General features: G+C 42.9%; 1 protein-coding gene across 3 annotated transcripts; it reads left to right on the top strand.

Moving 5' to 3' along the window:
- The first annotated feature begins 67841 nt into the window (after positions 1-67841).
- On the top strand, positions 67842-122226 carry LOC129836367 (VPS10 domain-containing receptor SorCS1-like). Of its 3 annotated transcripts, none has more exons than XM_055902428.1 (27): positions 67842-68843; positions 77094-77161; positions 79047-79146; positions 79527-79685; positions 80562-80635; positions 83357-83421; positions 84482-84600; positions 84807-84896; positions 98902-99081; positions 100187-100333; positions 100428-100530; positions 101227-101303; positions 101735-101826; positions 102260-102367; positions 104046-104163; positions 104499-104632; positions 111857-111970; positions 112106-112277; positions 114118-114304; positions 114482-114615; positions 115063-115186; positions 115674-115786; positions 116669-116803; positions 118646-118745; positions 119926-120034; positions 121164-121318; positions 122059-122226. In XM_055902428.1, exons 1-27 carry the CDS (start codon positions 68064-68066, stop codon positions 122079-122081), a joined length of 3780 nt encoding a protein of 1259 aa, XP_055758403.1. In that variant the 5' UTR covers positions 67842-68063; the 3' UTR covers positions 122082-122226. The 3 variants fall into 3 exon arrangements, with proteins under 3 accessions (XP_055758403.1, XP_055758402.1, XP_055758404.1); XM_055902427.1 differs by having other exon boundaries at positions 122023-122226; XM_055902429.1 differs by having other exon boundaries at positions 67843-68843; positions 101281-101303; positions 122023-122226.
- Positions 122227-126093: the final 3867 nt, after the last annotated feature.

Genomic DNA, 126093 nt, shown 5'->3' with positions numbered 1-126093 from the left:
TAACGGATTGTTATGCTTCCCTGGGGTTAGAAATGTAAAATGCTACACTAAGCTGAACTACCTATTACTAATGTTGAATTAAAAAGCAGAGCTAGCTAGCTAGCTTTCAAATTTGCCAGTAAATGAGAAAATGATAAGCAAAATGAATTGGTAAGATTAAGCTTAATATACTATAAATTTGAATATTTAGTTTAAATGCTGCAAGGTAAACATCTGTCGTTCTGCCCCTGAAACAAGGCAGTTAGCCAACTGTTACTTACAAACTTACATTTGGGTGATTACATTTTTTTTAAACTTAACCTTTATTTAACTAGGCAAGTCAGTTAAGAACAAATTCTTATTGACAATGGTGGCCTAGGAACAGTGGGCTAACTGCCTTGTTTCAGTGGCAGAATGACAGATGTTTACCTTGGCATCTTGGGTATTCGATCTAGCAACCTTTCGGTTACTGGCCCAATGTTCTAACCACTAGGCTACCTGCCACCCCTAAGAAGAAACAAATGTTAACTGACAAACTGTCAGATTTGAGACCTAGCTTGTTAGCTATTCTATTTTATAATTCAACATTAGTAGGAGGTAGCTCTCTGCTCAGCTAAACTACATTTAGCTTAGCATGTTACATTTCTGCCCCATTGAAGTATACCAGTCTATTCCAATTTTTAAGTTTATACAGCTTATTCAAAATATTTTTTTATATAGTAAGTGGGAGCTAGCTACCTATGTTCTATGACTCAACATTAGTAAGAGATAGCTATCTGCTAGCCAACTTGTTCTGTTTAACTTAGCATTTACATTGCTGCCCCTGGGGCTGTCCATTCCTGTTGTTTTAGTTCATATAGCTTATTCAACTTAACATTTCAATAAAGCAAATGTTAGCTGACTTACTTGTATATCTGACATCTACTTGCTCTATTTTATATATACTGTATATATATATATATACTTTTTTAGCCCACCCCCTCTTCGGAGGACACATATCTTTAAAAACATTTTTTTACAGCTTTTCTGCTACATATACATACATTTTACATATACATTTTACATACACATTTTGCATACATGGTACTTTTTTATAAAGCAATCACATAACAATAATACATGACCAAACATAAAGTATTAATCCCACCCCTCAGTCACTCTCAGCCCATCCCACCTATCACCATAGACTACCATGTTTGGTTTCCATGTGCCAGATATTTTTCAGTTGTGCTGTTTTCCAAACATTATGAACCTTTCTAATCGTATCCACAGATTGTGAGCTACAGATGAAAACCATTCCTACCAGTATTATTATATTATTGATTGACTGGCTTTCCAAATCGCCCAACACGGCTATTTGTAAGGTAACCATTCCTGAACCTGTGACCAGAAACAAGCTACATAGGGGCAATACCAGAATAAATGATCTAGTGATTCTGTCTCTTCGCAGCAAAATCTACAGAGCTGAGATTGTTGTATGCCCCATATATATAGCATTCTACTCGTGGCAATAATTTTGTGCAATAATTTAAATTGAAAACTCGAAGTGTTGAGTCAAGTGTTGTTTTTGGTACCAGTTCATAAACCATGTGCCATGGAATCGGTACATTGTAAATCTCTTCCCATTTATTTTGCAACCTGTATGGCGCAGCTGTTAAAATGTTTGTACGTAAATGAAACTGGTACATTTTTCTATTCATGCCAATTCCTTTCAGCCAATTTGTATCTTTAGTATATGGCAGGCAAACAATTTCCCTACCTTCTCCCTTTTCCACTTGCTTCCTCCATTTTTGTGGTAATGCTGCACTCAGTTGGTTGTAAATTTGGATTAAGCAGACATTCCCATATATTTTCGATAGCTGCATATGTGACATAACTCCAACGTTTATATTCATAAGACATTAATAAATATAATACACTTTTTATTTATTTTTCTCCATAAATAATGTTTTTTTATTATTAATCAGCATATTTGAGTTTAACCATAACATTTGTTGTAATATTTGTTCTATCTTCTCGCTTGCTCTATTTATTAATTCAACATGAGTAGCGAAGAGGTTGCTAAATGCTTAGCTAGCTAGCAACTCTGATTAACTTAGCATGTTGCTGCTAGCTTGCTACATTTTCCTCTTTGCAGCAGTTTCCCTAGCAGTTAAGAGCTTCCCGAGCCGGCAAGGTGGAAAAATCTGCCGTTCTGCCCTTGAGCAAGGCAGTTAACACCCAACAACAACTGCTCCCCAGGCGATGATGACGTGGACGTCGATTAAGGCAGCCCCTGCACCTCTCTAAATCAGAGGGTTTGGGTTAAATGCGGAAGTGTCACGCCCTGGCCTTAGTTATCTTTGTTTACCTTATTATTTTAGTTAGGTCAGGGTGTGACATGGGGGATGTTTGTGTGTTTTTGTTTAGTCTAGGGCACACACGGCAAAGTCATTCCACGGAGGGCAGAGTGTTTGCGGGTTTTTGCTCCACCTTGGACTTGATTGATGAATTAAGGTCACTAATTAGCAAGGAACTCCCCTCACCTGGTTGTCTAGGTCTTAGTTGAAAGGAAGAACCAAAAACCTGCAGACACTAGGCCCTCTGTGGAATGAGTTTGACACCCCTGGTCTAGGGTGTTTGTATTGTCTAGGGGGGTTTGTAGAGTTCATGGGGTTGTGTTCAGTGTAGGTGTTTATGTAAGTCTATGGTTGCCTGAATTGGTTCTCAATCAGAGACAGCTGTCTATCGTTGTCTCTGATTGGGAGCCATATTTAAGGCAGCCATAGGCATTAGGTAGGTTGTGGGTAATTGTCTATGTTTGAAGTTAGTAGCTTGTGGCTGCACTTTCGTTTGTTAGCTTCACGTTTGTTGTTTAGTTTGTATTTAGTGTTTTCTGCTACATATACATACATTTTACATATACATTTTACATACACATTTTGCATACATGGTACTTTTTTATAAAGCAATCACGTAACAATAATACATTACCAAACATAAAGTATTAATCCCACCCCTCAGTCACTCTCAGCCAATCGTATTTAGTGTTCGTTTCATCTTCAAAATAAAAGAAGATGTATTTATATCACGCTGCGCCTTGGTCCTCTCTTTCACCTAAAGATGATCTTGACAGGAAGATACATTTCAGTTGAATGCATTTAGTTGTGCAACTGACTAGGTACCCCTTTCCCTTCACTGACTCACATTTGTCTGACTACTTTAACACAATGATTTCAAAATGTTAGCTACAACTTTTAACTCAAAGTTTTATTTTCAAGATTCTCAGTACAAACCAATGGTGTATAAAAACCCTGGATTGCAGATGATGCTATGTATCGGCCATTGAGAGGCTTTGAAGCCACCAGTCGGCCATATTGCCACTCCCCATTCGGAGTAGTCCTTCATAGAAATGAATGTAAATCAAATCAATTTTATTTGTCACATGTGCCGAATACAACAGGTGTAGACCTTACAGTGAAATTTTACTTACAAGCCCTTAACCAACAATGCAGTTCTAAGAAAAATAAGTGTTAAGTTAAAAATATGAGTAGAAAATTTAAAATAACACCAAATAGTGCATATACAAATAATTGGTTCAATCCTCCACCATGTTTTCATAAATTGTGAATCTCATATAATCCGCCCATTGACCTTTTAGAAATCAATCAGATTTGTTCTGCCCTAAACCAATCAGATTATTTCTGAATTTAAACAAAGTTGACTAATCAAATCAAAATCAAATACATTTTATTTATATAGCCCTTCTTACACCAGCTGATATCTCAAATAATAATAATCACAGTAGTTGTCGAGGGTGCAGCAAGTCAGCACCTCAGGAGTAAATGTCAGTTGGCTTTTCATAGCCGATCATTAAGAGTATCTCTACCGCTCCTGCAGTCTCTAGAGAGTTGAAAACAGCAGGTCTAGGACATGTAGCACGTCCGGTGAACAGGTCAGGGTTCCATAGCCGCAGGCAGAACAGTTGAAACTGGAGCAGCAGCATGGCCAGGTGGACTGGGGACAGCAAGGAGTTATCATGCCAGGTAGTCCTGAGGCATGGTCCTAGGGCTCAGGTCCTCCGAGAGAGAAAAAGCAAGATAGAGAGAATTAGAGAGAGCATACTTAAATTCACACAGGACACCGGATAAGACAGGAGAAGTACTCCAGATATAACAGACTGACCCTAGCCCCCTGACACATAAACTACTGCAGCATAAATACTGGAGGCTGAGACAGGAGGGGTCAGGAGACACTGTGGCCCCATCCGATGATACCCCCAGACAGGGCCAAACAGGCAGGATATAACCCCACCCACTTTGCCAAAGCACAGCCCCCACACCACTAGAGGGATATCTTCAGCCACCAACGTACCATCCCGAGACAAGGCCGAGTATAGCCCACAAAGATCTCCACCACAGCACAACCCAAGGGGGGGGCGCCAACCCAGACAGGAAGATCACGTCAGTGACTCAACCCACTCAAGTGACGCACCCATCCTAGGGACGGATGGCATGAAAGAGCACCAGTAAGCCAGTGACTCAGCCCCTGTAATAAACTCCACTTTATGTCAATCTGCACAATTAGAGTTTTAGCCAATGAGTTTCAGCCCCTTGCCATTTGAGTGACGGCTAGTAAGATGCACACATAGCAGAACGAGATAGAGCAATGATGTGGTGCACTCTGCACATACAGTGCCTTCAGAATGTATTCGCACCCCTTGACTGTTTCCATATTTTGTTGTGTTACAGCCTGAATTTAAAACGGATTAAATATAGATTTTGTTTCACTGCCCTACACACAATACCCCATAATGTCAAAGTGGAATCATGATTTTGAGATTTTTTAAAAACAAATTCATTAAAAATGAAAAGCTGCAATGTCTTGAGTCAATAAATATCCAACCCCTTTGTTATGGCAAGCCTAAATAAATGAAGGATAAAACAAGTCACATAATAAGTTGCATGGACTCACTCTGTGTGCAATAATAGTGTTTAACATGATGTTTAAATGACTACCTCATCTCTGTACCCCACACATAAAATGATCGATAAGGTCCCTCAGTCAAGCAGTGAATTTTAAACACAGATTCAACCACAAAGACCAGGGAGGTTTTCCAATGCACTGCAAAGAATTGCACCTATTGGTAGATGGGTAAGAATAAATAAAAGCAGACATTGAATATCCCTTTGGGCATCCCTAAATTAGACTTTGAATGCTGTATCAATACACCTAGTCACAACAAAGATACAGGCATCATTCCTAACTCAGTTGCCAGAGAGAAAGAAAACTGCTCAGGGATTTCACCATGAGGCCAATGAGGACTTTAAAACAGTTACAGAGTTTAGTGGTTGTAACAGGTGAAAACTGAGGATGGATCAACAACATTCTAGTTACTCCACAATACTCCACAATAACGATGGAGTGAAAAGAAGGAAACCTGTACAGAATACATTCCAAAACATGCATAAAGTAAAACTGAAAAAAATGTGGCAAACAAATTAACTTTGTCTTGAACACAAAGTGCTATATTTGGTGCAAATCCAACACAACACATCACTGAGTACCACTCTTCATATTTGTGGCTGCATCATGTTATGGGTATGCTTGTCATCGACAAGGACTAGGGAGCTTTTTAGGAAAAAATAAACAGAATAGAGCTAAGCACAGGCAAACTCCTAGCGGAAAACCTGGTTCTTCTTTCCAACAGACACTGGGAGATAAATTTGCCTTTCAGCAGGACAATAACCTAAAACACAAGGCCAAATACACTAGAGTTGTTTACCAAGACGACATTGAATGTTCCTGAGTGGCCTAGTTACAGTTTTGACTGAAATCGGCTTGAAAATGTTTGTCTAGCAATGACCAAAAATGAACTTCACAGAGCTTGACATTTATTTAAAATAATCATGCGCAAATGTTGTACAATCCAAGTGTGCAAAGATTTTAGAGACTTATTTCTGTATTTTATTTTCAATAAATTTGCAAACATTTCTAAAAACATGTTTTCACTTTGTCAATATGGGGCATGGTGTGTAGATGGGAGAACACAATTCATTTTGAATGTAGGCTGTAACACAACAAAATGTGGAATAAGTCAACGGGTATGAATATTTTCTGAAGGCATTATATGTGACATAGTATGCATTTTTGGGTAACCCTTTTTCTCCCACATCACGTCCCTGCAATAATTACCTTCATTACTTTAACAGTAGACAGCATTTTTGCTCTGTTAGCCGAACAGAAAATGAAATGTTTTTGTGAATCATTGCATTAATCAAGTGTGCAACCCCATGTGCAATATGGTTTAGATGAGAAGCTCCTGTATAGTATAGTAATAGCTGTACTCACACAAGAAGCAGGAATGTGGCTTGGGCCACAACACATCCAAGGCTAGTGTAAACAGAAAAGTTGCAAATCGGATGTTGAAGAGAGATAGATCTCACTAGACACATTTTACTAATGTAAATCCACCCTTATTTAGATTGGCTGCAGCTTCTCCCACCCACCATGTTGTTGTTGTTTTTAATAGGCTGATAAAACGTTCATTTCCTGAACGTTCTCCAATCAGTAAACCACACCCGCAGGATAACACCCCATCCCAGGAGCACACCCAAAAAGGCCAGTGTCATAAAGTTAGGAGATGTCATGTGGATTTAAAACTAGGAGTTAAGCATTTGTCAACAAGCCCATGTCAATGGCTAAGATCTCTGCAATACGTGCATGAAAATGTAAGCAACACTTTCTCGTAGGAGGAGTCTAAAAACTCAATAATACAACACTTGGCTCATACCGTTTTGGATTTTGTGTAGGCCTATTAGCATATTTGGAAATATCTGTAACAACACCAGTGCTTGCTGACACTGCCATCTAGTGAAACAAATATACAGTAATGAAAGGGCTATAGACCTAATACTATTCTCTTTTCAGTTTTACCTCTCTCCTTTTTTTCTACATTTATTACAAAAAAGAAAGACATATACAATGAATGTAAATAAAACCCATCATATGTTTAGCATTTACATGTTTTGTGCTCTTGGAAAACGTTCCATAGGATGAACACATTTGTAGATGGGCCAGAGTAAAATTGTCTCCGTGAGACTGGTTAATGCCAAGACCATTTCTATTCAGTCTGGAAAAGAACTGTAGAAGCCATATTAAATCAATCAAAGAACTCTGTGTACTTCAAGATCAATAGGCCTATAAGATTATTCAATATACGCTCAAATCAGGGAGTGTGTGACAATGAAAGATTCAAAGTCAATATCATTCAGGGCAAGCTAGGGTAAACACAGCTATTGAAATACATATTTTTAAAGCTTAAAAATCTCTCTCTTCCTAACTCTCTCTATCCATCTCTTTCTCTCTCTCTGCAAAAGCTTTTACTGCACCCCATGTTAATCTAACGGGACTATGGGTCAGGCACTCAGTAAAGGGGACAAGATACAGCCAGGAGACTTCCTCCATGTCCCTATAGAAACCTGCACACAGACATTACCTGATTGCTGCCTTTAATAGGCTGAGCTTATACTCCTGACAATTATGCTCCTGAAATTTGAGACACAATTGATTCCCACAGTGCGTTAAAGGTTTTTTTCATACTCCTGCTGCAATAAGATTTCAAAATCCTCAAATACTGCATATTGGTGGTCAGTTTATGGTGTGTTTCAATATGGATAAGGAAGATGATAACTCATTCAATCATGGTGATGAATGTTGATATGTTGATATATGATATGTTGATATGCTTACCTGAAATAACTAGATTCAACTGAATTCTGAGATGACCTAGCCATATAACCACTGGGAATCTGGTGTATTTGTTCCACGGCACTACAACCTAGACAGAAATAGGCTGACATTTTCAGACACTTACGAAGACGTCACTCCGAACAATATGAATTAGCCCAGACATGCTCGCTCAAGAAGACATAAGACACTTCTACACACTCCAGCCTAGCCAGTCTTTGAACTCTGTAAAAGGTCCTCATTTCATCATTCACCACCTCAAGAGCTCTTTACTAGAACCTCTCATGTCGACAGAAGTGCCTGTACTGTAGTTCACTCCCTGTTTCACAGATTGCCAAAGCTAGTTCAGACCAACCGATTTCTCCTGAGGTGACTCGATACCTTAATTACCCTTTAAACAGATGAGAACTTTATGAACATCACAGGCAGTCTCACTGCATTCCCTCAGACTTTCCAAAGGAGGCAATTACAACTTCTGCCAAGTGTTCGGCTTGGCTTTGAAACTAAAAGATAAGAAACAACCATATTCATGATTTAATCATTTTGACGCTCTTTTAAACCTTTGCTAAAACAGTAATGGTTTAGCAGGGGTGTCAAACTCATTTTGCCTCGGAGGCAGCATTCTGTCTTCAAAGAGGTCCTGAAAATTTACACTCAGTGGTGTACAAGAACTCCAGTGTTGGTGTATTAATAACCAGAGTTGAGTGTGATTGTGTCCTTTTCACTCTGTGTTGAGTAAAAACACTGGAAACTCATTATCATATTTCCCAGCATGCTCTATTGCAGGTTGATTTTCAGAAATGTTTATTTCAATATCTTGTTTTTTGCATGTGCATTGATTGGTTGATTAACCTTATGCTGCACGAAGATAAATAACATACATTTTTCTAAACTAATCAATGTGTTAGTAGTTAGACTATAGCACCCGTTAATAAGATGGTTGTTCCAGTTTAGAAAATGTAGGTCATCTCATTACTCAGTCATCCCTACCCTGACACTCATTCTGAATGCAGGTTGCAGGTGGTTCAAATTGTTGGATAACTTCACTCTGACTGGATTCCCATAAGAATCACACATCACTTTGCAAACCAGCATAATGTGTAAATAAGGCTGGTAGAACTGTTTTTGGAGGGTTCTAGGAAGAATGTTCAAAGGGTTTTTGGTAGAATCAGTTTATGGTGTGATGCAGAATGGATAAGGAAGATAATAACTCATTCAATGATGGTGTTAAACCTTTTAGGCCAGAATTGGACTTATCCAGAGCAGATTGTGGATAAATACTAAAGATATGTATGTAAAATGCGTTTTTGGTTAATTTCTTCCACAAAACTACGACCTAGACAGAAATATGCTGACATTTTCAGACACTTACGAAGAAGTCACCCCAAACAATATGAATTATCCCAGACATGCTCACTCATGTAAACATAAGACACTTCTACACACTCCAGCCTAGCCAGTCTTTGAACTCTGTAAAAGCTCCTCGTTTCATCATTCACCACCGCAAGAGCTCTTTACTAGAACCTCTCATGTCGACAAGAGAGCCTAGAGTTACCTCCCTGTTTCACAGATTGCCAAAGCTAGTTCAGACAAACCGATTTCTCCTGAGGTGACCCGATGCCTTAATTACCCTATGAACAGATGAGAACATTGTGGATATCACAGGCAGTCAAACCTCAAACTTTCCACATGAGGCAATTGCAACTTCTGCCAAGTGTTTAGAGTGAAGTTTAGAGTAAGACTGGATACAGGCCAAAATTCAGCAACCTATTCATAATAAATAAGTTCAGATGTGAGAGCCACCTGCATGGGCACCTCAGAGACATAACCCAGTAAACAAAGGTTTAAAATACGTATTTTCCAGACGTTGAAGTTAGGTTCATTTTGGGTTCTGAATGAATGGTGAGAATACGTATTCTTTGGGACTCGGAAAATATGTATTTTACGGACGCTGAAAACGCTTATTATTATAAATTTTTTCTAATATTTGTCTTTCCCTTTTATTTGCGATTTTTACTACATATACAAAGGTATATGGGGTGGCAGTTAGCCCAGTGGCTAGAGTGTTGGACTAGTAACTGAATGGTTGCAAGATCGAATCTCTGAGCTGACAAGGTAAAAATCTGTTTTTCTGCCCCTGAACAAGGCAGTTAGCCCATTGTTCCTAGGCTATCATTGAAAATAAGAATTTGTTCTTACCTGACTTGCCTAGTTAAATAAAGGTAAAATAAAAATACATACGAACAACAATTTTCAGACATGCAAACAATGACTACATCTCCTCTGTCCAGACCAACATGCTCACACCCCCAACCCTATTACCTTCATTATTGTTTGCCACATGGCCTCAAATTCTAACAATTCGTTATTCTCGGTCACCCATGCTATTTCAATATTTCAATAATAAATCATTCTATTTTTCCATTGTGTTAATGATTACAGATTGCTTGATTTCCAAGTTTTTAGTATGCGTTCTTTCAAGATGATTGTTAAGAGAATTTCAACTGCACACGCTGTACATTCTCAATGAAGTAAGTATTATTTTACAATAATTATTTTTTAAACCACTGAATAAGAAGGAGGAGCCAACTGAAGATTACAACATAGAATATTTAGTATTGCTGTCACACTTTTATATTAGCTTTTTCAAAAGCTTTAAAACTGACAGACATCCAGACCGGCCAAATCTGAACCAATTATACACATCTATGTTTGGGCCAAATATAGGCCGTTCTGGATGTCTGTAGGTGTTGAAATTGAGGCCGGTCCGGACAGGATCAAATCTGAACTAAACATAGACGTCTATGTTTCTGCAAAACAAGGCCAATCCGGACTAGACCAAATCTGAACAAAACAAAAACGTCTATGATTGGTTCAGGTTTGGTTCAGACCAGATCAAAAAATAAAAATACAATAAAAGACGTCCAAAAGACGTCAGTGTCAGTCCATGCTTAGTGGGATGAGTTTACGACAGATTATAGCAGTGCTATTGGCAACGAGTTCACTAGAGAAGTTCACATTTTTATATGGCCATGAGTATGTCTGTTGAGGGGGACTGAGGGGACCTCTGCTCTGAGACATATAAGCATGTTTGAGCTACGGTCAGTGTAGGATAGCATCTGTGTGTATCGAGCGGCAATGTGTATGGCATTCTCTCAGATTGGTGCATCAAGAAGAGTGCCACTGAGTGAGTCACCGAGTTTGTATGCGCTGTGCATACAATGTGCTGCTGCCTTTGTTAACTATGCTGAACCCAGCAGCAATAGCAGCAGCAAACACAATAGTGATGGGAGTACCTAACTGAGATGGGTGTAACGTCAACCTCAGAAATGGCAACCCGTTAATGACCAACCACTGGTGCCCCTTCCTCTCCGAGCTAGTTTTTTGATGGAAATGCAGGGTTGCCAGGACATTCAAAACTTTCAAAACAACCACATGCCACACTATCCAAAAAAACACATGCTGTCGTGGGGCAGCCTAATTGTGATGCACACCTGGCACTCGCCTCGACCACATGAGCTATTTATTTGATGAAATAGCTATTTAAGAGCTACTTATTTCAATAAATAGAAAAGGTATTCATTTTATTGGTCGTTAGGGTACATGGTTTAAATTGTTAGCATTTTCGCTTGGCTAAACAGCAGTCCGTTTGGGAATTTGTTTGGGAATGCATTACTTATAAAGCAGCAGACCAACTAAACGATCTTGAACGATTTTCTATAGGACACAGCCACAACGGACAATTCACTGAAGCTGTATTTGCCATTGAGGAATGAAATCCATAGCTATTCCACAGCTCTCCAGCTTTCCTTCCATATAAGGTTTTGCTATTCTTCTACTAATCCCTCTCTAGATTGAAAGTGGTCAGCTCAAGAGGTTTAATTAACCATGTATCCAACGCTAAGATACATGCTATCGTGCTTTTATGGTAACCCAAGGATATATACACGCACGGAAACATGCATGCACACGCATGCACACCAACACTGTGTTACAGTATCTGCAGATGTCTGCTTTACTTCACACATAATCTTGAAGTTAACCTTGATGCAGTCTTCAGTGTCCAGTTTATGAGGTTATTCGTGGCACAGTACAAAAAGGCATACACTCAGTGTGACAGAAGCGTTCAGCTCTGTACAGAATTTAGTGACAGGGTCACAGAGAAGAGAGGTTTGTGTACCCTCCATTTGATGTTATCTGTAATGTGCCATTGTTCATCACACAGACAATCGCACATTCACACATCGATACCGACACTGACGGAAGCTCTGCCACCGTGCCACTGATAGGGTATGCTGTTCAAGGGTGTCATGTAGAATGAACCCCATAAAGCATTTCACGTTGAAGCACAACAACTGTTGAATTAAAGGGGAATGGAAACCCTTTAGGAAGTAAAGCTAAGCAAAAAGATGTATTCCATCCACGAATACTCAACATGCCCACTGAGAGGCCTTTGCTACCAAGGGAATGCCTGACAGCTTGAAAGATGTTTTGGACACTACAGTGAAAATGGTTAACTTTGTTAAAGCAAGGCCCCTGAACTCTCGTGTATTTTCTGCATTATGCAATGATATGGGCAGCGACCATGTAACGCTTTTACAACATACAGAAGTGCGCTGGTTATCAAGGGGCAAAGTATTGACACGTTTATTTTAATTGAGAGATGTGCTTAAAGTTTTCTTTACTGACCATAATTTTCACTTGTCTGATCGCTTGCATGATGACGAGTTTCTCACACGACTGGCCTATATGGGTGATGTTTTTTCTCGCCTGAATGATCTGAATCTAAGATAAAAAATTGAGCCTATGATTAAGAAGGCAGGGTAGCCTAGTGGTTAGAGTGTTGGACTAGTAACCGGAAGGTTGCAAGTTCAAATCCCCGAGCTGACAAGGTACAAATCTGTCGTTCTGCCCCTGAACAAGGCAGTTAACCCACTGTTCCTAGGCTGTCATTGAAAAATAAGAATTTGTTCTTAACTGACTTGCCTAGTTAAATAAAGGTATAAAAATATATATATACTGTATGTAACTAGTATTGAAATATGATGTAACTACACTGAAATATGTAAGAAAGTGAAAAGCTGTGAAAATCTCAATGCTATCCAATTTGTAAGTCGCTCTGGATAAGAGTGTCTGCTAAATGACTTAAATGTAATGTAAATGTAAGAAGTTGGGCTCTTCTCTGTCTGCATTAACAAGGACAACAGACAGGTCTTTCCAGCATTGTATGATTTTTTTGTGTGCAAATGAACTCAAGCTTACGGACAATGTCAAATGTGATATAGCGAAGCACATGAATATGTTGGTGCGCAATTACGCAGGTACTTTCCCGAAACGGATGACACAAACAACTGAATTTGTTATCCCTTTCATGCCCTGCCTCCAGTCCACTTACCAATATCCGAACAAGAGAGCCTCATCAAAATTGCAACAACCTGTTCTATGAAAATTTGATTTAGTCAGAAGCTACTGCCAGATTTCTGGATTGGGCTGCGCTTAAAGTATCCTGCCTTGGCAAATTGCGCTGTAAGACACTGATGCCCTTTGCAACCACCTGAAGAGCAAAATTATTGATTATTATATTATTATTTGTGCCCTGGTCCTATAAGAGCTCTTTGTCACTTCCGACGAGACGGGTTGTGACAAAAACCCACACTCATTCTTATGTTTAATAAATGTATTGTATAGTGTGTGTGGCAGGCTTACAATGATGGCAAAAAATATATTTGAGAGTGTGCTGACCCTGGTGCTAGAGGGGGCATGCAGCTGGAGATTGAATGTTTGAAGGGGTATGGGACTATAAAAAGTTGGGAACCACTGGTGTACAGCTACCATGTCCCCCAAGGCAAGGTGTTGATAACAATGATGTACATATTTCTATCTATGTCTAATAAAGCTGAATTGTTGACTGATACCAGTTGATATGACTTGAGTTGTCTCTTATTACTAAACTTCCTGGTATGGGTTTTGAATATACGAATACTTTAATTATCTGCCAATCAGAGGCCTCTGTGTTTTCCCCTCAGAAGTGAACTTGTTGTAAAATGTGTGTAAGGAGCAACTTATTGGAGAGAGAGGTAGGTGAAGTCTCAATGACATGAAAATAGATACAATACTTCGAAAATATGATTGTCTAGGATTTATGACCCCTCATTACGATAGACTTGTATATCATGTAAAACATTACATTACATTACAATAGCTTTTGGTTGATAGACAATCTGAGAGTGCTTGCTTTGAGGTACATCACTTCAGCAGTCTGAGGTAATTCACCTCAGAGAGAGAGTGCTCTCAGTAGGCCTATTTGCAGGGGACTTTGCAATTTGGGGGCCTGTTTAAAAAATGTGGTTGGTGGGCTTCACTAACCCTGAATTGGACATTAAAGAAAAATATGATTGTGGGGGAGGTAGAGGCAATTTATAAGGTAAAGGACATGGGGGAGGTGAGGTAGAGGAGTAAAATGATATGTTGTATTTGTTATGTTCTTCCAGAATGGATTTCCTGAGAAGTATCTTTTTAATTGAATTAAGAGGAAGCGCTATCAAAAGGAGTCATGGGGCAAAGGTAGAGGTGAAGTGGTTGAGACTGAGGTGGAGGAGTTCATCGAAAGCGACATCAGTGACCTTGATGGGCCAAATGTCTGCAAAAAGTCAGAATACACAACCCCTTCATTTTTACTGTGGAAAGATGACACGGCAGCCAAATGACACCGGGGCAAACAGCTGTTAGGCCTATGTGCATTCGACATCAATGATGGGCACACCTCAAAAGTGTACATCATCAGATAGATGCTAGAGCAAAAGGGCCATGAGAATTCATTCTCAGAGAATGTGACAAACTGCATCCACCCAGACATTTATTCAGAGGACTATATACGTATTTTGCAGGCTATAAACTATCGGATTATCACCAAGGACTCAGGAATAACAGACAAAACATTGTGAAAACCTGCTCTTTCCATAACATAGACTGACCAGGTAAAGGCTATAATCCCTTATCAATAAGGGTGACATCAATAGATTTCCTAACCTGCCTGCCAATAACAGCACATTTTTAGATTTCCACTCCCCAATCAGACCACTCCCAGACAGGTCTAAAATTATTGCTTCAGAAATTGCTCTTTGTGAATATTTTATTTTTCTTTCTTTTTGACCATATTCATTAAAAACAATCATAGTAAGGCACTTAATTGTTAACCAGGGTCAGAAATGATTTGATATTGAGATAAAAACGTCCCTCACCCCCTTAACCTAACCTTATTTTAACCAATTCGGGATATAGATCATGGTAGATAATGAATTTACCATTTATCAGCATAAAATATCCCATATCATACACTACGGTCAAAAGTTTTAGAACGCCTGCTCATTCAAGGGTTTTTCTTTATTTTACTATTTTCTACATCAAAACTATGAAATAACACATATAGAATCATGTAGTAACCAAAAAAGTGTTAAACAAATCAAAATATATTTGAGATTCTTCAAATAGTCACCCTTGGCCTTGATGACAGCTTTGCACACTCTTGGCATTCACTTTTTTGGTTACTACATGGTTCCATATGTGTTATTTCATAGTTTTGATGTCTTCACTATTATTCTGCAATGTAGAAAATAGTAAAAATAAAGAAAAACCCTTGAACGAGTAGGTGTTCTAAAACTTTTGACTGGTAGTGTACATCTAACTCTCCATTTCATTCTCTTTTACCACATCCAGCTCGGGTTACAGAAGTGTTCTTCTTGCTCTTCCATACCAACATGGAAGAGCCGTTAGAAAGTGTCTTGTACATAAGTAAATTGCCTGTGGCAGAGATAAACAGCACAGTACAGTTGCAGCATTCACGTGACAAATGGATAGAATATTCAAGTTAAGGCTACTGGACAAACATCATAGCAAAACAGCATGTATAAATAACTTTATTTTCCCAGAGAGAAATGTGTGGTGTCAGATACATCAAGCACAATTTAAAGCTCACATAACAGTGCATTATTACATAAAAAAACATGGTGTGCGTGCACTAGCAAATAAAATACTGTGCATGAGGGTGTAGCCCAGGGGTAGGCAACCCTGTTCCTGGAGTGCCACAGATACTGCAGGATTTTGTCCCAACTAGGCACCACGCCAGACCAACTGAGCTAATTGATCAATTCAATGTTTGACTAAATACAACACACCTGGTCTTCCAGGTTGGTTAAATCAAATACATTAAGTGCCTGCGGCACTCTTGTACCAGGGTTGCCTACCCCTGGTGTAGCCTATTAATAAATGTATCCATAAATCTCTAAATAGGCAGCCAGGGTGCCTAGGAGGACAGAGAGGACAGAGTGCAGCACTCAATAGCCTTATGGAGGCAGGTATAAAGCTAGAAGCCACTTCCACTATCCTGTGCCCCGATTGTAGGAAAGCATACTGAAATTATGTCCTTGCCCTTTTTGTGTGCCTATTCTTGTCTTTGAGGCCGCATAGCTAGCTACCTACTATCTTGAAACTCACTGACAACTTTTTTCACTTACTTTTCCAGCCTGTTCTGGTTTGTGACCTGTTACCCAGCACAGTGAGGGGGCAGAAGCATGAGTGGACTTGGCCAGGCGGGACTGGTTCTGAGCCAGGCAGCTGGCAGGTCCTGGCAGCAGGAAAGAAAAAAGACAACATGAAGATACATTAAATGTAGTGTATAGTGTAGTGGCACATACTTAAAAGGACTTCAGTTTGTGCTTAACAATCTAATCTACTGTTATTTTTTGCATATCCCCATGGTATGTGATAAGATTTTACAGAGGAGTTACAAAAACACCAAAAAAGTATACTGTTTTTGTTTAAAAGTAACCTGATCTCCTTCTCATGTAATATCACAGTGCCGGGGCCTCCTGAGTGGCGCAGTGGTCTAAGGCGCTGTGCCACTAGAGATTCTGGGTTAGAGTCCAGGTTCTGTTGCAGCCGGCCGCAACCGGGAGACCCATGGGGCGGCGCACAATTGGCCCAGCGTTGTCTGGGTTAGGGGAGGGTTTGGCCGGCAGGGATGTCCTTGTCCCATCGCGCACTAGCGACTCCTGTGGCGGGCCGGGAGCAGTGCACGCTGACACGGTAGCCAGGTGTACAGTGTTTCCTCCGACACATTGGTGCGGCTGGCTTCTGGGTTAAGGGCATTGTGTCAAGAAGCAGTTGGGTTGTGTTTCGGAGGACGCACAGCTCTTGACCTTCGCCTCTCCTGAGTCCGTGCGGGAGTTGCAGCGATGAGACAAGACTGTAACTACCAATTGGATACCTTGAAATTGGGGAGAAAAAGGATTTAACATTTATTTTATTTTTTTATAAAAAAATACCTCAGTGTAATTACTTAACACTTACTTTCCTTGTTAGCTTATCGAGTAGCATCTGAACCTTTGTTGAAGTGTATTTCATATTACTGCCCATATGGATATGCCTTGTTTGACACTGTTTCAGCATATGAATGAGGGAGTTCGATTAAGCTGAACCGGTGTGCACCGGGCTATGGCTCATGACATGAACAGGCGAAAGCAGTGAGGGAGGAGTGTCCTGCTCAAATAGAACCGTAATCTGGGCCACCAGGTCATATTGTCATCAAGGCAGCATGGTGCATTGTTCAGGAACATACAACATGTATTTTCCATAAATAAATGTAAACATTTTCAAACTAGTTTAAGGCAGATAAAGTACATACTGTATGTGTTTTTATCAAGAGCAAGCACTTTGCATGTGTTGTAATCATTACTCCACGTGCATGACTTACGTCACTTTGTTTTGAGCCAACTTTGTCATGTCACCCGGCTCACACCCAAGAGGCAGCCCAGGTTTCAAAAGGAATGCAATCACTTTTCAACCGGTGAAATTTCCACCCAACCTGGCACCTCGACCAGCTTAATCGAATCCCCACATGGGGACCTAAAATCGTGGCACAGAGCTCGGCTGTTTACATATGTCACGATCGTGTTGACATGAATGAGAGGACCAAGGCGCAACATGATATGGATACATCTTCTTTATTAACAACGACGAAGATGATCACGAAAAACTTAAACACTAACAAAAAACGATCCTGAAACTTCAAACGTAAGTGCACACACAAACTACTTACGTCGACCTATACATATACAATGACCCACAAACAGCTAACGCCCATGGCAGCCTTAAATATGGTTCCCAATTAGAGACAACAGAAATCAGCTGTCTCTAATTGAGAACCCATTCCGGCCACCATAGACTTTCCTAGAAAACTACACACCCATAGACACAGCTAGATACATACACTCAACACAAAACCATAAACTACAACCAACACCCCCTCTACCATATAATACCCCAAAATACACACATATCCCATGTCACACCCTGACCTAACTAAAATAATAAATAAACAAATAATACTAAGGCCAGGGCGTGACAACATAGGCCATATCACTTTTTACATTTTTTTTTTCTTGACGTAAGGACTACGCCAGGGGCGTTAAACTCAATTCCTGGAGGGGCGAGTGTCTGTTGGTTTATTAGTTTGGACCTCCTCTCACCTGGTCTTCTAGGTCATAACTAAACACAAATTCAAAGGAGATAACTTAGCAGACACGCGGCTCTAGGAATTGAATTTGACACCCCTGGACAAAGGTTTTGGACTGACTGTACGAGGGACTCCCAGCCTGGCTACCCATCAAAATGTGCTTTAGTAGGATAGTATGGATATATTCATGGTAGACTAATGATATGCAGACATAGTACACTGAACAAAAATATAAACGCAACATGCAACAATTTCAAAGATTTTACTGAGTTACAGTTCATATGAGGAAATCAGTCAATTGAAATAAATAAATTAGGCCCTAAAGTATGGATTTCACATGACTGCGAATACAGATATGCATCTGTTGGTCACAGATACATTAAAAGGTTATTGGCATGGAATAGAAAACCAGTCAGTATCTGGTATGACCAACATTTGCCTCATGCAGCGCGACACATCTCCTTCACATAGAGTTGGTCAGGTTGTTGATTATGGCCTGTGGAATGTTGTCCACTCCTCTTCAATGGGAACTGGAACACGCTGTCTTACACGTCGATCCGGTGTATCCTTAAACATGCTCAATGGGTGACATGTCTGGTGAGTATGCAGGCCATGGTAGAACTGGGATATTTTCAGCTTCCAGGAATTGTGTGCAGATTGTTGCAACATGGGGTCATGCTTCGAAGGTGTGCATTGGCACAATGAAGTTGTTTACGACTCCGAACTGCAGTGAGCAGTAGCGTTGCGTGGGTAAAATCACTGAGGAACCCAAGCCAGGGAAAAAAGCCATATTACAACCTAAACTTAGCAAAAAAAAGAAACGTCCTCTCACTGTCAACTGCATTAATTTTCAGCAAACTGTAAATATTTGTATGAACATGACAAGATTCAACAACTGAGACATAAACTGAACAAGTTCCATAGACATGTGACTAACAGAAATTTAATAATGTGTCTCTGAACAAAGGGGGGGGTCAAAATCAAAAGTAACAGTCAGTATCTTGTGTGGCCACCAGCTGCATTAAGTACTGCAGTGCATCTCCTCCTCATGGACAGCATCAGATTTGCCAGTTCTTCCCGTGAGATGTTGCCCCACTCTTCCACCAAGGCACCTGCAAGTTCCCAGACATTTCTGGGGGGAATGGCCCTAGCCCTCACCCTCCAATCCAACAGGTCCCAGACGTGCTCAATGGGACTGAGATCCGGGCTCTTCGCTGGCCATGGCAGAACACTGACAGTCTTGCAGGAAATCACGCACAGAACGAGCAGTATGACTAGTGGCTTTGTCATGCTGGAGGGTCATATCAGGATGAGCGTTCGTTCACGCAGATGAGCAGGGACACTGGGCATCTTTCTTTTGCTCTTTTTCAGAGTCAGTAGAAAGGCCTCTTTAGTGTCCTAAGTTTTCATAACTGTGATCTTAATTGCCTACCGTTTGTAAGCTGTTAGTGTCTTAACGACCGTTCCACAGGTGCATGTTCATTAATTGTTTATGGTTCATTGAACAAGCATGGAAAACAGTGTTCAAACCCTTTACATTGAAGATCTGTGAAGTTATTTGGATTTTTACGAATTGTCTTTGAAAGACAAGGTCCTGAAAAAGGGACGTTTCCTTTTTTGCTGAGTTTATGTGTTGTGATAACTGCCTTTGCTCTATAACCTGTTAGTTTATATCTCTTGCCGCTGTTATATATAGGCCTAAGGCTGAGACAATAAGAAGACACAGTGGCAGAATAAATTCAACCACACCTTTGTTTCCTCACAAAACCGGAGAGAAACATATGTCCCGTGATGTCCACAAACAAACAGTTACATGACCTACTATAGCATGGTCAACTATTGATTTAGAACCATGGAGAGTTACTGCAAGTCGCAAAGAAAACAGGAGATGCCTCCACTATTCCAGGACCATTTCAACTGCAATATTTCAACATCATTAAATCATCAATGCTTAGTCTAATACAGTGACAACTAAGATACCAAAAACAATTTAGTCCAATCAAAGTAAGCTAAATAGGGCTGGATGACATGCGAGTTGAGGTATATCAAATATTTTTCGATGTACTCAAAGGTCCATTATTAACATGTTTTAACCACTCCTATAAAAATTGTAGTCAGATATATCAGATCAGATACTCAGCAAGGAGGTCTGATTCCACAATTACTGAAACAGGGCCCAGTTGGTAAATATAAAGATCCAGTCCACCTAAAAAACTGGAGAGCCCTTACACTTCAGTATTGTGATATCAAAGTTCTAGCAAAATGGATAGCGCATAGAATTATAAAGGTATTGTCGGATATTATTCATCCTAATCAGACACGTTTCTTACATGGACGATACATTGGAGATAATATAAACAAGTACTGGAAACGATGGAACACTATGAAAAATCTGGGAATCCAGGCCGGGTATTCAAATCAAATCAAATCGTATTTGTCACATGCGCCGAATACAACACGTGTCGACCTTACAGTGAAATGCTCATTTAAAAGCCCATAACCAACAATGCAGTTCAAGAAATAGAGTTAAGAAAATATTTAATCTATGAACATAAGTAAAAAATGTAATTAAACGTAACTGTAACGGTCCTGACCTGTTTTATGTTGTTTTTGTATGTGTTTTAGGTCAGGGCATGTGTTTTGGGTGGGCAGTCTATGTTATCTGTTTCTATGTTGGTTTTGGTTGCCTGGTATGGCTCTTAATTAGAGGCAGGTGTTTTGCGTTCTCCTCTAATTAAGAGTCATATTTAGGTAGGGTGTTCTCACTGTTTGTTTGTGGGTGATTGTCTCCTGTCTTCTGTGTCTATGTTACACCATACGGGATTGTTTCGGTTTGTTCGTGAGTGTTTGTAGTAAGTACTTGTTCGTTCGTTCTGCGTGTGTTAGTTCAGTTCGTCGTGCTAAGTCTGTCTACTTTCGTTTTGTTATTTTGTTAGTTTAATCAAGTATAGTTTGTTTCGTCTTGTAAATAAAATTCATCATGTATTCACAACCCGCTGCGCCTTGGCTCGATCACTACACCTCCTCTTCTTATGAAGAGAGAGAGGAACGCCGTTACAGAATCACCCACCATTCCAGAGCCAAGCAGCGAAGTAAATGGAGTAAGGGACAGGAAAAGAAGGAGCAATGGACATGGGACGATATATTGGACGGAAAGGGTTGCTACACATGGGAGGAGATCCTGGCTGGTAGGGATCGCCTCCCATGGGAACAGCTGGAGGCACTGAGGAGAGCAGAGGCTACCGGAGAGAGGAACCGGAGCTATGAGGGAACGCGTCTGGCACGGAAGCCCAAAAAGCCCGTAAGTAATTCCCAAAAATTTCTTGGGGGGGGGCTAAGAGGTAGTGGGCCTAGGGCAGGTAGGAGACCTGCGCCCACTTCCCAGGCTTACCGTGGAGAGCGGGAGTACGGGCAGGTGCCGTGTTACGCAGTAGAGCGCACGGTGTCTCCTGTACGAGTGCATAGCCCAGTGCGGGTTATTCCACCTCCCCGCACTGGTAGGGCTAGATTGGGTATTGAGCCAGGTGTCATGAGGCCGGCTCAACACGTCTGGTCTCCAGTGCGTCTCCTCGGGCCGGCATACATGGCACCGGCCTTACGCATGGTTTCCCCGGTTCGCCTACATAGGCCGGTGCGGGTTATTCCACCTCCCCGCACTGGTCGGGCGACCGGGAGCATTCAACCAGGTAAGGTTGGGCAGGCTCAATGCTCAAGAGTGCCAGTACGCCTCCACGGTCCGGTATTTCCGGCGCCACCTCCCCGCCCCAGTCTAGTACCTACAGTGACTACACTACGCACTAGGCTACCAGTGCGTCTCCTGAGCCCAGTTCCTCCTCCACGCACTCTCTCTGTAGTGCGTGTATCCAGTTCGGTGCCTCCAGTTCCGGCACCACGCACTAAGCCTCCTGTGCGTCTCCAGAGCCCTGAACACACTGTATCTTCTCCCCCTACTAATCCTGATGTGCTTGTCCTCAGCCCGGTGTCACCAGTGCCGGTACCTCGCATCAGGTATAGAGTGGGCTTTGAGAATACAGTGTGCCCTGTCCCTGCTCCCCGCACTAGTAGGAAGGTGCTTATCCTTAGCCCGGTGCCTCCAGTTCCGGCACCACGCACCAGGTCTACAGTGCGCCGTATCCGGCCAGAGCCATCCGTCTCCCCAGCGCCGTCTGAGCCATCCGTCTGCCATGAGCCTGCAAAGCCGCCCGTCTGCCATGAGCCTGCAAAGCCGCCCGTCTGCCATGAGCCTGCAAAGCCGCCCGTCTGCCATGAGCCTACAGAGCCGTCCGCCAGACAGGAGCCGCTAGAGCCGTCCGCCAGACAGGAGCCGCTAGAGCCGTCCGCCAGACAGGAGCCGCTAGAGCCGTCCGCCAGACAGGAGCCGCTAGAGCCGTCCGCCAGACAGGAGCCGCTAGAGCCGTCCCCCAGACAGGATCTGCCAGAGCCGCCAACCAGACAGGATCTGCCAGAGCCGCCAACCAGACAGGATCTGCCAGAGCCGCCAACCAGACAGGATCTGCCAGAGCCGCCAACCAGACAGGATCTGCCAGAGCCGCCAGCGAGCCATGAGCAGCCAGAGCCGCCAGAGAGCCATGAGCGTCGAGAGCCGTCAGAGAGCCATGAGCGTCGAGAGCCGTCAGCCCGCCATGAGCGTCGAGAGCCGTCAGCCCGCCATGAGCGTCGAGAGCCGTCAGCCCGCCATGAGCGTCGAGAGCCGTCAGCCCGCCATGAGCGTCGAGAGCCGTCAGCCCGCCATGAGCGTCGAGAGCCGTCAGCCCGCCATGAGCGTCGAGAGCCGTCAGCCCGCCATGAGCGTCGAGAGCCGTCAGCCTGCCATGAGCGTCGAGAGCCGTCAGCCTGCATAGACCTGCCAGAGTCCCTCAGCCAGGATCTGCCAGAGTATATCAGCCGGGACCTGCCCCTTGTCCCGGTGTTGCCCCTTGTCCCGGTGCTGCCCCTTGTCCCGGTGCTGCCCCTTGTCCCGGTGCTGCCCCTTGTCCCGGTGCTGCCCCTTGTCCCGGTGCTGCCCCTTGTCCCGGTGCTGGTCTTTATCCTGGTGCTGCCCCTTGTCCCGGTGCTGCCCCTTGTCCCGGTGCTGCCCCTTGTCCCGGTGCTGCCCCTTGTCCCGGTGCTGCCCCTTGTCCCGGTGCTGCCCTTGTCCTGGTGCTGGCCGTTTATTTAGGGGATGTGAGTTTTAGGGTGGTCATTGGGAGGGGTAGACAGAAGCGGGGGGTGACTATGGTGGTGTGGGGACAGCGTCCAGAGCCGGAGCCACCACCGTGGTCAACTGCCCACCCAGACCCTCCCCTGGACTTTGTGCTGGTGCGCCCGGCGTTCGCACCTTGAGGGGGGGGTTCTGTAACGGTCCTGACCTGTTTTATGTTGTTTTTGTATGTGTTTTAGGTCAGGGCATGTGTTTTGGGTGGGCAGTCTATGTTATCTGTTTCTATGTTGGTTTTGGTTGCCTGGTATGGCTCTTAATTAGAGGCAGGTGTTTTGCGTTCTCCTCTAATTAAGAGTCATATTTAGGTAGGGTGTTCTCACTGTTTGTTTGTGGGTGATTGTCTCCTGTCTTCTGTGTCTATGTTACACCATACGGGATTGTTTCGGTTTGTTTGTGAGTGTTTGTAGTAAGTACTTGTTCGTTCGTTCGTTCGTTCTGCGTGTGTTAGTTCAGTTCGTCGTGCTAAGTCTGTCTACTTTCGTTTTGTTATTTTGTTAGTTTAATCAAGTATAGTTTGTTTCGTTTCGTCTTGTAAATAAAATTCATCATGTATTCACAACCCGCTGCGCCTTGGCTCGATCACTACACCTCCTCTTCTTATGAAGAGAGAGAGGAACGCCGTTACAGTAACACAATAAAATAACAATAAAAAGTGACTATAAAAAGTGACTACTATGCATAGACAATAAACAGTGAGTAGCAGCAGTGTGAAAACAAAGGGAAGGGGGGTCAATGTAAATTGTACGGGTGGCCATTTGATTAATTTATCAGCAGTCTTATGGCTTGGGGGGTAGAAGCTGTTAAGGAGCCTTTTGCACCTAGACTTGACACTACGGTACCGCTTGCCGTACGGTAGCAGAGAGAACAGTCTATGACTTGGGTGACTGAGTGACTGAGTATTTGACAATTCTTTGGGGCCTTTCTCTGACACCGCCTAGTATATAGGTCCTGGATGGCAGGAAGCTTGGCCACATTGATGTACTGGGCCGTACGTACTACCCTCTCCAGTACCTTACGGTCGGATGCTGAGCAGTTGCCATACCAGGCGATGATGCAACCGGTCAGGATGATCTTGATGGTGCAGCTGTAGAACTTTTTGAGGATCTGGGAACCCATGCCAAATCTTTTCAGTATCCTGAGGGGGAAAAGTGCTGTTGTGCCCTTTTCACGACTGTCTTGGTGTGTTTGGACCATGATAGTTTGTTGGTGATGTGGACACCAAGGAACTTGAAACCCTCGACCCACTCCGCTACAGCCCAGTCGATATGAATGGGGGCGTGATCACCCTTCCTTTTCCTGTAGTCCACGATCAGCTCCTTTGTCTTGCTCATGTTGAGGGAGACGTTGTCCTTCAACCACACTGCCAGGTCTATGACCTCCTCCCTATAGGCTGTCTCATCGTTGTCAGTGATCAGGCCTACCACTGTTGTGTCGTCAGCAAACTTAGTGATGGTGTTGGAGTCGTGCTTGGCCACGCAGTCATGGGTGAACAGGGAGTAGAGAAGGGGACTAAACCCACACTCCTGAGGGGCCCCCGTGTTGAGGATCAGTGTGGCAGATGTGTTGTTGCCTAACCTTACCACCTGGGGGTGGTCTGTCAGGAAGTCCAGCATCCAGTTGCAGAGGGAGGTGTTTAGACCCAGGGTCCTTAGCTTCGTGATGAGCTTTGTGGGCACTATGGTGTTGAACTCTGAGCTGTAGTCAATGAACAGCATTCTCACATAGATGTTATTTTTCTCCAGGTGGGAAAGGGCAGTGTGGAGTGCGATTGAGATTGCATCATCTGGGGTTCTGTTGGGGCGGTATGCGAATTGGACTGGGTATAGGGTTTCCAAGATTATGGTGTTGATGTGGGCCATGACCAGCCTTTCAAAGCACTTCATGGCTAACGACGTGAGTGCTATGGGGCGGTAGTCATTTATGTAGGTTACCTTCGCTTTCTTGGGCACAGGGAATTTGTTGGTCTGCTTGAAAGGTGTAGGTATTATCTGTGTCTCTGTGTGTGGAATAAAGGTGGTCTAGAGTTTTTTTCCTCTGGTTGTACATGTGACACGCTGGTAGAAATTAGGTAAAACGGATTTAGGTTTGCCTGCATTAAAGTCTCCGGCCACTAGGAGTGCCGCTTTTGGATGAGCATTTTTTTGTTATGTTCTGGCCTTATACAGCTCGTTGAGTGCGGTCTTAGTGCCATTATCGGTTTGTGGTGGTAAATAGACAGCTACAAAAATATAGATGAAAACTCTCTTGGTAGATTGTTTGATCTACAGCTTATCATGAGGTACTCTACCTCAGGCAAGCAATACCTTGAGAGTTTCTTAATATTAGACATCGCGCACCAGCTGTTATTGACAAATAGACACTCACCCCCATTCAGCCACGACTCGTTGAAACATAAGATATTACCGTTTTTAATGTCCCGTTGGTAGGATAGTCTCGAATGGAGATCATCCAGTTAATTCTCCAGTGATTGCACGTTGACCAAAATAACGGATGGTCGAGGCGGGTTACCCACTCACCAACGAATTCTCACAAGGCACCCTGATCTCCGCCCCCTGTATTTCTGTCACGCGAATGACAGGGATTTGGGCCTGGTCTCGAAGAAGCAGTATATGCTTTGTGTCGGACTCATTAAAGAAATAATCTTTGTCCAGTTCGTGGTGACTAATCGCTGTTCTGATATCCAGAAGCTATTTTCGGTCATAAGTGACAGTAGTAGCAACATTATGTGCTAAATAAATTACAAACAATGCAAAAAAACACACAAAATAGTACAGTTGGTTAGGAGCATGTAAAATGGCAGCCATCCCCTCCGGCGCCATTATTTCTATAATTTTTTCTTTCATAGCTGACTTTGAAAAGGCCTTTCATTATGTACGAATGGAATTTATATATAAATTTTCGAGAATCTCTTATACAATGGGTTAAAGTTATGTATAGTAACACCAGTTATAAAATAGTAAATAATGGCTACTTTTCAGAAAGTATTGAATTGTCAAGAGGAGTAAGACAAGGGTGTCTACTATCGGCATATATATTTATTATGGACATCGAAATGTTAGCTATTAAAATCAGATCCAACAAAAATATGAAGGGAATAGAAATCCAGGGGTTAAAAACAAAGGTTTCATTGTCCGCTGACGAGTGATTTATTTGTATTTTTTATTTATTAAATTTGAATAGAAAGCTAGCCAAATTAGATAAACTCTTGCTGCCATGAAAAGGACAACACCTGTCTATTTGTGGAAAAATCACCCTGATTAATTCTTTAGTCATATCCCAGTTTACCTATTTATTTATGAATTGCTTTTTTAATTATATGAACAAAAAATATTCAAATTTATTTGGAACAGCAAGCCAGACATGTTTAAATGGGTTTATTTATATAATGAATATAAATTCAGAGGGTAGAAAGTATTAAATATTAAAGCATTGGACCTCTCACTTAAGGCTTCAGTCACACAAAAACTATGCTTAAATCCGAACTGGTTCTCTAACAGATAAGTAAGAAGGACTCACCCCGTGATCAAGAATGACCTTTTTCCCTTCATTCAGATTACCACCTCTCACTTTCGGTTCTTCAAAAATAATCTCCAAAATATCGCTATTCTTTTTTTTCATATAAAGCTGTTTTTTTTAATCCGCCAAAAAAGACAGAACAAACGTTACGACAAATATTATGGTTTAATTCAATATAGCAATTGATCTAAAAAAATATCTAATGTTGTAGATTTCTTTAAAATGGTATAATCTTTGTAAATTATATCATAAATAGGACTGGTGGAGTTATGTCACACATGCAGTTAACAAAAATATATGTATATTTTTATTTATTTTATTTAACCTTTATTTAATCAACAAAAGCCCATTGAGACCCAGAGTGTCAGGTTTTGGCCAGGACTGTTCTGGTTTTTGGTCACTAGATGTCCCCATTGCACCTTTTTTGAACCTTTTGTTTTTTCCTTGCACTAATTATTGTTTGCACCTGTATGTTGTTCCCTTGTTAGTATTTAAACCCTGTGTGTTCCTCAGTTCTTTGCTCAGTGTTTGTACGTTAGCACCCAGCCCCAGCCCTGCTGTTAACTTTTTCTCTTGTTGGAGTTTCCAGAGGTTCTCTGGTATTGTTCTTGTTTATTTTGGATTAGTCTTTTGAGGTTTGTTTTTTCCCTTGCTGTTCTTACCACTTTGTGGATTTTCTTTGTATTTTGGAAGATATCTATTTCTGTCTCTTGGCTTTTGTTTTGGACGTTGTGGATTTATATTTTTGCCGGAAGATCTTTCCTTTGATTAAACCACCGTCTCTAGTACTGCTGTGTCTGCCTCATCTTCTGGGTTCTGCCGATTTATTAGTGACTTTCTCACACCGGGTCCTGACAGAAACACTGAGCCATTATAATGAACCCAGAGGCAGCCAGTACCCAGGATTTTTTTCCCATGCTGTCCCACCACGAGGGGACTGTCCAACGTCACGAAGCTGCTCTGGTTCAGCAAGAGGTCTTACTGGCTGGACATTCTCAACTTCTGTCGGAGATGATGACTTCCATAAAGCAGATTTCTGATCAACTTTCCCCTGCAACCGCTTCTGCTCCAGTTCATCAGATTCAAGTGCCCGTGGCAGTTAACCCCCTGGCTGAACCTCGTCTGCCGCCTCCCCAACGGTTCTCAGGTGATCCGAGTGTTTGTAAGGGGTTTTTCACCCAATGTTCTCTCTCCTTCGAGCTGCAACCCTCGTTGTTTCCCACCGACCGGTCCAAGATAGCATATATCATCACCCTGCTGTCGGAAAAAGCCCTAGCCTGGGCTACTGCTTTGTGGGATGCCCAAAGTCCCTGCTGTGCCAGGTACTCTACCTTTGCTGAAGAATTCAAGCGAGTGTTTCAAGATCCCACCAGCGGTCCTGACTCAGCCAAACAGCTCCTAACTCTCCGCCAAGGTCGGCGCAGCGTGACGGACTATGCCATCCAGTTCCGCACGGTGGCAGCAGCGAGTGGCTGGAACGACGAGGCGCTCACAGTGTGCTTTTTGAAGGGTCTTTCCGCCACCATCCAAGATGAACTGGCCACTCGGGAACCACCGGACAACCTCGAGTCCCTGATCAAGTTGGCTTCACGCATATACCAGCGTCTGAGAGAGAGAGCTCAACCGTAGATCTCTCACCCTAGCTCCTATCGGTTCCAGCTCCGAGTCTCCACCTTTATCCTCGCTGACTCCACCGGAACCCATGCAGGTTGGACGCATCTCCCAGGCTGAGAGAGACCGCCGGATGAGGGAGCGATGCTGTCTATATTGCGGCAAACCGGGCCATTTCCTCTCCACGTGTCCCGGGCTCCAGGGAAAACGCACTCTCCCATGCAGGCCTGGGAGGACTGTAACGGGAAACATAACCTCCTCCCATCCATCCAACTCCCGCCTGCTCATTCCAGTTACCCTTTCCTGGGACAACCACGAGCTTCCCCTTCAAGCCTTGGTAGACTCTGGAGCCACAGGTAACTTCATGGATGGTGTCTGGGCGAAGGAGAATGGCGTTCCCTCTGAACCTCTAAGTGATCCCATAAGGGTTACTACGTTGGATGGAAGCCCTTTGGGATCTGGACTTGTCACTCGTGTCACTACCCCCTTGCGACTTTCAGTTTCCCAACACCAGGAAGTGATGAACTTTCATCTGACCTCGTGTTCCGAGTTCCCTCTCGTCCTTGGATACCCCTGGCTTCACAGCCATAACCCTCACATCGACTGGTCTGTGGGCACTATCAAGCAGTGGGGTCCTACGTGCCAAGCCACTTGTATCTTCCCAAGTTCCCCGAGTTCTCCTCCCGAGTCTCTAGAATCCATCGACCTGTCCCGAGTTCCCGAGTGTTACCATGACCTCAAACCGGTATTTAGCAAACAGAGGGCCACCAAACTACCACCCCATAGACCTTACGATTGCCCCATCGACCTGTTTCCGGGCACCTGCCCCCCCAGGGGTCGCATCTTTTCCCTATCTCCTCCCGAACGAGCTGCTATGGATACCTACATCAAGGACGCTCTGGCAGCAGGCCTCATGCGTCCATCCACCTCGCCGGCAGGAGCAGGGTTTTTCTTTGTGGCCAAAAAAGACGGTGGATTACGTCCTTGCATCGACTACCGGGGACTTAATGCCATAACCGTCCATAACCGCTACCCGCTACCCCTTATGGCCACAGCCTTTGAGCTGCTCCAGGAAGCAGTGGTCTTCACTAAGCTTGACCTACGGAACGCATACCATCTTGTGCGGATCAAACCCGGTGACGAGTGGAAGACCGCTTTCAACACGCCTACTGGTCACTACGAATACTTGGTGATGCCCTTCGGCCAGACCAATGCCCCGGCTGTGTTCCCAGCGCTCATAAACGATGTGCTTAGGGATATGCTTAACATTTTCGTGTTTGTTTACTTGGATGTCATCCTCATCTTTTCGAGCTCCCTTCAAGAACACACTAAGCATGTCAGACAAGTGCTCAAACGCCTCCTAGACAGCCATTTGTACGTTAAGCCGGAGAAGTGTGAATTCCATTCCTCTCGAGTACAATTCCTGGGATTTGTAGTGGAACCCGGTCGAGTCCAGATGGACCCCAAGAAGGTAGGGGCGGTAGCGGATTGGCCCACCCCCAAGTCCGTTAAGGAAGTTCAGCGTTTCCTGGGCTTCACTAACTTTTACCGCAAGTTCATCAAGAACTTCAGCTCGGTGGCAGCCCCTCTCTCAGCTGTAACCAAGGGTGGCAACACAAGGTTTCTGTGGGGAAGAGAAGCTGAGACGGCCTTCCAAGGACTCAAGCAGCGCATCCTCTCTGCTCCCATCCTGACACTACCGACGGCGGATGAACCTTTTGTGGTGGAGGTAGACGCATCAGAGGTTGGTGTTGGAGCTGTCCTGTCTCAGAGGGGTGAAGACAAGAGGCTTCATCCTTGCGCCTTCTTCTCTCACCTGCTTACCCCGGCCGAGAGGAATTACGATGTGGGGGATTGTGAACTCCTAGCGGTTAAGATGGCATTGAAGGAATGGAGACACTGGCTCGAGGGGGCTTCTCAGCCATTTCAAGTGCTTACGGACCACAAAAAAAATCTGGAGTATATCCAGCAGGCGAAGCGGTTGAACTCCAGACAAGCTCGATGGTCTCTTTTCTTCAGCCGATTCCAGTTCATCCTCACCTATAGACCCGGGTCGAAGAATCTCAAACCGGACGCCTTGTCACGAGTCTACTCTCCTGCCATTCGAGAAGATACTGACATGACTGTTCTTCCTGCCGCTAAGATCGTGGCTCCAATCTCGTGGCAAGTTGAGAATACCGTGAGACAAGCTCAAGCCATCGAACCGGGTCCTAAGGGAGGTCCTGCCAATCGGTTGTTTGTTCCCAAGGCAGCAAGATCCCAAGTCCTTCTGTGGGGGCACTCCTCTCGCCTCACCTGTCACCCAGGCGTAGGTCGCACCTTGGAGTTCATTCAGCGTAAGTTCTGGTGGCCCACCATAAAAGAAGACGTTGCCACTTTCGTCAAGGCCTGTCCCGTGTGCTGCCAGGGCAAATCTTCTCACCTCCGCCCTCAAGGACTCCTTCACCCTTTATCTATTCCCCACCGACCCTGGTCCCATATCTCGTTGGACTTTATTACTGGCCTTCCTCCGTCCCATGGTAATACTACTATCCTAGTCATCATCGACAGGTTTTCTAAGGCGGCCAGGTTTGTTCCCTTGACCAAATGACCTTCTGCCAAGGAAACAGCTGAGTTGGTGATTAACCATGTGTTCCGAGTCTTTGGCATTCCGCAAGATATGGTTTCCGACAGAGGTCCCCAGTTCGCCTCAAGGTTTTGGAAGGCATTCTGCCAACTCATAGGGGCCACGGCCAGTTTATCTTCAGGGTACCATCCGGAGTCCAACGGCCAAACCGAGAGGATGAATCAGGAGCTGGAAACCACCCTCAGATGTATGGTTTCCAACAACCCGTCCACATGGTCATCCTTCATTGTTTGGGCCGAGTACGCGCACAACACCTTGTGCTCCTCCTCCACTGGTATATCCCCGCACGAGTGTCAGTTTGGCTATGCTCCTCTATTGTTCCCGGACCAGGAGGCAGAAGTCAGAGTGCCTTCAGCCTCGAGGTTCATCAGACGCTGTCGGCTTACGTGGAAGAAGGCCCGTCTTAATCTTCTGCGTTCCTCACAGCAGTACCAGCGACAAGCCAACAGACGTCGCCGTCCCGGTCCTACCCTATACCCCGGCCAGAGAGTATGGCTCTCAACAAAAAACTTACCGCTACGGGTGGAGTCTCGCAAGCTGTCCCAGAGATTCATCGGTCCCTTTAAGATTGCCAGGAGAGTCAATCCCGTTACTTTTCGCCTGCACTTACCCAGATCCCTTAAGATCAATCCAACATTTCACATTTCTTTATTAAAACCTGTTGTTTTTTCTCCCCTTATCCCGGCAGGCAGACCTCCCCCTCCGCCCCGTGTCATCGGAGGCCAGTCGGCTTATACCGTCCACCGGATACTGGATTCCCGCCGGGTGCAGCGGTCCTGGCAGTATCTGGTGGACTGGGAAGGCTACGGTCCCGAGGAGCGCTCCTGGGTTCCTGCCAAGGACATACTGGACCCTGACCTCATTCGTCAGTTCAGGGCCCTCCACCCTGAGAAGGCTGGTAGGAACGTCAGGAGCCGTTCCTAGGAGCGGGATTCTGTCAGGTTTTGCCCAGGACTGTTCTGGTTTTTGGTCACTAGATGTCCCCATTGCACCTTTTTTGAACCTTCTGTTTTTTCCTTGCTCTAATTATTGTTTGCACCTGTATGTCGTTCCCTTGTAAGTATTTAAACCCTGTGTGTTCCTCAGTTCTTTGCCCAGTGTTTGTACGTTAGCACCCAGCCCCAGCCCTGCTGTTAACTTTTTCTCTTGTTGGAGTTTCCAGAGGTTCTCTGGTATTGTTCTTGTTTATTTTGGATTAGTCTTTTGAGGTTTGTTTTTTCCCTTGCTGTTCTTACCACTTTGTGGATTTTCTTTGTATTTTGGAAGATATCTATTTTTGTCTCTTGGCTTTTGTTTTGGACGTTGTGGATTTATATTTTTGCCGGAAGATCTTTCCTTTGATTAAACCACTGTCTCTAGTACTGCTGTGTCTGCCTCATCTTCTGGGTTCTGCCGATTATTAGTGACTTTCTCACACCGGGTCCTGACACAGAGTCTCTTTTTCAAGGCAGACCTGGCCAAGAAGGCAGCAACAATCAATACATTACAGAACTAAAACACACAACAATACAATACAACATGACCCAGCCAAAAAAAGTATTTACACTCCTCTGTAACAGTCTGCCATAAAATATTTTAATTAATTCAGTGGCACTAACATTTCTAGATGACGCATGGATTGTAGACTATTCCATGCCTCTGGTGCACAACACGAGAAGGCAGTCTTGCCTAATACTGTAAATGTCCTGGGGACTTTAAGCAGCAACCACCTAGCAGACCGGCTATGGTAACTGCTGGTGGTGAGGGAGACCAGACTACAGAGGTAAAGAGGGAGCTTACCCAAAAGGGCTTCGTAGATGAACAAGTACAAATGTAGCTTTCTGCGCAAATAAAGTGAAGTCCAAACCATCATTTGGTACAACGTACAAAGGTGGGTGAGCGACTTCGCATTTGTGATAAAGCGCAAGGATGCATGATAAACAGAGTCCAGTCTCTGTAAGACAGAGGAGGCTGAATGCATGTACAACAAGTCACCATAATCAATTACAGAGAGAAAAGTGGACTGAACAAGCTTCTTTCTAGCCATAAGCGGGAAGCAAGCCTTATTACGAATATAAAAACCCAATTTCAATATAAGCTTCCTTACAAGATTATCCACATGAACTTTAAAGGACAACTTGTCATCCAACCATATACCTAGGTATTTGTAGAATGACACTTTTTCAATGGATAAGCCACCAGATGTGACAATGCTAACCTTCTCTGGCTGAGTGCGAGCTCTAGTAAAGGTCATGAATTTAGTTTTTTTGTACATTCAAGACCAGTTTGATACCATAAAGGGAGGCCTGCAGTGACTGAAAATAAGCTCTTCAACAGCCCGAACCAGAGAAGGAGCACATGAATGTATGTCTGCTCTATCCAAAATTACAACCAACTGATTGCAGCATTACCGCAAAAATGGAGGAGGCAAGTGGAAGAGGGAGAAGGTAAGGAACCTGTCTGTTGGTCATGCATTAAAGACCAAAATTGGCACATGGTTAATAAACTGATACACAAAATGACACCAGATTCAAAACATAGAGTTTTTCAATTTACATTATTATACAAAATTCTTGCAACTAACAGAATGTTATATATATATTGGGGATACAACCATCCCAGCTCTGCAGATTTTGCTACTTGTTTTGATACTGTCCATATGTAGCTTGGTTTTGGTTGCAGGTTCAGGAATGGCTGAAGAATTGGAACATTTATCTGGAACTCTGCAAATAGTACTGCTGGGTGATTTGAAAAGGAATTGTCAAACGATCAGTAATATAATGATAATCTTAGGAAAACATGTATTCTTTAATTTACAATCTGTGAAAACTATGAGAATTGAACATTTGTGAAACATCACAGCACAGTTGAAAATCAGGATGGTGTTCAAAGATAGATGGGAGGGGTTGAGTGGAGCTGAAGGGACAGCAAAAAACAGCAAGATAACTAATGTAAAATATACTGTGTGCACACCCTGACCTTAGAGATCCTTTTTATGTCTCTATTTTGGTTTGGTCAGGGCGTGAGTTGGGGTGGGCATTCTATGTTTTGTGTTTCTATGATTTTCTATTTCTATGTTTTGGCCTGGTATGGTTCTCAATCAGGGACAGCTGTCTATCGTTGTCTCTGATTGGGAACCATACTTAGGTAGCTCTTTTTTCCACCTGTGTTTGTGGGAAGTTGACTTTTGTTTAGGGCACATAGCCTGTAGCGTCACGGTTTGTTTTTGTAGTGTTTGTTGTTTTGTTCGGCGTCATTTTTATCAAATAAAGAGAAAATGTACGTTCAACCCGCTGCACCCTGGTCCTCTTCTGTTAACGGCCGTGACAGAACTTCCTACCACCAAAGGACCAAGCAGCGTGGTAAGGAGGACTGGACATGGGAGGACATTTTAAATGGCAAGGGATCCTGGACGTGGGAGGAGATCCTGGCCGGGAAGGATCGCCTGCCCTGGGAGCAGGTAGAAGCAGAGAGGAAGGCGAAGGCAGCACCTAAAGCGGAGAGGCAACGTTATGAGGGAACACAGCTGGCAAGGAAGCCCGAGAGGCAGCCCCCCCAAAAAATTTGGGGGGCACACGGGGAGTGTGGCAGAGTCAGGTTGGAGACCTGAGCCAACTCCCCGTGCTTACCGTGGCGAGCATGTGACTGGTCAGGCCCCGTGCTATGGGGTGATGCGCACTGTGTCTCGGTTGAGCATTCACAGGCCGGTGTGCTCGGTGCTAGCGTCCCGCATTTGCTGGGTGGAAGTGGACATCCAGCCAGAACGGGTTGTGCCAGCTCTGCGCTCGAGACCGCCAGTGCGCCTCCACGGCCCAGTGTATCCGATGCCTCGCTCAAGGAAGAAGCCTCCTGTATGTCTATTCAGCCTGGTGAGTCCTGTGCCTGCTCCCAGAGCCAGGCCTCCTGTGTGTCTCTCCACTCCAGAGACGGCCTCCAGCCCGGAGCTTCCAGAGACGGCCTCCAGCTCGGAGCCTCCAGAGACGGCCTCCAGAGACGGCCTCCAGCCCGGAGCCTCCAGAGATGGCCTCCAGCCCGGAGCCTCCAGAGACGGCCTCCAGCCCGGAGCCTCCAGCGACGGCCTCCAGTCCGGAGCCTCCAGCGACGGCCTCCAGTCCGGAGCCTCCAGCGACGGCGCCCAGTCCGGGGCCCGCAGCGAGGTTGCCCAGTCCGGGGCCCGCAGCGAGGTTGCCCAGTCCGGGGCCCGCAACGAGGGTCCCCAGTCCGGGGCCCGCTACGAGGGTCCCCAGTCTGTGGTCGGCGGCGAGGGTCCCCGCATCAGAGGTGCCACCAAAGTGGGGTGAGCCAGCGGTGGAGCGGGATCTGCGTCCCGCACCTGAGCCGCCGCCGTGGCTAGATGCCCACCCAGACCCTCCCCTATAGGTTTAGGTTTTGCGGCCGGAGTCCACACCTCTGGGGGGGGGGGGGGGTACTGTCACGCCCTGACCTTAGAGATCCTTTTTATGTCTCTATTTTGGTTTGGTCAGGGCGTGAGTTGGGGTGGCCATTCTATGTTTTGTGTTTCTATGATGTTCTAGTTCTATGTTTTGGTCGAGTATGGTTCTCAATTAGGGACAGCTGTCTATCGTTGTCTCTGATTGGGAACCATACTTAGGTAGCTCTTTTTTCCACCTGTGTTTGTGGGAAGTTGACTTTTGTTTAGGGCACATAGCCTGTAGCGTCACGGTTTGTTTTTGTAGTGTTTGTTGTTTTGTTCGGCGTCATTTTTATCAAATAAAGAGAAAATGTACGCTCACCACGCTGCACCCTGGTCCTCTTCTGTTAACGGCCGTGACACTTTGTCCGTAAAATATATATATAGTGCATTTGCAAAGTATTGAGACCCCTTGACTTCTTCCACATATTGTTAAGTTACAGCCTTATTCTAAAATGTATCAAATAAATCAAAATTCTCAGCAATCTACACACAATACCCCATAATGATGAAGCAAAAACAGGTTTATAGAAATGTTTGCAAATTTATTTAAAAAAAAACAGAAATACCTTATTTACATAATTATTCAGACCCTTTCCTATGACTAGAAATTGAGCTCAGGTGCATCCTGTTTCCATTGATCATCCTCAATGTTTCTACAACTTGATTGGAGTCCAGCTGTGGTAAATTCAGTTGATTGGACATGATTTGGAAAGGCACACACCTGTCTATATAAGGCCCCACAGTTTACAGTGCATGTCAGAGAAAAAAGCAAGCCATGAGGTCGAAGGAATTGTCCGTAGAGCTCTGAGACAAGATTGTGTCGAGACACAGATCTGGGGAAGGATAGCAAATAAATTCCGTAGCATTGAAGGTCCCCAAGAAAACAATGGACTCCATCATTCTTAAATGGAAGAAGTTTGGAACCACCAAGACTCTTCCTAGAGCTGGCTGCCAGGCCAAACCTGATGAAAACTTGCTCCAGAGCGCTCAGGACCTCAGACTTGGGCGAAGGTTCACCTTCCACCAGGGCAACGATCCTAAGCACACAGCCAAGACAATGCAGGAGTGGCTTCGGAACAAGTCTCTGAATGTCCTTGAGTGGCTACGCCTAAAGCCCGGACTTGAACCTGATACTCACAAAAACAACAGATGACGGCGAGTCTAAAGCTCAGCCCCTCAAGAGGGTTCAAACTGCAGCTAAGACTAGACTTAAATGCTAAACAGCATAACTAGGGATTACTCCTTTTCCAGCTCTAAGCAGAACCTACTCTACTGTTACTGGTACTAAAGAGAGTCTACCAGAACAGCCTAAATAAACTGCCTGTACACACAGGACACAACAAACAAACTGCCATGGAGCACAACGTAAAATTATGTTCAACCCTAAGCTGAGAGGACAGCATTTATCCATTTGCGCAAAAAACATGAATATATTAAATATGACATTATGTGTAATTGCAGTGTAACGTGTTGGAGAAGGTCCAATGAAGTTGCAGCCTGGGTTCCCTTATGGAGATTTCATCAATTAAGTTGAATATATGAACTGTCTGTGTTTTCTTAATTGAACCCTTGGGCTTGATTTGGGTCAGACTCATTCTGTAGCCCCCTAGGTGGCTTATCTCCCTGTATTCTGATTAGTCTCTTTTTTATAGACCAAAATAGGTTTGGACTGCCCTTTGCAGCACATATACACAATTTGATGATTCCCAAACGGAGGTGGAGGATGTCCTGCTGGACCTGATTGAGGCCAATCCAGACCTATGCCTCACAATCAAAGATCTTGAAGGTATCTTTCTACAGTCTCAAATAATGATATCAAATTACATGAATGTTTAGATTGATTGCTTTGATCCATTGTTGGTGCTCAGACTTGTCTCCTACAGGCTGTTCGACACCTAGTTCGTGCACAGACACATTAACCATCTCGTCAAGTGACTTAGACGTGAGCTCTCCAGAAAGACTGTCTAAAAAGGCCCACACAACATTAGGAGATGAGGCCATCGACTCCGTAGCAGCAAAAGAGGTATAATTACAATTTATATTGGAGGTTGATAATCCCATTTCTGTGTTTGCTCTTCATGGAGATTGACAGCATAAACCAACCCTAAATGATTTAACTTTTCTCTTGTCTTAACAGATGGTCCGAGATGCTCTGACTAGTAGACCTGGTGGGAAATGCGTATTAGAAGAGTACCAGACAACCAAAACATTGGACCACAGAACCAGGAGAGAGATGATTGCCATCTTAGTCAGCCGCATGAAAGAGATGCACGAGTAAGCTTCTCATTAGCCAATCTGGCCACAAACAATGGATCAAAATAATCAAACTATACATTCATGTTATTTGCCATCATTATGATACTGTAGAAAGATACAGTACCTTCATCGACAAAACTATGGTTAAACATATTTGCTGTGTGTATGCTTTGTTTTTGAGCCCACTCATAGAGAGAATGTTATGCTCTTGGAATTCAGGAGGCCCAACCCATAGGAGGAAAACTGACCTGGACCACCAGCTTGTTGGTGATGCTAGCAAGGAGGCCATATCATTCCTTTTCCACACGGCCAATGAAAAACAAATCTATCAGAAGATGTAGGAGGTATTCCAGTATCGCCAGGAGCTAGTTTATAGTCCAGACAGAAGCACAGATGTACTCAGTCTTTCCCAGGTTTATGGGAAACATAGGTTTTCACCAACATTGGATTGGTGAGTTTGTAGTATGTCTTGGAATCAGAACTACAGGCTATTTGTCTGATTGAGAACATGATTTTGTGTTGGTTCATAAAGTTGAGTTGATCCACTTTGTTTTGGGTGAATCAGGACTTTTTGCTGATGTTCGACGATGAAACATCCTCTGAGCTCCTTGAAAAGTGGGACACTGTATTGAAGCCTAAAGTCATCAAACTGGCAAAATCCCTGACTACCACCGCTCCTGAAGTCTGCAGAAAAACTGCCGGTAGAATGACAGTGAAACCAGTTAATGGATTCTCTCGTGGGTAGTGCAATATTTCAAATTCGGGGATATTGTTTTATGTGATTTGTGGTCGTTTGCTTTTTCTTTTATGAAAGTGCACTAGTCTGCCCACAGCATCACTGGCACTGAGCTTGGTCCTCTTCCCTCCTGCTGCTTCATCTCCTCCCACCATCAGCAGGAGGGAAGAGGACCAAGCTCAGTGCCAGTGATGCTGTGGGCAGACTAGTGCACTTTCATAAGGTAAGATGATACAGTAATTGTTGTGTCATTTCTTTTTTGGGTTGTCTCTTCATTGTCTTAACATGTAGAGAGTGACTTAAGACCCTTTGTGTGTTGCAGTCATGCTGCAGCATTGAAGACCATCTTGATGGGAGCCATGGTCGACAGCCATACTTCCTTGCCGTCGGAAGAAGACAGAGCAAGATTGACAACTACTACATTGTGTTGGACAAGAGGCTAGTTCCCTGCCAGGCAACTAGTGATCTGTGTGCGTTTGATGAACTGTTCAAAGTCCACTGACTTTAACCTGACATAAACTCAGTAAAAAAAGAAACGTCAACTGCATTTATTTTCTGCAAACATAATGTGTGTAAATATTTGTACGAACATAAGATTCAACAACTGAGACATAAACTGAACAAGTTCCACAGACATGTGACTGTCAGAAATTGAATAATGTTTCTCTGAACAAAGGGGGGGTTAAAATCAAAAGTAACAGTCAGTATCTGGTGTGGCCACCAGCTGCATTAAGTACTGCAGTGCATCTCCTCCTCATGGACTGCATCAGATTTGCCAGTTCTTGCCGTGAGATGTTACCCCACTCTTCCACCAAGGCACCTGCAAGTTCCCGGACATTTCTGGGGGGAATGGCCCTAGCCCTCACCCTCCAATCCAACAGGTCCCAAATGTGCTCAATGGGACTGAGATCTGGGCTCTTCGCTGGCCATGGCAGAACACTGACATTCCTGTCTTGCAGGAAATCACGCACAGAACGAGCAGTATGACTAGTGGCATTGTCATGCTAGAGGGTCATATCAGGATGAGCCTGCAGGAAGGGTACCACATGAGGGAGGAGGATGTCTCCCTGTGACGCACAATGTTGAGATTGCCTGCAATGACAACAAGCTCAGTCTGAAGATGCTGTGACACACCGCCCCAGACCATGACGGACCCTCCACCTCCAACTCGATCCCGCTCCAGCTCGATCCCGAGTACAGGCCTCGGTGTAACGCTCCTTCCTTCGACGATAATCCCGAATCCGACCATCAATCCTGGTGAGACAAAAACGCGACTCGTCAGTGAAGAGCACTGTTTGCCAGTCCTGTCTGGTCATGCGATGGTGGGTTTGTGCCCATAGGTGACATTGTGCCAGTGATGTCTGGTGAGGACCTGCCTTACAACAGGCCTACAAGCCCTCAGTCCAGCCTCTCTCAGCCTAACGAGGACAGTCTGAGCACTGATGGAGGGATTGTGCGTTCCTGGTGTAACTCGGGCAGTTGTTGTTGCCATCCTGTACCTGTCCCGCAGGTGTGATGTTCGGTTGTACCGATCCTGTGCAGGTGTTACATGTGGCCTGCCAATGCGAGGATGATCAGCTGTCCGTCCTGTCTCCCTGTAGCGCTGTCTTAGGCGTCTCACAGTACGGATATTTCAATTTATTGCCCTGGCCACATCTGCAGTCCTCATGCCTCCTTGCAGCATGCCTTAGGCATGTTCACACAGATGAGCAGGGACCCTGTGTCACGCCCTGGCCTTATTATTCTTTGTTTTCTTTATTATTTTAGTTAGGTCAGGGTGTGACATGGGGAATGTTTATGTTTTGTTGGTTTTGGGTGTTTATTTGGTAAAGGGGTTATGGGGTGTAGTATATGGTTTTGTGTTGAGTGTAGATGTCTAGCGTTGTCTATGTTGGTTAGTTATCTAGGAGAGTCTATGGTTGCCTGAATGAGTTCCCAATTAGAGACAGCTGATTTCGGTTGTCTCTGATTGGGAGCCTTATTTAGGGTAGCCATAGGCTCTCATTGGTTGTGGGTAATTGTCTATGTAGAACGTTTGTAGCCTGTATGTTTGTGCACAACGTTTGTAGCTTCACGGTCGTTTTGTTGTTTTGTTAAAGTGTTTTGTTCGTGTTCATCTTCGTGTTGTATAATAAAAGAAGATGGCTTATTTTCCAACTGCTGCATTTTGGTCCGTCAATCCGCCACACGATCGTGACAGAATTACCCACCATAGGACCAAGCGGCATGGAAGGCGGCAACAGGACCTACCTACACAGGATCTCTGGAGTTGGGAGGACGAATTGGAGCGAGATGGACCTTGGGATCAACCTGGAGAATATCGCCTCTCTCGTGAAGAGCTGGAGGCAGCGAAAGCCGAGAGGAGGCGATATGAGGAGGCAGCACGGAGAGAAGGCTGGAAACCCGTGAGTACAACCCAAAAATTTCTTGGGGGGGGCCTTAAAGGGAGTGTGGCGAAGTCAGGTAGGAGACCTGCGCCTACTCCTTGTACTTACCGTGGAGAGCGAGAGTACGGGCAGACATTGTGTTATGCAGTAGAGCGCACGGTGTCTCCTGTACGCGTGCATAGCCCGGTGCGGTACATTTCAGCTCCACGTATCGGCCGGGCTAGACTGAGCGTTGAGCCGTATGTCATGAAGCCGGCCCAACGCATCTGGTCACCAGTGCGTCTCCTCGGGCCGGCGTACATGGCACCAGCCTTACGCATGGTGTCCCCGGTTCGCCTACATAGGCCGGTGCGGGTTATTCCACCTCCCCGCACTGGTCAGGCGACGGGGAGCATAGAACCAGGTAAGGTTGGGCAGGCTCGGCGTTCAAGGGAGCCAGTATGCCTGCACGGTCCGGTATTTCCGGCGCCACCTCCCCGCCCCAATCCAGTACCACCAGTGCCTCCTCCACGCACTAGCTATATGGTGCGTGTCTCCAGCCCTTTACCACCAGTGTCTAAACCACGCACCAAGCCTCCTGTGTGTCCCCAGAGTCCTGTGCGTCCTGTTGCTGCTCCCCGCACTAGCCCTGAGATGCGTGTCACCAGCCCGGTGCTACCAGTCCCGGCACCACGCACCAGGCCTACAGTGCGCCTCAGCCGGCAGGAGTCTGCCGTCTGCACAGCGATGACTGAACTGCCCGTCTGCCATGCGCCATCTGAGCCATCCGTCTCCCCAGCGCCATCTGAGCCATCCGTCTCCCCAGCGCCATCTGAGCCATCCGTCTGCAATGAGCCTGCAAAGCCGCCCGTCTGCCATGAGCCTGCAAAGCCGCCCGTCTGCCATGAGCCCACTGAGCCGTCCGCCAGACAGGAGCCGCTAGAGCCGCCAGCCAGACAGGAGCCGCTAGAGCCGTCCGTCAGACAGGATCTGCCAGAGCCGCCAACCAGACAGGATCTGCCAGAGCCGCCAACCAGACAGGATCTGCCAGAGCCGCCAACCAGACAGGAGCAGCCAGATCCGTCAGCCAGCCATGAGCAGCCAGATCCGTCAGCCAGCCATGAGCAGCCAGATCCGTCAGCTAGCCATGAGCAGCCAGATCCGTCAGCTAGCCATGAGCAGCCAGATCCGTCAGCTAGCCATGAGCAGCCAGATCCGTCAGCTAGCCATGAGCAGCCAGATCCGTCAGCTAGCCATGAGCAGCCAGATCCGTCAGCTAGCCATGAGCAGCCAGATCCGTCAGCTAGCCATGAGCAGCCAGATCCGTCAGCTAGCCATGAGCAGCCAGATCCGTCAGCTAGCCATGAGCAGCCAGATCCGTCAGCTAGCCATGAGCAGCCAGATCCGTCAGCTAGCCATGAGCAGCCAGATCCGTCAGCTAGCCATGAGCAGCCAGATCCGTCAGCTAGCCATGAGCAGCCAGATCCGTCAGCTAGCCATGAGCAGCCAGATCCGTCAGCCAGCCATGAGCAGCCAGATCCGTCAGCCAGCCATGAGCAGCCAGATCCGTCAGCCAGCCATGAGCAGCCAGATCAGTTAGCCAGCCATGAGCAGCCAGATCCGTTAGCCAGCCATGAGCAGCCAGATCTGTCAGCCAGCCATGGGCCGTCCCTCAGTCCGGAGCTGCAGTCCCTCAGTCCGGAGCTGCAGTCCCTCAGTCCGGAGCTGCAGTCCCTCAGTCCGGAGCTGCAGTCCCTCAGTCCGGAGCTGCCCCTTACCCTGGAGCTGCCCCTTACCCTGGTGCTGCCCCTTACCCTGGTGCTGCCCCTTACCATGGTGCTGCCCCTTACCCTGGTGCTGCCCCTTACCCTGGTACTGCCCCTTATCCTGGTACTGCCCCTGACCCTGGTACTGCCCCTTACCCTGGTACTGGTCCTTAGTCCGGAGCTGTCCCTTAGTCCGGAACTCCCCCTTAATGCAATGGGGTTAATGTGGAGGGGGGTCGTCTGGAGGAAGCCTAGGAGGTGGTTAGGTACTGTGGTGACGTGGGGACTACGACCAGAGCCGGAGCCGCCACCGTGGAGGGGAGCCCACCCAGACCCTCCCCTAGACTGTGTATGGTGCGCCCGGAGTTCGCGCCTCAAGGGGGGGGTTATGTCACGCCCTGGCCTTATTATTCTTTGTTTTCTTTATTATTTTAGTTAGGTCAGGGTGTGACATGGGGAATGTTTATGTTTTGTTGGTTTTGGGTGTTTATTTGGTAAAGGGGTTATGGGGTGTAGTATATGGTTTTGTGTTGAGTGTAGATGTCTAGCGTTGTCTATGTTGGTTAGTTATCTAGGAGAGTCTATGGTTGCCTGAATGAGTTCCCAATTAGAGACAGCTGATTTCGGTTGTCTCTGATTGGGAGCCTTATTTAGGGTAGCCATAGGCTCTTATTGGTTGTGGGTAATTGTCTATGTAGAACGTTTGTAGCCTGTATGTTTGTGCACAACGTTTGTAGCTTCACGGTCGTTTTGTTGTTTTGTTAAAGTGTTTTGTTCGTGTTCATCTTCGTGTTGTATAATAAAAGAAGATGGCTTATTTTCCAACTGCTGCATTTTGGTCCGTCAATCCGCCACACGATCGTGACACCCTGGGCATCTTTCTTTTGCTCTTTTTCAGAGTCAGTAGAAAGGTCTCTTTAGTGTCTTAAGTTTTCATAACTGTGACCTTAATTGCCTACCATCTAAGCTGTTAGTGTCTTAACGACCGTTCCACAGGTGCATGTTCATTAATTGTTTATGGTTCATTGAACAAGCATGGGAAACAGTGTTTAAACCCTTTACAGTGAAGTTATTTCGATTTTTATGAATTATCTTTGAAAGACAAGGTCCTGAAAAAGGGACGTTTCTTTTTTTTTGCTGAGTTTATGGTAATTCCTTGTCAACTTCTACACATTTGTGCAGACAATCCTTTGTTTGACATGATTGAGTAATAGTCAGATTATTGCCAACTTTTTCAAGAAAATTGCATAATTAGTCTTAGGAGGACTTCCACTTGTGTTAAATAGTAACTGCAAATACTTGTTCTCATATAATACATGTACTGAGGTGCCTGTGATGCACTGATTTCCTTGCCACCGTGCTTCTACACCTGCATTGCTTGCTGTTTGGGGTTTTAGGCTGGGTTTCTGTACAGCACTTTGAGATATCAGCTGGTGTACGAAGGGCTATATAAATACATTTGATTTGATTAAACTGTATTAAATCGTTTTGCCCTCATCAGTCTACACACAATACCCCATAATGAAAAAGCAAAAAAAAAAATGAAAAATAACATTTACATAAGTATTCAGACTTTGTTGAAGAACATTTGGCATTGATTACAGCCTCGTGTTTTCACGGGTATGACACTACAAGCTTGGTACACCTGTATTTGGGGAGTTTCTCCCATTCTTCTCTGCAGAAACTCTCAAGCTCTCTGGTTGGATGGGGAGTGTCGATGCACAGCTATTTTCAGGTCTCTCCAGAGATATTCGATTGGGTTAAAGTCCGGGCTCTGGCTGGGCCACTCAAGGACATTCAGAAACTTGTCCCGAAGCCACTCCTGCGTTGTCTTGGCTGTGTGCTTGGAAGGTGAACCATCGCTCTAGTCAGGCCCTGAGAGCTCTGAAGCAGGTTTTCATCAAGGATCTCTCTCTGTACTTTGCTCTGTTCATCTTTCCCTTTATCCTGACTAGTCTTCCAGTCGCTGCCGGTGAAAAACATCTCCACAGCATGATGCTGCCACCACCATGCTTCACCGTAGGGATGGTATTGGCCAGGTGATGAGCGATGCCTGGTTTCCTCCAGATGTGACGCTTGGAATTCAGGTCAAAGAGTTCAATCTTGGCTTCATCAGACCAGAGAATCTTGTTTCTCATGGTCTGAGAGTCCTTTAGGTGCCTTTTGGCAAACTCCAAGTGGCCTGTCATGTGCATTTTACTGAGGAGTGGCTTCAGTCTGGCCACTCTACTGTAAAGGCCTGATTGGTGGAGTGCTGCAGAGATGGTTGTCTTTCTGGAAGGCTCTCCCATCTCCACAGAGGAAATCTGGAGCTCTGTCAGAGTGATTATCGGGATCTGGGTCACCTCCCTGACCAAGGCCATTCTCCCCCGATTGCTCAGTTTGGCCGGGCGGCCAGCTCTAGGAAGTTTTGATGGTTCCAAACTTCTTCTATTTAAGAATGATGGCGGTTACTGTGTTCTTGGGGACCTTCAATGCTGCAGACATTTTTTGGTACCCTTCCCCAGATCTGTGTCTCAACACAATCCTGTCTCGGAGCACTACGGACAATTCCTTTGACCTCATGGCTTGGTTTTTGCTCTGACATGCACTGTCAGCTGTGGGACCTTATATACAATAGACAGGAGTGTGCCTTTCCAAATCATGTCCAATCAAATGAAATGACCACAGGTGGACTCAAACCAAGTTGAAGAGCTCAATTTCGAGTCTCAGCCAAAGGGTCTGAATTCTTAAGTAAATAAGGTATTACTGTTTTTGTTTTTAATTAGATGTCCACGGAGACAGATCTGTGGTCATAAGTCACAACTCCCGGGTCAGTTTCTACCTGACACTGCATAATTTGTCATAAACAGACATCAATGACAGACAACCCCCACACACATCTCATTCACTCTAACTTATAGTCTTAATGAACATAATTAAAGTCCACAGCCACATGAGAACAAATCCCTACCTAATTACCAACCCCCGACATCAGTCTCCCCTCAAACCGGATGTTTACAACCATGGGTGAAACCACGTGGATGAAAAAAAACACATTCTATTACCTCCTGCCAAGCCCCCCTCATAAATCATGAGGTGTGAAGAAGAGTTTGACAGATTAAACCCTACTGATATGATTCAAGATGAACATCTCCACATGGTCTACCTTCCCTATAGGCCTGAGCCAATATTAAAATGCAATCAAAGGGCCAACAATATAGTTCAATTTTCTTTTATAGTTTTTGATTATATCGTAGTTTGTTTTGTCTCGATCGCCCACTGGAGTTTATATTTGACCCATTACCTTTTTTTACCACTACATCACTGATTTTGATACGGAATAGTAAGTCGTATTCTAATAATTTATGTGAATGTGATAATACAATCATCTGTGGGCTCCATCGATGTCTGTTTGTGCAGAGCTTGATTAATAATGCCTAAGAATACAAATATGAACGTTATGTAATTAGATTTTTTTTTTTTTATGTAAAGAGTTCATGATTTTATGCAATTCATCATTACAACTGACTGAACAGTCACTGATGCTACGTGTCAGTGTGAATCATTTCTCATATTTCCCCCCATTCAGGGGTATAATATTACAATTGTATAGATATTAGCTATGTGTTTGTAGATCGACTGAGGTTAATGAATCTACAGCAGCCAAGGTGATCAAGGCTGGGGTCATTTTTGCCTGTTTTTGCTGATCTCCGAATAGCATTTTAAAGTTTTTTTATTGTATAGAAATGCAGTAAATGAGCTTCAATATAAAACAAATCGTGGACCTCACTAAAACTCAAATCCTGGTTACGGCCCTGCATTGAACCATTAAAAATGAAAGTTGACAAACCTGAGAGGGAGTCAATGACCTTCCGGTTTGAAAAATGAAGCCAATGAAAACTGTGTGGCAAACATCAGTCTCCTGAGTTTGAACTACACTTAACTTTGGCTGCTGCAGATGATTTGGATGCACAGAAACAAGTTATATTTGGCTATATAGTTCCACACACACCCAGGGTGAACTGGAAAATAGCCTTAATGACTTTTGGGCTATGAAAGGATTGTCTAGTCAAGTGTTAATCCAATGTGAAGATTCTGGATACATCCATTATTTAAAAGGCAATTGTTGTTGCAGTTAAGTTGTCCATGGACAGAACATCCCAGCTAGCACATTTGGTTCCTTGGAAGTTGTGGGAATGCATGTTTTTGGCTTCACATTAGTTGTTGGAACGAAGCCATATGTTTCTGAACGGTAAAAGGGAACGTTTTTTAAATGTTCTGAGAACAGAAGTGAAAATGTTGCTTGTTCTGCAAACATTTATTTTTAGGTTGCAGGGATGTTCTGAGAACGTTTTACTCTGCTTCCTTGAAAGTTTTCCTGGGAGGTTTTATTAACGCTCTGAGAACAGAAATTATAGGTTAATAGGAGGTTTTTGAATAACTTCCTTAACTTTTACTGAATATTTCAATAAGATTTTCAAGCTGATTTAAGTCAAAACTGTAACTAGGCCACTCAGGAACATTCAATGTTGTTTTGGTAAGCAACTCTGGTGTAGATTTTGCCTTGTGTTTTAGGTTATTGTCCTGCTGAAAGGTGAATTAATCTCCCAGTGTTGTAAGGAAGTCTGTGTGTAGCTGGTGTATAGGAGTCAGGCGCAGGACAGCAGATATGAGTAAATAAACGTATTTTACTCAACATAATAATAAATGCAACACAAAAACAGAGCCCACAATAACGGACCTTCCTACATAGAAACAATCACTCACAAACAAACATGGGGAACAGAGGGTTAAATAATGAACAGGTAATTGGGGGATTGAAACCAAGTGTGTAAGACAAAGGCTGTTGACGTCGACTGCCGAACGCCACCTGAACAAGGAGAGGGACCGACTTCGGCGGAAGTGGTGACAAGTGTCTGATGGAAGCAGACTGAACCAGGTATTCCTCTAGGATTTTTCCTGTGCTTAGCTCCATTCCGTTTATTTTTTATCCCGAACAACTCCCCAGTCCTTAACTATTACAAGCATACCCATAGCATGATGCAGAAACCACCATTTTTTTTTTTTATATGAAGAATGGTACTCAGTAATGTATTGGATTTGCCTCAAACATAACACTTTGTAATCAGGATAAAAAGTGAATTGCTTTGCCATATGTTTTACAGTATTACTTTAGTGCCTTGTTGCAAACAGGATTCATATTCTGTCCAGGTTTCCTTCTTTTCACTCTGTCAATTAGGTTACTATTGTGGAGTAACTACAATGTTGTTGATCCATCCTCAGTTTTCTCCTATCACAGCCATTAAACTCTGTAACTCTTTTCTTAAAGTCACCATTGGCCTCATTGTAAAATCCCTGAGTTGTTTCCTTCCTCTCCAGCAACTGAGTTAGGAAGGACACCTGTATCTTTGTAGTGACTGGGTGTATTGACACACCATCCAAAGTGTAATTTATAACTTCATCATTCTCAAAGAGACATTCAATATCTGCTTGTTTTATTGTTACCCCTCTACCAATAGGTGCCCTTGTTTGCGGGGCATTGGATAACCTCCCTGGTCTTTGTGGTTGAATCTGCATTTGAAATTCATTGCTCGACTGAGGGACTTTATAGATAATTGTATGTGTGGGGTACAGAGATTAGGTAGTCATTCAAAAATCATGTTATACACTATACAACTTGTTATGTGACTTGTTAAGTGAATGTATACTCCTGAACTTATTTAAACTTGCCAGAACAAAGGGGTTGAATACTTACAGACTCAAGACATTTCAGAAAAAAAAGAAAAATGTAATAAAATAAAGCAAAAAGATAATTCTACTTTAACATTATGGGGTGTTGTGTGTAGGCCAGTGACACAAAATCTCAACTTAATCCATTTTAAATTCAGGCCGTAATACAACAAAATGTGAAAGAAGTCAAGTGGTGTGAATACTTTCTTAAGGAAAAGTGTGTGCTAGCTGAGCATGTCCTTGCATTACTACTATAACATAGGACCTAAGTAATCTCATACAGAGACAGAAATAAACTTTGATGACAACACATAATAAATGACATATGGAGCAAAGAGCATCAACAACACCTCTAAGTTGAATCTAGTTTTGTAGTAATTTTCATTTACTTTCTCCAGACTGTTTTTGTCTTTCTCTAATGAGTTATTTGTCTCATAGCCTTCTCTTGCCCTGTGAGTTTCTATTCATGTGTTTCTGCTAATGTTGTTTTGGAGTTACCTGAGGGTATGCTATTGCCAAATCTATTCTCTCTTTCTGTGCCCTAGATAGGTTGTGACGTACTCAAGGGTTGCATCGCAATAGTTTAAAATGGCTTTCTCGCCATTCTTCTCTAGACAATGCACTTTAGATTGTTGAACTTTATTGGGAAGTGTTTGTAGGGTCATTGTAACACTTTATTTTAACACTTGATTCAAAGCACATTCATTCCACGGAGGGACGAGTGTCTGCGGGTCTTTCTTCCTCCCTTGTACTTGATTGATGAATTAAGGTCACTAATTACTCAGGAACTCCCCTCACCTGCTTGTCTATGTCTTAATTGAAAGTAAAAACCAGACACTCAGCGGAGAGATTTTCACAACTCTGATTCAAAGCATACTGCTCAATGACATCAACAAGGTGTAATTTTAGCAGACACTCTTATCCAGAACAACTTATAGTAGTGCATACATTTTCTTACTGGTTCCCTGTGGGACACAAACCCACAACCTTAGCGTTGCAAGTGCTGTGCTCTACCGGCTGAACCACACAGGACCCGATTTGAGAAATAAGGGGGATGCAACCTCAGTGTCTTGGCTACCTATCCCATACAACCCTCATCCCTGGGCCATTTAATGATAATAATTTAGCCCATTGAGACAAAATGGCTGCCTTCAATCATCCTAATGAGAGCCTCCCATTGTGGGTGGATGAGATGTGATTGAGATCTGATGACAGGAGCTGTAGACATGCAATTCATCATGGTAATTATTGATTTGTCCCTTTTTGTCTTGCATTTGATTTAAGTGAACTGAGTCTATGGTATATTATAAACTGGCTAGTTTGAGCCCTGAATGCTGATTAGTTGGTAGCCTAAGAACAGCCCTTAGCTGTGATATATTGACTATATACCACACCTCCTCAGGCCTTATTGCTTAAGTATATCACACAGGCAATTACATGCCGTTTTAAGATCATTCAGGAAGTTTTAAAAGCAGTTAGCAGATTTCTGATGAGAGCAAACTTTTTTTTGCTAAACTCAGTACTTTGTTTATGACACGTTTCATTTGCATTAGCAGCGGTTGGATATCCATTTCAATATTGGCATGGCTATTGCCATAATTGTGACATTTTTATGAAAATAATTAATGACATGCCCACCAGCTTTGGATGGCTTTATCAATTACAGACCTATCTAGCAAACAGAGAAATGAATTCTGACTGCATTATAGGTCAATCAAGTCATTTGGCATCCCATTCACAGCCAAACACACAGTCATCTCGGAAACTTCACTTTTGATTGATGTCAGAGAAATTTTATGAGGAAGTCTTGACCACTCTAGGGAATGTAATCATATGAGAATTTAGCTGTTTGCATTTATTAAAATAAAAAATAATCCTAAACTAAAGCTCCATTTTAAATCATTGACAGCTTCTCTTTTTGTTGTTTAAGCAGACCCATGTGAGGGCCATATTTTATTCATAAGTCTGGAAAGTGTGCCACAGAGAAGGCTAGAGCTTGTATACTCAATGGGTGGATGGCGCTCATAAAAGATTTACCAGCTCCTCTCAGAAAGAAGAGTTCAGACATGTTGTTTTTAATTATTTCATTTCACCTCGGAAGTTTGGGGAAAATGCACTTTGTATCCCAGAAATTGATTTTTATGGTGCACTCCACTGACCTGTATCTCCATTTATTAAATATATGAGCTAAGAGATGGTTTGTCTTATCTAACCTGGTCTGACTGGTTTGCCTCTGCAAGACTCCTACCTGACATATTTTTGGACAGCATCCCAGGTAGCTGAAGGGAGAGAATCCCTGTGTCTTTCAATATGCCAGCAGCTTCAGAAACGTTGCTTATAGGAACTGTTATCTTCACATTGGTTAGAAAAAACATGTCAGTGTTTAAACATCAGGGGCAAAAATGGACCAGTGTGTAGTCAGAAACATTTGGGGTTGGCACTACTGATAACGTTCTCTCAGAAATGATCATGAATCTCTCCTAATATTCATATCAGAATATCCAATAGTTTAAAAGGTGACTAGTAAGGTATAAAGCAGATAGGAATTTTGAATTATACATCAAATTAAAACATTTCTTATGTAAATCTCATCCCACAGCATCAGGGACATGTTATTTAAGTGGTACCTCATTATTGTTGTACCATGACAAGCATATATTTTTTGCATATAGTATTTTTCTCAAACAGAGTTTCCAAGTTGTCACTTTTTGGAGTCTGAAATGAATGGTATTCGTTTTTGGTTTTGATCTTCACAAAAATACATTTTTTTTTTTTTTACCTTTGATGTTAGCAATAATTCCAATGCAGTCACATCTAAAATGTACAACATAGATTAAGACTCTCTATACTTCCTCTGTTTTAGTGTGCCACCATAGGAAATAGCTGAGGCTATGACTTATAATCAATATCTCAGAAACAATGTTTTAAGTATACATTATATCAATGCTTTTATCTTCATTTGTATCTCTTCTGTTGTGATCTGATTAAATCCTGGGCAAATAGAGATGCTATATTAATTATATTGTAACAATAATGTCTGTGGATGACACAAAACATAGAGCTAATTCGAATCATATGCAAGATTTTAGACTGCTATATTCTCATTGTCTTGACAATGGTATTTTTTCCAGAGGCCAAAAAAGCTAACAGGAATCTAAGCTCCTTTATATACAGTACTTTTCACAAGACCAATTGTCTAAGGAGAAGCAACTCTTAGTTTCTCTCTCTGTCTCTCTCTCTGTCTCTCTCTCTGTATCTGTATCTCCGTCTCTCTCTCTCTTCTCAAAACAAGCAAAGACCTTCCAATTCAGGAGGGCTTTTGTGACAGCGACAGAATACATTTTACAATTCACTGCAAAATTATTGACAATTCAGTCACTGCTAAATTATTAGTGTGCCGAATTATAATCCACTCAATTTGAGGTAAGCAGAAGTGATGATTGAGGTGACATTGGTGGGTCAAAGGTGGCCTCATCTAGTGAGAGCATCTGCCCACAGCACAATGGAAATTCAGCGGTAATGGTTGCCATGGTGCCAGGGATGTGTTGCAGTCATGAAACACAGGTGGCCATCGGAGGCTGGGCGAAAACCTCTCCAGCTTGGCAGTGGGCTGGACGGATGGGGGTATGGAGAGGTAAAGTGAAAGTGGTACTCTCCAAAGCTGCAGTGGCCTCCAGGATTTTGGTGTTCAAACATGTGCACTTGGCAGAAAGAATGAATCAGCCTACCAAGTACATTCAAAAAACGTATTTCTGTACAGTATGAGTCATCCAGTTGAGTTCCCTTCAGTTTCACATATTCAACATCAGTTTATTGATTACCGTAAATCAATATGAGTCACACTGTGAAGGAATCGTTTACTTTTATCTTATTCAGAAACCTCAGGACACCAGTTTTGATTGAATAGGGCCCTAAATAAAAAATAATTCATTGTACCTCACAGCCAGTGGCGTTGGTAGAAAAATAAGCATTGATTTCTTATAGTAGCTTTAATCTGAAAGGACTTCCCTATATGAGAGCCATTATGTTGAGGCTATATCAACGGACTCCATTGATTCATTCCGGCTTTTGAAACGGCAGCTCATGCTTTTCATCTATGCCGAAACGCTCAGTCAATTTGATAGCTTCTGCCACTGTTCCAGGTTTTATACTTGTTTTTTTCGTTCTGTCTGAGTGACGCCAATGGAACACTGCCTGAATGTCCGTCAGATGAATGTACAGTGACATGTTCTCAATACTATCACGTCCTTTCTCTCTCAGTATGGGATTGAAACTGTCCCATCTTCTTTTCTCTGTTTCACTCAAGACTCAAGAAAGACAACTTGTTTACTTGATCCTGCTGTATTCTGATAAAGGCAATGAAGTATTCTGATAGATACAAGCACATAGCTACATATTATATACATTATTTTATATATTCAGTGTAACATTCATACTAACGGAGGGTGACCACAGGCTAAAAGTAGCTCTGTTGTGTAAAACAGATCTTTCAACAATAAAGCGTTTAAAACCTTCATAACTGAAGATTGACACTTAGCCCTCACTGGCTATTGGCAGTGGTGTGTTCTGGCATCCTTGCAGCCTACTGCTGAGTCTCTGTCCCTGAGCTGCAGTACAGGGTCAGAGCTGGAGATGGCCACCTGAGCTGTTTGTAAAGTGGGCTGTAAATCACAGAGGTGTGTGTGTGTCTGTCTGTTTGTGTGTCTGTGTATTTATGTGTTGGCTGTAAATCACAGAAGATGATATGTATGTGTGTGTGCATTGGTTTCTCCGTGTATGTGGGGAGGCACTTCCTTGGTGTGTATGCAGCTTTGTGTATTCTACATTATGTGTATGTGTGAGTAGGTATGGACCTGTACGCATAACTTTGCATGTGTTAGGGGCGATGTATGCGCACTTGCTTTAGCGTGTGTTTGTGTGTGTGTGTGCGTGCGTGCACAGGTCACCCTGGAGCTGCCAGACCAGATGTGCAGGAGACTGGATTGGGTGGAGTGATGAGTGGCTCCCTCGCTGACTCTGCAGACTTGGAACAATGCACACAGGTCTCTCCGACTAATGAGCTCCTATAAAGAGAGTAGCCACTCTGACTAGATTTTCAATCAGGACCCCCATCATATCATGGGGCCAAGGCTTTTTATCCTCTTACTGGCATCGGACCAAAGAACCTGACATAAAATGCAAAACAGAATAGAGTACCGTGGGCGCCTGCAGCAGTGTTTGTGTCACAGGGTGAGAAGTGACAGGTTCCTTGGATCTTGGTGGAGCAGGCATTGTGCGGTAGAAGCCAGACAAAAGGAGCAGTTTGATCTATGCATGGATTTGAAGAATAGCCTATTCATTTTCAGATTTCCATGAAACATTTCAAGGAGCAAGAGAATTATATAATTGTTTGAATTGGTTCACTGTTTTGGAAAGCCCTGTTCCCGCACGACCTACTGAAGTTCACTCAACACATTAAACATAGGATACTGAAACAGCTCACATACCTCTAAGAGCAAGGTACATAATCTGCGTTATTCCTTTCGCTACAACATTTTGAGTCGAAACAAAAACCATGCTTATCGCAACATGGACCAAAAATATAAAAGACAGCATCACTAGCTGTGGATGGTAGCCAATACTTAATCACAGGGAGTTACATTGGATGTTTATTTAATCATCCAGTTAAGCATAAATTAACAAGAATAGACTGACGAGTTTCAGAAGAAAGGTCTTTGTTTCTGGCCATTTTGAGCCTGTAATCGAACCCACAAATGCTGATGCTCCAGATACTCAACTAGTCTAAAGAAGGACAGTTTTATTGCTTCTTTAATCAGTACAACTGTTTTCAGCGGTGCTAACATAATTGCAAAAGGGTTTCTAATGATCAATTAGCCTTTTAAAATTATAAACTTGGATTAGCTAACACAACGTGCCATTGGAACACAGGAGTGATGGTTGCTGATAATGGGCCTCTGTACGCCTATGTAGATATTCCATAAAAATCTTCTGTTTCCAGCTACAATAGTCATTTACAACATTAACAATATCTAAACTGTAGTTCTGATCAATTTGTTATTATTTTAATGGACAATTTTTTTTTGCTTTTCTTTCAAAAACAATGACATTTCTAAGTGATCCCAAACTTTTGAATGGTAGTGTATATGGAGCTTGCCCACAGCACAATCACTACCATTTTTGAACATGGAGGAACATCACACCCCTGAACAGCAGCTTCATGCTCGTGGAAGAGAAATAAGAAGATGTGTAAAAATGTGTGTTGGTGGTGGTGTTAGGGGAAGACATAATAGAGGAAGAGGTAGAAGACAAAGAATAAGAGTCCCCATGGTCTTACAATGGAAGAGGCTGGTCGGAGAGTGCAGGTCCACAGTGTCATCAACTGTGCAATCCGTAGGGAAAACAGGTAAATAGATACTCGTTCTTTACTTTTGTTACAGCATTTCATTCACAACAATACAGCCACTATTGTAAAGGTTTATGCAAGTCTGAAAATCACAATGTACCGTAAGATATGTATGAGGAATATACAGTAACACAGTACAATTTAAAAATAATCTGTAACATGATCTATTTGTGAATTCTACAGTACATGTCATATATAGGACTGCACAACAACCTCATGCTGGTGGCAGAGAAGCAGTATTCAGCCATCAGAAAGAACAAGACATTTGCAACATGGTCATAGCCAACAATTCCATCAGGTTAAGGGAGATCCAAAGTGATATCATAAATTACAACAATATCTTCGCAAATATCCATTCTGTCAGCATTTCCACTATGGACAAAGTTCGGGGGAAAAAATCTAATGACTATGAAACAACTTTACAAGGTGCTATTTGAGAGGAATAGTGACAGAGTGAAGGAGCTTCGGTACCAGTATGTCCAGGTAAAGCATTTGTGTGCACATGGTATATTGTACAGGGAGTTTTACTGTACTTCAATGATGCCTGTATATACTTCTTGAAGTTGTAGATACCCGTAAGAACATAAAACATTTCTACTTTACTAAACTGTTTGATTCTAGAATAGGCTATGTAAAACTGACTTTATATTTTGTTTCTGTGTTACTATATAGAGAATAATGGAGCTGGAAGGAAGGACATGAAATGACCCACATTCTTGTTTTTGTGGAGAAGGCTGGGTTCAATCTGGCCAAAGGCAGGAGGCGTGGCTGCAATCTCATTGGACACCGAGCCACAATTGGCACACCAGACCAACATGGGGGCAATATTACAATGTGTCCTGCCATTTCTGAGAATGCTGTGAGCACGCATGTTCCACACATTGGGCCCTATAACACCCAACTTCTCCTGGCCTTCCTAAATACACTTTGCAGAGATCTAATACCAGAACACGAAAGAGGTTTAGTTAGACCAGATTTGCCAAATTATGTAATTGTGTGGGATTACGTCAGCTTCCACCAAACCAACATTTTTAGGGAATGGTTTGCTGCGCATGAAAGGATAACAATGGAGTTCATTCCACCATCCTTCCTATTCCTGAATCCGATAGAAGATGTTTGTTCAGCATGGAGGTGGAAAGTATATGACTATCGGGCACAAGATCAGATGTCTCTGTTAGATGCCATGAATGCTGCTTGTGAGGACATCACAGGCGATCATTGCAGGATATTTTGTCCCCCAGTGCATCGCAAGGGAAACATCAGATGTGATGTTGAGGAAAATCTCTGGCCAGACCAACAAGAGTGACACGATGTCCACCAAGAAGATGGGAACTTGTAGTGTTACGTACTGTAAGAAGGTACAATTTATTGTTTTTTACAGAACTAGGTTTTTTCATTGCTGCGTTTTTTATTTTTTATTTTTTTACATGGATGTAATTTTGTGGCAAATTTTCTCGTCACTATATATGACTTTACATGTAAGAAATATGTAAAAATGAACATGCAAATGTGAATTTTCTGTTTACATGCTACAAAAATAAATCTACTGTATACATAAAAATGTGCATATCCTTTAACTGTGTACTGCAGTATTGTACAGTATTGACTTTTCCCTGTAAACCTTTACCTACTGTTGAAATTGGGATCTAAAAAGCTCTGTGTGATACACAATAGCATTCAGCTCGACACAACTGACATTCTGGTATAGTACAGTAAGCAGTCAGTGTCAACAAAAAAGTAGAACAAAACTGACATTTGTATATAACAAACATTCCCAGGGTTGACTGACATGGTGAAAAAACATCTTAACTTTTTGACCAGTACAGCTCATACGATGACAAAAAAAACATTTCATTTTGGTGGCATTGGCCAATTTACTGACACAATAACTAGGTTTTGAAGCATGAATTATATGTTTTGGGTGAGTTACTACATTTTGTGGACATGCAGTAGAGTTGTGATGTCCTATAAAACAGTTGTGACAATTGCACTTACAGTTTAGAGAATGTTAAGACTGTTTAAAAAAATTTGCCAAAGCGATTGAGAAACTGTAAAAGAGGGTCAATATTTTTTACCTGCCTTGTCGTTTTCAACCCCAGGAAGACAGTAACCTGCTATTCTACAGCCCCTAGGAGCAGCGTAGGCATTAACGCTGGCTGTTAAACTTAAAGGTTGATAATGATGAAAGTTCTGCTCAAGAGGCGGTTATGAATGCTAATCCGCTCATGCTTCCAATCATAGCCTGCTAGCAATATCATCAAATATTCATTTTCACAGGAACCCTATTATGTGTGTTGGTGCAAAATCCTCAGCCTCTTGGAGAGGTACAAAGATAGATTCATATACCCTACAGTGCTCTTCTGCCATATTGTGTACCTGTCAGGGAAATTACAAAGGCTCTGTGCTTGTGTCAGATTTCAAACATCTAACCTTTCCATTTTAGATTTGTTTTGCACTTTGCAGTGCTAAATATCAGAGTTGCCCCCCTGTATCTTACAAGCATGCTGTTTTGATCTCAAAGGTTGTGATATATGCTTTGTTTAATAATTTATGAATAGGAGGATGTTTCTCTCAAGCCCTGTTCACAAGGCTAAAAAACGACAGTCCTGAAAATTTCAGGGGTCTCCTGGAAGATTAGATATTTTCCTTTGTGAATGACTGATGCATTGTGTGGGAGTTTTCCCTTGTACTTGTGCAAACCTCAGTGGTTTAACTGTTGCCATGGCCTTTTGACTGCTCAGGATAAACTAGAATTAGCCCATTAGAGGTCTAGCATATGGAGCTAGAAACCTGCAGGACTTTTACAGAAGAAACAACAAGAGTGACCTTCTCATTGTTTATATGTCTCGTCATGACTAATTAGGGAGGCAAAAAAGTCTGGAAACCTCAACTTAGCCATGAGGAACCTTCTTACACCGGAGTTACACAAAACACTGAAACTACCGTAAACCTGATTCTAGGCCAGGCTAGAATTACTTCAGCTCCACAAGAAGCCCCCACCATAGTAGAATAGACAGAGCAACAGCAACACAAGCCCCGTGGCTGTTGATTTAAAGAATGGGACCCAGAAAGAGAAGAGACGCTGGCGTACATCACACTATCATCATATTGAACTCCCACAGCTGCTACTACTGGGACACTGAGAGGGAGGGGAGAGAGTGACTGTGTTCTACCCAGAAAGAAGAGAATAGAGGGAGGACAGAGAGATGAGAGGACTCCGTCTAATCTGCGGAAGGCAACAGACCAAACACTCGAAGACAGCATATGTGCGAAAGGCCACAATGAGACTGTTCGTTTTTCTTGCATTACACTATCTCTAAAATAAGCTTCTCAGAAGTTCATATCATATTCCCTTTTAAATGTTACTGTATGTGATGTGAAATTCATCCACCTGTCTGTTATCTATTGATCCTAAACTGGTTCGACATTGATGTTTATATCTGTACAAACTGTATATCAACACATTTATAATTAATTGATCTCTTTGTGCATAGACTATCATCTCTCTGGTTTGTGATACCAACATCATAGCAGCCACTGAACCTGAAAGGCTTGCATTGTATATCCTTCTTCTTCAGCTAAATAGACCAGAGGATTTGTGCCGTCAATAGATATGGCCTATAGCATTCCACAAGGGTCAAAACACTTAACCCGCTGCCTGTATTGTCTTGCAATTTATCTCTTAGTAATGTATTTGGAAGTATTAGTTGAAAAGGCGATCGTCTCTTCATCTGCCCCAGAGGTGTGGTGGGTACTAATTGAAGTGTAAGTCTCAAGTGTCCATCACTAAAATGAGCTAGCTGAAAAACCCCATCAACTCAACACTGATAGTAGTACAGTGCACGGCTGACCAAAACAGAATCAATCAACCCACACCGCAGATGGACTTTCTTTTCGTTTTCAATCCTCTAACAGAAAAGACAGGATTAGATAAGTAATAATCTGCGATCAAAAGGATTATCTTCCTATGGGAGTGATATCTGTGAGTTTTGGAGGTGATGCTGAGTCTGATCCATTGCCACAGATCCTACTGCAGTAAAGGCAGATGTTTGTTGGAGCATAGGGGAGGCGGGGTGGACACTGTGCATAACTAATGCCCTGGCATTTCATCCTTCATTGCCTTTTTGTCTTGTCATCTTCTGTTTGGACGAATGCTATGTTTCTTTTCTCTTCTTTTGCATCGCCTTTGTTACAGAAAGGTGTAAGAGGGAAGCTAACAATTGAAGCTATTTCTAGACAGAGGAAGAGACCTTGAATATAGGCTACAATTCTACAAAGGATGTTCAATTTAACTAACAGGGGAAATCAATAGCTAGGATCCATCTTTTCTCCTAAGAGTGCATTCTGCAGGGCATGCTCACAAGTCTGCAAATTAACAATTTAAGATAAAATAAAATAAAATAGTGTTAGTCATATGCTTCACAAACAACAGGTGTCGACTAACAGTAAAATGCTTACTTACGGGCATTTCCAACAATGCAGAGAAAAAGAAAATGGAGAAATAATAGAAAAGTAAGCCGTTCTCCCCTCAGCAGCCTCCACTGATATGTACATATAACTAGGAGGCATAGAGTGACTAGGCAAAAGGATAGATAATTCCTCTGACACCGCCTGGTATAGAGGTACTAGATGTCAGGGAGCTCGACCCCAGTGATGTACTGGGCTGTACGCATTACACTCTCTAGTGCCTTGCGGTTGGATGCCAAGCAGTTGACATACCAAGCAGTCATGCAGCCAGTCAAAATGCTCTCAATGGTGCAGCTGAATAACCTTTTGAGGATATGTAGGCCCAGGCCAAATCTTTTCAACCTCCTGAGGGGGAAGAGACGTTGTTGTGCCCTCTTCACGGCTGTGTTGGTGTGTGTGGACCATGATAGATCCTTAGTGATGTGGACACCGAGGAACTTGAAGCTCTCGACTCGTTCCATTATAGCCCTACCAATGTGAATGGGGGTATGCTCAGCCCTCCATTTTCTGTAGTACACAATCAGCTCCTTTGTCTTGCTGACATTGAGGGAGAGGTTGTTTTCCTGGCAACACACTGCAAGGTCTCTGACCTCCTCCCTGTAGGCTGTCTCACCGGTTTCGGTGGTCAGAAAACGTAATAATGGTGTTGTAGTAGTGTGCGGCCACGCAGTCGTGGGTGAACAGGGACTACAGGAGGGGACTAAGCACACACCCCTGAGTGGCACCAGTGAGGAGAGCATTTCATGGCTACAGATGTGAGTGATATGGGGCGACAGTCATTTAGACAGGTTACTTTGATGTTCTTGGGTATAGGGACTATGGTGGTCTGCTTGAAACATGTAAGTATTAAAGACTGGGTCAGGGAGAGTTCGATAATGTCAGTGAAGACACTTGCCAGCTGGTCAGCGCATGCTCTGAGTAAACATCCTTGTAATCAGGCCTTGTGAATGTTAACCTGTTATAGTGCTTACTCACATTGGCTGCGGAGAGCATGATCACACAGTTGTCTGGAACAAATGGTACTCTCATGCATTGTCCAGTGTTGCTTGCCTCTAAGCAAGCATAGAAGGCATTTAGCTTGTCTGGTAGGTTTGCGTCACTGGGCAGCTCACGGCTGAGTTTCCCTTTGTAATTCATGATAGTTTGCAAGCCCTGCCACATCCGAAGAGCATCAGAGCCGGCGTAATAGGACTCCATCTTAGTTCTGTATTGATGCTTTGCCTGTTTGATGGCTTGTCGTTTGGTCGAAGTGGGATTTCTTATAGGTATCTGGATTAATTGTAATTACTTCGCCACTATGGCCTATTTATTGCCTTACCCCCTTACTCCATTTCCACACACTGCATACAGGTTTTCTATTGTGCTATTGACTGCACGTTTGTTTATCCCATGTGTAACTCTGTGTTGTTGTTTTGGTCACACTGCTTTACTTTATCGCAGTTGTAAATGAGAACTTGTTCTCAACTGGCCTACCTGGTAAAATAAAGGTGAAATAAATAAATAAAATAAATAAATAAAATAGTGTCCCGCTCCTTGAAATCGGCAGCTCTAGCCTTTAGTGCAGATATTGCCTGTAATCCATTGCTTCTGGTTGGGATATGTACGTACGGTCACTGTGGGGATGACGTCGTAGATGCACTTATTAATGAAGCTGGAGACTGGTGTGGTAAACTCCTCAATGCTACCCCCAATGCCAGGGAGAATTATGCAGTTTGTATTCAGTCTGTGTGTGTGACAGAAAGCCAGCCAAAGCTAGAGCGATCCTCTCTCTTGAAAGACAATCATACATTTTGCCACGGTGTGTGCACACCCACAGGTAGGCCTAATATGTAAGCAGTTATTAAAGCTTACACCCATATATGATAATGACACGATAAACCGAGATCGCAGTTAAATTCATGTTTCTTTTCATGTTCCCTTCAACTGCCCTTGGAACATAACATTTAATCTCCTATTATGTATTCTTCTATAAATACTGCCAGTCTACATTATTTCACGACTTTTTATCATACATTTAAAAATACTTAAACACATGTGAAACCTTTAATACACTGATTAATGTTCTGTGGCATATTTCCGCCCCAAAAATAGTAATATAAAAAAAAACTTTTAGCAGTGGATCAAATGTGTTTTGTATACACACAGGCCTAAGCGTGATTGAAATTCCCAATCAACCATTCATCTGCATTAGGCAGGTTTCCTTCTTGTCTGATGCAGGATAACTGAAACAGATTGAGAGAGCTAGTGCACACTGCATTGCTAATGGCTCTGAATGAAAGACGGCCCTGTGCTGCTGACCCTTCCATGTAACAGGAACACGTCCCGGCTCAAGCAAAGCGATGGGGAGGACAGATCAATATAGAGACTCTCTAAGGCATCAGTCAAGACCAACCTCCTCCTATTGACTAAATGTTACCCAGGAATAGAAGCAAATAGCTAGCATGGTGAGGATGGCTTCCACATCTAATGGAGTTCTAATGGTTTGCACCAATGTTGCATTCAATCCAATTAGCTTATTGCACAGTATGAAGGATTTCATATATTGTATGCTATGGCCAATGTATTGCCATCATTTAGCATATTTTCTGCATCTTCATGTGTTACTATTCTGCTAATAAAGTGAAGGATCTTGTATTACTTTCCCAGAATAGGAGGCTGGCAAAATGATTGGCCACACCTCCATTGCAACCCACTGAGATTCAGGTGAATACCAATATGCCAGCCTGAAGATAAAATTACAATATTAGCACCCCACACTGTTAGACAATTGTAACTCACAGCATGAAGGTTCTTAGAGTCTGACCTGCTCATTATTTTAGCTGTGTTGGTACAATGACAGTGCATTGTTGTAGGTCCCTGGACACTCAATTAGATTGGCAAAAGGGACATTTTCCAAAGATGACAACAGGTCATGGGCCAATTTTGAAATGGCAACACAACAAACACACTTTTCTGTGAGCTCCCCACTGTATTTCACAGCAATATTTCAAACCTGTAATTCCTGATGGCAATAACTAAGGTGAAGGTTCAGAGAAAATGTCACGGTGAGGGCAGGATAATGTCCCAGAGTCATGATCTACATATCGCTGTCTGAAGAAATGTTGCTGCTGAATATCTGATGCTCTTTGCTCTAAGTTAACTCGGGCGCTTAGGCACGGGTGTGCCTGGGTGGGCCTGGACCCACCTACTGGGGAGCCAGAACCACCCAATCAGATTGAGCAAAGAAATAAATAATGTATGCTCTCAACTTGTCAGTGTTCCAAATTGGACATTATTTTTATTTTTGCCTAAACATGCAAACACCATCAGATAGAATTCATACTGTAGCTAGCAGTGCACTGGAATCACATTCACTCCCATGGGATGGGTAGTCAGAAATAAGCAACTGAAAGCCACACCCCCAATAAGCCACGAATATGACTGCATTGAGGCATATGCCACTATGGCTATATGCACCATGCCACTGCCTACTTCATTTGTTCTTTTAGCAAACAAGACAGGTCATAATCCAGTGCCTTCAGCTTTAATTAGCTTTAAAAATGCAAAATGTTCTCTCAGCCTTAGGGCAAAATGTGTAGAATAGAATAAGATTAGCTATAAAACTGCACATTTTCCTCTCTGCACCATGGCAAAATGTGTACAATTGTAGGAAATACAATTGAAAACAGTAAAAGTTTTGCTCAGCCTCATGGCAAGATATGTAGAATAGCATGAGGTTAGCTATAAAACTGCACATTTTTCTCTTTGCCCCATGGCAAAATGTTGTTATAACTGTCGCTCTCCTCATCCTCAGAAGAGGTGAGGAGAGAAGGATCTTCGGACCAAAATGCGGAGTCAGGGAAATATGCCATCTTTATTTATAACGATGAACTGATGGCAACACGAAACAAAACAAAATACTTTCAAAAAACTTACAAAATAAGAAAACGACGTACAACGGAACCTGAACATAAACTTACATGGACAAACGTAAACTTACGAACAGGAACGAACATCAAAACGAACGAACAGCAAAACAGCTCCAAATGTGAAAAAACATCGACAACACGATAGACATCACAGGAGACAATCACCCACAAACACACAGTGATAACGCCCTACCTAAATATGACTCTTGATTAGAGGAAAATGCAAACCACCTGCCTCTAATCAAGAGCCATACCAGGCAAACCAAAACCAACATAGAAACGAATAACATAGACTGCCCACCCAAAACACATGCCCTGACCATAAACACATAAAAACAACATAAAACAGGTCAGGACTGTTACAGTACCCCCCCCTCAAGATGCGCACGCCGGGCGCACAAGCACAAAGTCCAGGGGAGGGTCCGGGTGGGCAGTTGACCACGGTGGTGGTTCCGGCTCAGGACGCTGTCCCCGCACCACCATAGTCACTCCCCTCTTCTTTCTACCCCTTCCACTGACCACCCAAACATTAGCTTCCCCTAAATAAACAGCTAGCACCGGGACAAAGGGCAGCACCGGGACAAGGGGTAGCACCGGGACAAGGGGCAGCACCAGAACAAGGGGCAGCACCAGGATAAGGACCATCACCGGGACAAGGGGCAGCACCGGGACAAGGGGCAGCACCGGGACAAGGGGCAGCACCGGGACAAGGGGCAGCACCGGGACAAGGGGCAGCACCGGGACAAGGGGCAACACCGGGACAAGGGGCAACACCGGGACAAGGGGCAACACCGGGACAAGGGGCAGATCCCGGCTGAAGGACTCTGGCAGGTCCTGTTTGGACGGCTCTGGCAGGTCCATGCTGGCTGACGGCTCTCGACGCTCATGGCAGACTGACGGCTCTCGACGCTCATGGCAGGCTGACGGCTCTCGACGCTCATGGCAGGCTGACGGCTCTCGACGCTCATGGCAGGCTGACGGCTCTCGACGCTCATGGCGCTCTGACGGCTCTGGCTGCTCATGGCTCTCTGACGGCTCTGGCTGCTCATGGCTCACTGACGGCTCTGGCTGCTCATGGCTCTCTGACGGCTCTGGCTGCTCATGGCTCTCTGACGGCTCTGGCTGCTCATGGCTCGCTGGCGGCTCTGGCAGATCCTGTCTGGTTGGCGGCTCTGGCAGATCCCGTCTGGTTGGCGGCTCTGGCAGATCCTGTCTGGTTGGCGGCTCTGGCAGATCCTGTCTGGTTGGCGGCTCTGGCAGATCCTGTCTGGTTGGCGGCTCTGGCAGATCCTGTCTGGCTGACGGCTCTAGCGGCTCCTGTCTGGCTGACGGCTCTAGCGGCTCCTGTCTGGCTGACGGCTCTGTAGGCTCATGGCAGACGGGCGGCTTTGCAGGCTCATGGCAGACGGGCGGCTTTGCAGGCTCCTGGCAGACGGATGGCTCAGATGGCGCTGGGGAGACAGATGGCTCAGATGGCGCTGGGGAGACGGATGGCTCAGATGGCGCTGGGGAGACGGATGGCTCAGATGGCGCTGGGGAGACGGATGGCTCTGGCCGGATATGGCGCACTGTAGACCTGGTGCGTGGTGCCGGAACTGGAGGCACCGTGCTAATGATAAGCACCTTCCTACTAGTGCGGGGAGCAGAGACAGGGCACACTGAACTCTCAAAGCGTACTCTATACCTGGTGCGTGGTACCGGCACTGGTGGCACCTGGCTGAGGGAACGCACCTCAGGACTAGTACGGGGAGAAGTGACAGTGTGTACAGGACTTGGGAGACGCACAGGTGGCTTAGTGCGTGGGGCCGGAACTGGAGGCACCGAACTGGATACACGCACTACAGGGAGAGTGCGTGGAGGAGGAACAGGGCTCTGGAAATGCACTGGTAGCCTAGTGCGTAATATAGGCACTGTAGGTACTAGGCTGGGGCGGGGAGGTGGCGCCGGAAATACCGGACCGTGCAGGCGTACTGGCTCTCTTGAGCATTGAGCCTGCCCAACCTTACCTGGTTGAATGCTCCCGGTCGCCCTGCCAGTGCGGCGAGGTGGAATAGCCCGCACTGGGCTATGCAGGCGAACCGGGGAAACCATGCGTAAGGCAGGTGCCATGTATGCCGGCCCGAGGAGACGCACTGGAGACCAGACGCGTTGAGCCGGCCTCATGACACCTGGCTCAATGCCCAATCTCGCCCTACCAGTGCGGGGAGGTGGAATAACCCGCACCGGGCTATGCACACGTACAGGAGACACCGTGCGCTCTACTGCGTAACACGGTGTCTGCCCGTACTCCCGCTCTCCACGGTTAGCCTGGGAAGTGGGCGCAGGTCTCCTACCTGACTTCGCCACTCTCCCTTTAAGCCCCCCCCAAAGAAATTTTTTGGGTTTTCCCACAGGCTTCCTACCGCTTCGTCGTGCTGCCTCCATTCGCCGGTATCCCTCCTCGCACTGCGCCAGAGAATCCCAGGCGGGCTCCGGCACTCTCCCTGGGTTGATCGCCCACCTGTCGATCTCCTCCCACGTAGTGTAGCCCAGATCCTTTGTAGATTCCTTCTCCTGCCTCCGAGCTAGCTCCTCATATCGCCGCCTCTCTGCTCTCGCTGCTTCCAATTCAGCTTTAGGGCGGCGATATTCTCCTGGTTGAGTCCATGGTCCTCTACCATCCAAAATCTCCTCCCAAGTCCAGAAATTCCTGTTGCTCCGTCGAGCATTCCCATACCGCTTGGTCACTGTATTTTGGTGGGTGATTCTGTTATAACTGTCGCTCTCCTCATCCTCAGAAGAGGTGAGGAGAGAAGGATCTTCGGACCAAAATGCGGAGTCAGGGAAATATGCCATCTTTATTTATAACGATGAACTGATGGCAACACGAAACAAAACAAAATACTTTCAAAAAACTTACAAAATAAGAAAACGACGTACAACGGAACCTGAACATAAACTTACATGGACAAACGTAAACTTACGAACAGGAACGAACATCAAAACGAACGAACAGCAAAACAGCTCCAAATGTGAAAAAACATCGACAACACGATAGACATCACAGGAGACAATCACCCACAAACACACAGTGATAACGCCCTACCTAAATATGACTCTTGATTAGAGGAAAATGCAAACCACCTGCCTCTAATCAAGAGCCATACCAGGCAAACCAAAACCAACATAGAAACGAATAACATAGACTGCCCACCCAAAACACATGCCCTGACCATAAACACATAAAAACAACATAAAACAGGTCAGGACTGTTACAAATGTGTAGAATTTCAGGACGTTACCCAGCTAACACGGTGGATCTGGTCTGATTCCGGCTGAGAGTCGGGAACTCGGCTGATAGTCAGACTCGGCCGACGTCATGTGGAGTGAGTCTGGGCTGCCTTCGATAGTATTACTAATTGCTAGGATGCGGGGATTGAGCTCGGGCCAATTCCGGGGAGAGTTATCTGGCCAAAATGTACATATTACTTGGGGTTCGGGCCGATTCCGGTGTGAGTTATCACGCCTAAATGTATTACTTGGGGCTCGGGCTGATTCCGGAGAGAGTTATCTGGCCCAAATGTATATATTACTTGGTGCTCGGGCCGATTCCGGTGTGAGTTATCTGGCCCAAATGTATTGCTTGGGGCTCGGGCTGATTCCGGGGTGAGTTATCTGGCCCAAATGTATATATTACTTGGGGCTCGTGCCGATTCTGGTGAGAGTTATCTGGCCCAAATGTATTACTTGGGGCTCGGGCCGATTGGGGCTACTCTCTGGCAGATGATTGTATGGGCTGCTTTATAAAATTAACATTTCATTATTTATTTTTCTATATTTTCTCATTGTTTCTGTGAGCAAAAAAATACAATTAACATTTAAACTCTTTAATAAGCGACCTGTGTAGTATTTTAGTATTTTGATACTTTGTGCACGCCAATTGATAAGCATGAAAAACTGGCTGCTTGAGCATCCCCGGTGGCGCAACGGTCTAAGGCACTGACTGCATCGTAGTGCAAACTGCGTTGCAACAGACGCTGGTTCGAGACCCATGCTAATGATTAGTACATCGATTTGTAAGAATGACATTGATCGAATGTTGTTGAACAGCAGTTTTAATATGTCATGTGAAAATCGTTATTATTATTAATTATATACTGTTAATTAAGATATGCCTTATAAATGATATGTTATAACTCTTACCCGTTTTTTATAGCTTACTTGCGTTTGAAAATGTAATGGGCTAATAATAAATGCGAAATCATGAACACATGCCTTATAATTGGTATATTATTGACTTATTAATGACAATATAAAGTGTTACTCATTATTGACATAGTTAAAGTCCCAAAGACAGAAATTTGCAAAAATAAATTCAAAAATTGCTTTGAAAACGTGGGCAACATTCATTCAGCCTATGTGCATCAATTGGTCCTATTGAGGGCATTATTTACAATGCATATATCAGTATGTTTTATAGGCTACTCCTTACTGAAAATATGACTGAAATAATACTCAATGTGTCATTTTCCATGTTATCCAGAGAATAACTTCCCCTAAACATTAAGACCACTTTAATATCAGGGTTGCTATCATGTTAAAGTACAGGGGATAGCTCCCCTTTCTCCTCTCTCCAAATGAACGTCTAGTCGGATTCTGGCTATCCTCTCTCCTATCATGACCGAATCCAACCGCCAGCTCCTCCTCCGGTGCATCGTTTGCATCACTACTTCTGTGAGCGCTTCTTCGCACACTGTAGCAATCTCCGTTCCCGAAGCAATTCAGCAGATAATAATCAAACTCTAAAAAGTCGTCTATTTATCTTCAGGTTACAATTCAAATCGGACTAACCTAAACGAGGGATGGGAACAACCGTCGGCTGCTGCCCTCATTGGCTCATTGCTATGTGGATGTGTCTTTTTACCTTAACTTCCACCCTGGACATGACGAAAACGAATATAAGGTGCATTCCATCAAGCCAACTCTCTGTTATCAAGCCGGCTCCCCGGGAACTCTCTAAAGTGGGATTTGATCTATTTGGAAAGGGACCTGAGGATGAAGTTGTGGGGGTTGCAGAGAAGTCACCAGGTTGTCACCCCTTTAAAAGCAGCTGTAAAAAAGCCAATGTTGCGGAATATTTAGCGCGCGTCTCCGGTGATGGCGAGGGAAGAAGTTCAGTCCTTGAATCCGAGCAGCCGTTTGTAAATAAATCATACAGCCGTGGATTAGAAGAACGTCGGCTCGTGGACAGTTCTGAAGTGCTCTATCAACATCAAAGTGGCTCGGGCAACACCTCCAAACTCACAGATAGGCCTATGCCGCCACCTGCCACCCTCAATAAAGTAACCGTCAATAACACTAGACATAATACAATTAATAGTTTTGGAAGAGAAAATAGACTTAAACGACACGAGTTATCAAAAAACAAGGCTGGGTCAAGTTTGAGGAACCTTCGCCGTCGACGAAAGCGCAGCTTCCAAACGGCGGAGAGCAAAACATCTTGGTCCGGATTCCGATGGAACAGTGAAGATGCGTCAACCTCCGGGCAACATGAGTTGAAACTCAGTAGTTCTACATTCGCACTCACGGGGGATTCAGCTCATAACCAAGCCATGGTGCATTGGTCCGGCCAAAATAGCAGCGTAAGTGAAATTTGGCAATGATGAATGCATCCTTGCATTATAGCGCATGGCATAATCATTTTGAATGTATAACAGTTAGCCTATAATGTTTTTGCCACTTAAAATTTCATTTTAGGTGGTGGACTTGGTCTTCTGAAGAGTCTGATATGTAATTAATTAGTTGTGTGTAGGCCTCTAGTGTAAATCCTGGCACTTGGAAAACATTGGGAGGCATTGGGAGAGCAGTGGGCAGTGCAGACCAGTGCACCAGGCGGTTCAATGAGAGGATGCTGAAGAGCTAGATTGTCGAAATTGGAAACACACACACACACACACACACACACACACACACACACACACACACACACACACACACACACACACACACACACACACACACACACACACACACACACACACACACACACACACACACACACACACACACACACACACACACACACACACACACACACACACACACACGTTCACACACAAACACTCTCACTCACGATCAGTGTGTTTCTTTTAGTCTGTCTGTCTTTGTGTGGGTGGAGGGTTTGCGTGACCCAGGAATTAAGGGTAGATGTGAGGATTAAGGCACGGTCCAATGATTTTTGTTATTTTACCTCTGCTGTACATGTTCAAGCAGTCCATTGTTAGCCTATTTACATGACACTTCTCACAAACCCATTTGTCAAAAGAAATGCTTAACAGCAACCCGAACCTTTATCCTCAAAATATCAGGCTAATGGGAGTTAATCCCTCATTAGATTGGCATCAAATGCAGCAGACCATTGTGGATTTCTCTTCAAAGACCGCATTTGTAGTGGAACAGTCTATTTCTTAAGGTGATGCTAGAACTGAAGCAGTGCTGTGGCCCTGGGTGTGTTATATAATTCAGTACACATCTCATTTATATCATTTCTATTTTGGATAATTTTGTACATACTTTATTGTTCTAATACGTGTATGCTTTTCATCTTCATTTCGCATTGGATTAGGATCATACAGAATGAGTGAGATCACACTCTACCTCCCATCAACTTTCCTTAATTGTCAAGTGGATGTTACAACCAATGCATCACTATACAAGGGAGGCTATGCAAGCTTTGCTAGTTCACCAGATCTGATCACGAACAGATGGCTATCATTTACATTTGACATTTTAGTCATTTAACAGATGGTCTTATCCAGAGCGACTTACAGGAACAATTAGGGGTAGGTGCTTTGCTCAAGGGCACATTCACCTAGTCAGCTCAGGGATTCGAACCAGCAACCTTTCAGTTACTGGTCCAACGCTCAAAAAGGGGTATGGCATTAGGTGTGATCCCAAAATGCATTTCAAGGTGTAAATGGGATGTTATATTGCATATCATATTGACAGAAGCTAGGGCAACATTTGCACCTTTTTATGTCTTTTCCACCAGTCTTTACTTTCGCCTTTGCATTAGATGCATCATCCTCTTTATATTAGCTATTATAAGTCATCACCATTATTACACGATCAACCTGCATCAGCACTCATTCTTGCCTTTTCTCTTGCAACATCAATCTACCAGTCTCAACGTTACATTAGCAACACCAGAGTTGTTCAGTTGACATCTTCAATGTATTACTGTGACTCATATTTTGGAGACTTCTGTTGGACCTCAGTCCTGCACTGAGTGTGCTGCAGAGAGGGAACGTAGGCTTTTAGACCTCAGCATGTCGCCTAAGGGTCACTAGTAGGGTTGCAAAATTGAGGACATTATACAAGAGTCATTCTGACTACTACATTTGTTGTCACACAAGACCACGTGCTGACACAGAGTTTTCGCAGGCTGGCAGGCTATGATGTTTTAAGGTTGACTTAAGGTTGACTCTCTCAGGCAGGATGAAAACGACTACATCAACCACGATCCATTGCTAGTTACGACCACTTTCACCATGATCCTTAACGATTTTTTTGCTGTTATTCAGCCCCATTCAGCAATATGGCGTACTTTAAATTCAAATACCTCCGGCTTCATGTGCTATCGGGAGTTTTCCATAGGAATACATGGATGCTATTGTATCACCGTCTACTGGTTTTAATGTCTATGGTCATGGCTCATGTCCTAACCTCAAAACAAATTACCGAAGTAGATTTATAGTAGAGGTATTTCATGGACATTTGCTTTGGTTGCAGCTCTAACAAAATGTGCATCTAATTAGCATGAATTATATCAAAGTTAAACAAATGTCATTGCTGGTGATGTAGCTTAGACTTTGTCAACAGAACACACACAACCTTGCACCTTTATCTCTGAGCACCCACATTTCAGAAGGCATTTATATGAGTTAAAAGTATTTTTTTAAAGCATCCTCTGCTCAGCTGGTGCTACTTTTGGGCTGGGTAGAAAACAAACCCACTTGATGTCTAATCTTGCCAGCATTGATCAGAGTTCCCTCATGCACGATGAAGTTTCTAGGCTCAGCAGGCTGCCATAGTCTGGCTGGAGATACAGCTGCACTTCGCTCTTTTAAAGGAGGAGTTACTACGGCAAAAGCATACATTCAAAGAAGAAGTGAGGGGCTTCTGATGATTTATCACGTCAAGAATCAACAACAACAAAAATGTCCGCCATAGGGGTGTTTGTAATGCCTCTTTAATTTCAGTTTTTCTTAATAGTATGATAGCATCAGCGTATCTCTAACATGGTGGCTAACTATATATTCTTGGTACCCAATTAACATTATATGGTTCACTGAGATTCAGGGATGGATGGATATTCAATTGCAGATGCAGGATTTTAATTTGATCACCGTGTTGCAGGAGAACTTTCCCGCAACGCAGGAAATTGAAAACTTGTTGTGTTTGAGGTTTAAAAAGGCTTCTGAATTTTGTCATTTCCACTTTCACAATTCAGACTTGATTTTCCCTCATGAAAACACAAGTCCATTACAATCCACATTATACTTCACATTTCCTGTTGCCGCAGGATTGTGTTCCTGCTGTGGCAAACTGGCTCAAATAAAGATCCTACATCTGTTGTGGTTGCAAATGTAATGATCGGTCATTTGGATTTTGGTGTTTAACATTATTGTTACATGTAATACATGTTTAGGGTAGATGTTTTCTTTTTATGTTAAGTCCAGTTTGAAGGAGTTTTACATGTACAGTGGGGAGAACAAGTATTTGATACACTACTGATTTTCCTACTTACAAAGCATGTAGAGGTCTGTAATTGTTATCATAGGTACACTTCATCAGTGAGAGACGGAATCTAAAACAAAAATCCAGAAAATCACATTTTATGATTTTTAAGTAATTAATTAGCATTTTATTGCATGACATAAGTATTTGATACATCAGAAAAGCAGTACTTAATATTTGGTACAGAAACCTTTGTTTGCAATTACAGAGATCATACGTTTCCTGTAGTTCTTGATCAGGTTTGCACACACTGCAGCAGGGATTTTGGCCCACTCCTCCATACAGACCTTCTCCAGATCCTTCAGGTTTCGGGGCTGTCGCTGGGCAATACGGACTTTCAGCTCCCTCCAAAGATTTTCTATTGGGTTCAGGTCTGGAGACTGGCTAGGCCACTCCAGGACCTTGAGATGCTTCTTACGGAGCCACTCCTTAGTTGCCCTGGCTGTGTGTTTTGGGTCGTTGTCATGCTGGAAGACCCAGCCACGACCCATCTTCAATGCTCTTACTGAGGGAAGGAGGTTGTTGGCCAAGATCTCGCGATACATGGCCCCATCCATCCTCCCCTCAATATGGTGCAGTCGTCCTGTCCCCTTTGCAGAAAAGCATCCCCAAAGAATGATGTTTCCACCTCCATGCTTCACGGTTGGGATGGTGTTCTTGGGGTTGTCCTCATCCTTCTTCTTCCTCCAAACACGGCGAGTGGAGTTCAGACCAAAAAGCTCTAATTTTGTCTCATCAGACCACATGACCTTCTCCCATTCCTCCTCTGGATCATCCAGATGGTCATTGACAAACTTCAGATGGGCCTGGACATGCGCTGGCTTGAGCAGGGGGACCTTGCGTGCTCTGTAGGATTTTAATCCACGATGGCGTAGTGTGTTACTAATGGTTTTATTTGAGACTGTGGTCCCAGCTCTCTTCAGGTCATTGACCAGGTCCTGCCGTGTAGTTCTGGGCTGATACCTCACCTTCCTCATGATCATTGATGCCCCACGAGGTGAGATCTTGCATGGAGCCCCAGACCGAGGGTGATTGACCATCATCTTGAACTTCTTCCATTTTCTTATAATTGCGCCAACAGTTGTTGCCTTCTCACCAAGCTGCTTGCCTATTGTCCTGTAGCCCATCCCAGCCTTGTGCAGGTCTACAATTTAACCCTGATGTCCTTACACAGATCTCTGGTCTTGGCCATTGTGGAGAGGTTGGAGTCTGTTTGATTGAGTGTGTGGACAGGTGTCTTTTATACAGGTAACGAGTTCAAACAGGTGCAGTTAATACAGGTAATGAGTGGAGAACAGGAGGGCTTCTTAAAGAAAAACTAACAGGTCTGTGAGAGCCGGAATTCTTACTGGTTGGTAGGTGATCAAATACTTATGTCTTGCAATAAAATGCTAATTAATTACTTAAAAATCATACAATGTGATTTTCTGGATTTTTGTTTTAGATTCCGTCTCTCACAGTTGAGGTGTACCTATGATAAAAATTACAGACCTCTACATGCTTTGTAAGTAGGAAAACCTGCAAAATCGGGCAGTCTGTCAAATACTTGTTCTCCCCACTGTATGTGCTGAATAAATATGTTAATGTCAGAAATCCAGAGAGTTTTACTGTATCCTGAGTAGCTACTCTCATATTTACAGATATTCAAATATCCTTTTGTTCATGATAAAGCTCACAGTTGACAGTAGTGAATGTCAGAAGATACTAATGTGGTTGGAGGAGGCAGATATGACTGTGATCTAGAGTATTCTGTTGTTGTCGAGTAATCTTACCTTTAGCAGTCATGGTATGGCATGCTTTGAAAATCCTGGTGGTTATGAGAGTCATGCGAGGACATTAAATCATTTATCTTTGCAATATACTACTGTGATGTCACCTTATAATTCATGATCCAGTTGACCTGTTATCCATGGGAGAGCAAATAGCTCAGACGTCAAACAATCCAGCCCTAGCTAACATCTGGTCTACCAGGAAACAATGTCTGTGTGAATAAAGAGATATAAATTGACGTGGCGGACAAAAGCAAGCCAATAATACATGTTGAGGTTGTATGGTAGAGAGCACTGAGATCCACATGCTTTTGCTTGTACCAACAGACATAGCTGGAAACAGAAAGTATTGTTTATGTATTTTATTCTTACAAAAGGAGGTTCACCCAGTAAAACACAGTAAATAAGTCAGATTTTCACATATAGCTGTATGAATAGCTGACGATACGAAACTCTGTACTTTCAAAATTCATAGCTTTTAATGTTAATATCATTATGAACCAGCAGAAACATCTGTTTGAAAGTTAACACCTGCTCCGCTCCCAGGGAATCTGTCACAATTCTTTAGACTTATTGTGTTGGACCGCAAATGCTAATTTAAATCTTATATTCATTTTCCAAAATGTACTGTACATTTCTAAGAATGCGGGTGTCTACTCAATTGCAATTAAGCACTAAATTGTATTGTGACTGCAGTGTAACAATTCACATCTGTACAGTAAGGGGTGAACATGAGGGAGAGACTTGAGCTGGCTTGTTTCATCAGCATCATTAGTGTTGTAGTAGTGGAAATAGTTTGTGAGATAAACTCTTAAAAGCCAAAAAGGGTAATGTGTTAGTTGTGCTTTTCCCTTTATAGGGTACAAATAGAAAACTACCCTATTAATATTCTGATCAGTTACTTGGGTAACAATTGCTTTTATGGAGTCATCCATCTATTTAATTGCAGTGGGTAAATATGTCGACAGTTTTATTGATGAGGTAACTTAATTCCTGAAGCTGATAAGGCTGGATCAGGGAGTCACTGAGTCTGGGAATGAATCGTAATGTATAGTCTGTCTTGCATTTAATTTGTCTCTTTCAGGTGCTCCTCATCCTTCACTAATAGAAAGTTCCCATCTCCACCCTCTATCCCTCCAACCGTCTTAATACAATGCCTTCATTCCACCGCGGTAATCTCCTCATACTAAGCTCTTTTAATTCACTATAAAACCCCTTTCATGCCTCAATAATGATCAGATTCATACCAATGCATTCACTCTCCAAGGGTTGAGATTTACACAGGGCTTGGAAATCATTTTTCTTATTCTCCTGTCACATGAATTTTTGGGAGACCTTTGTCGCTAACATGGCATGATGAGTGTTCGACATGTTAAAAGCTTTCTAACATATCATCTTTGTCAAGATGTGGAAGGGATGGATCTGTGCACTTATTTAGCAAACTGATAAAGTATCATTCCTGTCATGCCCTTTTTTATCTAGGAATTTGTAATGTATCTTTACCCCAACCAAATCCCTCATCTACACATTTTAGCTTCAGGGCATTGGTGATTTTAATAGGTTTGTATTGGTCTTGGGGGTTCAGAGTTTCTTCATGACTCTCTCTAACACTAATGTTTATGGCTACAGTAAGATAGCAAGTAAGTACCCAGCCCATACCCTCTGTATAACACAGAACAATCTGCAAAATTAAGTATCTATGTATATTGATGTCTGGTACATTAAATATTGACAACATTTAGAGAGCTTCAGCGTGTACTTTCAACACTAGCCGAACACCTCAAGTTTTACAGCTGGCACTTGAGGGGGTGCAAATGATTTGAGACTTCCACTGGACCTTCTCCAAGTAAATGGTTAAATTAATGACTATCCAGGAGACAAGAAGTAATTGGCTCTACTTTCCAAACTGCTCTAGGTCATTTATTGTGTATGACAATGTCCAACAGATTGGGACTTTTGGAAGTTATAAAGGCCATGTTATTGGTAGACCATTAATCTCTACTTCCCAATCCGCAGGGTTCTATATTGCTGCTGTGTTTACAAGGCACTGAGATTATTCCTCACCACACTTTGGCCAACCACAATATATACACATTTTTATGAAAAGAACCACATTTCTTGATTCATTGTATCAACTAAAAGGCCAAATAACAAAGAAAATAAATGGGTACAATTGGGAAGAAAAATGGTCCCAGAAGAGAGGTCGTCTCCAAGGAGTAGAAGACCTTTACACTGGTTTCTTATGCAATGAACCATTGAGACTGTTGCATAATTTTGCATGTTTTCAAATGGTATTTTTCCTTATTGTCTTGTCAAGTATCTAGTGCGGAGGGAAAGAGAAATATCAATCTGTTAACATTGGCTTATATAATTTTAATGAAGTGATACACAGACTTTGATTTAGGTTCAAACAAACGCTGAATAGGAAAATAGTTTATCCTTTCAAATTACAATGGGGAAAATAGACCTGTACAATGGGGAAAATAGAGCCATGCGTTAACATCTGGAACAATTTACGTGACACCTCGCAATTTATGTGTCTTAATACCTATTAAGTAAAGGCTTGTATAACAGCCATATAACAATGGTGTTCTTTACGATCTCCTCAAAAATGATGTCCATGATATTTACGAGGAGAGTCTTGCTGTGCCTAGGATGAACGATAGATGCATTGTTTACTTATTCATTCATTTATTTATAGACCACCGTTGGTAGTGTTTGCCATGGAAGAAACCCGCTGAGCCCTAAAAAAGCACAACATAGTGCATTTTCCCTGATTTACCTTTGTACAGAAGATGCACCATCCTCATGCAAAATTATGCCTTGACAAGTCCTCAGAAGTTTATTTGGGATTTGTTTATGTGTGTGGCTGTTGACACAAGCGTCCATATTAAGGCTGATGTGTTGCTAGCTGCTGTTGTAAAATGTATGATACACACCTCCTAAGGCCATCCTGCTCAAACCGCTTCCAATGATAAAAATAACAAGTTTGAAGATGAGGTTGTTAAAAGTTTATTTTCTCCTTTATTTTGTATTTTAGGCTTATTTACCACCTCAATAGGGAAAGAATGCAAAATAGGCAACTCCCCACTGGGCACAGATGTCAATTCAACGTTTATTCCATGTTGGCTCAATGTAATTTCATTGAAATAATGTGGAAACAACGTGGATTTAACCAGTGTGTGCCCATTCACCCATTACTTCAAGTGCCACCATAGTGCCAGATGAAATGATGCACAGACGTGTTACCTTAACAGAGGGTTGTCTATTACTAGTATTTTCTAAAACTGTACGCTGAGATGGGAACTTTGTTCTGTTTTGTAGGTGATTCTAATGCTGACGAAGTACTTTGACTTCAGCCTTGGCAGTGTCACAGAGAGCTCTCTATGGAGGTAAGGAGGGGTTCAATTCATCTCGGTCTGGCTTCCGTGTTCATGTTCAGGACCAAGAGTTGCTCTTGATCATGTGACCATGGGCCCGAGTGATTGCCTATCACATGCTTAGGAAAATTGAATGACCCATTTGAATGTTGCATGTTGGTTATACAAGTGTATAAGAGACTGGGAAGCAGGGAGATAAGAAACAGAGACAGTACACTGGGAACATTGTGTTCAAATATTGCAAACTAGTGTTGTACTGTATGTTCCTGATGTAGCATATTAACCCTTCTGCTGTGTTCCGGTCGAATTGGACCGATTTACAAGTTTTCTCTCTGAAAAATGTAGTTCATTTAATCTGATTGTCATAAGGTTCCATGACTTTGTCCACTGTCACGATCGTTGAAATGAGTCGACCAAGGGGCATCGTGAATAGAGTCCCACATATTTTTAATAAACTGAAACTCACCAAAACAATAAAGCATAAACGAAACGTGAAGCTACAGGTGTGCACTCAGGCAACTCAATGTAGACAAGATCCCACGAATACCAATGGGGAAATGGCTACCTAAATATGATCCCCAATCAGAGACAACGATAAACAGCATATCAGGCCACCATAGAAATACAAAAAACACCTAGATGACCACCCAAGTCACTATCACGCCCCAACCAACACAGAGAACAAAACAGCTTACTATGGTCAGGGCGTGACATCCACACAGGGCATCTGAACATTTTGATGATTTTCATTCAATTTTGGGTGTTTTATTTGACTTTTGTACACCTGGGTTGTTCCCGGTCAAAAATGACCGGTCATTAGAAATGAATGGGTGAGACTACAATTAGTGTATAAAATTGAGTTCAGGCACATGCCCATTCATCAGATGGACACACTTCCTCTCCCAGACCCCAACATGCATTTGTGTTTGAGCACGCACCTCACTCCCCTTCTTGGCTTCCATGGCAACCCCCACCGGAACCTTTCCCCAATAGAATCTTTCCCCCACGGGAACCACACCTGTTGGCATTCTCACAAACAATGCAACATTGTTTCAATAATATAAAGAATTTTTCTAGCAGCTCTAGTATATAAAGCTTTTTTGAGGTCTTGATCACAATTCATTCTGTGGCAGCACAATGACCAAACGATATAATGTATGTGAGGCTCTTGATCATATCTTTGATCATGACACTGGTGAGAAGGAGAGTCCAAGTTGTATGAGCTCAGGTCAATGAGGCCTACAGGCCATAAATAGCAAGTAGAAGTTCAAAACTTGTAATGTTCACAAGAACTTAAGTTGATAAAAAGATCTAACACAACATTAGGTGATAATATATGTATTATTATGGATTTATAATCAGCTATAATGGGGCGGTCATTTTGGACCGGGAACACAGAACCAATTAATATGAAACGAACACAACAGGAGGGTTAAACTTGAAATATTTCTGACATCCAGAATATACCAGATGGCAATGTGAAATACACATGCTTCTGGAGTAGCTTTTCTAATATTATTACGTAACTGTCTCCAACTCCAACACAGTTGTTATCAAGCTTGGTTTTGAATGTTAGTGAGAAACAGGGTAGACATTTGTAATGTATATTGTGGTGTCAATGTTTTAGGACACATGTTTTAGATGAACTACAAATCATATAATTCCCTTGCGTAGTCTGTCATACATATATCCATGTTTATTATTATAATTGAACAATTCTCCATTCAACTAGCAAATTGCGTCGTTCCAGTTTCAATTTTCTGCTTGCCTGCGAAAGCCTAATGATACCGTCACTGTACTAAACCATAGGTATTATTATTGATATTGCTCTGTGCTCTCAGACACACGCTTTAACAGTAGAATAACTCATTTAGTTAATCCCCTAATTGAATTCTAGGTCAACAGACTATGGAACCACGTATGAGAAACTTGATGAAAAGGTCGGGCCAAAAACCATACTAAGCTACTTGTACGTGAGTCCGAATAACAAACGAAAGGTACGTCCTCATACATGTACCTTACCATAACCATATCTGTCATGTCCTTAAAACTCTTAACAATAGTAGAATTATCAAGTTTAATCATTACGAACATGAATGGATAATAATAATAATCTTTGCTAAATGTTGTGATTTATAAAACACATACATACATGCCTGTTAGATTTTGGAGCTAATATCAATCTTATTCATACTCTCTTGTGTGGCAGCATTTTTATTTGAATTACTACTAATATCATCTCCGTTTATATAAAATGGTTTGCACCCTCAGAATATACAGCAGACCTAATAGACAGCACACCATGCCTTTTGGATGCTGTCATAGCAGGAGGATAACTCTCCCTCCTCATCCCCTGACCTGTCCTCTCTCATCTCAGATCATGTTACTGACCGACCCTGAGGTGGAGAGCAGCCTGCTCATTAGCTTTGACGAGGGCGCATCCTATCAGAGGTACCACTTAGCCTTCGACATCCTCAGCCTCCTCTTCCACCCCGAGCAGGAGGACTGGATCCTGGCTTACAGCCACGACCAGAAGGTAAGAGTCTCCTGTCAATTAGAACTGAGGAGTGAGGAGGGGCGAGAAAGCACACACACAAATTGATTGATTGAGCCAAGGGTCTTGTTAATGTCAGTGAGTCTATTGACTTTAACAAGATGTTTACTTCAATGGTAGCTGTGTGCTCTACATGTATGCTTGTTCTTGTTCTTGCATTAGCATTACCTTCTCCCAGAGGGGAAAGCACCAATTTCTATTTTTACATACATTGAGTTGTTTGCTGTATTATACAGTGCAATAGTACTGTAGAAAATGATTGTATTGTAAAATAGTATGTGTGATGTGCTCTCAGATGATGTAGAAGTCTTATCATTATGAATTAGGCTGAACTCTAAAAAGAGTTGCCTGTTATAACAGGATGGATGACATGTCTTTCGAGAGCTTGGATAACAGCCCTACTCTGCCAAAAGAGGGAGCTCAATAGCATAATGCAAAGGGATTATACTGATGGTTAAGTGTGTCGCTGTCAATTAGGAACAAATCCTATGGAGGTAGAGAGGTACCACTGGGAGAAGCTGATCCAAACGAGCCTGTCATAATAGAAACTCTTTGAAAGTGTATTTCAAATATAAAGTACTATTTTCAAATCTTCTTTAAAGCTTCAACTGTACAGCACTCAACAAAAACATTCAAACAAAGTGCTCTAAATTGCAAAAAGGGGGGAAAACATGTCAATATAATTAACATTTTGTATGGGCCTCCATTAGACTTACATGACAGTCCCTAAAATAGAGGGAAAGAGAATTCTCCAGGTCTGACAGTTTCTTCATTTTAACTCTTAGTTTGAACTCTGGAATATTATTACATGTTTTCTCTTCAGATTTTCTCAAACTCTTGGATGTTCTTTTCTTTCAGCTCTACGTCTCTGTTGAATTTGGAAGACGATGGCAGCTCGTACATGACAGTGTGGTCCCCAACAGATTTTACTGGTGAGAGTATAAATCAGTCTTTTCCACCATCTTTGGACACATTCTTCAAGTAGTAGTACTACATTTTCATTAAAAGTACCATTCCTTCCTCTACTGACAGTATTCTGAACTGATAGCCTATCAGAATTGTCGTATTGAATTTAGTCTTCTGCCGGTAGCTGAGTTGAACTCAATACATGGCATATAGTATGTACAATTATGGTCCTGATGAACACATGAATAGTTTAAATAGATATTCTTACACTCTTTTATTAAGGTCCAACAGTTGTGCTTAAGAAATACTGTATTTAGTACTTGTCACTAATCTACATTATTTGCCATGACATACAGTAACTTAATGCAGTAGTCCCTGTTGCCAGATAACGATACTATGAATATGTGTAATCACAAAATAATTTATATTTAAAAGGGGGCAAGGGAGATCAATACTTATTGGGTGATCGGGCAGCTTTTAACATTTTGATAAATAATGCCATTAGGACAACGTCAACTCTTAAAGTGGATGAGTCAATTAAAATACATGAATTAGGTCATATTTCACATTTACTAATATTGGGCCAAAACTTGACTAAAACTTTTTTCACAAACTGTATCACTTGGGAACAAATGATGATCAAGTGCTTTTTAGCCCAAGACAGGAGCCAAAGAAAGATGTAGTGGAAGCAATGTATCATTGAAGTAAAGTCATTATTGGTCTCTTGTTCTGAACAGTTCATATATTTGCCCTAAGTTTTCCTGATGGAGTTGATAGCAGAGTAGAGCTGGATGCAATATTGAGTAACACATTAGCTTTTTAATTAGTTACAGGTATACGATGAATTGATACCAGTTTGCATGGAGGATTCTGTACAGGTTGTACTGTATGGATTATTTAGAAAATTGTAGCTTTCAATTCCATTCATCAAATGTAAAAAAAAATTAACAGAGTGTTATCCAATTGGTAGTTATAGTCTTGTTCCATCGCTGCAACTCCCGTACGGACTCGAGAGAGGTGAAGGTCGAGAGCCGTCTGTCCTCCGAAACACAACCCAGCCAAGCCGCACTGCTTCTTGACACAATGCCCGCTTAACCCGGAAGCCAGCTGCACCAATGTGTCGGAGGAAACACTGTACACCTGGCGACCTTGTCAGCGTGCATTGCGCCCGGCCCGCCACAGGAGTCGCTAGTGCGCGATGGGACAAGAACATCCCTGCTGGCCAAACCCTCCCCTAACCCGGATGACGGGCCAATTGTGCGCCGCCCTATGGGTCTCCCGGTCACGGCCGGCTGCGACAGACCCTGGACTCAAACCAGGATCTCTTGTGGCACAGCTAGTACCACTTGGGAGGCCCTCCTTTTTATATTATTGATGAAATGTTTGATTTAGAGGTTTACTTTAGATGGCTTGGGTTTACGTATCCATTCTATATTTCTTTGTTGTTTACAACTTCTATGATCCTGCTATTATTGCCATCAATTATAAAACTGTCATCTCTGAGGCAAACAAAGGTGTACACCCTCCTACCAAAGATATATCTGTTTTGTTTGTGGTATGAATATTACATTCAGGTAGGGCATGCATATTTCAGCAAGGAGAAAATACAGCTCATATCTTCAGTTCATTTAACTTTTCATATGTTTTGCTGCTCCACATAACTGCAGTTTATCTACTGTTAACAGTAGACTCGCATTGGCAGATTTACACCATCAACCTGTTAACAAGCCTTATAGATCACACAATGCAAGCATGTAGTCCATACAGTCCATAGTGGTAGAGGAACATATAAGGAACCTGTTTAAGAACATGGGGCTGCTGTTCTCCAATAGAAGAGGATGAAGTATTTGACAGAAAGTCCATTAAAATAGATGGAGCAGCAAGGCAATTACAGAGTGCTGAGGGAAGCAGAATGGGACCTTTTTTATTATGGCTCAGACACTGACACAGTATAGAAAATGAGGAGAAACCCATTTTCTTCCACAATAGCTGCTATTTATACAACAAGTGGTCACTCTTGTCACTCCGCACTTAACCGCTGCCTCCCAGTTGAGGCTCTATTGAAAAAGGATGAAATGGCTCTGAGGCACCTTCCCTCTGAATTACCCCACAGGCCAAGTGATTGACAGGGCCATGTTTACGGGAAATTTTTGTTGTCGCTGTTATTTTTTTCAGCCATTTCAAGCAGCTAGGTTCCCTATTATAATTTAATTGAATCAAAATGGAAATCCCAAATATTGTCATCCGTCAAATGTCTTCCGACATGACTTTGTCCTCTCAAGGAAGCTGACGTTTTAATAGAAAGGTAGAACTAGCTTGATTGAACAGAGGGGTTGACATTTGTAAATTAATATCTCTGTTCTGAGTTCTGTTTTTGATTAATTTCTCTGTCTCTCACTTTTTATGACTGTGAAGTGCTGTTTTTGTTCACAGGATCCTTTTGGAGTAGATGAGAACCAACAGAATGATTATTCATGTTTCCCATACAGTTTGATGTCAGCGTGCCTTTCTTCATCTTGTTTTAACTGATTATTTATTTAGGCACACCTATGCTCTTCAATGAACCGATCATATCTAGATCATGAGCTAAATGTACATGTCATTGATGAAAATGTTGAGATTCTATCATAAATTAACTGATACTATTATAAATCCAAACATAAGGTATTACCATATAATGCACATATCTTATTTGAAAGAAAATTCTAACTTGCAATGTTCCTCAGTTGTCTCTCCTCTCCCCACAGGTCAAAACTGGGTTTGGACAAAGAACCAGGAGTGATTCACTTGGAGACAAGTGTTTCTGACAGACGTGAGTCATCATCATATCTAGGACATCACATTCAGGGATTTTATTATTAGGAATCTAGGGATCATTTACACACACAAGTGACATCTTCCATCTGCGAAACAGCCTTTACAGGGTGCAAAATTGCAGAGACCTTACATATAATCATCGTATTTCAAACAGACAGGAGGAAACTTAACACAAAATGAGTTTGGAATACTGCAGCATACATTTGCAGGTATTGTTTTCAGAAGGGAATAGAATACCAAAAAACAAAGCATAAAACCCGCTTATCTATATTTACACTTACACTTATCAAATTAAATCAAAATGTATTTGTCACATGCACCGAATACTTACAAGTCCTTAACCAACAATGCAGTTCAAGAAATAGAGGTAAGACAATATTTACAAATAAAGTAAAGTAAAAAATTAAATATGAAGTAACATAATAAAATAACGAGGCTATATACAGGCGGTACCGGTACTGAGTCAATGTGTGGGGGTACAGGTTAGTTGAGGTAATTTGTACATATAGGTAGGGGTAAAGTGACATATGCATAGATAATAAACAGCAGTAGCAGCAGTATTTACTTACAAGGGGGTGCAAAGCCCTAAGCAGTCCTCTTTTATACAATAGTAGTCATCATGTTGAGAGGAAACTGATCTTCAAGTACACATAACTCTCACCCATGCAAATTGGAACTCTCACCCATGCAAATTGGAACTCTCACCCATGCAAATTGGCTGGATCTAGACACACTCACTACTTTACAATTAAGTTTATTAATTTACTAAGGGGCAGTTGGTCTGACTGGGCTCTTAAGTTGGATGGAGTGTTTAGAATGTCTGTTCCATAAGGGCTCCAGTGTTAATGTCTTGTCCCTGTGGAGAATGGCTCATTTGGCTAGAGCTAACACAGAGGGACACATTCCATCTCTGTTAATAGTGGAAATAGAAATTGGCCTCCCTGCTCTTCTGCTTTCTACTATCAATGGCATTAAATGCTAGTCTCTGATTGAATAGTCACAGAGCACTTATTTTCTCCTGTTACATTGTAGCAATTATTTAACTTGTGTTATAGGATCCCAGTATATAACATGTAGGCTGCAGAACTGCACAGAGGCCAACAAAGGCAGGCCTTTCCCTGGGTTTATCAGCCCGGATTCCCTGGTGGTTCAGGACCAGTATGTATTCATTCAGGTGGGAATTTCAAATGTTTCTGAGGTAATAAAAAGGCACTACAACTGTTGTGTGAAATACTATCTTAATGTACAGTAACCTTGTAAGGAATAATGACCATAAATCAACAGAGAATGGTATAAAAACTTAAAACTAAGACTGTTACATAATTAGTAGTCTGTCAGCCCAATTTACAGTGATTTACTGTAATACTTTTGTTTCTCTAGGTACCAATGGGTGGCCGGCCTGTCCATTATGTGTCATACAAAAGAAATGCTTTCTTCCCCATGAAGCTGCCTAAGTACACATTTCCAAAGGTGGGTATTACTTGTATTACTACTATCCTGTTATGAATCCAGTGAGCAACAGTTTCTTACCCTTTTGAACAGTTTTGATATCACAACACTGATAAAAAATGTTGTTGCTTTTCCTGCTTTCCTAAGGCCAACTTTAATGAAATAATCAGAAAAACATTTAATAGAAAGTATATATACACAGAAAGAAAATATAATGCAACATGTAATGTGTTGGTCCCTTGTTTCATGAGCTAAAATAAAAAATCCCAGGAATGTTCCATACGCACAAAAAGCGTTTTTCTCAAAAATGTGGTGCTCAAATTTGGTTACATCCCTGTTAGTGAGCATTTCTCCTTTGCCCAGATAATCCATCCACCTGACAGGTGTGGCAAATCAAGAAGCTGAATGAACAGCATGATCATCACACAGATGCACCTTGTGCTGGGGACAATAAAAAGCCACTCTAAAATGTGCACACAACACAACGCTACAGATGTTTTGAGGGAACGTGCAATTGGCATGATGACTGCAGAAATGTCCACCAGAGTTGTTGCCAGAGAATTGAATGTTCGTTTCTCTACCATAAGCCACCTCTAACATCATATAAAAAAAAATAATCATTATGTCCAACCAGCCTTACAACCACAGACCATGTGTATGGCGTCGTGTCGGTGAGCGGTTTGCTGATGTCAACGTTGTGAACAGAGTGCCCCATAGGGCGGTGCGGTTATTGAATGTGCAGGCATAAGCTATAGACAGTGAACTCAGTTGCGTTTTATCCATGGTAATTTCAATGAAACATGAGGCCCGTTGTCGTGCCATTCATCTGCCGCTATCACCTCATGTTTCAGCATGATGATGCACGGCCCCATGTCGCAAGGATATGTACACAATTCCTGGAAGATGATAATGTCCGTGTTCTTCCATGGCCTGCTTACTCACCAGACATGCCACCCATTGAGCATGTTTGGGTAGTCTGGATCGACGTGTAAGACACACAGGGTGTTGCAGTTCCCACCAATATCCAGCAACTTCGAACAGCCATTGAAGAGGAGTGGGACAACATTCCACAAGGCCACAATCAACAGCCTGATCTATGTGAAGGAGATGTGTTGTGCTGCATGAGGCAAATGGTGGTCACACCAGATACTGACTGATTTTCTCATCCATGCCCCTACCTGTTTTTTAAGGTATCTGTGACCAGCAGATGCATATCTGTATTCCCAGTCATGTGAAATCCATGGATTAGTGCCTAATTAATTAATTAAAATTAAATGAGATCCTTATATGAACTTTTAACTCATTAAAATCTTTTAAATGGTTGCATGTTGTATTTATATTTTCGCTTCATTTTCTTAGTACAAAACATTAAGAACATAGACTGACCAGGTGAAAGCAATGATCCCTTACTGATGTCACTTGTTAAATCCATTTCAATCAGTGAAAATTAAGGGTAGGGTTGGGGAGAATTGAAGGACCATGAATGTAATAAGAAACCTTAGGTGCTGACTTAAGGCCTGTAGCATCCACTATATATAATAAAAAATAGCCTTACACCATACATGAGTAATACTAATAAACGGCTAATCGCTAACAGTCATAACAAAAAGCTCATGCATTCTAATGCTAACGGTAGTGCTGATGCTAGCGGGAGCGCGAGTTAGCTAACAACTAGCTAACAACTCAACACACAGTAATTATGCACAATAGACCAAAAAACGTAGCTCCACATAATATGACAGATGCACGCACAATAAACATCAGACATACAGGTATCCTGTCCACAGGAGGAAAAGTTCAGCAGGAGGGAAACTGTGGAAGAGCTCATCAGATTAGGGAAAGCATGTTTCTGATCACACAGCATGCTGAGGTCAAAGACTAACTGAATCTGAAGTCCTGGGAACCAAGGCTATTGATAGGCTGAACGAGATGTGGTGATACGTTTTTGGCGTGACCTTGACCAATAAGAAATTAACAAAACTGGGGGTCGTCTGAATAGGAGATTAAATTGACCGACTAGAACTAACTTGAAGGGACGGCTATAATCAGCCGATTGAAACTGACCATTTTAACATTCAGTATAGATGAAGGGGAGGAGACAGATTAAAATAGGATTTTTAAGCCTTGAGACAATTGAGATATGGATTGTGAATGTGTGCCATTTGGAGGGTGAATGCGCAAGACAAAATATTGACGTGCCTTTTAAAGGGGTATGGTAGTAGGTGCCAGATGCACCGGTTTGTGTCAAGAACTGCAACACTGCTGGATTTTTCACGCACATCAGTTTCCTGTGTGTATCAAGAATGGTCCACCACCCAAAGGACATCCAGCCAACTTGGCACAACTGTGGGAAGCATTGGAGTCAACATGGGCCAGTATCCCTGTGGAACACTTTCAACACCTCTATGCTCTGAAGAATTGAGGCTGTTCAGAGGGCAAAAGGGGGGTTGCAACTCAATACTAGAAGGATTTTCCTAATGTTTAGTATACTCAGTGTGTAGAGAGAGAGAGAGAGAGAGAGAGAGAGAGAGAGAGAGAGAGAGAGAGAGAGAGAGAGAGAGAGAGAGAGAGAGAGAGAGAGAGGAGAGAGAGAGAGAGAGAGAGAGAGAGAGAGAGAGAGAGAGAGAGGAGCGAGAGAGAGAGAGAGAGAGAGAGAGAGAGAGAGAGAGAGAGAGAGAGAGAGAGAGAGAGAGAGAGAGAGAGAGAGAGAGAGAGAGAGAGAGAGAGAGAGAGAGAGGAAGAGGAGAGAGAGGAGAGAGCAGAGAGGAGAGGCAGCCGGACGAGAGAGAGAGAGAGAGAGAGAGAGAGAATCAGTCAAAAGTTTGGACACACCTACTCATTCAAGGGTTTTTCTTTATTTTTACTATTTTCTACATTGTATAATATTACTGAAGACATCAACTATCATGTAGTAAACAAATATATTTTAGATTCTTCAAAAAGTAGCCACCTTTTGCCTTGATGACAGCTTTGCACACTCTTGGCATTCCCTCAACCAGTCTTGAAGGAGTTCCCACATATTCTGATCACTTGTTGGCTGCTTGTCCTTCCCTCTGCAGTCCAACTCATCCCAAACCATCTCAATTGGAGGTTGACTGATTGTGGAAGGCAGGTCATCTGATGCAGCACTCCATCACTCTCCTTCTTGGTCAAATAGTCATTACTCAGTTTGGCCAGGCGGCCAGCTCTAGGAAGAGCCTCGGTGGTTCCAAACTTCTTCCATTTAAGAACGATGGAGGCCACTGTATTCTTGGGGACCTTCAATGCTGCAGAAATGTTTTGGTACCCTTCCCCAGATCTGTGCCTCGACACAATCCTGTCTCGGAGCTCTACGGACAATTCCTTCGATCTCATGGCTTGGTTTTTGCTCTGCCATTCATTGTCAACTGTGGGACCTTACATAGACAGGTGTGTGCCTTTCCAAATCATGTCCAATCAAATGAATTTACCACAGGTGGACCACAGGTGGACTCATCTCAAGGATGGTCAATGGAAACAGGATGCACCTGAGCTCAATTTAAAGTCTCATAGCAAAGGGTCTGAATACTTATGTAAATAAGGTATTTCTGTTTTTTTCTGTCTATAAACCTGTTTTCGCTTTGTCATGTTGAAAATGTAGTGGTAATTTTTCATTCAGTACAGAAATGTGCAGGTGGCTTAACTTACCCTGTCCCGCAGCTCAACTTATCCCGTAACCAGGGTAAGTTGTGCCAAGAGACCACTTTTTCTGGACAAGCTATGTTTTCAAAACTGTAATGTTCACATGAATTCTGATTATTTCCAGCGATACATAACATCCTGAAATATACAGTACCAGTCAAAAGTTTGCCTACATTGGAATATTGAAGACGTCAAAACTATGACATAACACATACGGAATCATGTAGTAACCAAAAAGTGTTAAACAAATCAAAATATATGTTATATTTGAGATTCTTCTAAGTAGCCACCTTTTGCCTTGATGACAGATTTGCACACTCTTGGCATTCTCTCAACCAGCTTCATGAGGGAGTCACCTGGAATGCATTTCAATTAACAGTTGTGCCTTGTTAAAAGTTCATTTGTGGAATTTATTTAGTTCTTAATGCGTTTGAGCCAATCAGTTGTGTTGTGACAAGGTAACGGTGGTATACACAAGACATCCCTATTTGGTAAAAGACCAAGTCCATAGAATAGCTCAAATAAGGAAAGAGAAATGACAGTCCATCACTTTAAGACATGAAGGTCTATCAATACGGAACATTTCAAGAACTTTGAAAGTTTCTTTAAGTGCAGTCGCAAAAACCATCAGGCGCTGTGATGAAACTGACTTTTATGAGGACTGCAACAGGAAAGGAAGACCCAGAGTTACCTCTGCTGCAGAGGATACGTTCATTAGAGTTATCTGCACCTGAGATTACAGCCCAAATAAATGCTTCACAGAGTTCAAGTAACAGACACATCTCAACATAAACTGTTCAGAGGAGACTGCGTGAATGAGGCCTTCATGGTCGATTTGCTGCAAAAAAAACACTACTAAAGGACACCAGTGATAATAAGAGACTTGCTTGGGCCAAGAAACACTAGCAATTGACATTAGACCGGTGGAAATCTGTCCTTTTGAGATTTTTGGTTCCACAGAGTAGGTGAATGGATGATCTCTGCATGTGTGGTTCCCACCGTGAAGCATGGAGGAGGAGGAGGTGTGATGGTGTGGGGGTGCTTTGCTCGTGACACTGTCAGTGATTTATTTAGAATTCAAGGCATACTTAACCGGTATGGCTCCCACAGCACTCTGCAGCGATACGCCATCCAATCTAGTTTGACCGAGAATGAGAGTGATGGAGTGCTCCATCAGATGACTTGGCCACCACAATTACCCAAACTCAACCCAATTGAGATGGTTTGGGATGAGTTGGACCACGGAGTGAAGGAAAAGCATCCAACAAGTGCTTAACATATGTGGGAACTCCTTCAAGACGTATACTGTATACTGTACGTCCTTCGTAAACATTTTTATTTATTTTATTTCACCTTTATTTAACCAGGTAGGCAAGTTGAGAATCAAATCAAATCAAATTTATTCATATAGCCCTTCTTACATCAGCTGATATCTCAAAGTGCTGTATAGAAACCCAGCCTAAAACCCCAAACAGCAAGCAATGCAGGTTTAGAAGCACGGTGGCTAGGAAAAACTCCCTAGAAAGGCCAAAACCTAGGAAGAAACCTAGAGAGGAACCAGGCTATGAGGGGTGGCCAGTCCTCTTCTAGCTGTGCCGGGTGGAGATTAAAACAGAACATGGAAAAGATGTTCAAATGTTCATAAATAAACAGCATGGTCAAATAATAATAATCACAGTAGTTGTCGAGGGTGCAACAAGTCAGCACATCAGGAGTAAATGTCTGTTGACTTTTCATAGCCGTTCATTAAGAGTATCTCTACCGCTCCTGCTGTCTCTAGAGAGTTGAAAACAGCAGGTCTGGGACAGGTAGCATGTCCGGTGAACAGGTCAGGGTTCCATAGCCGCAGGCAGAACAGTTGAAACTGGAGCAGCAGCACGACCAGGTGGATTGGGGACAGCAAGGAGTCATCATGCCAGGTAGTCCTGAGGCATGGTCCTAGGGCTCAGGTCCTCCGAGAGAAAAAAAGCAAGATAGAGAGAAAGAGAGAATTAGAGAGAGCATACTTAAATTCACACAGGACACCAGATAAGACAGGAGAAGTACTCCAGATATAACAGACTGACCCTAGCCCCCTGACACATAAACTACTGCAGCATAAATACTGGAGGCTGAGACAGGAGGGGTCAGGAGACACTGTGGCCCCATCCGATGATACCCCCGGACAGGGCCAAACAGGCAGGATATAACCCCACCCACTTTGCCAAAGCACAGACCCCACACCACTAGAGGGATATCTTCAACCACCAACTTACCATCCTGAGACAAGGCCGAGTATAGCCCACAAAGATCTCTGCCACAGTACAACCCAAGGGGGGCGCCAACCCAGACAGGAAGACCACGTCAGTGACTAAACCCACTCAAGTGACGCACCCCTCCTAGGGATGGCATGGAAGAGCACCAGTAAGCCAGTGACTCAGCACCTGTAATAAGTTTAGAGGCAGAGAATCCCAGTGGAGAGAGGGGAACCGCCCAGGCAGAGACAGCAAGGGTGGTTCGTTGCTCCAGAGCCTTTCCGTTCACCTTCACACTCCTGGGCCAGACTACACTCGATCATATGACCCACTGAAGAGATGAGTCTTCAGTAACGACTTAAAGGTTGAGACCGAGTCTGCGTCTCTCACATGGGTAGGCAGACCATTCCATAAAAATGGAGTTCTATAGGAGAAATCTGTCACGTCCTGACCATAGTGCTTATGTGTTTTGCTTGTTTTAGTGTTGGTCAGGACGTGAGCTGGGTGGGCATTCTATGTTGTGTGTCTAGTTTGTCTGTTTCTGTGTTCAGCCTAATATGGTTCTCAATCAGATGCAGCTGTCAATCGTTGTCCCTGATTGAGAATTAAATATAGGTGGCTTGTTTTGTTGGGATTTTGTGAGTGGTTGTTTCCTGTGTCAGTGTTTGTGCCACACGGGACTGTGACGGTTGGTTCGTTTGTTGTTTTGTATTTTGTCTAGTTTTCGTGTTATTAAATCATGGAAACTTACCACGCTGTACATTGGTCTTCCGATCCTTCTCGCCTCTCCTCGTCCGATGAGGAGGATGACTTAGACTGCCGTTACAGAACCACCCACCAAACCCGGACCAAGCAGCGTGGCAACGGGCAGCAGCGACAGCAGCAGCGGTACCAGGAGGAATGGACATGGGAGGAAATTCTAGACGGTGAAGGACCCTGGGCAGAGCCAGAAGAGTGTCGCCGCCCCAAAGCGGAGCTGTAGGCAGCAAAAGCGGAGAGGCGGCATTATGAGGCGCTAGCAAGGCAGAGCGGCTGGAAGCCCGAGAGGCTCACCCAAAAATGTATGGGGGGGGGGCCTAAAGGGGAGTGTGGCGAAGTCAGGTAGGAGACCTGCGCCAACTTCCCGGGCTTACCGTGGAGAGCGAGAGTACGGGCAGACACCGTGTTTTGCGGGAGAGCGCACGGAGTCTCCTGTACGTGTGCTTAGCCCGGTGCGGTACATTCCAGCTCCACGTATCGGCCGGGCTAGAGTGGGCATCGAGCCAGGTACCATGAAGCCGGCTCAACGCGTCTGGTCTCCAGTGCGTCTCCTCGGGCCGGCATACATGACACCAGCCTTACGCATGGTGTCACCGGGTCACCAACACAGCCCAGTGCGGGTTATTCCACCTCCCCGCACTGGTCGGGCTACGGGGAGCATTCAACCAGGTAAGGTTAGGCAGGCTCGGTGCTCAAGGGAGCCAGTATGCCTGCACGGTCCGATATATCCGGCGCCACCTTCCCGCCCCAGCCCAGTACCACCAGTGCCTACACCACGCACCAGGCTTCCTGTGCGTCTCCAGAACTCTGTTCCTCCTCCACGCACTCTCCCTATGGTGCGTGTCTCCAACCCAGTACCTCCAGTGCCGGTACCATGCCCAGCGCCGTCTGAGCTGCCTGCCTGCCCAGCGCCGTCTGAGCTGCCTGCCTGCCCAGCGCCGTCTGAGCCATCCGTCTGCCCAGCGCCGTCTGAGCCATCCGTCTGCCCAGCGCCGTCCGAGCCACCCGTCTGTCCCGAGCCGTCAGAGCCGCCCGTCTGTCCCGAGCCGTCAGAGCCGCCCGTCTGTCCCGAGCCGTCAGAGCCGCCCGTCTGTCCCGAGCCTTCAGAGCCGCCCGTTTGTCCCGAGCCGTCAGAGCCGCCCGTCAGTCAGGAGCCGCTAGAATCGTCCGTCAGTCAGGAGCCGCCAGAGCCGCCAGCCAGTCAGGAGCTGCCAGAGCCGCCAGCCAGTCAGGAGCTGCCAGAGCCACCAGCCAGTCAGGAGCTGTCAGAGCTGCCTGCCAGTCCTGAGCTACCTCTCTGTCCTGAGCTACCTCTCTGTCCTGAGCTATCTCTCTGTCCTGAGCTACCTCTCTGTCCTGAGCTACCTCTCTGTCCTGAGCTACCTCTCTGTCCTGAGCTACCTCTCTGTCCTGAGCTACCTCTCTGTCTAGGGGGGACTTTTGTGAAGGTTCCTAGACCAGGGTCGGGGGCGAGGGTTGCCACTCAAAGGACGCTAAGGAGGGGGACAAAGACAATGGTGGAGTGGTGGCCTCGTCCTGCGCCGGAGCCGCCACCGCGGACAGATGCCCACCCAGACCCTCCCCTTGAGTTTTAGGGGTGCGTTCGGAGTCCGCACCTCAGGAGGGGGGTACTGTCACGTCCTGACCATAGTGCTTATGTGTTTTGCTTGTTTTAGTGTTGGTCAGGACGTGAGCTGGGTGGGCATTCTATGTTGTGTGTCTAGTTTGTCTGTTTCTGTGTTTAGCCTAATATGGTTCTCAATCAGAGGCAGCTGTCAACCGTTGTCCCTGATTGAGAATCATATATAGGTGGCTTGTTTTGTGTTGGGATTTTGTGGGTGGTTGTTTCCTGTGTCAGTGTTTGTGCCACACGGGACTGTGACGGTAGGTTTGTTTGTTGTTTTGTATTTTGTCTAGTTTTCGTGTTATTAAATCATGGAAACTTACCACGCTGTACATTGGTCTTCCGATCCTTCTCGCCTCTCCTCGTCCGATGAGGAGGACGACTTAGACTGCCGTTACAGAAAGCCCTGCCTCCAGCTGTTTGCTTTGAAATTCTAGGGACAATTAGGAGGCCTGCGTCTTGTGACCGTAGCGTACGTGTAGGTATGTACGGCAGAACCAAATCGGAAAGATAGGTAGGAGCACGCCCATGTAATGCTTTGTATGTTAGCAGTAAAACCTTGAAATCAGCCCTTGCCTTAACAGGAAGCCAGTGTAGGGAGGCTAGCACTGGAGTAATATGATACATTTTTTTAGTTCTAGTCAGGATTCTAGCAGCCGTATTTAGCACTAACTGAAGTTTATTTAGTGCTTTATCCGGGTAGCCGGAAAGTAGAGCATTGCAGTAGTCTAACCTAGAAGTAACAAAGCATGGATTAATTTTTCTGCATCATTTTTGGACAGAAAGTTTCTGATTTTTGCAATGTTACGTAGATGGAAAAAGCTGTCCTTGAAACAGTCTTGATATGTTCATCAAAAGAGAGATCAGGGTCCAGAGTAACGCCGAAGTCCTTCACAGTTTTATTTGAGACGACTGTACAACCATCAAGATTAATTGTCAGATTCAACAGAAGATCTCTTTGTTTCTTGGGACCTAGAACAAGCATCTCTGTTTGTCCAAGTTTAAAAGTAGAAAGTTTGCAGCCATCCACTTCCTTATGTCTGAAACACAGGCTTCTAGAGGGCAATTTTGGGGCCTCACCATGTTTCATTGAATTGTACAGCTGTGTGTCATCCGCTTAGCAGTGAAAGTTAACATTATGTTTTCGAATGACATCACCAAGAGGTAAAATATATAGTGAAAACAATAGTGGTCCTAAAACGGAACCTTGAAGAACAGACCGAAATTTACAGTTGATTTTTCAGAGGACAAACCATTCACAGAGACAAACTGATATCTTTCCGACAGATAAGATCTAAACCAGGCCAGAACTTGTCCGTGTAGACCAATTTGGGTTTCCAATCTCTCCAAAAGAATGTGGTGATCGATGGTATCAAAAGCAGCACTAAGGTCTAGGAGCACGAGGACAGATGCAGAGCCTCGGTCTGACGCCATTAAAAGGTAATTTACCATCTTCACAAGTGCAGTCTCAGTGCTATGATGGGGTCTAAAACCAGACTGAAGCATTTCGTATACATTGTTTGTCTTTAGGAAGGCAGTGAGTTGCTGTGCAGCAGCTTTTTCAATTTTTTTTGAGAGGAATGGAAGATTCGATATAGGCCGATAGTTTTTTAATATTTTCTGGGTCAAGGTTTGGCTTTTTCAAGAGAGGCTTTATTACTGCCACTTTTAGTGAGTTTGGTACACATCCGGTGGATAGAGAGCCATTTATCATGTTCAACATAGGAGGGCCAAGCACAGGAAGCAGCTCTTTCAGTAGTTTAGTTGGAATAGGGTCCAGTATGCAGCTTGAAGGTTTAGAGGCCATGATTATTTTCATCATTGTGTCAAGAGATATAGTACTAAAACACTTGAGTGTCTCTCTTGATCCTAGGTCCTGGCAGAGTTGTGCAGACTCAGGACAACTGAGCTTTGGAGGAATACGCAGATTTAAAGAGGAGTCCGTAATTTGCTTTCTAATGATTGCGACCTGGCCAAGATAAAGCAAAGCAATTCGACACATACAACAACACAGAGTTACACATGGAGTAAAACAAACATACAGTCAATAATACAGTAGAAAAATAAGTCTATATACAATGTGAGCAAATGAGGTGAGATAAGGGAGGTAAAGGCAAAAAAAGGCCATGGTGGCGAAGTAAATACAATATAGCAAGTAAAACACTAGAATGGTAGATTTGCAGTGGAAGAATGTGCAAAGTAGAAATAGAAATAATGGGGTGCAAAAATAAATAAATACAGTCGGGGAAGAGGTCGTTGATTGGGCTAAATTATAGATGGGCTATGCACAGGTGCAGTAATCTGTGAGCTGCTCTGACAGCTGGTGCTTAAAGCTAGTGAGGGAGATAAGTGTTTCGAGTTTCAGACATTTTTATAGTTTGTTCCAGTCATTGGCAGCAGAGAACTGGAAGGAGAGGTGGCCAAAGGAGGAATTGGCTTTGGGGGTGACCAGAGAGATATACCTGCTGGAGCGCGTGCTACAGGTGGGTGCTGCTATGGTGACCAGCGAGCTGAGATAAGGGGGGACTTTACCTAGCAGGGTCTTGTAGATGACCTGGAGCCAGTGGGTTTGGTGACGAGTATGAAGCGAGGGCCAGCCAACGGGAGCGTACAGGTCGCAGTGGTGGGTAGTATATGGGGTTTTGGTGACAAAACGGATGGCACTGTGATAGACTGCATCCAATTTATTGAGTAGGGAATTGGAGGCTATTTTGTAAATGACAACGCCAAAGTCGAGGATCGGTAGGATGGTCAGTTTTACGAGGGTATGTTTGGCAGCATGAGTGAAGGATGCTTTGTTGCGAAATAGGAAGCCAATTCTAGATTTAACTTTGGATTGGAGATGTTTGATGTGAGTCTGGAAGGAGAGTTTACAGTCTAACCAGACATCTAGGTACATATACATATACATATACTCATTCTTATGTATATACTGTATTGTATTCTATACTACACCATTGACTGTTAAACAGCCATCTCCAGCACGTCAGAGGCTGCTGCCTGTAGACATAGATTAGGAATCACTGGACACTTTAAGGAAATTTAACACTCGCCACTTTAATAATGTATCTTGCATTACTCATCTCATATGTGTAAACTGTACTCTATACTATTCTACGGTATCTTAGTCACTTTAATTGTTTGTAAATATTGCATCACTCAATCAATCAATCAATCAATCAAATGTATTTATAAAGCTCTTTTTACATCAGCCAATGTCACAAAGTGTTGTACAGAAATCCAGCCTAAAACCCCAAACAGCAAGCAATGCAGATGAAGAAGCATAGTGGCTAGGAAAAACTTCCTAGAAAGGCCAGAACCTAGGAAGAAACCTAGAGAAGAACCAGGTTTTGAGGAGTGGCCAGTCTGGCTGTGCCGGCTGGAGATTATAACAGAATATGGCTAATCACCCATCTCATTTAAACTCAGCAAAAAAAGAAACAACCCTTTTTCAGGACCCTGTCTTTCAAAGATGATTCGTAAAAATCCAAATAACTTCACAGATCTTCATTGTAAAGTGTTTAAACACTGTTTCCCATGCTTGTTCAATGAACCATAAACAATTTATGAACATGCACCTGTGGAACGGTCGTTAAAACACTAACAGCTTACAGACGGTAGGCAATTAAGGTCACAGTTATGAAAACTTAGGACACTAAAGAGGCCTTTCTACTGACTCTGAAAAACACCAAAAGAAAGATGCCCAGGGTCCCTGCTTATCTGCGTGAACGTGCCTTAGACATGCTGCAAGGAGGCATGAGGACTGCAGATGTGGCCAGGGAAATAAATTGCAATGTCCGTACTGTGAGACACCTAAGACAGTGCTACAGGAAGACAGGACGGACAGCTGATCGTCCTCACAGTGGCAGACCATGTGTAACAACACCTGCTCAGGATCGGTACATCCGAACATCACACCTGCGGCACAGGTACAGGATGGCAACAACAACTGCCCGAGTTACACCAGGAACGCACAATCCCTCCATCAGTGCTCAGACTGTCCGCAATAGGCTGAGAGAGGACTCAGGGCTCAGGGCTTGTAGGACTGTTGTAAGGCAGGTCCTCACCCGACATCACCAGCAACAACATCGCCTATGGGTACAAACCCACCGTTGCTGGACCAGACAGGACTGGCAAAAAGTGCTCTTCACTGACGAGTCATGGTTTAGTCTCACCAGGGGTGATGGTCAGATTCGCGTTTATCGTCGAAGGAATGAGTGTTACACCGAGGCCTGTTCTCTGGAGCGGGATTGATTTGGAAGTGGAGGGTCCGTCTTGGTCTGGGGCGGTGTGTCACAGCATCATCGGACTGAGCTTGTTGTCGTTGCAGGCAGTCATTGCAATGCCACCAGCCATACTGCTCGTTCTGAGCGTGATTTCCTGCAAGACAGGAATGTCAGTGTTCTACCATTGCCAGCGAAGAGCCCGGATCTCAATTCCATTGAGCACATCTAGGACCTGTTGGATCGGAGGGTGAGGGCTAGGGCCGTTCCCCAAAGAAATGTCCGGGAACTTACAGGTGCCTTGGTGGAAGAGTGGGGTAACATCTCACAGCAAGAACTGGCAAATCTGGTGCAGTCCATGAGGAGGAGATGCACTGCAGTACTTAATGCAGCTGGTGGCCACACCAGATTTGGACTGTTACTTTTAATTTTGACCCCCCCTTTGTTCAGGGACGCATTATTCCATTTCTGTTAGTCACATGTCTGTGGAACTTGTTCAGTTTATGTCTCAGTTGTTGAATCTTGTTATGTTCATACAAATATTTACACATGTTAAGTTTGCTGAAAATAAATGCAGTTCACAGTGAGAGGACATTTCTTTTTTTGCTGAGTTCATATATACTGTACTCTATCCTATGCCACTGTTTCTTAGTCCAATTCCACTCTGACATATATGTATGTATATTCTTAATCTATGTTTTTTTTCGGTATATGTTGTGAATCTGTTAGATATTACTTTTTAGATATTACTGCACTGTCGGAGCTAGAAGCACAAGCATTTCGCTACACCCACAATAACATCTGCTAAACATGTGTATTTGACAAATAAAATTGATTTGATTTGATTGATTTGATATGTGGGAACTCCTTCAAGACTATTGGAAAAGCATTCTTCATGAAGCTGGTTGAGAGAATGCCAAGAGTTTGCAAAGCTGTCATCAAGGCAGAGGATGGCTACTTTGAAGAATCTCAAATATAAAATATATTTTGATTTGTTTCACACTTTTTTGGTTACTACATGATTACATATGTGTTACTTTCATAGTTTTGATGTCTACACTATTATTCTACAATGTAGAAAATAGTACAAATAAATAAAAACCCTTGAATGAGTAGGTGTGTCAACCTTTGACAAGTACTGTATGTAGAGACTGCATGTTTGTTAATATAAAAAATGGCTTAACTTGCCTCTACAGTTGTGTGCAGAATTACGCCACTGGACACTAACGGGAATTCAACGTAAAAAAAACAACAAAAAAACATGTCGTTTGATTTAAGTTAAAACTTGTGTGAAAAAAAGACAAACATCACAGAAATTCCCTTAAGTTGATGAATTGTTGCAAATCCGATCAGTTTTCAACGTTGATTCAAAATCATCACATTGCATTTTCTAAATGAAATAACATGGAAACAACGTTAACTCAACCCATTTGTGGTCATTGGGTTCCACTGCAGTCCTGAAACAAAATCCCTAATGAAAATAATGTTTGTATGGTATAGGATCCTAACTAATAATTTATTTCCAGGACTTGCAGATAATCAGCACAGATGATAACCAGGTGGTGGCAGCAGTGCAGGATTGGCACCAGAATGACTCCTACAACTTGTACATGTCAGAGGCCCGCGGTCTCTTCTTCACTCTGGCCCTGGAAAACGTAGTGAGCAGTGGGGGACCAGAAGGCAACGTTATGATAGACCTCTATGAGGTATGTAGCAACGGCTTAGTTAGAGTGCCATCCCTGTTTGTATGCACACTACCACTTCTGACAAGAGGTCTCAGCCTTTATGGCACAGATGGTACTGGAGTGCCCTTGCCTTGTAACAGCTGGGCATCTTTTTGAAGCATCGATCCCGGCTGTTCCCCATTATTTCATATGTTAGTAATTTAAGCGAACACATACTGTACATCAATCATGAAGACCTGCCATATCAAAGTATGCAGCGTTATTAGAATATATTAGCATACATTTACTCATACAATATCAGATCGTTATGATCTACATCTATGAAGTATAGAGTTTTGTTAGCCATTAACTAGCAGGTCCATGCGTAACCAAGATGATCTCATTTTATAAGGTACAGTTTGTATCATTGTTACGTTAGCACATTTCCAGTTCTACACACAATAATTCTTGATTCACTTCTACTATATTAACTTCAGCTACTGTAGAACCTGCACCCATATCTGTCTTCACTGACCGCTAGGTATAGCGCTACTAACGACCCTACAAAGCAATGCCTACCCGCACATGTAATCAGCACTGATTACCTTCATCCTGAACTAGCAGTAAAAGCTACTCATGTAATTACGTTAATACAACCATACAGCCTAGATAGCTATCAGCAACGATTACTCTCATTGCTCATTGTCTCCATTAAAACCAGAATACGTGTTGAAGCTCACAGGACCAAACACACTGACTGTGAACCCTTTTTGTAAAGGCACTCTGAATATGTATAGGAAATGGCTTATCCAGTAAAGCTACGAAAAGGTCATAGACATTTCTTGATACAAAATGTGTGCACTCTGGATTGAGGAGCAGGATGTACTGGAGTGAGTGCTGTGTGAGTGCAGTACATGCATCTCCGTTTGTAAATACAAAGAAATAGAAATGTCTTTGGGCTCCGCCATATGTTGTTTTCACTCTGCAGAGACCCACAGATGGTCCAAAGTAGTGCTCCCTGTCAGAAATGCTATCGCGTTCCACCTCAAAACTAAGGCTTCAGCTTTACTTATGTTTGAATCATTTACAGTTGTAGCTTTTGACCCTCAATATTTTTTTCCTGTCTCTGTTTCTCACGTGTTCCTAGGTAGCAGGGATAAAAGGGGTGTTCTTGTCAAATAAAGTTGTCGAGAACGAAGTGAAAACATTTATCACTTACAATAAGGGGCGAGACTGGCGTCTTCTACATGCTCCTACCACTGATCTGAGCGGTACCAGACTCTACTGTGTACAGGTGAGTCTGCATTTGCAAGTGAGCAATATCTGAAAACGTGTAACAGTTGTGGTCTATAAACCACCTTATGTCTTTTTGTTTTGGTATTTTTTAGCCCTATTGTTCATTGCACCTGCATCTTCATGTGTCTGACAACCCGTACACGTCTGGAAACATAGTCAGCAAAGAATCAGCTCCAGGAATTATAGTGGCATCAGGTAAGCACTATTTGATAACTTTAGTTTATTTTTTTAGCAATGCCCACAAGGACCTCTGCTCTCCCTCAGAGGGGTATAGAACAAAGCAGGATCAATTACTTAGCCAGCTAACTTTGATAAACAACCAGAAATAACTATAGATTTTCTTGTTCATTAAGAAAGATAAACTTAGATATGTATTTTAGGTTATTGAGTCAATTTGACCATGCCAATTTCAAGCTTATCTTTCCAATTTTTATTTATTTATTTCCAAATAATTAGGCAAGTTAACTGGCTAACTCCTTGATCCTGCTTTGTAGTATAGGCCTATGGTTCCCAATTTGCAGTTTTTATACAACTCTTGCACTTTGCTCTTTTTCCACTGTTAAAGACCCCTGTTATCTTGCTGGCATTCTGCCTTAAAACCATTTGGTCAGATCTGTTTGCACTGTGAAATTGATCACAGTATGCCTGCACATCTATACTCACAGATGGTTGACAAAAACAGATATTGAAGAAAAGATTGGAATGTCTGAATGTCTCAGTAAATTCTCACTTTTTAGGAGAGCTGTAGCCTGATGCAGTGTGTATGCATCTTTATTTTTTATTTAATTGTTCATTAAATATTTTGTAATGTGGGATGAGAAAGCATAAAAGGAAAGTTCATAATCGTTCAATGTGTTTACACTGTAACTATGCTATACCTTCTACATCAAGGTACCATTGGGCCTGAGCTGACCGCCAATAATGTCAGCATTTTCATCACCTCAGATGCTGGCAACACTTGGAGAGAGGTACTGTGATTGAAAGAGACAGGCGCCACTGAAGTGTGACACAAAATCAAGACGACAGACACATAGAAGAAAAGATCAATCGGCTTATGACTCAATCATTTGGAGGAGGGAGCAAACTCTGAATGAATGATGCATGATATAGATTGACATTACCCTTGATCACACGCCATGGGCAGTTATTATTATTTTCCTATACAGCTTCTTAGGAGCGGTTTTTATTTGATGAGCCCTCTTTAAAAAATGTATATATGATATGTTGCATGTGCTATGTTGCTGTGTTTCATGTGCTATGTAGCTGTGTTGCATGATATAGTAGAATAGCAGTATAGTCATGAAATATTATGGTATATTACTCATCAAAAGTGTAAATGAAGGTTATGTACATCTCTGACCTCTGTGAAAATGTGATGAAATCCTGTCCCTGTTTGTAGGTATTTGAGGAGGAGCATAGCATCCTCTTTCTTAACCAAGGCGGTGCCCTAGTGGCCATTCGACACACACCTCTCCCCATCAGACACATTTGGTATTGTTTCCTTTAACATTCAACTTCGTGCACACTGTTAAATTATCAACATTGATTTACGTTTGTCTATTTAAATGTTTTATGGACTGTATTATGTACAGATGTTGGATCTTAATTTGAGCCAGTTTACTACAGCAGGAAAATCATCCTGCAGCAACATGAAATGTGAATTATTATGTGGATTGTACTGAACTGACATTTTTTTGTAGGGATTGATACATTTTCCGTAAGGGAATATCAAGTCAGAAATGTCTAAATGGAAATTACAAACTTCAGAAGCCTTTTTAAACCTCAAATACACTGCATTGCAGAAATGTTCTCCTGCAACAGGGTGATCAAATGAATTACAGTATAATCTATGCATTACAGTATAATTCTATGCACAGTGAGGGATCCACATGTATGAGAGACAACATGTTGTTTCTCCATCCAGGTTGAGTTTTGATGAGGGAAGACACTGGAAGAAATTCAGCTTTACCTCCTCTCCTCTCTATGTAGACGGAGTCTTAGGAGAGCCAGGGGAGGACACCCTCATCATGACGTAAGAATCAAAACAAATGCCATATGGATATAGTATGTATTATGCAATGCACTGAAAGTTTATTGGATGCTTGGAGAAGAAAAAAAGTTTGTTTCTATTTTCTCTTTGTAATCACAAACATCCCTTGTGCCCAGCTCCTTTTTTACTTGCACTTCTACAGTCGTGGCCAAAAGTTTTGAGAATGACGCAAATATACATTTTCACAAAGTCTGCTGCCTCAGTTTGTATGATGTCAATTTGCATATACTCCAGAATGTTATGAAGAGTGATCAGATGAATTGCAATCAATTGCAAAGTCCCTCTTTGCCATGCAAATTAACTGAATCCCCAAAAAACATTTCCACTGCATTTCAGCCCTGCCAAAAAAGGACTAGCTGACATCATGTCAGTGATTCTCTCGTTAACACAGGTGTGAGGGTTGACGAGGACAAGGCTGGAGATCACTCTGTCATGCTGATTGAGTTCGAATAACAGACTGGAAGCTTCAAAAGAAGGGTGGTGCATGGAATCAGTGTTCTTCCTCTGTCAATCATGGTTACCTGCAAGGAAACACGTGCTGTCATCATTGCTTTGCATAAAAAGGGCTTCACAGGCAAGGATATTGCTGCCAATAAGATTGCACCTAAATCAACCATTTATCGGATCATCAAGAACTTCAAGGAGAGCGGTTCAATTGTTGTGAAGAAGGCTTCAAGGCGCCCAAGAAAGTCCAGCAAGTGCCAGGACTGTCTCCTAAAGTTGATTCAGCTGCAGGATCGGAGCACCACCAGTACAGAGCTTGCTCAGGAATGGCAGCAGGCAGATGTGAATGCATCTGCATGCACAGTGAGGCAAAGACTTTTGGAGGATGGCCTGGTGTCAAGAAGGGCAGCAAAGAAGCCACTTCTCTCCAGGAAAAACATCAGGGACAGACTGATATTCTGCAAAAGGTACAGGGATTGGACTGCTGAGGACTGGGGTAAAGTCAATCCCCTTTCCGATTGTTTGGGGCATCCGGAAAAAAGCTTCTCCGGAGAAGACAAGTTGAGCGCTACCATCAGTCCTGTGTCTTGCCAACAGTAAAGCATCCTAAGACTATTCATGTGTGGGGTTGCATCTCAGCCAAGGGATTGGGCTCACTCACAATTTTCCTAAGAGTACAGCCATGAATAAAGAATGGTACCAACACATCCTCCGAGAGCAACTTCTCCCAACCATCCAGGAACAGTTTGGTGACGAACAATGCCTTTCCCATTGAGAACTTGTGGTCAATCCTCAAGAGGCGGGTGGACAAACAAAACCCCACAAATTCTGACAAACTCCAAGCATTGATTATGCAAGAATGGGCTGCCATCAGTCAGGATGTGGCCCAGAAGTTAATTGACAGCATGCCAGGGCGGATTGCAGAGGTCTTGAAAAAGAAGGGTCAACACTGCAAATATTGACTCTTTGCATCAACTTCATGTACTTGTCAATAAAAGCCTTTGACACGTATTAAATGCTTGTAATTATACTTCAGTATTCCATAGTAACATCTGACAAAAAATATCTAAAGACACTGAAGCAGCAAACTTTGTGAAAATTAATATTTGTGTCATTCTCCAAACTTTTGGCCATGACTGTATGCTAAAAAATAGTTTTTTGCTAATAACCCTTTTTTCCTCCCTTTTTTCTCATGCCTGACTTTTTGTGTTTGCAGAATATTTGGCCATTTCAGCCATCGTTCTGAATGGCAGCTCGTCAAGATTGACTTCAGGCCCATATTCAACAGAAGGTGCACCACAGACGACTATCAGACCTGGCAGTTACACAATGACGTAAGAGCAACCATTTTGATACATTTATAATGGCTTTGGGGACCTTGGTTCGATGGAATACATCTGCTCAAGCTTATTCTTCTACATGGACACAATGAAGATAAACATGTCCTATCTCACCCAATAGTCTATCTCAAATTTGTCTGAATATTATGGCTATTTTCTGTGTATTAACTTCCAGATAACAAAGTTTAAGTTATACACATTTTCATGTACTGTAATGAATTTTTTAACTCCATCAATCAGTGTCTTTCCTTTGAAGCCGATAAATAAAAAATAAAGTAAATTCTGAAATGTTTTAGTTAATTATTCAAATAATGCATTATTTCTCACAGGGTAAAGTCTGCATCATGGGAGTGAAGAGAATCTTCCAGAATCTGAAGCCCGACGCCAGATGTGTCAAAACCAAAGATCAGTACATCTCCCATATGTCAGACTCCTGTCCATGCACTGAGGCTGACTTTGAGTGGTGAGGAGCCTACTGCCTGCTACTGTCGCTTATTTAACATTCAATTCAATTCACTACAGTCTTTATTAATCCTTTTAGCTGCAATTTAAAAAGGCACCATTGGAGCACAATAACACAATTGCAGACTGTTTGTAACCATTTATCTCCATTGTGAAGGAGAAGTTTCACAACCTTCATCATACATTTCTGTGATCTGTTGGGTCTGTCCAGGTACATATTTGTAGTAGGGACACTCTCCATAAGAACGCTCTTCTGGTTTTGCTGGAAGGAATCGTGAAAGATCGTTAGCTGCTGCTAGTTGCATGGCTGGTTTGTTCGAGGGTGCAAGCATCAGGTTTATGGGGTTGTCCACATTTCCAGCACCGTTGTTTATCCTTTATCCATTTAACGATCTGTCCTGTGCTGAACTTCCTGAACTCTGGACATGAGTTGAGATTTTGTTATGTGTTGTCACAGTGATGAGAGAATAGCTAGGGTTTGGAAGGGGTCTTGGCTTGAGCAGGCTCCTAGGAGCTTGGATATTCACTGATGTTAAGGATTGAAGCGGCTCTCTCCTTTGGTCTAGTGGAGGCACGTTGGTCATTCTTAACTGTCACATTGGTAGAGGGCCACATCTCTGCTTGATATATGCTTAGCCTTGGACTTCTTCTGGATCCTGGCTGTCAAGTCAGGTAAAGCGTACATTTGGCCTGTCCGACACCGTGGTCAAAACTGTAATCCACAAATTAATCTTGGTAGTCTTGTGGCATCTTGCTCAAGAGCGGGTTGACATGGGAAACAAATCTGAGCTCGTAGCTGTTCTGAGTCACTCTCTCTTACGCTCTCCAAATGGGGCAACGATGACTTTGAGATGTTGTATAATGAGGCAATTAGCTGTTTCATACCAGGTCGTGGGGCAGGTTGCGGAACCATGCTGGAGCGGGGTGAGTAACCAGTTGCTGGTCCAGGGTACCATGGATAGACAGGGAGAAGTGGAGGTGAGTCAACGTAGGCTCAACTTTCCTCAAGGTTGCTGTCTCGCTGTGCTACCTGTGGTGCCTGTTCTGCCTGAGGTGCCTGTGCTGCCTGTGGTGCCTGTTCTGCCTGTGGGAAAGGCACAAAGGTGTCACAAGGTGTGCGGAGGGACCCGTCAGATAGTGCTGGGGAGGTGCTCCTGGAGGTATCATCATCTTCCTCTTCATCGTTAAGGAAAGATGTGGTGAGCTTGAATAGCTCCAGCTCATTCTCTATTTTATTTATGCTTTCTCCTGTAGCCGCAGATTTTGTTCCCTTTCCTGCTGAGCTTTTCTGGCCTGGGAGTCTAAACCTTCACAATCCATGTCGGCACTGTAATTTTCATCCAGCTGACGCTCCATGAGCTTTATTTTCTCCTCCAACATAGCTGCTTGGAGGTTAGAAAGGCCTGGGAATTGGCTCACCGAGTGGGCACTAGATCTGGAGCTGGGCACACTGCTCTTTGTTAGTATATCTGCTCGACTACTCCATCGTCCTTGTCAGAGCAGTGCCTGTGTTGAGGCTAGGCATTGATCTTGGGGAGCGAGCTATTCAACTGCGTAGTCAGTCAGGTGTATTTTTGTAGGGGTTGATACATTTTTTGTTAGGGTAAATCAAGTCTGAAATGTCAAAGTGTAAATTACAAACTTTAAAAGCCTTTTTAAAAATCAAATACACTACAAGTTTGCATTTCAGTAACAAAAGAGGGATCAAATTAAGATCCTACATCTGTAGATATGTAGATTGTGTAAGAGAGCGTTAGCAGTTCCTCAGTTAATAAAGCTCTATAACCTTGCAGGTTAACGTAAATGTTCAGACGTCTTTGCCATATCATTCAGCCGTGATTATCCAATTAAACTGTGTTTTATCTATACAAGCTCCATATCCATACTGTGTGTCAGGAAAAAATAAACAAGAATGGTATCAATACATGACAGGTTAGAATAAGACACTAATTAGTAATAACAGACAAGATAAACAGTTCCCAATAATACAAATGACTCAAATGAGATACAGATAGCTAGCAAGATGAAGCTAAACAGGGGCATCAGTTGAGTATGGCAGGGTATGGCAGTCAACTCAAGACCAAAAATGTAAAAGGAGGCTTCAAAAAAAGCAGTTTAAATTTGTTCCAATCCCGATCAAAATTCAACGTCTGTTTAGCGTATTGGATGCTGGCTTTAGGACCATGCGGAGCATCGCTCAGAGAGAAGCTGCCAGCCTGTGCCTTTCTAATACTTTAAGAAAGCAGTGAGCAGAGACAGTGCAAACAGTTTGCTTTGCCGATCAGCCGTTTAGGCAGTGCGCTAATTGTTTTGATTTTGATGTTGAGATTTGAACTTGGCCTTAAAGGAAAGGTTCACCCATTTTGAATGTTATATTGTTTTTGTGCATTTCTGAGTTATGTTCTATTGATTCCCTGGGTCATTTCATGTTTTCATGTGTATCTGAGTTATTGGTGTTCAAGCAGGCAAAAATCTGCCCGGTATGACGTAGCACTGTGATAAAGTCGCTCTCACTACACTGGAGGTCAATAGGAATACAACTTTTAGGTCGCGAAAACTTCTATCATAAATGTCAGATTTCAATACTGGCCGATGTCATAACTCGGGAGGTTGTCTTCTCTCGAATGAGCCATTGATCATATTTTTGTGATATTCATACCTTGAGAATAGTGCAATTTAACAGAGGGTATAGCACATTTTTCCTATTTGTCTGTCTTTTTAGTCCAGGGTGCATTGCATGGTGCCATTGCCTGAGATATTATAGAAAGGACATAGGAATCCAATGAATTTAGGAACGTATAACGCCCCACCCAGCAGACTCACAACCCTCTCCTCGGGGCCTCCCCAGACATTTCACATTTTTGTTTTAACCTTAAACTGGCACATCTGAATACATTTCGTCAAAGGTTTGATGGTTAGTTGACTAATTGAATTTGGTGTGCCAGTTTAGGATTAAATCAAACATTTGAAACGTCTGGGGGGGCCAAGGAGAGGGTTGGGAAACCCTGATATAAACCCTGATTAGGCCTACTCTGTCACTACGCGCTAACACATTCATTGTATATGCCATTCCACAGACCTTTAAACCTAATATTGCCGTGATATAAGTAATGGCTGGGGTCAGTTTTGTTTTCGCTGTTCTCCAAATAGCATTTTAGGTTTTTAAAATGTGTAGAAATGCAGTAAATTAGCTTCAATTTCCAAAGAATGCCATACCCTAGGCTTAGCTGAAATAACGCCACTGACGCTAATCAGCTAATAATGGCAGTAAAAATGTATCTAATAATAGTAACAGAGATGGCATAAAAATGAGCTGCATAAATGCTGTATAATGACGAAAATAGGACCAAATGAATAACAACTTCATCAGTAATCTTTAAGGAACATATGCTGTACTCACCAGAGACAGATTTCTGTCCACAGCAGCAGGTCGCGAGCTGAAGAGTAAACACTGGAAGTTTGTGACTTCCTTCATTACAGTGCCTTCGGAAAGTATTCAGACCCCTTGACTTGTTCCACATTTTGTTAAGTTACAGCCTTATTTTAAAATGGATTAAATAGAAAAATCCTCAGCAATCTACACAAAATACATCATAATGACAAAGCAAAAACATGTTTTTAGAAATGTTAGCAAATTTATTAAACATAAAAAACAGAAATACCTTATTTACATAAGTATTCAGACCCTTTGCTATGAGATTCGAAATTGAGCTCAGGTGCATCCTGTTTCCATTGATCATCCTTGAGATGTTTCTTCAACTTGATTGAAGTCCACCTGTGGTAAATTGAATTTGACATGATTTGGAAAGGCACACACCTGTCTATGTAAGGTCCCACAGTTGACAGTGAATGTCAGTGCAAAAACCAAGCCATGAGGTTGTAGGAATTGTCTGTAGAGTTCAGAGACAGCATTGTGTCAAGGCACAGATCTGGGGAAGGGTACCAAAACATTTCAGCAGCATTGAAGGTCCCCAAGAACGTAGTGGCCTCCATCATCCTTAAATGGAAGAAGTTTGGAACCACCAAGGCTCTTCCTAGAGCTGGCCTCCTGGGCAAACTGAGCAATCGGGGGAGAAGGGCCTTGGTCAGGGAGTTTACCAAGAACCTGATGGTCACTCTGACAGAACTCTAAAGTTTGTCTGTGGAGATGGGAGCACCTTCCAGAAATACAACCATCTCTGCAGCACTCCTCCAATCAGGCCTATATGGTAGAGTGGCCAGACGGAAGCCATTCCTCAGTAAAAGTTACATGACAGCCCGCTTGGAGTTTGCCTAAAGACTCTCAGACCATGAGAAACAAGATTCTTTGGTCTGATGAAACCAAGATTGAACTCTTTGGCCTGGCCTGAATGCCAAGTGTCACATCTGGAGGAAACCTGGCACCCTCCCTAAGGTGAAGCATGTTGATGGGAGCATCATGCAGTGGAGATGTTTTTCAGTGGCAGGGACTGGAAGACTAGTCAGGATCGAGGAAAAGATGAACAGAGCAAAGTACAGAGAGATCCTTGATAAAAACCTGCTCCAGAGCGCTCAGGTCCTCAGACTGGGGTAAACTCCCCAAATACATTTTACATTTACATTTTAGTCATTTAGCAGACGCTCTTATCCAGAGCGACTTACAGTAGAGTGCATACATTTTATTATTATTTTTTTTTACATTTCATTACATTTTTTACATACTGAGACAAGGATATCCCTACCGGCCAAACCCTCCCTAACCCGGACGACGCTATGCCAATTATGCGTCGCCCCACGGACCTCCCGGTTGCGGCCGGCTGCAACAGAGCCTGGGCGCGAACCCAGAGACTCTGGTGGCGCAGCTAGCACTGCGATGCAGTGCCCTAGACCACTGCGCCACCCGGGAGGCCTACACGTGTGCCAAGCTTGTAGTGTCATACCCAAGAAGAATCTATGCTGTAATTGCCGCCAAAGGTGCTTCAACAAACTACTGAGTAAAGGGTCTGAATACTTATGTAAATGCAATATTTCCATTATTAAAAAATAGCAAAAATAGCAAAAAAACTAAAATTACGATTTTGCTTTGTCATTATGAGGTATTGTGTGTATAGAATGATGAGGAAAATAGAATAAGGCTGTAATGTAACAACATTTGGAAAAAGTCAAGGGGTCTGAATAACCGTATAATCTAAAAGGGAGTGGAGTGGAGTCGAGGACCACTTTATGTGTACAGTAGCCCCGTTTACACTTGGTGCTACCATGCGTCCTTAGTCCTGATCTTGTCCGCATTCTGATTGTGCCTCAATTCACCGGGGCATGGACTCTACAAGGTGTCAAAAGCATTCCACAGGGATGTTGGCCCATTTTGACTCCAATGCTTCCCACAGTTGTGTCAAGTTGGCTGGAAGTCCCTTGGGTTTTGGACAATCTTGATACAAATGGTAAGCTTTTGAGTTTGAAAAACCCAGCAGCGTTGCAGTTCATGACACACTCTTGACATACTCTTTTGTCTTGCCCATTTATCCTCTGATCGGCTCACATACACAATCCATATCTCAAAAAATCTGTAATTAATTACTTGTTTCTTCCCCTTCATCTATACTGATTGAAGTGTATATTTAACAAGTTACATCAATAAGATATTCATGTAACGTTCACCTGGATTCACTTGGTCAGTCTGTCATGGAAAGAGCAGGTGTTCTTAATGTTTTGTTCACTCAGTGTAAGTGTAAACAGACAAGATAAGGACAAGACCAGGACGCATTTAGCTCCAGGTATAAACAGGTTTTCTGATACAAACAATGCACCTCCTGTGTTATTACCTGATGATGGTCTCAGTGAGCTCATACTCCGTAAAGTAGAATCCATTCCACCCACCAAATAGGGGAGGCGTATGCATGTAGAAAGGTCTCAGGATGTTGAGTGTGCTTGAATGTCAGTATTTGAAGAGGTCTATGTGTGTGTGTTTTGTGTGTGTGTGTGTGTGTGTGTGTTTGTGGGTCTTAATGAAGGGTATGCACTCCACTCATCAATATGCTGTCATTTGTTTACTGGAGCATACCTTTTAATTCCAGCTAACATACTTTGAAAGGTTCACTGACATCTGCCCATCAATCAAGTTTATACGATATTTGTTTATATAAGTTCCAAAGCCAGTAAACATACACTATATATACTGTTCAAAAGTTGGTGGATTCGGCTATTTCAGCCACCCCTGTTGCTGACAGGTGTATAAAATCGGGCACACAGCCATGCAATCTCCATAGACAAACATTGGCAGTGGCATGGCCTTACTGTGACTCAGTGACTCAGAAATGTCTAGGAGCAACAACAGCTCAGCTGCGAAGTGGTAGGCCACACAAGCTCACAGAACGGGACCGCCGAGTGCTGTAGCGCGTAGCGTGTAAAAATCATCTGTCTTCAGTTGTAACACTCACTACCGACTTCCAAACTGCCTCTGGAAGCAAAGTCAGCACAACAAGTGTTCGTCGGGAGCTTCATGAAATAGGCTTCCGTGGCCGAGCAGCCGCACACAAGCCTAAGTTCACCATGCACAATGCCAAGTGTCGGCTGAAGTGGTGTAAAGCTCGCCGCCATTGGACTCTGGAGCAGTGGAAACGGGTTCTCTAGAGTGATGAGTCACGCTTCACCATCTGGCAGTTCGACAGATGAATCTGGGTTTGGCGTTGCCAATAGAACACTACAATTCCCCCATGCACAAAGCGAGGTCCATACAGAAATGGTTTGTTGAGATCGGTGTGGAAGAATTTGACTGGCCTGCACAGAGCTCTGACATCAACCCCATCGAACACACTTGGGATGAATTGGAACGCCGACTGCAAGCAAGGCCTAATCGCCCAACATCAGTGCCTGACATCACTAATGCTCTTGTGGCTGAATTGAAGCATATCCCCGCGGCAATGTTCCAACATCTAGTGGAGAGTCTTCCCAGAAGAGTGGAGGCTGTTATATCAGCAAAGGGAGGACCATCTCCATGTTAATGCCCATGATTTTGCAATGAGATGTTTGACGAGCAGGTGGCCACATACTTTTTCATGTAGTGTATTTAGACATTTTAATTTCTAATGGTGATATTGATGTCGAACACGTCAAACAGAATAGTATATCAAGCTAAGTAATGATTGGTGTTAAAAATCAAGGAAATAAAACAAATGAACCTTGAAAACAGACATCCACTTTCTATAGTTCATCCATATTACTGACCTCGACCTGTAGCCTATTGATTTTTCTCACCCACCCCAAACAGTGATTATGGCTTTGAGAGGCAGAGTGATGGAGGATGCACTGCTGCCTTCTGGTTTGTTCCATCCTCCGTGTCCAGAGACTGCACCACCGGGGACAGCTTCCTAAACACTACAGGGTATGGTAAATCCTTCTCCATTTAAAGTAATTCAGTGAAGTAGACAGAGTATTTCCGTGTTTTATTTCTTCATATGTATTTAAGGTGGAGTACAGGTTGTTTAGTTATTTATGTCTGTATGTGTGTATGTTGCAGATACCGTAAGGCTCTGTCCAATAACTGCACTGTGGGAACCCTTGGGAAGTACCGCCTTAGGAGACAGAGGTGTCCCCACCAGGCCCCCAGAGGTCTGCAGCTGGTCACCAGTGAGGGAACACTCACAGCCACCCTGGAGGACAACGTGACCTTCCTGGTGTTTCTGGAGGAGGTAATGGTCTGGCATATTTCTTAGAGATCTTATCAAACTATTGAAAGCTACACTCATAGAAGAAAGGTTCCAAGAGGCTTCTTCAGCTGTTCCAATAGGAGAACCCTTTTTGGTTCCAGGTAGAACCCTTTTAGTTTCCATGTAGAAAGAACCAAAAATGGTTCTTCAAATGTTCTCCTATGGGAACAGCCAAAGAACCCTTTTAGGTTCTATACTGAACAAAAATATAAACGCAACACGCAACAATGTCAAAAATGTTACTGAGTTACAGTTCATATGTGGTAGTCAGTCAATTGAAATAAATTCATTAGGCCCTAATCTATGGATTTTACATGACTGGGAATACAGATATGCATCTGTTGGTCACAGATACCGTAACAAAAAAAGGTAGGGGTGTGGATCAGAAAAAAAGTCAGTGTCTGGTGTGACCACCATTTACTTCATGCAGCGCAAAACGTCTCCTTCGCATAGAGTTGATCAGGTTGTTGTTTGTGGCCTGTTGAATGTTGTCCCACTCCTCTTCAATGGCTGTGCAAGGTTGCTGGATATTGGCGAAAACTGGTAAACACTGTCGTACATGTCGATCCAGAGCATCCCAAACATGCTCAATGGGTGACATGTCTTGCGAGTAGGCAGGCCATGGAAGAACTGGGACACTTTCTGCTTCCAGGAATTGTGTACAGATGCTTGCGACATGGGACTGTGCATTATCATGCTGAAACATGAGGTGATGGCGGCGGATGAATGGCACGATAACGGGCCTCAGGATCTCGTGACGGTATCTCTGTGCATTCAAATTGCCATCGCTAAAATGTGATTGTGTTCGTTGTCCGTAGTTTATGCCTGCCCGTACCATAACCCCACATCCACCATGGGGCACTGTGTTCACAACTTTGACAACAGCAAACTGCACGTCCACATGACACCACGGTCTGCGGTAGTGAGGCTGGTGGAACGTACTGCCAAATTCTCTACAACGACGTTGGAGGCGGCTTATAGTAGAGCAATGTACATTAAATTCTCTGGCAACAGCTCTGGTGGACATTCCTGCTGTCAGCATGCCAATTGCATGCTCGCTCAAAACTTGAAACATCTGTGTCATTGTATTGTGTGACAAAACTGCACATTTTAGAGTGGCCTTTTAATGTCCCAAGCACAAGGTGCACCTGTGTAATGATCATGCTGTTTAATCAGCTTCTTGATATGCCATACCTGTCAGGTGGATGGATTATCTTGGTAAAGGACAAATGCTCACTAACAGGGTTGTAAACAAATTTGCATTTGCACAAAATACATTTACGTTCACATTGATCTACACTCATTCGTCGACCAATGGATTGAGATGAGCAGCAGTTCATCATGTTTTACATTTTGTTGGTTCATAGGCCTTATCTAAGAGCCTTGATGTTTGTTGTGTAACACTTGTAGCCATTGTCATACAACAGTTATTACATACTGTACAGATGTAGGATCTTAATATGATCTGCCTGTTGCAGGAGAACTTTCCTGCAATGCAGGACATTTAAACTTGTAATGCATTTGAGATTTAAAAAGGCTTCTGAAGTTTGTAATTTCCACCTTGAAATTTCAAACTCGATTTTCCCAAAAATGACCATTAATTATGATCCAACTAATAATTCACATTTCCTGTTCCTGCATGAATATTTTCCTGCTGTAGCAAACTGGCTGAAATGAAGATCCTACATCTGTATAACAATGTATTGCTACAGGTAGAATATGTGTAGGGTATAGAAATCAATATACTGTAAATAGTGCATTTAAATGATTATGTTAAATATGCACACTGTATCTGGCCATAAACATGCGTTTCCATTGGTAGGGTGATGGCTCCACAACAAGTATAACAGTGGACTTTGGAGATGGGACGGCCATATCCTACGCTAACATCAGCTCCATAGAAGATGGGGTCAAACATACCTACAGTAAAGTCGGCATTTACCAAGTGGCTGCCATGGCACTCAACAGCCTGGGCTCTGAGAGAGTCTTACTATACCTACATGTTACCTGTAAGTGAAACAAAAATGAATGACGGATAGAATTACTTTGCTGTGGAGTTACAGTACAGGTGCTCTTTGCAGCATTTCTACCTGAAAATAACTTTCTGTAAATGGTGTGTCTGCGGTAGGAAAACACTACAATTCCATGAAAGAAAACACATTTTCTGTTGTTGTTTGGTGTTGTAGGTACACTTGAGCAAGTGCAGCTTTCAGCTCCCTCTGTGGTTGTTAGGAATAAAGCAGTGAATCTGTCAACAGTCCTAAAGCCAAGTTACGTTGGAACAGTCACCTACTACTGGTGGTTCAACAACCACACCGAGGTCAGTCAATCAACATTTCCACTATATCTTCAAACTTTTTAGATTTACAGAACTTTACTCGCCTCATTTACAGTATGAATTGTAATATTGTGTCTTGTATGGACAAACCTACCTATTGTCACACAGATTGAGGTGTGATACAAAAAAACGAACATAGTCAAACATGCTACAGGCATCATTGATAATATCATCTATACACATATAAAGGCTATACCCCCCCCCCAAAAAATGACACAAATAAAATGCGCTTGTCTTTTCCTCCTACCACTGACTTTGCTGATAACTACTTTATTGTAGGAAAATGTACTTGCTACCATTGTGGTTGTCTCACCTAGCTAGCTTAAGATCAATGCACTAATTCTAAGTCGCTCCGCATAAACATGTCTGCTGAATGACTCAAATGGAAATGTATTAAATATCTATGCATTCCATTTCTATGTCTGTAAGCCTGTCGTGACTTTAGTGGGAGGAATGTCCTTCACCTTCTACAAGGAGGGAACTCATACTGTCACCGTGCAAGTGTCAGTAGGCAACACCGTCCTTCAAGACAAAATAACTGTTGCAGTCTATGGTGAGGTCTTTGAAATGACTCTTCTCTGTATTACTGAGGTGTTATAGCTGGGTTTCTAACAACCAGGTGGTAAATGATCTGTCATATAAAATATTGATTATGATGTTCATCCACTTGATCATTATAATAATATAGATGTTTAATGTTTAATTAAGCAATAAGGCACGAGGGGGCTGTTCTTACACACGACGCAACGCAGAGTGCCTGGATACAGCCCTTAGCTGTGGTATATTGGCCATATATCACAAACCCCGAGGTGGCTTATTGCTATTATAAACTGGTTACCAATGTAATTAGAGCAGTAAAAATGTATGTTTTGTCTTACCCTGGGTATACGGTCTGATATACCACAGCTGTCAGCCAATCAGCATTCAGAGCTCAAACCACCCAGTTTATAATCATTTATAATCTCTTATGATCTATTAACAGTTTCTTTCTTATTATCTAGTATCCATTAGCAATTAACATGTCTTGTATTTTCCTGTAGAATATTTCCGGTCACACGTTTTAGCATTCTCCTCTAATCTGGATGCCTTCAATCCTGCTGTGGCTGAATGGAGACAGGACATCAGTAGAGTGGTCAAGGACTCCATGGTCCAAGTGAGTCCTTCTTTAAATATTCTACAGTGCTACTACTGCACTTTTTACCAGTGAATTACTGGGATTACAGTGACTAATTGGTGATCTCTAATGATTAATTCATAAGTCATTTTAACAGCATTGCGAACAATTTGGTAGCAAATGGTACACTCTTAGACAAATCTAGAACCTTAAATGGTTTTTCGGCTGTCCCCATAGGAGAACCCTTTGAAGAACCCTTTTTGGTTGCAGGTAGAACACTTTTGCTTCCAGGTAGAACCTTTTGGGTTCAATGTAAAACCATTTCTGCTGAGGGTTCTATATGGAACTGAAAAGGATTCTACTCTGAACCAAAAATGTTTCATGTTTCATTACTAGCAGTATACCATTTCTAAGTGCCACAAATCAGGTTATTTCCCTATAAGTATTTGGCCTATTGTAAATAACAGGTACACCATATAAGGAAAAATGCTTCCAGTCAGTCCCTTTCGTCTCTCTCAGGATGTCAAGAAGCGCATTGGGTTACATAACGGACACTGAGCTATATATACCCCTCACAGTGGGAAACATTCACTTTGACCTTCTGTCTTGTCAGATATTCCCACGTTTTATACCAGGAAAGTGACAGGGGACCTCTGGTTACAACGCAAATGCACTTAAAAGGCCTGCCCTTTACCAAAGACTGTCAAATGGAACTTGCATGTTTGGGCTGATTTGTGCATTATATCTTGACAGTGACTGGTACTTAGTCAAATGAGATCTAAAGCAGAAAACTGGGTGGATTTAGCCTTTACCATGCTTAATTACAGTGCAATGCTATACAGTATAACACAACCGTATGTAAATAAAGAAGAAACTGAGATCCCAGAATTGTATTTATTTTTCATTACATTTTAATTGAAGGTCACAGGGATCAATGGAGAGCAGCTTCTGGTGTCAGTGCTCCCAGGGTTGCCAACAGCAGCAGAGTTGTTTATCATCCCAGAGAAAAGGTCAACAGAGGGGACGATGAATAGAAAAGGGACACATTTAGAGCAGGTAATGTGTCACCAGGCTTCATAGTCAAACACATCCACATTTTGAGTTTTTAATGAATTATTTTTGATTATTATTGTTATTCTCATTTACATAGTTCCATTACTTGAATCATGCCAAAGTTAGGCCAACCTCAACATTCAATACAAGCAAGTAATATCAGCATCACTAGCAGCACAATGTAGAAACACATTTCCTCTTGATTATATTATTCATATCATGGTGGCGTCATGATTTGCTCATAATGAGTTTTTCTCTCTTTGCTGCTTTAATCACACGTGCATGTGGAGCCTACTGTTATTTTATTAGAAATATAAGCTCAACAAAATGACTTTTCAGGACACATTTCCACCACTAGAGGGCAATGTCTTCACATCAAAATAATAGAACCTCAGCCTTGAAAACCTGCATTCATCTCAATACAGCATTGTAATCTGCATCACAATTTATTTCACATAACTCAATTCTAACCATGAGAAGTGGATAGTTCTAATACACACTATGCTTTACCATTCACTCCAATATCAAAGGGTTTGTTTTTCGAATAGAAGCACATTGAATAGAATGACTAAGAAGTTGGCACTGCGCTCTAATTGTTTAACAGATCTATAATTCTTGGCATTCTATAGAACTGATAAAACACACCACGTTTCCATCCACATTTCAGCAGCTCAAGCTTATAGTAAAATGGATATCCATTTCAGCAGCTCAAGCTTATAGTAAAATGGATATCCATTTCAGCAGCTCAAGCTTATAGTAAAATGGATATCCATTTCAGCAGCTCAAGCTTATAGTAAAATGGATATCCATTTCAGCAGCTCAAGCTTATAGTAAAATGGATATCCATTTCAGTCCGTCATCAGACACTTTCATTCTGCATCATCTGTTACAATCCCAGATCCACGTATTTGCATAGGACATATTTGCATATGTTGCAACAAGTAAACACAATTCCAGTGGATCAGTTAGCCTTGAACTGAGTTAATAGGTATTTAACAATGATGCATCATGTAGTAGGACACATGTAGTGAGGAGACTAGTGGTGGGGCACCCTGAGTTGGGAATTAGGGGGATGTATTTATCTACAGGCCTGTCTGATTACCTGACAAGACCTTACAGACAATGGGGTAATACATCTTAGTTCACTGTTGCACATCTTCTTGTGTCGTGAGTGGCATGGCGTGTGTGTGCATGTTTGTGTGTCGATGCGTGTGTGCATGAGTGCTTGCGTGATGTCTGGTGCAGCTTATTAAAATGTGTAATAGATTTACTGACCCTGATATGCCACTAGAATAAAAAGTAATTATTCATACAGAGTAGAGTAGTCTAATTTTAACCAATGGGAAGAGTTTAGAAAGAACGAGATGGAATACGTGAGCCATGGCTAAGGACTCAAATGGGCTTTGGGCAGGCTTTCTGGTCTCTTGTTAAATGACTGCTTCATCTAGGTGTGAAAAGCAGGGGAAATCATAGAGTATTGGAAAGAAAAGGAGGAGAAGGTTACTTAAGGCAATGTATTTTATAGTGGCCTACCATATTATTAATCAGAAAAAAAATCCAAAGCTAAAAAATTCTTGGAAAAGCGACATACTGTTGTACAGTATACATTTTTCAAATGTCACTCACTCTTTCCTCATAAGGCAACTTTTCCTGATAAGATTTCAATTGCTATGATTGGTCTGTCAGCCTTTCGACAGGGATTGAATTACAGTAGGCCTTTCCATGTCATATCAGCACGTGCCCTTCTTTAAAACAAAGCAGTATTTACTATTCATGACTGAAGTTTAAATATTGATGAGTGTGAAATGGTGCTGGTAACCAGAGCTGTGTTTTATTCCTCCACAGCTTTCTCAGGTCCTGCTAAGTGCCCTGAACCAAGACCTCATCCAGTTTACTCTGCGGCCCGGGGTTCAGGTTAACGTTTACCCCACACGACCGTCTCCAGGTCAGCCAGTCTGCTGCTGTGTTCACAGTATAGTCTGATGTCTGGTCATAGGACAGTTACAGGTTACAGGTTATAAGGTCCTACCTACACTACTACTATGTAATTAGAATTAAGAGTTATGGATGTTGGCCATTTTGGAATGATGCTATCATATAGTATAATATTCAGTAGGTATTCATATTTGTTGAAACAGTCTCAACACCCCCAAGACAACACACACACACACACACACACACACACACACACACACACACACACACACACACACACACACACACACACACACACACACACACACACACACACACACTTGAGAGGTTGTTAGCACAGGGTCAGCCAAAGAGCAATACACCTGAGCAAATTTTGGCAATGAGGCCCATTATCTACTTCACCAGAGTCAAATGACCTCTCTGTGCTAGCACGCTAGTAGATATAAAAATGGTATCCAAGAGTTCATCTGACTCTGGGGAAGTAGAGAGAAGACCTCATTGCCAAAATCCTGAAGTATCCCTTTCATATGATGCTCCAAAGGTTTTGTATAATTTCAGCCAGTAGTTTTGAAAATAGTGCTCACGAGCCAAAACGTGCCCCTGAAAATTGTACACAATTGTATAGTACGTCATCCATTTTGTATATGTTACAAATTGCACACACAAAAAACTTGTTTTGTTTATTTTTCGCAATTTGTATGACATTTTACAAATTCTAATTCTCATGATATGTTACAAATTCTAATTCATATGATATGTTACGAATTCTAATTCATATGATATGTTACGAATTCTAATTCATATGATATGTTACGAATTCTAATTCGTACGATATGTTACGAATTTTTGAGAGCTTAACATCCTGGACTGCATCTTTAAGTGCTTTGCTCAAGGCCAAAACAGCAGGATATTGCACCTGGGATTTGAACCAGCAACCCAGAGAAGTCTACTGCCACAATATCTTCATGAGAACGATATAAGAAAGACATAACTCATGTTGTTTGTGATCGTTAAGGTCAAATTCAGTTACACTATGGTGGTGAAAATGTAAAAAACTTGGACCAGATATCACCCCTGGTGAAAAGCCTCACAGCACCTGGGAGTTTGATGCCAGAAGTAAAAGACTGAACCCTGTATGTCTCTCTTTGTCTGATGTCTATATCCTTTTTTCTCCTTTATTCTTTCCCAAGCTCCTCTCGTGGACACCAGTGAGAGTGGGCACAATGGTGCTGCAGTCATTATGCTAGTGTCTGTAGCATTTGTGGGTTTGGCAGTTTTCGTTATCTACAAGTTCAAAAGGTAAGGTATCCCGGACTTCATTTTAATGAAGCTGATTCAAATGAGAGTGATATTGTCAATTCAGGCCATTCTCACACACCAATCCTTCAGCAAATTCATCTGTACATCTTACTCCTCAAATCCAAAAGCTAAAACGAGCCAAAATATAATTAACTATCTTTAGAGTAATCCTAACAATTGAACTTCTTCGAAGCCACTCATCTCTTTCCTATCCTCTTGAATATTCCTGGGAATTACAGTTTAATCAATTCTCTAAGTTCTGAATGGGTGTCAGTATTCTGCAGTTTATCAATATTAATCTATCTGACAATATGAAAGTTGACCTTTCTGAAATGCTAAATAGAGCCAGTCAGGGTGAGGCATTCAACAGAATGGCAGCAATGGTTGAAAAGTTAAGACCTGAGACAACATACAATGCCATATGAAATGGATAGTATCCTCTGCTTCCATTACATTGCAAAAGAGCACACTCTCCCACAAGTTAAAGGTGCATTATGCAGAAATCGCACCACCATTTCCTAAAATTCGAATAGCTCGCCTAATTTCAGTTTATGTGACAAAACAAGAAGTCATTGGGTAGAGAGAGAATCATTGTGCCATCTAAACCGCTGTGAAATATATTTTCCATAACCAAAAATATTGTATTTTCAGCTGTTTGAAGCTGGTGTGCTAAACCGAAAGTAAAAGATGCAAAAAATAAACTTAAGACCGGGAGGCATAGAAATAGCGCACATAGAACAGATCTACAGCTTCTTAGACTTGCTTTCATTGACAATGACAGATCTATAACTCACTATGTAACTATGTGAATTTGGTCGGGTCGCCCAAAAAGTTCAATATTGCAGCTATAAAATGATGTTAAGTGTGTGAATCTGTCACTTTCAAGACATAATGAGGATAGTACATAGTTTAACATTTATCACCAGAATGAAAAGGGACTGTAACTACCCCATGAAACCCAGAATTATCAGAAAATTTAACAGGGAGTGTTACTCCATTTTCCCTCATTGGTGGTAAATACAGTATATTTTATGAGATATATTACAGAAGGGATTAAGTAGATAACGATGTATTTACTATTCCTTTGCTGTTCCTCTTAACTCTATTGTACAATGTATATTTCCTATAGGAAGATCCCTGGCATCAACATATACACAGAGGAGAGGTCAGAGAAACAACAGGAAGTGATCCCTACGGTGGCGTCCATTGCTGTCCCAAATCCTGAGGGAAACATGGTGACCTCTTTGGAGCACTTGGACCCAGGGCCAGATGCACGTGGCATAGGTAAGGTATCCTTCATAAAAGGGCAATTACTGATAAGTAATCAAGAATAACTCATGCCAAGGGATAGTACTTACCCAGAGTCAGCTGAACTCATAGATACCATTGTTATATCTCTGCTTAGAGTTTGAAGTCAGTTGAAGGTCGTTTCTGGAGCCATTGCTAACAGCTAACATGATACCAGAAACCACCTTCAACTTCCTTCAAACTGCACGCAGAGACATACCAATGGTATCCATGAGTTCATCTGACTCTGGGGAAGTAGAAACAAGGCCAACATTAATTGCCAACATGTTGCACTATCCTTTTATTGCTTGGCTTATTTAAAAAAAAAAGTTTTCACAGGTAGATCAAATCAATGAATTGAAATGAAAATGTCCTTACGTTCATCATTTAAGTTGATACGTTCCCATAGGTTTGCATTGGTACTGTAAGACGGCCTTACCATGCCAATACACCTCATTAAATTGAATTGTGTACAGCAGTTATTTTTATGTTTATGAATAAATGAGTGTCCTGAATAATGTAGAAGTGCGGTGATAAGCGACTCTGTAGAGCTCTAGTGGTTGATATACTCCTTTCCATTGTCAAGCAAGATTTGTTGGTATCGAAGATGGATATGCTTGCATGCTAAAATACATATGCTAGTGTGCTAATGCTGATATATCATTTCTGCTCTGTCTCTTGTGTCACTTCTCTCTGGCTAGGATACCTGCCATCTCTCACTGCCATCAAACTCTCAGATGAAACTCCCCATGTGTTTTAATTCTCAGAGTCGACAGCCGACTTGTAATACATCTTTTTGGCAGTTACTTCCAGCAAACTCTGAAGTCATGGAACCAATGGATGGTCTCGGGTGTTTTCTACCCATGCATGGACAGACCAGCTTACACTATTTTGCCTGGACTCAGGGGGGGGGGGGGGAGGGGGGGGGGACTGTACAGATTTTTACATGCGTCTTCAAAAAGGAAATTTTTGATCGAAATACTTGTATTTTTGCCAGAACAATGAAGTTGTTTATGGAAATAGTGTAAATACAGAATTGCTGAACTAAAGATTATTTGACTCAGATGGTTACAGTTGTGTATATGACCTCAAGACATAAATCAGTAATGTACAGTAATCTATTTAATTTGAGTGTTCCATTTATAGTTCATCTCTAGTGGTAGGTGTGTGGAGGATATGTAAGTGAAGTGTACTTAGTGACTAACTACATGGAAATGCTGTATTTGAATGAGATGTGAAAGAAATGTCTGAATGTTTGGTTTTATCACGTTGGCCTGAGTTCTAACTTGAGATTCATGCACAAACTCTGCTCTTGTTTCTCAAATTTGGTTTCAGCCCATAAGAAATGCGCTAGTTTAATCAGTGACTTGAGACCTGTCATATCTATGACTGTGTTATGCCATTCTTATGACAATGTTATGACAGAACCTATGTTATATCTGCTGGTTGTAAGAGGATGGAACTTTTCACTTAGTACATATCAATATCAGACGAGATCTTTCCCACTGGGCAAACACTGGCTGAATCAACGCTGTTTCCACGTCATTTCAACTCAAAAATTGTGATGACGTTGAATCAACGTGGAAAACTGATTGGATTTGCAAATGGTCACCAACGTAAGGGCATTTCACCCAACTTTGAACCTAAATCCAATGATACTATGGGACTCCCAATCACGGGCGGTTGTGGTGTCATTTGTTGTTGATTTCTTGTTGAATGCATGTTAGTTGACAACAAATGTAAATCCAAACTAGACGTTGAACTGAAAGCCTGTGCTCAGTGGGTTGGCTCTGCTGGATTCTGCCTGAATCAGAAGTTGAGGCCACACTGAAATTGGAGCGCTGTCCTTGCAGAAAGAGACTGGTAGACTCCAGGGGCTTGCATGAGAAGGTTATAGTTCAGGACTTACCATGCAGACTCCATGTCTGTCAAAGCTTGGATTTTCTCAAGAGGTTTTGCACATAAGAAAGGGACATACAGTATTTGCATGCTCTTTTTTTTTCTTTACGTTTATTCTCACACTGGATATGTGTCATGGTATTAACTCTGGATGCTGCCACTCAACTTACAGTATTGTTGCACACATTGCCATCGGAACTTCTTTACTTTGGCAAAATGCTGTAGGGGAAAGATTCACTTCCAATCTCCTTGTTTCCCGAATTGGGACTGAGAAATGGAAGAATATTCCTTCTTGTCGACAGTCTGCTAGCCTGAGATGACTGACGGTTTTCGGTTGGTTGGCTGTCTCTTTGGGAGAGGCACAGAAGTTCTGAATCAAACTCTCTTTTAATGTATTGTCAGCATAACATGTCAGTTAGACAAATTAACTAGAAGCTATCCACTTGCCTCCACACTCCTTCAATACAGACTAACACATAAATGAACTCAACAACTCAAACCATACATCAGCAATTCCGTTTTTATTCATAGCTTGGCATTTCTAAAACAACACTTTGTTACGCTTTGTTAAGCATACTGTGCAAGAAAACTGTACATATTTGTTGTCATGTTATTTGTTTTTCACTTCACATAGAGTTACAGCTAATATGTATTTGGATAAATGTAAAGTGCTTTCCATTTGCAAACAGGCTATAGCTACAGTAGGTGTTGTGAGTCCTCTACAGCACCGTTTATACCTGGTGCTAACATATGTCCTTTGTCCTGATCTTATCCACATTCTGATTGTGCCTTTATTGTAGCCATTGTGTAACCTTTATTTAACTAGACAAGTCAGTTAAGAACAAATCTTATTTACAATGACGGCCTACACTGTCCAATCCCGGACAATGCTGGGCCAATTGTGTGCCGCACTATGGGACTCCCAATCACGGGCGGTTGTGATACAGCCTGGAATCGAACCAAGGTGTCTGTAGTGACGCCTCAAGCACTGAGATGCAGTGCCTTAGACCGCTGCGCCATTGCATTTACACATGGTAGTAAAATGTGTCTTGTCCACATCCACTGTGTACCTATTGTGACCAGATATCCTGGTCTGTCACTGTATGCAAATTATTTAACAGATATACTTTCAAAATAATATTTACTTATTGTAGGACACATATATATCCCATAAGTCAATGATGTCACCTGTCAAGGACTTTAGTGGGTGGGATAGTGATGATTTCACAGTCCAGATCCGTCTACACTTGAAAGATCCAGACACAATGCATTTCAGACTACCTCCGGAGTTGGTTTCTTTTAATCAACTACACCTGTTTAAAAATGTGGGCACAATCAGAATGTGGACAATATCAGGACAAAGGACACATGTTAGAATCAAGTATAAACGGAACTTATGGTTCATCAATTCAGATGTGTTTTTGGGTGATATTCTTCCATACCAGACAAAGTGAGTTGAAAGAATACATGTAAAAAATACTGGCAATATTAAGATCTAGAGGGTCAAACATAATGAACATGATCTTTTTTGGTTCAAGATTATCTGCAACTACATTTTTATTTGTATTTGTTTAACCTTTATTTTATCAGGGAGTCATAGTGAGACCAAGGTCTCTTTTACAGAAAATGCACACATCAATATAAATACTAAATATAAGCTGGAAGAAAAACACAGTCATAAAAAACAAACACATTCATCAGTAATAAGATCCTCAATCAGCTTTCTAAACTTGTCCTAAAGGGACCAGGACATCACATTTAAGAACATTTTGAAGACTGTCACACAAATAACGTGCAAGAAAACTTATTAAAGCTGATTTACCTAACTCAGTAGAGACCAGAGGAATTTCCAGAGTTAGCCATCACTGAGAGCGGGTGTGGTAACTCGTATGTGTAAAGTTTAGTAATGATGTTCTGTATAGTGGCACATTTTGTAAAAGTGTTTTATAAATGAATACATAGCAATGAATCAATTTACGTGACGTCAAAGAGGGCCAACCAACTTTCTGGTAGAGAATGCAGTGATGAGTTCTAAAATTGTCGCCCGTAATAAAGCGCAGTGCGCATCTAACGGTTTTAATGAAGTGGCAGCTGCGTTCATAAAGATTTCGCTATAGTCTAGGACCGATAGGAACGTTGACTGAATAATCTGCTTTCTACTATTTAGCGAGAGGCAGGATCTATTTCTATAGATATTCTGTTTTGATTAGTTCATGAAAATAATTATTCCAACTGCCCCTAACAGTTGGTTGGATAACAGTTTGATTTAGATGCTGATAAACCTGAGTTAGTTACAGTAGATCTGAGATCTTATTAAGATGAGTAGGAGGAGAACCGATCTTGGAGAAAACGGACTGGGATTAGCTCATGATAAGGATCTTTAAGATAACCATCCACAGTTTTGTTTTTAACTGTAACAAGTGTTATTTAGCATACAATGTGTTCTAAGATTTCATTTGCATATACTTGGGGGCCGACTGGGAGGACAATGAAGCCTGGAGTGTATCTAATGGACTAGTTTCACATTTTCCCCGCTGCTCAACAAATTAATTATCCCCTCTCCAGGATATCAACACACAGTCAAGCAGGATTTCCATAAGTGGAATAGCGCCTTGAATGAAAATATCCTACAACAATAGCTTGCAGCAATATTGTGTTAGACCCAGTGTAAAATTGACGAGCATGTTTCCTTTCATTGAGTACTGCATTATAGTATCTGCCTCTGCTACAGGAATGCAGTGCCAATAATTTGGAATGAGAAACTGAGGTAGAGTGAGACTCCCAGGGTCATGGAGCTGTTTGGCAATGATGGAGGTTGGTGACTGACATCATGGTGTTGAAATAGTGACACAAAAAGTAAAGAGAGAGAAATA

This window comes from Salvelinus fontinalis, chromosome 37 (assembly GCF_029448725.1).
Source record: "Salvelinus fontinalis isolate EN_2023a chromosome 37, ASM2944872v1, whole genome shotgun sequence".
In the NCBI taxonomy this organism is placed as follows: domain Eukaryota; kingdom Metazoa; phylum Chordata; class Actinopteri; order Salmoniformes; family Salmonidae; genus Salvelinus; species Salvelinus fontinalis.
The sequence above is the reverse complement of the archived record's forward strand: the minus strand, read 5'-3'. Positions and strand labels throughout refer to the sequence as shown.

Excerpts from the sequence above, each read along its gene's own strand:
- LOC129836367 (XM_055902427.1), top strand. The coding sequence starts at position 68,064 with ATGGGAACAACCGTCGGCTGCTGCCCTCATTGGCTCATTGCTATGTGG. Across the intron at positions 100,531-101,226 it reads AGGAATTATAGTGGCATCAG|GTACCATTGGGCCTGAGCTG; the intron begins GTAAGCACTATT and ends TTCTACATCAAG. Across the intron at positions 120,035-121,163 it reads GTTATCTACAAGTTCAAAAG|GAAGATCCCTGGCATCAACA; the intron begins GTAAGGTATCCC and ends TATTTCCTATAG.